Genomic DNA, 139,253 nt, shown 5'->3' with positions numbered 1-139,253 from the left:
ACGACCACGTATAGTTAGGCGTTTTGGGCCGAAAAAACGACCACGTATAGTTAGGCGTTTTGGGCCGAAAAAACGACCACGTATAGTTAGGCGTTTTGGGCCGAAAAAACGACCACGTATAGTTAGGCGTTTTGGGCCGAAAAAACGACCACGTATAGTTAGGCGTTTTGGGCCGAAAAAACGACCACGTATAGTTAGGCGTTTTGGGCCGAAAAAACGACCACGTATAGTTAGGCGTTTTGGGCCGAAAAAACGACCACGTATAGTTAGGCGTTTTGGGCCGAAAAAACGACCACGTATAGTTAGGCGTTTTGGGCCGAAAAAACGACCACGTATAGTTAGGCGTTTTTAGCCGAAAAAACACGACCATGTATAGTAAGCCGTTTTTCGCCGAAAAAAACGACCATGTAGAGTAAGGCGTTTTTAGCCCAAAAAAGACCATGTATATATAGTAAGGCGTTTTTAGCCTAAAAAAATCAACCACGTATAGTAAGGCATTTTGGGCCGAAAAAAACGACCATGTATAGCAAGGCGTTTTTAGCCGAAAAAAACGACCATGTATCGTAAGGCGTTTTGGGCCGAAAAAAAAAACCGACTAAAAAAACGACCATGTATAGTAAGGCATTTTGGGCCGAAAAAAACGACCATGTATAGCAAGGCGTTTTTAGCCGAAAAAAACGACCATGTATCGTAAGGCGTTTTGGGCCGAAAAAAAAAACCGACTAAAAAAACGACCATGTATAGTAAGGCATTTTGGGCCGAAAAAAACGACCATGTATAGCAAGGCGTTTTTAGCCGAAAAAAACGACCATGTATCGTAAGGCGTTTTGGGCCGAAAAAAAAAACCGACTAAAAAAACGACCATGTATAGTAAGGCATTTTGGGCCGAAAAAAACGACCATGTATAGCAAGGCGTTTTTAGCCGAAAAAAACGACCATGTATCGTAAGGCGTTTTGGGCCGAAAAAAAAAACCGACTAAAAAAACGACCATGTATAGTAAGGCATTTTGGGCCGAAAAAAACGACCATGTATAGCAAGGCGTTTTTAGCCGAAAAAAACGACCATGTATCGTAAGGCGTTTTGGGCCGAAAAAAAAAACCGACTAAAAAAACGACCATGTATAGTAAGGCATTTTGGGCCGAAAAAAACGACCATGTATAGCAAGGCGTTTTTAGCCGAAAAAAACGACCATGTATCGTAAGGCGTTTTGGGCCGAAAAAAAAAACCGACTAAAAAAACGACCATGTATAGTAAGGCATTTTGGGCCGAAAAAAACGACCATGTATAGCAAGGCGTTTTTAGCCGAAAAAAACGACCATGTATCGTAAGGCGTTTTGGGCCGAAAAAAAAAACCGACTAAAAAAACGACCATGTATAGTAAGGCATTTTGGGCCGAAAAAAACGACCATGTATAGCAAGGCGTTTTTAGCCGAAAAAAACGACCATGTATCGTAAGGCGTTTTGGGCCGAAAAAAAAAACCGACTAAAAAAACGACCATGTATAGTAAGGCATTTTGGGCCGAAAAAAACGACCATGTATAGCAAGGCGTTTTTAGCCGAAAAAAACGACCATGTATCGTAAGGCGTTTTGGGCCGAAAAAAAAAACCGACTAAAAAAACGACCATGTATAGTAAGGCATTTTGGGCCGAAAAAAACGACCATGTATAGCAAGGCGTTTTTAGCCGAAAAAAACGACCATGTATCGTAAGGCGTTTTGGGCCGAAAAAAAAAACCGACTAAAAAAACGACCATGTATAGTAAGGCATTTTGGGCCGAAAAAAACGACCATGTATAGCAAGGCGTTTTTAGCCGAAAAAAACGACCATGTATCGTAAGGCGTTTTGGGCCGAAAAAAAAAACCGACTAAAAAAACGACCATGTATAGTAAGGCATTTTGGGCCGAAAAAAACGACCATGTATAGCAAGGCGTTTTTAGCCGAAAAAAACGACCATGTATCGTAAGGCGTTTTGGGCCGAAAAAAAAAACCGACTAAAAAAACGACCATGTATAGTAAGGCATTTTGGGCCGAAAAAAACGACCATGTATAGCAAGGCGTTTTTAGCCGAAAAAAACGACCATGTATCGTAAGGCGTTTTGGGCCGAAAAAAAAAACCGCCTAAAAAAACGACCATGTATAGTAAGGCATTTTGGGCCGAAAAAAAAACGACCATGTATAGCAAGGCGTTTTTTGCCGAAAAAAAACACCATGTATAGTAAGGCGTTTTGGGCCGAAAAAAAAAGACTAAAAAACGACCACGTATAGTAAGGCATTTTATGCCGAAAAAAACGACCATGCATAGTTAGGCGTTTTGGGCCGAAAAAAACGACCACGTATCGTAAGGCGTTTTTAGCCGAAAAAAAAACGACCATGTATAGTAAGGCATTTTTAGCCGAAAAAAACGACCACGTATAGTAAGGCGTTTTTAGCCGAAAAAAACGACCATGTATAGTAAGGCGTTTTGGGCCGAAAAAAAAGGACTAAAAAAAAAACGACCATGTATAGTAAGGCGTTTTTAGCCCAAAAAAGACCATGTATAGTAAGGCGTTTTTAGCCGAAAAAAACGACCATGTTTCGTAAGGCATTTTGGGCCGAAAAAAACGACCATGTATAGTAAGGCATTTATGGACCAAAAAAAAAAAACCGACCATGTATCGTAAGTCGTTTTGGGCCAAAAAAAAAAAAAGAATAAAAGAAATCACCATGTAGAGTAAGGCGTTTTGGGCCGAAAAAAAACCGACCACGTATAGTAGGGCGTTTTTAGCCAAAAAAACGACCATGTCTCGTAAGGCATTTTGGGCCGAACAAAACGACCATGTATAGCAATGCGTTTTGGGCTGAAAAAAACTATAATTGTTGCCGACCCCTGGTCTAGCCGCTTTTTTTTTTTTGTTGTTGCTATATTTTGTCTGAAACAGACAAACAGAAAAAGCAACACGACCATCAAATCGTTCCACAACTGTGTAGCCCCATTCACCTGTTCTTTGTACTGGTCGGCATGACGCCGCTCGTCCTCCACCTGCATCATCACCTCCTTCAGCTTCTTCTCTGTGCGTCGGAATATCTTATTGGCCGCTGCTCTCTCTCTGAAGATGGCGACCAACACGAAATTAATGGTTGACCTCACGCGCGGTGTTTTGAGAATGCTAGCACCTACTTTGCCTCCTGTTCCAGCTGCTCCTCCAGCTGCAAGATTTTAGCTTCCAGCGCCGTGATGGAAGCCTTAAACTTGGACTTGACCGAGCCTTCCAGCTCCGCTAGCTTGGCTTTCAACTCCTTTGTGGGACAAATGGGACTTTTATAACGTGAGGCTTACGGTATTCAAGGTATCTGGTGTGGGCTGGGGTGGATTGCCGAGAAAAGCGAGAATTTTTTGGAAGAGGTCTGTCGCACCTTGTTCTGACGCTCCATCTGTTGCCGGGCGTTCTCACTCTTTTGGGAGGCACCGCGCTCTGCAGCCAGCTCCGTGCTTAGAGTCTCCACCTGGAGAAATTGCGTTTCAAAATGAGGAGTCTGCAAATGCCCACCCCCGCCGCCCGCCCCGCCATTTTCCATGAATCATTAGGGGCCATATTCTCCTCTATGTGAAACTTAGAAAAGCTGCATGCTTTTCTGGCCGCGCACATTCTCCCGTCAAATCAAATCTGTCATTGGTGCACCCTCCCGCCAGCTAAGTTCACCGTCAAATCTGGGCGTATTTTCTTGTGGATCTAAGCACATCATATCGGACATTTTGATTCTGGATTCAGTTTACCGCCTCTTGAGTCTTACTTTACATATTGCTCTTTTTTGACCTGACTATGCCCCGGATGTCATGTTTATTTTATCTTACTGTGAGTCAGACACGCCCACAAGCTCACCCCTGCTGCCGTATGTATAAAGTGACCATTTTTAAATCGTATCATTATCATCAACTATAAGCCATTTATTGTTGAGTGCACCCCATGTCACAAAGAAAAACGTGCGTGTACCTGCAGCGTGCTCTTTCTGAAGCGCTCGTTGAGCAGCTCCGTGTTGCCCTGCTCCTCCTCCAGCTCCTCCTCCAGCTGGGCGATTTGAGCCTCGAGCCTCCTCTTTTCATCCAGCAGCAAAGACCTGACAAAAGCGCCGATGTCAACAAACTCTTGTCTTTGTCACCTTTCGGAAAAGTGACGGTCGGCGCGCACTGACTTTCCGGAAGTGCTGTTGGAGATTTCGTCCGCCAATTCGTCCCGCTCCTGTTCGGCATGGCGGCGAGCTCTCTCGGAGGCGGCGTGGTCCTCTTGCAGTTGTAAGACTTCGGCCTCGAGGCTCTTGAGTTTCTTCTCGTTTTCTTTGGACTGCAGAAAGATCTCGTCCCTGGAGGACCGCGCCTCCTCCAGCTCCCTCTGATAGTCTTTCATCTGAGCCTAAGAAAAGTGGGCGAACACTCTGTGGTGAGACGCAGCCGGTAAAGTAAAAGAGGTGGATGACTCGTGGGTTTTTGCGTACTTGTAGTTTCTTAAGCTGCTTCATGGCCTCATCCCTGCCTTTGTTGGCTGCTTCTATTTGTCCCTCCAGCTCGTTGAGGTCCATCTCCAGCTTCTTTTTGGAGGCCACAGCGAGCGTCCTCTGCTTCCTCTCGTCTTCCAACTCGGCCTCCATTTCACGCACCTGCTCGCAGCACGTCTCGCTCAAACCCACATCTTTGTCTTGAGGCAAATATGAAAGTCATAAAGACCGACCTGTTTGACCAGTGCCCTCTTCTTCTCATCGCCCTGCTCGTCTCTGGCCTGCAAGTCCCGATCAAACTGGGCCTTCATGGCCTGCATGTTGACCTCGAGCCGCAATTTGGCATCCTCGGTGGCCTGCAGCTCATCCTCCAGCTCCTCCAGCTGAGTCCGCATCTCCTCCACCTGCTGCTCCAGCGTACGCTTGGACTTCTCCAGCTCGTGGACCTGCGAGGAAAAACAGCAACACGTATTAGGTACTATTATAGTTATTATTTTTTGTGCCCTGTTACTGTGGTAAGTATAAACAGAACAAGATAGAGCATCATGCTGTGAAGCAAATGCGTTTCTAAAACCGCCAGAGGCAATTTTAGCCACTTTCATGAAGTTGTCTCTTTAAAAAATGCGACCGCAAGGAGGGGGCTCAATATTATGTGACAATATTAAGAAAAAGAACAATAAGAATAAGAAAACCTTTATTTGTCTCACAATGGAGAAATTCCCAATCTACAGCAGCAAAGTTATGAAAGGAAGAATGTAGAAGAACAAAACGTCTAGGAGCTGCTGTAAAGGCAGCCACTCTCGCGGCGCCATCTTGAAATACTTTCTTTAAAAAACATCATTATTTTTTAAGTGTTTATCTTTATTCAACAATATGAAACATTATTCATTTTCTATTCAGTTGATTCAACAGCCAAAGGATTTAAGGATTAAGTGTCATTTTTGAGGAGATCTATTTGGAAATATCTAGTGTAAGGCATTTTAGGGAACCATGGAAACCCATTATTAGCATTAGCAGCGGAGAGAAGAAATTAGCTCTTTTTATCGATTGATAGACTCGATAGTCTATCCTATTCATGAAATGGATTCGCTTACATTCTTTCCCACGTCATCCTTTGAGCTCATCAGGTCCTCCATTTCTGCACGGAGCTGCTTGTTGAATCTCTCCAGCTCCTCCTTGGCCTCCAGCGCCTCCTCCAGAGCTCTGGCCATGGACAAGGCCTTGGTCTCCTTCTCCCTGGCCTCGGCCTCCGCACGGTCACGCTCCTCGGCGTACCTAGCCGACACGGTTTTCTCCTCGGCCAGCATCTGTTGCAATGAAGTGAAACATGGCCGTCACATTCAGAAGCGTTGACAAATCGGGATTGTTTATTCCACGGAAATTAAAAAGTGATGATGGCAACCTGGTCAAACTTCTTCTGCTTCTTTTCCAAGTTGGAGACTATCTGCCTCTGGTGGTCCAAGTCCACCGCCAGGTCGTCTAGTTCCTGCTGCAGTCGGTTTTTGGTCTTCTCCATCTTGTCCATTGCCATGGCTTTCTCCTCCAGACGCTGGCTGCTCAGCTCCACGTCTTTCTGGAGTTTTCGCTTCACCTCTTCCAGGCCTTCCATGGCTCCCACATCCTCCTCCAGCTTCTTCTTGGTCTCAAGCAGCTATAGGAATTGTGGAATATTCTGAATGCACGATAATCCCATGCCGGAAAGTTTTCTTGGCAAATAAGATCCACGTCATACCTGAGCTTGGGCCGTCTGCAGCTGTTTCTCCAAGTTGCGTCGAGCCTCCTCCTCCTCCTCCTGCTGCTCCAGCAAGGTGTTCTTCTCCTCCTCCAGCTGACGCACTCGACTGCCCAGGTTCAGCTTCTGGCGGGTCTCCTCCTGCAGTAACTCCTGCACCGCACAGCCACAAAAACATGCTCGATGCCAGTCACGATAATGTTTGCAAAATCATCCATTTGCAGTCGACATATCGGCAGTGAAACTTCCTCTTGCCAAAGTTGGTCAATTTCATAGTTTTTCACAAGTCGATATTTTTGGACAACCCCGATGTGGGTCGGTTATTCTGACAAATTCTTGACCAATGCCAAGTGTTGAAAGTGGCTCGCTCTTTTTGACGATGCAATGCTAACGTCTCAATAAACACTACATTTTTTTTTCTTGAAACGTGATGGTTTTGGGGACGTGAGGATTCTGTCCGAGGCCGGCAGTATGCGGCGCCATTTGACGTGGCGGTATTTCCTACATGTGCATCCTGCAGCTGGCTTCCCAAGTTGTCGGCATCCTTGGTCAGTTTGATGCCCTTCTTCTCCGCCTCTTCCAGCAAGGTTGACACGTTGTCCAGCTCCAACTACAGGAGGACAAATTAAAAAAAGATAGATAGCTATCTAGCTAGCTATCCTTCTAGCTAGCTTGCTCGATATTGTTGGCGAAATCTACCTGGAGTTTGTGGGAACGGTCGGCCATCTCCCCCTTGGCTCGCTCCATTTCAGTGGTTCTGGCTGAGAACTCCTGCATCAAGGACTCCAGCTTCTTCCTCTTGTGTTCAGACTCTGTCTTCGTCTGCTGCAGAATCTTCACCTCGCAGACCAACTCTTTGTTGTCATTTTCCAGGCACTGCTTGTTCTTTTCCAAGTTGGACTTAAACTGCATCAAAACGGGATGTTTTGAATTGAGAATCGCAGTAGCTTGGTCTTGTTCACTGACCGTCCATCTCGACATGAGCACCGCTGATGGCGAAGACTCACTCTCTTAGCCTGATCCAGTTGTTCAGAGAGTTCCTCCAGCGCTGTGGCGTGCCTCTGCCTCATTTCCTGGATCTGGGCCTCATGGTTTTTGCTCTCCTCGTCAATCGCTTTCTTCAGCTCAGCTACTTCTTGCTCTCGCTTGGTTCTTGTGTCAAAATGGAAAAACACAAAAATCAATGTTATCAAGATAAACAGGATTTTTGTTGCTTTCTTCCTATATGGTTCAAGCAGTATTAACTAAGCACCTGAGTTCTTGCTGGGCGGCGGTAGTGTCCAGCGTGTCCTCCAGCTCTGTCTTCAGAGCCTCAAGCTCCTCGCTGAGGTCCCTCTTCAGTTTTTCAGCTTTACTCCTGCACAGCTTTTCAGATTCCAGGTCCTCCTGGAGCTCAGCCAGTTGGGCCTGCAACTCGCGGATCTGCTTGAGGGCATTGTTCTTCTGTGCCGTCTCTTCGTCCGTCCTGATAGAAGTTATAAGGGCACATTGAATGTATGTGTAATTAATTGTATCGATATTTTTCAAGAATCAAGCATTCTCATTTATTCAAGTGTTTCCCCCATCACTGTGCCACACGTTTCACCAATGTCCAACTGACATTCCGGCGACTATCACGTAATGTCATGATTACCGTATTAAGTTTTCAACATGTGTTTAATCTTGCAGACAGACATTCACTTTGTCTTGTTAATGTCTCAAAGCTCAAATGTCCAGCTTGAAATACTGATGCTTTGCGGTAACATGAATAGGAGGAGATTGACTTGAGAAAGGGGGCAACGGTGTTGAAATAAAGTTTACACGTCTGCTTCACATTTCTCAAGTTGAGTTAAGGCATGGGTGTCGTTTGCGTGTGAGGGGATAACATAGCAGAAACCTCGAGTGGGTTTTCTCCAGGTGCTCTGGGGCCCCCGTGCACATTCCCATGCCAGATTCACCCAAGACTGAAAATTGTCTAGAGATGTGAATGTGAATGCTTTGTTTGTCAATATGTGTGCTGAGATTGACTGACAACCAGTCCAGGGGGCACCTCACTTTTCACACTGTCAACTGGAATAGGTACAAGCTCACCGGCAACCCTAATGAAGACTTAAGAAAGGCTCCTCTGAAATTGGATGTGCTTCACGGTCCCTAGGAACAAGATGCACGTATTTCCCTTTATTTATTTACGAAATTATTTTTTAGAATATATTGCCAACCAATATATTGGTGTGCAGTCAGCGAGTAAGCAGCTCCATTAGCATCAATTTCCCACTGCATTAAGTATATGTGTGTGTGTCTGTATGCGCACGCGTTGAGTGTGCGCTCGCTGATAAAGAAAAGCGTGCGCTCAGTTGACACACTCAGCATTTATCTCACCGCTGTCTTTGTTGTCATGTCTATTTGAGGCCTTGATTGTGGGCTGAGTACTCTGCAGTGTGGTTGCCATGGAGGCGGACGACACACCACGGGAAGAGGATATGTGCGGTAGTACAACATGGAAAGTGGAAAGTCACTAAACAACAAGAGGTGCCACATGTTCGACACAATTCTTTTTCTCTGCAGCTGTAAATGTCACTATTTGTGGAATCATTCAAAAACAGATACTTTATATATTTTTAGGGATGCGGGTTGGATGCAGCAATGTTTTAAAGAGGTGCTGCTAATCTTATGAGGTGATTAAGAAGGAAAAAGCTAACACAATGTTAAGCCAAGCACCATACCAAAACAAAACTCTTATTTTGTGTGAAACTGGTGTGCTTCCTTTCACTGCCATTGACGGCTATAGATGCCAAATATGCACTGTGACTGGGAGGATTGGCAGTGAATGTGTTTAAATGCAATTATACCTGGCCAAGGAAGTCTGCAGCTCTTCTTCTTTCTTGGCCAACTGGATCTTCAATTCCTCAATCTGCGCCTGGAGCTCAGCAATTTGGTCTTGCAGGTCTGTTGTCTCAGCATCCAGCTTGCGTTTTGCCTTCTCCAGCTCTTGACGCGTTTTCTCTTCCTTCTTCAGACGCTCTGCAGGAATACAAACATGTATCATGTGATACATGGAATGTAGTTAGCTCTACACATTTTAAATAATGTAAATGCAACATGATAAGACAAAAGGACAATTCTACGCCATATCGGCAGTAGGGTTGTGTATCAATATAGTCGTTGCAGCTCTCATCATAGGACTACTACTGTTGGTAATTCGGCTGTTGTTGTACCCATTGTTCTCTCGTCCCTCCTCCAGCTGCTCAATCCCACTAATCTGTTTTCTGTCCTTATTTACCCTCTGTCCTGCTACGCTTGTCTCCGCAGCTCAATGGGCGACTCCGGTCCTCGAGGGCCACTATCCTCCATGTTTTAGATGTTTCCCTCTTCCAACTCACCTGAATCCAATGATCAGCTCATCACAGCAAGCTCTCCAGAAGCCTGATCATGATCCTGATCATTTGAATCAGGTGAGTTGGAAGAGGGAAACATCTAAAACATGTAGAATTATGGCCCACAAGGTCTGGAGATTGCAAATGCCTGGCATAGAGTCTGGTTTCTATTGGGATTCATCCTCTGAGGGAGTTTCCCCTTTCATTTGTCTCCAAGTGCTTGCTCATGTGGGTTCAGTTGGTTTTCGTATATAGATGCAGTATTTATGCATCTATAATGTATCAGGATTGTGGTTCTTTACCTGTGCAATGTGTACAGGTGGTTTGAGATAACGTGTTGTGAACTGGTGCTTTATTAATAAACGGACGTAACCTAACCAACCCTAACCCCCGACCCCTAAAGTTTAACCCCAACCCCTAACCTGAACCCCCTAACCCTCGCCCCACCCCTAACCCCAATCCTAACCTGTTGTTGTTAATCATTATTGCAAAAAAAAAAAAAAAAAGTTCACAATTTAGGATGACTAAATGTTGGACATTTCCCAAAGTGAGAAAACGCTGATCATGTGCGCGAGTGGCCTCTCTTACCCTCCAGATCCACCATCATCATCTCCTGCTTGTTCTTGAGCTTTCCAAGGTTCTTTGCTTTCTCCTCCTCCTCTGTCAGCATGGTGGTTGCTTCGTTGATCCGGTCCTCCAGCAGCTTCTTCTCCTGTCAGGCACAAAAACAAAGCATTATTTAGACTGTGCCTTTTGACTCATTTAAGATGAAAAAGCCCCCTGCCACAAATTTCCCATTAAAAATGGCCCTCTCACCTTGTGGAACTTGGTGTTCTGGTCCTCCAGCAACACAATGTCTTCTTCTAATTTCTTGATCTTTGCCTCAGCTGTCACTTTGTCGAGCTGAAGCTTCTGTCGTGCGGCTTCCTCCTCGTCGAGCTGCTCCTCGAGGTCCTGCTCAGGAGACAACATGATGATCAGCTACAAACACATCAAGGCTTATCCCTCACAAAAAAACACAAACAAACCTGAATGTGCGACTGCATCTTCTTCTTCTCGTTCTGCAGACTCTGGTTCCTCTCCTCCTCCTCCTCCACCCGAGATTCCAGGTCATGGAGGATCTCCTCAAGCTCTTGCTTTCTGGAGGCCAGACGAGCTCGCATCTCTTCAGCCTCTGCAAACAGCTCCGTTTCTGCCTGGAGCTGCTCTGCTAGAATTGTCTTTTCCTCCACGAGCTGCTCAGGGGAAAGTTGTTGAATTTAATGCTATTTCAAAAAAAAAAAAAAAAGGCAAAAATTTGGGTTTTGTTCAAAGCAGACATGTCAACCTGTTGGTGTTTCCTCTCCATGTCCACAAGCTCATTCTCCACCATCAGCTGTCTCTCCTTCACCTTGACCAGCTCCTCGTCTTTGGCCTGCATCTCCTCCTCCTGCCTGGTAACCTGGAGAAGAGGCTTCACCTGATCGGGGACAAAAGAAATGGCTGTAAAACGTAGTGTTCCACTATGTGCTGTAGCTGGAAGAATCGGGTGTGGGTTTTCCCGCCTTGGTAAACAGTCTCCACCACTGCCAGTGTCGCAGCTTCAGGTAAGCTGCACAGTTCCTCTGGAGAACTTTCAGGGCGCTTAGCTGTTGCTGTTTCTTAGCAAAGGCCCTATGGGAGAAACAAGTTCCACGATTATGCTGGTACCCGCTGAAGACAATCTTTCAAAAAACACTTAGATAGCACTCAGAGAGCACAGACCTCGAGGATTAGTCACCTGGAAAATCAATGAGTGAGCAGCTACGACACTTGATCTTAAGGAGGTCAAGTTTCATCCAGATCAAATGGAGGCAAAAAGTAATGAGATTTAACAATTAACGTGATCATATGTTTCACGGACATAAGAGTCTGGAATTTGATTTTTTTGTTGCCCGAGAAAGAAAAATTAATGTAGTTATCATATAAAGAGTTGATTATGTTACTCACTTGCGTGCCAAGTAGCCACGGCACACAGACTGGAAGTAAATGATGATGTCTGTGATCTTGAGATCACGTTCCTCCTCCAAGTGAGCCAGTACGCCAGTTCTGAAAAAGATCTTACTCTGGCCGATCCGAAACAGATTGGGGTCCAGCTCAAGGGCTTGGATCTGGAAAAAGAACACAGAAAATTGCTGCAGTGACATCATAGTCCAATAAGTAACCATTACAACAACAGCGAACGCACATTACCATTCTCTCACAAGCTTGTTTCCCATCCATGAAGCCCTTGGGGATAGCGTTGGGAGTGAGGATCTCATATCTGTCAGCGGAAGAGAACACAAAAGTCAACTCAAATTTACACTTACCAGTGTAGTGTGATAACCCAGACGCATGCACACAAAAAAAAAAACAAAGAAAAGGATTGCATGTCACCTCTGTCTGAATTCCTGGAAGACAATACGGTTGGGGAAGCCCTGCCTGCAGATACGGATCCCCTCAAGAACCCCATTACACCTCAACTGGTCCAGAACCAGGTGAGGCTCCAGTTTACCTGCCTAGAAAAGGAAAAATAATCAAGAGGGACGGCAACAACAACCTCTAACAGTTTATGCCACTGTATTTGTGCCAGACAGACAAACTGTTCCACAAAAACATTACAGAAAATATGTGTTGACTTGTCCAAATACAAGTAATGTAGATTTAAAGGATGCATTTACTCGTTTTTCGTGGTTGGGGATGATACAGCGGACAAAGTTGGGGTTGGTGTTCCTCAGTGTGGCCATGAGCTTGGTGAGTGACTCCTTGTAGAGCTGACCCACCGTCCTAAACATGCCCTTCTTCGTTTTGTAGGTGGCGCCGAACGCCGTCTCGTTCATGCCTGCCACCTGGTCCAGGCCCACTATACGATCCACTGGTGGGCGAAGAGGGGGAAGAACTGGTTAGAAACGTGTAACTTGACACGAGTGGAAGGAGCAACGGTGACTGATGTGGTGATGTAATTACAACAAGGCCCGATGCAGACGGATGACAGGAACACTACGAATGACCGGAAGACAGCTGCTGGCACACAAAGTCTTGCACTAATTCTCACTTGTGAACTATTTCTTCACATTCACTAATAGGTTTTTGTAAGCTTGCAAGAATAAATTGATTCATAAATTGTGTCTCAATGAAGACACACTGATTCAGGGCTAAAAAACATGGACATGTGAGATCAGAAAGAAATGCCCAGATATCATGCGGTAGGCTATAAACAGAAAAGGGGTGACAAAGCAATCTGATTGGACACTGTGCCAACAAGACATTGATCATTTTTTCCCCTTTAATGAATTTGAGAATTATACTGCGTTAAAATGTCAAAAGCATGGGACAAGGGCTCTTTGTGGTCACAAGAGATTTCATCATAATCATCTTCATAATAGATTTGATGTAGGCATTGTGCAGACTAGTTGACCAGTCGACTTTAGTACTCCACAATGACGTTTAGACAGTTAAGTCAACCAGTTGCTAATCACGAGTTCTTGGCTTGTGGGGGGAGGCAGAGCTGTTTGCACCAAAACAGCTGAGTGTGCTGAATAATAAATAGTACACCCCCCTCGGTGGATTTCAATTGTCTTCTTTTTCTGAATATGCAGCTTTGCAAAGTGAGGTAAAACCCAGTAAAGGGGAAAAAGTCAAGCTCGAGCAGGATTTTGAACAACTTGTCAACTTTTCACTTTAGCTGGAATTACCATCACGCGTCAGGGAGCGAGCCCTCACAGCCCACGTCAACGCTCTTGTGTTCAAATGTGCATGTTTTATGTAAATTTGGTGTCATAGTTGTTAATTGTCCGTGCATGTAGGTTATTGCAAAGCATTCCTTACTTCGGTCATTTAAAGAATAAAATTGTATTGCACTGAAAAACATTATCAGCGACTCGCAGACGTGAGTTTCAATCACATTAGTGTCGCCCTGACTAAATCTTGAGTCATGCAACCCCTAGTGTGAAGTGCACTTGACTGTCAGCATGGAGTTAACACTTGAAAGATTCTAAATGTACCATTTTGAGGCTACCATATGTGGAGCCTGAACTAAGGTATGCAATTGTCTTCTTGTTAATGTAAGCTACAGTTTTAGCACTCTGCCTCAAAAGCAATCCTTGAAAAAAAAAAAAAAGCAATTGTGGTCACCAGTACATGCCTAAGAAATTTGGGGTGTTTTTTTTTCAATCACACAACAAATTTCCGCCGTCTAGTCTATCCATAGTTGATAAAGATAGCAGAGCAGATAAATTGTAAATAGGCTTTCCAAAGTGACACAACTCATTTGTGACCGAACAATGGGTGAATCAAAGTCACAAAACTTTCATGAGTGGCAGACTGCAGCAAAGCAATGTCTGCCGGCTGCGTGAACCCTCCAACGCTCAGCTCATGGCCAACGCAAACACCACAAATGACATCTGGTTTCATTTGGCCGTTACTGGGGGAAAAGGCGGGGAAATTGATGTCGTTAAATGTTACCTCAGTAGCGACCTAGATTTACCACATTTATTGTTATCACATTACCGGAGCAGGAATACAACATTACTCCGAACAACTGCACCACACCCGATAAGCTTGTTGAAGAATATAACAATCACAAGTAGACCCATATAAGCACATGAAGCACACTGGCACAACTAAAGACAGCTATAGTCTAGCCTAGCTCAGGGCTTGGTGCTAATGCTACTGGCCATGACATGGAGCCATGCAGCCTGGAAGCAAATGACAACACTGTCTGAAGCATGACACATAGATCCATCAGATCTGGGCTAAAATGTACTGACAGGCTGTCGCTTTAACCTGCTTTGTTTGGTTGCATGAGCATGTTGGTCTCATAATCCAACTACTATTTTGGCCCAGGTCTGCTATGACACTACTATTCACCTGCTGGCTCATCCAGACTAGTGACATTGTCATAGAATGAAGCCCTTTGAATGGTCTGAATCTCTATAACACAGACAGAGACAGAGAGGGGAGGAGGGGTGTTAAAGAAGTCGCAGAAATCAGCTCGGCGAGGCAAACCCAGCTGTTAGGTAGCTGGCGCTCAAAAGGTGAATTGTTGAGATGTAATTGCCGTTTTGATAATTCGAACCCGAAATGACTCACCATCTTTCCACAGCTCCGCAACAAATTTGTCGGTGGACTGATGCAGAAGCGTGGCCACGTTGTCATTGAGGGGGTCCATGTTCTTCATTAACCACTCATCGGCCTTGTAGTCCACCTGAGGAAGGACACCACAGTGCTGTGTCAAATCTGTGATGGAATATTTCAAAAAACATTCTGTACTGTTAAGTCCTGAAAGTGATTAGATACATGACATCTACTCAAGGCTGTACTGGTATAATGACCTATCGCGCAAGGTCAGCTGGGCTCCAGATTATCTGTGGCCCTCATGGGGAAAAGTGCTATCAAAAAAAAAAGTGATGGATGGAATGAGTTAATGATATATATATATTTTTTTAATAAATTGAATGAATTCATCACTATGCCTAAAATGGTGGATTTAATGGTGCACACAAACTAGGCAATCTATACTGTAATCGAGCACACTTAATACCTAAAATCTAATAGCTAGAGTGCGTTCTCAGTACCATGCACAAGTGTGCAATGCAGACATGTGTAATTGGTGCATCTGTAATTCTTGATAATCTTCATAATCATATTCGAAATGAAAAGAACCAAAAAAATAAATCCACACAATTTTGGAAAGCTGCAGTAATACAGTTTTGTATCATGAAGTGATGAGGCAGGTAAGCATGCTCAGTCACAGAGGACAAGTAACCATGACAAGAAATGATATTTTAGCTACATTTCACCCCAAATGGATAACTAAAACGATACTGTCTCTGCTGAAGGTGACATAAAAGATAAAGAAAGACAAGTCATCGAAAATCATTGTTTCCATGCTTCAGGTAATTCAATCTTCAGAATAAGACGGTCACGCGTCCGTATGTAAGAAACAGGCAGACATTTTTGACAGTGCCAGGGAAGATTACAGATGGCCATTGTGTATGGATCATTGTGAACGCTTCGATTCACACCATATCATTTATTTCATGCATACCTAATATTGAACATTTGGCGATGTGGCTCTGTGCTTCAGCATTCTTTCCACCCACCGCATAAAATTGCAAATCTTTGCGGTTTTCGATGATAGTTGTGTAAGACGTAGTCCCTGTAATGCTAAGCAGATGTCCTCCTCAGCGGGTCTCGCTCTGTGTGATCGATGCTGTGTTCTGTTGCATAATGCCACGAGCAGTAATTCCACCCCAATTTCGACCACAGGAGAAGCTCGCTTCAGATCAGCTCTGACCAGTGCTATCTTTCCACTTGTAGATGATTATGGAGGAAAATAAGAACTTAAGGTCTCTCCACTGTATCACTAAAATAAGTGTAGCCCTCAGCAGGTGTTTACTAAACAAATGGAAATGTTCCAAAAAAACACCTATAATTACTTTACAGTATTTAACATACCCTTCCAGCATAGTGGATGATGCAGAAATCGGCTTTGTCTTTGAGCTGACGTGGTTTCTGGAATTTGGTGTGTGTTCCCTGTTCCTGGATCAGCTTGTCCACAAAGGTCTTGTCTGTGGCCTTGGGGAACCAGCATTCCTCATCCAGCAGAGCTAACACCCCTGGAGGGTTTGCCTAAAGGAACAGCAACAGAACGTCAAGCGCTCGGAATTAAATCTTTCAAGTATTATAGAAGTAACATGACAAATTCATTTCAAAACGGACCGGCCTCTCAATGAGGTCGATGCAGGGCTGCAGGTCCAGGCCGAAGTCGATGAAGCTCCACTCGATTCCCTCCCTCTGGTACTCCTCCTGCTCAAGGATGAACATGGTGTGGTTGAAGAGCTGCTGCAGTTTTTCATTTGTATAGTTGATGCAGAGCTGCTCGAACGAATTGAGCTGTTAAAAAAGTGGGGAGAAACCATTAGTATTGCCTCGATCTCGAACAGGACAAAACAGACTTACATAATGCAACAATGGAAGGAGTCAAACCTGGAAGATCTCAAAGCCAGCAATGTCCAGGATGCCGATGAAGGAGGCCCCCTGTCTTTTGGTCCTGTCCAGAGCTTTGTTAATGCGATGGACCAGCCAACGGAAGAGACGCTCGTATGTTGCTTTCGCCAGGGCCTCCACAGCAAAGTCAGCCTGGTGCAAGAGACAGAGGCGGTGAGACACTACAGTAATTATTTATTCAATTTTATTATCTGTATTACACCTTGTGTGAGGTGAAAATAGAGTTCATAACAAAATTAAAAATGACTGATATGGAGAAATGCCATGAAAAGTCCAATACTGAGGCAGTTTGGAATGTAAAAATTGCATCGCACCCTGAAACACGAACGCACATAACATTGTGGACCGATCACAAGACAGAAGTGTCACATAACTTGAGATCATCTTTAATAGTGTGCAGGGAACTTGTTTACAACATCCGGCACGTTCCTGCTCTTTAATTGATCTTTATGTCCCTCAGTCGTTGCTGTTGTTTTGGTTGGCAATAGAGTACTAGCTGAGATGGGCTCGGAAGTTAAGTTTTTGTCAATTCTTTTTCTACGCGGCATATCTTAGAGTTGCAGGGAATCCCAGTTGAGGTGACATCAGGCGAAAGGTGGACAGCAGCTGGCAGACAACCATCCTTACTCACACTCTCGCTGTCAATGAGAGTGTGAAAAGCACACTACCATCAGTGACTTTACTTCAAATGACATGTATGAGGGTTTTGCCTTCTTCATGATAAAAGGGACGTATACATTTGAAGAAGGTACTTATTTATTAAGACTGATTGAGGCATAGTGCCTATTTGAGCAGTGTTTCCCAAATCTTAATGAGCCAAGGCACATACTGTACAATGGAAAAAAATCTTACTGCGCAGAAACAAACACAAATGTTACAAAAAGTGGATACAGAGATGATTATGTACCTTCTGCTATCTAGTGGGATAATATTCCATTGTTATGCCTGCCACTATACGCGAGACATTATTTGTTGTAAAAAAATAATTTTCCCATTTTGTGTGGCACTACTGATATTTTATTGGGTTGGCCACTATTTGAAGAAAAACACCATGTTTTTTTTTTTTTAAACCAGAACAACTGACTACATTTGTGTCCAAATAATGGACAATATGAGTATAGTATATAAATAAGCTGCAGGAAAAGTGTACTTTTAGTGGTGTTGTAATAAAGAAACCAGCATGAGAGTAGGTTTACAAAAGACGAACCTGCTCTTTGGTTTGGGCTTTCTGGACATAGTCTCTTCCTACTTTGATCCTTGGAGAGAGGATGGCTCGAGTAAACTCCATGACACTCATGCCCAACAGGTGACACAGCTTCTGAGCGGCTGGGAAATGGAATTGGGGACAGGAAGGGAAAAAAAACAGACATTAGGGCTCTTCTGCAGTACCTTTTGACAGTGATGTATAATAAACACTTGCAAAAAGGATCAAAACAAAGACCTCAATCTATTATGAATTTACATCCAAGGTTTTCCTGAAATTGTATGACAGATTTCCCCATTCATATAAAATACAATGGAACAGTCTGGAGCTCATGGAAAGAGCCAAGAAGCTGTCGAGATCAGACAGCAATCCTCTAGCAATAACACTCTCGAGGCCCGGATCCCGCTAGTCACATTTGGGAATATTTTGCCAAGATGGATCATTGGGAGTCGTGGCTCAGTATCCCGCTGTCTCCCTCACTCCCTCTTGAAAGGACAGCGAGTCACCGCCACATGTGGATGAACTGGGCCCCATTTCCTCTGAGGTGTAAATCTTGAGAATGATGTGCGTTAATAGTAGGTTGACAAGGTTCAAGGACAGAAAGTGCATAAATCGAGGCCCTACTGCTCTATGCATGAAGATCAAAATGTAAAGGAGGTGAAAAAAAGAGAGGGGAGAGGAAAAGAACAACTTGTCCAGACAAGGTTAGACGTCGGACATGTGTCAGTTTGTGAGTACTGTTAAAATCATTGCATTTCATTGACTTGACAATCATCACACTTGATTCAGGGTAAAATCTGAAGACTCTAAACTCATTTGTGTTTCAATGCCCAGCTGGTTTTTCATTTGTATGTGCACTGTATTTCAATGCCTAACATTTGACAGGTGTTTGGGGAAAATAACAGCAAAGAATAATAAAATGCTGTGTTTCAAATGATGAGTAACGGGGTTTTGAAAAAAAGCGTTCAATGTAGTTGGTGGGCGGGATGGAAAACAAGCCAAGAAAAAATTGTTTCGCTTGAAGCGGCTTAATATTGCAGCGGGAAAACTGCTGTTCATAATAAGTCCAATAATTGTGATATGGGTTGAATGACTGCAGATATGAAAACAGTGTGTTAAATTTACAACAATTAACACTTGATATTTGATTTATTTTTTTTACCTGTGTTATCAGGCATGGAGGCCTGGTCGGTATTCCTTTCCTTCTTAAAGATAATGTTCCCAAACTGAAGAACCGAGGACACCACTTTCAACATGGCTAGAAAAATGAGAAACCAGGAGAAAGAGACATTTAAAAAAAACAACAAAAAAAAACACAGTTGAGGCAGGTATGATAACCTCTAGGCTACGTTGTCCAATATTTCATCTGTCACATCATCACAATTGCTCACGTCTCCATTTTGAAGATCTTTTTCATAGTTTCCACTAGTCTAACCAACTGAAACATACCCAGAATCTCCTCATGGGAGAAGCTCATAATGTGCATGGCCTCCATTGTCTCATGGAAGTTGTCTTTATCCTGCTGGCCCGGGATTGGAATGTTGCCATTCGACAGGAATCGGTAGTTGTTGAATCCCTCCAAAAGCAGGTCAGCTATGGACGTAAGAATACAATCATAAACCTTCAGAAGCATGAACACAAAGGGAGATGCCAAAAACTGCCATGAGTTATGGCTGGGCTCGCAACTTCATTCCACATCAAACCCATCCAAGCATGCTTTTGTGGGCCATGAAAAGAAAAGTACCTTCCCTAAACTGTTCCCCCCAAAAAGTTGGAATCATACAATTAAATCTAAAAATTCAGGAATGTATTCGCCAGGAAAGAGCCAGCACAATGGTCTGCACTGAATGATGAGTATAAGGTGCATCCATGTTGCACACTCACATTTGAGGTGTTCTCCCGCTCCAGCCAACAGTTGGTAAAAAATATGGAAGGTGCGTTCATCTTTGGCTTGGCGGATCGCTCTGGATTTCTCCAATAAATCTGACAACCGAGAGGTCAAGGATTTTTTTTTCTTTTTAGACACTTCACATTTAATTTCCTTCGAACAAGCATGATGACAAAAAAAAGGATACATGTTTCAATGTTGGCCCCAACAATATATCCAGTGACATCAAAGTTGATGCGGATGAATTTCCCCTGCAACAGAAAATAGATGGTACAGAAGCGCTCAAGCTGGTACACACATGAATTCATCTCATTAACATGCTGTTGCTGCTTACATATCGAATCACTCGAACCGTGTTATGATCCAACAAGGCAATGACATAGACGTTGACATCAAGAGTTGACTTTGAAAAGATAAGCATTACAGTTGCACTTACAAAACGTGACGAGTTGTCGTTTTTCACCGTTTTCGCATTCCCAAAGGATTCAAGGATGGGGTTGGCTTGTAAAAGCTGACGTTCCAGTTCACCCTGGGGGGGGGGGGAAACAAGGGGTGTTACAGCAATGCTTTGTCAACACTTTGCAACAAATTTTTATTATTGGTATTTCAACTAATAACAAGCAAAAACTATTGAGAAAGTAATTTAGCGTCATTGATGTTCCAAGTTAAAAAAAAAAAAAGTTCCATGCAGACAGATAGCAAACATCTGGAGGTCATGTGATTCATACAGACAAGACAGCCACGTTGACAATGTGTAAGTGGACAAAATAAAGATGGATAGATTATGATAGCAGCACAGGAAAAAAAAGCACAAACACATTTTTAATAAAAGAAAGGCTAAGTGGACACCATTACATATTGTTTAACGTCCATTCAGATTTGGCAGTGCGCATAAAAACGGCGAGCTAAACTTTTAACTAAATTTTGAAACAATCTAACTTTTGACATAGGATTGAGGGGGAAAAAAACCTAAATTTAATTGAAAAAAAAAAGAAGCCCAAAATGCATGGTAAAATTCTAATTAAAATAAAATATGCATAAAACAAAATTCAATCATTCTGCATGATTATTCGTAAATGCTGATTTTAGGTCGTATTTTTCAAGGTCAAGTTGTTTTCATTTCTTAGCAATTGCTGATTTCTCCAAAAAGAAATTTCTTGACAACAGCCACACACATTGAAAAGATAACGCAATCTTATTTAACAATTAATCAAGATCAAAACTAAATGTCTGGATTAACAAGATTCAACTCTCATTGCACATTATTTTTGAAAGTCTACAAACTTCTCATAAATAATGCTTGCTTGTAATATTTTTGAGGTATTGTAATTTTTAAAGATTTTTTTTTTCTTGTGAGCATTAAATGTAAGCATGTAGCAAATAGATTAGATAATTGTCAAGAGGTTATCTTGGGTTATTTTTCTTGGTTATTTTTTCTGGCGCTCGCGCAGAGACAATAGAGAATTTTTCCATGAACAGGCGGTCGAACTGGACACTTTTGAGAAGCCAAATAAATAAATAAATATACTACTTGTGCAGCTGTTTCAACATGTGGCCCATTTACTCTTTCCATCTAAAGCCACACTGTGAGCTAAATCCTAACCAGAGAAACAGAAAATGCTGAGGTAAAGGCTTTTTTTTTCCCGGGGAATATTTTTGCCAAATTTCAAGAATAACTGCAGAAGCTCAAAGGGGGCTATTTTTCCACAAAGGGGAACACTGAGGAATCAGCATGTGATGTCAGACTTGGAATGAGGGTTTTCATGCTTTTTAACTGAGTCTTTGAGCAGCTGGACCCTGTGACACTGCTAAAAGATGCTACAAGTCCCGTTATCTGATTTTATTGAACGCAGTAATCATGTGGTGCAGATTGGAATTGTGAATTGGAAACCTCGACTCAAATGCGTGTTTTTCCTTTGGCTCACAAAGAAAACAACCAAAAAATACGAGCCGATTACAAAGCCCAGAGGGGGTCTACTTTAGCTGACCCACATTTCTGATGCAATGGGAGTTAGTAGTATGTCGGACTAGGGCCAGCCTCCACAAGTGACTCCCAATTGTTGCGCAGCTGCTACTGAATTCTACGGCCACTCGTTCACAAGCCCTCTAATTATTCGATCATTTTCTACATATCGTTGCCTTAGCTGCAACTTTGTGTCTCCCCGCAACACAGGGATTTTTGGCAGGCCGCGAAGACTGGACAGATTGCGACGAGTCAAAGAGGATCAGTCAAACTGCTCCACTAAATCTTTCCAGTTGAGGATGTGTACACGGTGGTAAAACATCTGCTCTGTAAGTCACAAAAAAAATGTTCACTTATCGAAAGAGCAAGTAAAAGGCCCCTCCCTGGAATCAGCACAGAGTATGTTTGTCAAGACCAAGTTGATGTGGATTCATCCAAAAAAACAATGGTGCTTAAGTCATTCTCGTTACTAAAATGATCTGACTTCAAGTCCTGAATAAAGGGAATCCACGGTTTTATGACAAGTTCCTTCCCTGTGACAGCAACATAACACAAATTTGGATGCCAGTGAGAACGTGTCATTATATTGTATATAACCTCTAACGCAGTACTGAAGTCCTAATTAAAAGTAAATAATTGTATAGACTGGTTAGCACGTCCGCTTCACGGTGCAGAGGTGCAGGGTTCGATTCTGGCTCCAGCCTTCGTGTATGGAGTTTGCATTTCCTCCCCGAGCCTGCGTGGGTTTTCCCCGGGTACTCGGTTTCCTCCCACATTCCAAAAACATGCATGGCAGGTTAATGGAACACTCTGAATTGTCCCTAGGTGTGATTGTGAGCGCGAGTGCTTATTTGTCTATGTGCACCTTGCGATTAGCTGGCAACCAGTTCAAGGTGTGCCCGCAACCCTTGTGGGGATAAGCGGATTGGAGAATGGATGGATGACAAACATTTCCAGTCCATAAAGAAAGGCAATCAAATACAAAACAATAAGTACAGCAATAATTAAAAGTAAGTAAAAAAGCATGTCTTCTTGTGCTAGTTGACCACACCACTGAACAAACTAATTAATGGCCTAGTATTGTCTAAAAACCAGACATTTAAAAAAAAAAATACTAGGACAATGGCATTTTTATTCATATCAATGGGGAAAATTTCATTTGAGAGGAAATATTTTCAGTTACGTGCACAGTCGTGGAACATGATAAACTCATTAGTCAAAGCACCAGTGTATTTTAAAATGCAGCAGGGGTGTTCTTACAAGTTAGATAGCGTAGCATAAACAGTAGGCATGGGCCAATATTACAGTGCGTGAGCAAAAACATCACGTGTTAAAATGAAAGCTCTAAAATGACATTTTGAAATATTTGGGCATATAAAAACAACTAGTAACCACTGGGACCATTTTTTAGGACAATGCACATGAATCAACAAAGCTAAAAGGCATGTTTGTTTGCACACAGTCTCTTTCTTCTTGCTCACCAGCTTCTCCTCCTCTGTGCGTACTCTTGCACTTACTATGCGCTCGCCAAGAAGGAGAAAAAAAATTAATTGGAGGCGACTCATTTCAAAGAAGCGAGGGGTTTACTCAACTCTGCAAGCAGATATTCACATTGTGTCCTGCTTAAAAGTCCCCTCAAAAAGGAAAAAAGAAACTCATTAATGGTGACGGCCTGTGTTAGCGGTTATTGAAACCTTGATTTTTTTTTTAAACCACGGTAAACCGTCAAACAGATAATTGGCCCATGCCTAGTAGCGTATTAGTCTCAAAAAATTTACAGTGAAACCTTAAAAAGGTCAAAGACAATAAATTCCAGAAAGAAATTTGTTTCGCTTTTAGCATGGGGAAAAATAACATTCCAAGTTCACCACTATAATATTCATAGGTTAAAATTAAACAGTCATAACACTCTGTAAACTTAAACGACAAATGAGAAGGGCATAGGAAGATGTTGTGTCACCATCCTGCTTATGTAAAAATACCGGTATGTTCACCACCACTACAACAAAACATTTAAACAATTCGACTTTTCAGGTTCCACTGTAAATGTGATTGATTAATGCTGGAAGAGCCCAGTAGATTAATAAAGCGGCCACGCAGCAGGCCGTGCCCAAGTGAGATTGCTGCAAATCCTGCTCCCTCGATCAGTACAGGTAAGATTGTGCGCAAAATAAAGGATAAGCACCCGCAAGTGAATGGATGCAGATGAAAAGCAGCTACAGGACAACCTAAGACCATATATGAAAGCGTTAATGGTCTTTCTAGGAGCAAAGTGTGGATGGAAGCGGAGTAGGTTGAGTCCCGCCGCCTCCCCCCATTTGTATTGTCAGTAAGGTGAGTCAGGTGAAAATCTACATTCTACTCACATAAAAGAGGGCTCCACTCTGTAGGACATGAGGGGAGTCAAGTGTTATTTTCATATGAGAAGTCAATAATTACATTAATGTCATGATACAAAATTCTTGTGGCAGTCCAAAATGTTTGTATATGACACTTGGAAAAGGAACCAATAAAATACTTTTAGCGTGTCAATGTTAACTGTATTCACAAAAAAATGACAGGTACAAAACTTTTACATCATGGCACATTCACATAGACAACATATGCATGTGAAAAACAGTCACGGAATTTTGAAAGTTGCATGCCATCTTACAAAACTGTACTTACAACTGCATTTTGCGCCTGACAGTAAAAAAAAAAAAAAAAAAAACAAAAAAAAAACTAAGTGAACACAAGTAAATTTCATGTATCAGTGGTGTGAAAACCGTCTTCAATGCGTGCTTTCATTTTGAGACGGATTAATTTCCACCAACTAACTATTGACTGGTGTCAATTATAAGATTTGCCCGATACGGCTGAAAGATTGATTGGGTGTTGCGTGCACATAAATGAAATGAAGCGCATAATGAAAAATAGAGACTTGCCTGGAGCTTCACTGGTTTAGGAGATTCTGGCTGTTTGTTACAAATGAACAAATTGCAAAGTGTTAGATCGCACGCACAGAACGGCCTGTCCACAATCATGGAAGATAATTCATTGACTATGGGAAAACCTAAAACCGATAGCAATCCCAGCATGACTGTTATTTATTTATGTGGATATCGATACTAAAGTTAAATTGATTTTCTGTTTCAGTTGTGCAGGTAATACTCACAGGAATGTTATGGTCTTTCCTTCCTTTGTGGGAGGAGGCAACATGTGCCAGGTACTGGATGACCTTCTTTGTGTTCTCCGTCTTGCCAGCTCCAGACTCACCACTGTGAGAGACAAAAAGAACATAAGACCCAAAACAAGCTTTGGAAAACCCCCATCCTGGGAATGAACTACAAATCCATCCCATCTCTGTCTCGGCCATTAAAAAAAAAAAAAAAAAATTAATTGGGAAGAGTCAGCTGTACACATTTGCAGGCCCTTTCAGACCAAAGCTAAATTGCTCTCCACAATAGCAAAAACACACAGAGCGCCTCAGGACCAGCATGCAGTTTAGCTTAGGTCTAGTTTAGCAAATTGTGGTTTTGTAAATGTTGAGCTTGCTTTTTGCTGCTCCCTTTGCGGTGTTGCAAACAAAAAACAGAGGGAGGAAATCCTCTAAAGTCCTGTAATCCCTTAAAAAAAAAAAAAAAAAAAAGAATTGAGGGACACTTGAGATTTAAATCACGTCTGGGATTTAACCGTAAGTGCAAATCTGCACATGCAAAAAAAAAAAAAAAAATGCACCAAATAGTGTATGTCAATGTAAATACGGTTAAAGCATAGGTAATTGTGGAGGAATGAATGCCAATGTATCACTTGTTGAAAGTAAAAGTGCTGGGTGTGACATTCCACATGTAATCATCCAGCTATCCATCCATCCGCTATCTGAACCGCTTTATCCTCACGAGGGTCGCGGGGGTGCTGGAACCTATCCCAGCTGTCATCGGGCAGTAGAGGGGGTACACCCTGAACTGGTTGCCAGCCAATCGCAGGGCACACAAAGACAAACAACATCCCTTGTATGTAATGTACATTCTTTTATTAGAAAAAAAAAAAGCACATAACGTAAATAAGCACAGCTCTGCGATGAATTTATTGTCTGATGCAAAATGTTGGACCGCAAATGTTAGCTAGAAAAAAAAAATCACAGTTGGTAAAAGAGCAACGACAGTTTGGCATTTCCAGCCAATGTAAAAATAGAAGTACGAAATAGACGCCTGCCTCTATTTGAAGAGCAGGCAAGGCTGTGGCAGGGTTCAGGTCTTGATAACTTTGGAATTTTCTTCATTCCTGTCATCTGCACACTCTTGTGAGTCAAAAAGCCAGATGGCTTGGTTACAAAAATGTCAAAAATGCTTTTCTTTCAAGTAACAGTCTGGTCAGCGTCACAAGGACGTGAAGCAACACTCTTGACCTCGCGACGCTGACTGCTCCACTCAGAGCCACTAATTATATGCCTCTTACGTTCAAATTCATGTGTGTAATTGTTCCTATTTTATGACTCAATATAATGTGTATGAACAGTAGTCGACCATGCAGCGTGGTAGACTTACGTGCACAGAATGGACTGGTCCTCTCGATCTGCGGAAAACAAGGAGAAAGATACAAGTCAGCCTCAGCAGTTCTGTCTTTGACATTGTCTCCAGTGGCTCTTTGATTGACAGCATCAAGAGTTTCAGGAGCATGAGCAAAGTGCAATCAACCCCCCCCCCCCAAAAAAAATCTCTTGACTCACGTTGATCATACTGAACTAAAATTCTTGCAACCACCAGAAACCTCATCCCTGGATGGTCTTATACACATTTTCTAACGTGCAGTGAGTGAATCAAGTGAAGGAATACGTTCTTAGTTAAACTACAGAAGCAAAGATTGTTGGAAGCGAGAGAATGGCGCGTGGGGATATCATTGGTTGGCATTGGTTCATCTGAATCGAGAATAGTTTGAGAAGCACTTCCACCAACTGTCTTGTGTATATGTCAACATACTACGTTGCTGAAGCACTGACAGCTTGACAGCTTGCGGTGAAGTGCTGACTATGTGGAAACTAGAAAGGTATCTGAATGAGGACACAGCTGGGGGAATCATCAGGGGTAATCTGGATTTCCTGGCATTGACGGGGAACTTCCTGCAGTTAAATTCTGTGACAAAAGGGGTGCAACAACACGCACAGATCTATAGTCTTTTCCTCAATGTCAGAGTGCCAAAAAAAAAAAAACAAACAAAAAAAATCTTTGCATGCATTTTTGTGGTGTAAAAAAAAAAAAAATTAGACCAAGATAAATAATTCTTTGTGTGTGTGTGTGTGTATTTATTCCCACCATTAATTGACCTCAAATTTACTCATTTTAAAAACTACAAACTGAAATGTGGTTGTACAAGTGTGAACATCCTCTGAAAACATAGATGTTGCTGTGTTCAGAATTAACCAATCATATTCAAACTCATGTAAAATGTGATTCAGCACATCACGGCTATCGTTTTAAGTACCTCTGATTAACCTCAAATAAAGTTCAGATGTTCCAGGAGGCTTTTCCTGACTGTTTTTATTTTTTTTGTGTTTTTTATTTTGCTATCTAGCAGAAGCCTGAAGTTTTTTTTTTGTTATTACTGACTACTGTTTCCAACACATTTTGAAATTATGTCCAAATGTTCAACCTTGGCTCTAATGAACCATAACAAAATCTCCCAAATACACGAGGAGAAATTGTGTTATTTCAGTTATTTTTTTCTCCCCCTCTCAAAAATACAAAGAAAAAAAAATTATTCAGTTCTACAGGGTCACATGAATTATTTCATGTTATTTATATCCACTATATGACGCAAGTTCAGGTCAGAAGACGCATGGCTGAAAAATGGAGAAAGCGGTTTGAGAATTAGGTCATTTGAATTCTAGCAGCATCTAGCAATTAAACAGTTGCTGGTCCAACTCCAGGTTCCACGTTAGTCCTGTCCAAGTATTCTTGAGCACCAAGCATTCGGCTACATAAATAATATGACATCAAAGCAGTGAGAGGCCATGGAATCAAACAGACAAAAATTGAGATTTCTCCTCCTCTTTTCTAAATTGCTATTCTGTACAAATGGCAGTGACAGAGAAAAGGGGACCCAAGGCATTATCAGAGCAGCAACAGAGCCATGACGGCACCTGTTTGAATGGAGAATGTCGGAATGAGTTTCATACCCGACACTCCTGGAAGACATTTTAGTCATCGATGAGAAACACAAATATAAGATAAGAAAACTTTTATTCGTCTTACAATGGAGAAATTCCCAGTTTACAGAAGCAAAATTATGAAAGGGAGAAGTAGAAGAACAAAAGTTAAAAATAAATATAAATTATAAAGGGAGTTTATTTATTTATGCATGATTATTATTTATTTATATAAATTATATAGGGAGTTAAAAAGATTTTGAGAATCGAGTCTATGCCGAACGCAATCCTTTGAGAGCCAAGTCGTATGTTACCGTTACAACAAGACCTCTTTGTTCATGTTGCTATCTGTAGCAACACACCAACACCACTAAGATACCTGCTGTTTATCAGTCTGTATGCAGACACGGGGGAAAATAGGATCCCTTCTCTTCACTTCCATACTCTTAACATCTCCACCACATTTATAACGTATATCAAGGACATAGACATTCACAGAATCTTTGTAAATAAGTTGGTTGGGGGAGGGGTAAATCAAATATCCAAACTATAAGATGGCTGAATTTAAAAGCACTAAAAAGTAACTGATGATTTTTAATCATTATTTGAGGACGATGATGTGTGTCTTGTGATCGTTTATTAAATGCTCATTTTGTGACAGTGCAGTAAATTCTACTGAAAGTCATCAACCATATCATTGGATTGGATTGGATACAACTTTATTGCAAGCACATCTTCCTCATATCAGGAAACTCTTCGAAATGGAAAGAAGTGACTGGACCACTCAAATAGATATGAATGTCAACACTGTTGTAAAAGTTTAAGTGGTGAAGCAATTAAAATAATTTATTGCGGGAGCAAAATGACAAAGACCACTGGGGTCAGGAGAGATTGGACTGGTGTGTGTCAGCCACAGTTTTACAAATGGAAACATATGCAGTCGAGATCCTCAATATTTGCTTTGCGATGTGGAACATTTTTGAGGAGAGCGGCTATGGAATCTAAGATATATTGCATGAGGAACTCACCCAATAAGGTTATGAATTTCAATCAAGGTCTTTATGCAAACTGAAGAAAAGGCATCACGACTTCATAAACAGGTCTGTTCTTTAACAAATCACTTGTGACAGGCAGTAAGGTAGCTAAAAGCTGTCCAGAGAAGAGAAAACAGAAAAATAAGTGACTGATGAGGTGAACATGAAAACATACTTGGATTCTACTGGTCGTAATGCCTTCTTGCCACTCTCAGCAGACTTGAGGGTGCACTTAAAAACCAATTGGTTGGTAATATGTATCCACTTGGGTTCTGGAATGGAGTACAGTGGTACCTCTACTTACAAAATTAATTGGTTCTGGAAGAAATTTCTTAACTAGTGCATTTTTATAAGTAGAGACGCGTTTTTCATGTAAATGCCCTAATCCGTTCCAAGCTCCTCAAAATTCAGACATAAATGTTTTCTAAAGCATAAAAATGCATCAAAATATGTAACAAATACATGTTTAGATAAGATTTAATTAGATTATATTATTATATTATTATATATATTAGATAAATGAGAGTTAGGCATAATGTAAAAAACAAAGGATAGCATAAAGAATAGAAAGTATGGTCATTTAACTTTAAACTGCGTTAACCGGGAACTCATTTGGCGGGATCGAAAGTAAGCTGGTGCATGTTTGGTCCATTATTTGTGATCGATGACTGCTTGAATTCTGGAGTTGATAGGTATTACCAAAAGATACATCTCTAAAGTCATACTCAGGTGTTCTAATTTTACCATTCAGAACACAAAAGTAGCTACCCATTACTTCTGTTCCAGCTTTTTTGGAGTAACAGCACCCTAGTTGAATGGGTTAATATCAGTCACTGGTCTCGCGCTAATTCTGTATGTGTGTATTCTGCATGTGGTGAATCTGAGAAATTTCCTGGACGTTGTGTGTGTTATTGTGTACCAAAGGTAAAGCTTTTAGGTTCTTGGTTCAAAGGGACATGAGAGCTGTTACTGTGTCCAGGAATTGCAACCAGGTGGAGCAAAGCCGTATTCTTGGTGTATGCTCTGTTATTATAAACATTCCCAAGCATTTTATCAGACATTCTTGGCTGTGCGAGTTACATCATACATTGTTCAGTATCATGAAGAATCTGTCTCGGAATGGATGCCATGAGGCTACACATTTGGAAAGCACACACTGATCTAAGATAGAGGCTGATGGAAATCAACCAAAGACTCTTATTTGACACCAGTGGGACGCAAGGAGGGAGAGTTTCTCACTGAAACAAAGACCCACTATCCCTTCCTGGGACCCTTCAAGAGGTGCTTGTGCTCACTGCCAACCCATAACTGCTGACAGGATATCTTTCAACATGCTTTTATTCTTCATAAAGCACTTCCGGAGTCCAGAATGACTCATATAGTGATATCATATCAAGAGGAAAAAAATCAGGACGTTAATCAACAACAGATGTGCATTAAGTTTTACTGGTCTGCTTACACACTATTTGTGTTTGGTAAGAGGCCATTAAACAGCACATCAGAGCGTTGGTGGGCGAAACAACTATGTACAGTAGAGGTAATTAACGGATGCCTGTGAGACTCAGACACCCGTTAGCCAACAACAGGACGTCATCATTTGTTAACGGCTCCAAATGTTAGGCATTGATGCAACCGACGCTTCAGTCTGAGCACAATCAAACGAATTAATTCCAAAACAAACATCCTGGCATGACAACTGAAACTGACAATTTCTGACTTCTGTACTGTGACAATCCCATTACGCAAGTCACAATGGCAACATGTCAATAGTATTACACACTCGGCACGGATTATAAAACGTTTTGGCTTTTAATGGCTTTCTGACCATCTTCATCAACACACTTGCGTTTTACTATCAAACTGGATAATCGCTAATATCAGTCAGGTTGCTGAAGATGCTTTGGGCCACCCCTCAGAGCAGCAGCTGGCATCCACTAATCTCCAACCTACAAACCTCTTTTTCTAAGCACAACACTGTTCACTCCAATATGAACACAGCAGTAAAATGAGTAAGAATGGTGGTGCTCGGCAGCGTTTCTCTCGTTCCACCCATTATGAAGCAGGACATTTGTTCAGGTTGTGTATTAATGTTGAGAGGATAATTTCTTTGCGCCTGTTGAGAATCCGGTATTAACAGGCGGTCATAGAACAAACATTTGGTGTCATCGCATATGAAAGCAAATCCTAATCCAAGAATTAAGATGCCGAAACCGGATGCCTCCTGAGCGCAAAAGCAAGCCTTAGTGGTAAAAATTAAATATGCTGACCTAATGCTGCCACAATGATGTGAAATAATTATAAATGTCTGTTTCTTAGAGGGTGTTTCCCCTTCAGTGCTACTAGCGCCGGTTTTAACCGTCTCTAAACTTACCTGTAGCAGACTTTATGTTAGTCATTGTGTGACGCCACAAACCTGAGCCAATTCTAAGTGACTGATTCGTAAATTAGCGCCTCCCTGCTCACCGCCATATCTAGAGTGTAAAGAGGGCACATCAGTAGGCCATGGAAGCCATTAAGAAGGAAAAACAAACCACTAACATTTTGGGGGGGAAGAAAAAAAAAATCTATCCGACCTTAAAAACAACTCATTGATTAAAGGGCAAGATTTATGTTAAATTAGTCAAATGACAACATGTTGCTTAGACTGCTGATATGTAATGTTAAGGAACAGGCAAGAAAGTAGTAAAAATAGGTCATGCTGTTTTGCTTTGACATGCTGTGAAGCCTGAAAGGGGTGACAGGGCTGTCCAGTTTTGTCACCAGCATCACTTGTAAGCCATCTCCGTCGCACAAAGGCCTAACTGTCAAGCACAATGGGGTCACCCTCTGTGTTCTTGACGGTCTGAGCCCAGTCGGTCACTGTTCACTCAGAGAGTTGGGAAGTTTGGCAACTACAAGGGCGCTTGAAAATGTAATTCAGTGTAAAGGACTCCAGTCACAAGGGATACAATCAATCAAGCTATTTTAAGGTGGTCAGAGTCACCATGAAACATAAAAGATTTAAACTAAATAACAGCAGTCTTGGGGTCCAGCTGCATAGTCCATATAACCACTCCAAAGCACAGGTCAACCTGATAAGTCATGCCGACGTCAGATCACACGATTGTAACACAATTGTAAGTCGACAGACCTGTCGTAGATAAAGCTACAGTCTTGGAGCCTATTTTGAGTTGTCTTGATGCGTCGTAGGCCGCGTAGTGTTAAATACTCAACAAGTGGCCGTGAGGTGTCTGGGACGCTTCACAAACACGATGACGAAAAAGCCTGGCTTGTCAGAATTTTTGTTTATCTTGCCGCCTAGTCTGACACGTCCTATGTGGTCCTTTGATTGGTTCGTCAGCATTGACCAACAGGTAAGACAGTGCTCCCCTACTTCTGACGAGAGAACTGGACATGGCGCACACAATCACAGTACAGTACACAGTACAGTATTTAAACAGTGACTTGAACAAAAAGTGTAATATTGGAAAGTATACGAAGCATTTCAACTGATAGTGCTTTCTGGACAATCCCATCCAGAAACGTGTCCATAGTTTCTCTCGCTCTTATTATTATTTTTTTTTCTCACAAGCATTATGTCTCCGTCAACATGACTTTGACAGCTGCTGGTCCCGCATCCCTAAGGGACCTGCGCTGATCGATTGAATCTTGTTGGAAGCATGCAAGATTGGGTGCGGTCCGGTCAGTGACGTACTTGTGTACTAGTGTGACATCTCGATCGGTCTAAGACACAGATATTTATCTAGTAGTCCGACAGCGCAACCGTCATGAACGACAAAAAAGTTGTGTCGTTTGAGAAAGCCATTCATTACATGCATGCATATGCTAAGAAGCTAACATACCAGCAACCATTAATCATGAGAAAGAGACATTCCCAGTTCTTTATAAAAACTATAAACTCATTTTAGTACAATGACTGTGACATCATCTGAAGTTACGATCACATCCAGTGCGGGTACATCAAATCTTGGCAGCAGATGGTGTATTTGATCAAATACGGTCCTATTGTACAATACAGACCCTTTTCGATCGAGGTCGTTTGTGATGGAAATGGACAGCAGCCGACTTACCTTGTAGCATGCATCTGTAAGCAGACTCTGAGATGGCGTAGATGTGAGGGGGCATCTCGTGCCTCTTTTTGCCCCGGTACATTTCCACGATGTTCTCCGAGTAGATGGGGAGGTTTTTGTAGGGATTTATGACGACACAGAAGAGGCCAGAGTATGTCTAGTAAAAGAAACACAAAGGAAACATAGTCAATCTAAATGCAATTCCACTGGCCGTTTGAGTTCACCTTATATTTATTTGCGATAGCTTTTATGTTAACATAGGCCGCTGAGGAACAAACTGTGTAGATGGGGAACATGCTTTAGGTTTCTTTCATGAATTGTGGCAATTCTCCCCGAATATCTATTAATGAGTGACTGAAATCAGATAGTGAGCCTGATGCGGTAATCCGCAGCTGGTGCGCCGACATAATGTGAACAGACATCCAATTGCAGACAAAGCGGCCTGAGCAGGGTTAATCTCTGAACACCCCATTAAGTCAAGAGTGCATGACGCTGACCAGTAGACACTAGCGGCCCAGGATTAAGGCTTTTTCAATCGCATATCAATGACTGGGATCAAAGGTCTTGATTCAAGAGACCCCCCACGCCACCCCCCCAAAAAAATCCTCATTTGACAATATGTAGTTAATTTAATCTCTGAACTGTGAGTCATAGCAATATAAGCAGACAAATAAATAATGCTGCAGGGCAAATTTGCACTTTAACTAATCATACTAATATTCAAACCCTTTTTAGCTGGAATCGACTAACTTCTAGACAAATTATGTGCCACAGTAACCTCTCATGGACCCCTGACAGTGGGCACAGAGCCAGACAGACGGATCACTGCAACCGACCCAGCATGGTCCACGGGCAGCAGGGAGACAGGAATGACTCAGCTGGCTGCCCTTGACAGTGGACCCCCAGGGGGTATTTTGTGGGATTAGCGTCCCTCTTAGGGCAAGAGGTTGGCTGCCGAGACGGGCAGCTATGACAGGACACCAGCCAGTAAGCTTTCATCTTTTTTTTTGGTTTGTTTGTCCAGCTATATTATACTGAAATTCAGTTCAATACTATTAATACTATTTTAAGACCCTTTAGACGCAATGCACATTTCAGTTCACAAATTGTGGTAAAGAGGGAGCAATTCTGATACAGTTTAAATGGCCCTCAGTACTTCGAGAAATGTACATATAAATGTTTGTGAAGCGAAAAAATGCTGAGAAAGTTTTTCTCAATGGGCAAGGACGGACCATTTCTCCTGTGTCCTCACTTGCTGACTGCTAAAGACATGCAAAACAGGTTAAGGCATGCTTTTACCCATTTCATTGAAATAAATCCACCTACGCAACAGCGCAGGAGATGCAAATAGTTCTCATTTTGCCCTGAATCTCAAGAATCCCAATGCTGCTTTCAGTGTGAAATTGAACTGCTTCGAATAATTTTCTGATTTCAATTCGGACAGCTTGTCAAAATTGTTAGTACAGGATTTTGTCTTGGACAGGTCACACAATATCAAGTACCTAAGAAGCTTGACGCTCTGAATGCAATGGATGGCCAAAAAAAGAAATCAACTGTGGAATTCCAAATGTGCCAAAGTGAACAGTTTGTGTGTCGCATTGTGTAATCCCAACAGTCAGCTAAAGTGTCTCTGAAAAACCTCAAACTGAGCAAAGAAAGAAATAGCTTCTTGAACACAATCTGTTCTTGAGGGGTTGATTTCTACCCCACATGCATATTGTATTCCTATTATGCATAAAGCTTTAAAATGTTTATACACGATCTAATAAATATGTAGTTGCTACTTCACATCTACAAGCAAGGGATTATTGCCATGTTCTCCCCCAAAAAATCTGAAGTCGTTCAATCTCTCATACACATTGCAACATCAATGCCGGATAAAGATAAGCGTGCACGTGGACCAGCTTGCATTCAATAATGCATCAGAGTGGCATCAATAAAACAGACTTGCACTGAACCTTCTTGGACAGCTGCAATGATGCTCAAAAGCAGGGCAGCTCTGATGCCCGACAGGGGCACCACCCAAACAGGCTTCATGGGAAAAAAAAAATAAAATCACATGAATGCCTTGGGAATGCTTTGGAATATATTCACTGACAATGAACAGCTCTTCTACCAAGTTTACACAACATATTAGAACACAAGAGCATCAAGGTGGGCTGGATGACGGCTCGCTGACACAAATGACTCAATCAACCTCGATGCTCGACTGAGTTTATTTTCATTTCTCCTAAGGCTGCTATGAAATATCCAAACAATCATTAAAAAAAAAATCACGTGTGCTGGTTTGCATGCCATGTTTACTTTGCATGTGTGCAGAACATTTTGTGCCTGTGCCCCTAAAACTTTAAGCTAGGGGCTTCTGTGTTACTAAACCCTGTGGGTGCACATAATTTTCGATAATTTCATGAGCCCGTGAGGCGAGTATCTAATATGATTGATCTTATTAGCCTCGCAGGGTTAATAAAGAGAACTTTACCGGGTGTGCTGTAAATTTTCGGCTGCCGTCGTGATGCGCGTGCCGAAGTGGGGAACTGTCTGTGTGTGCGAGTGTGTGGCTGATTTGAGTGTGACTCAGCAAAGGTTCCGACAGTCGATGGATACGTCTGGAGTCAATTCCTCTTCCATTAACAGAATACTCTCTTTGTACGAAGACAAACTGTGCTTGACATGGACTTCTCTTAATTTTATGAACAAGTAAACATGATGTTGAACCTGCAAATGCTTGCTAACACACGATTATTTTTAACATCCGGTAGATTTGCTATCTCATGCAGTCACAATAGTGCAGGGAAAATAAATGTGATACCTCTGTTAGAGTCTCAGGTGGTCGGGCCCACGAGCTCCGAGCCCCGGACTATTCCAGGCATGCATGTCACTAAGTGGTTCATAATCACTTGGACAGGTAATGTAGGACATGATGATGGTATGCCTACTGAGAGGGAAGTCATAAGAGCCCTTTGAAGAGTCGGGAATATTATTTTGTAAGAAATGTACCCTTGGGCCCAGTGTTATTTAAAAGAAGAAATAAAAGAACCTTGTAGAGTAGAAGCGCTAACTTGAAGTGTTGAATTGAAGGCTGAATTTGAGTGTTTTCTCACCCTTGTAATCAGTCAGCAAAGGCCCGAAAGAAAATTGTTATCTAAATGTTATGTTTGGCAACGGAGGTTCCACTCGATAAGGTTTTTGTTGCTCTGAGGGGAGTTGATACATCTAACTTTGAAATGAGAGTTCCCCCACATCATGCTTCTGAGAAAATTCAAAGAAAAACACAGTGAGGGAGTGATTCAGCAAAGATGTAGGCATTCGTGAAATCAGAAGAGTGGGAGTTGTTATCTGGGTGCATTGAGGCCTCTTCTTGAGATTTGCCATCTTCAGTAAAAAGTAGGGACACACAGACACCGATACCAGTATACAGTGTTGTAAAAGCTCTCAGATACCATACGCGTCAATACCAAATCAACAACGTAGGGTAGGAGAGAGAAATTAGCCATGGGTGGGCATATAGTTTGAAGACATGGATGACAACACTTTTAGGAAAATTGCAAATCACGCTCTGCAAAATGGATGATGAACTCCTCAAGCACAGAGGAAGGAGCAGTGATGGCAAGTACACAGATTTGCCTACCCCGCTACCTGCACCAGTCATGCACATTGTAGTGGGTGGTGTTTCTTTGATGCTCCAAAAAGATGAAAATTAGGTGTTCATATTTTGTTTTACCATGTAATTTTCTCAGAACAGCTTCCGATAATTGTTATGAATCCAAACTGTGATCAATGCTGCCTTTAAAAAGTGAAATTTTGCAGACGGAAACATACTTTTTATTTGTTGAACTTGTTTGCAGTTGTTTGTGTGTTGTGGAGACTCCATGTATGTCCAGCAGCTTCATTGTAATTTGAAGGGCCCAAGCAACATGTATTTTTTGACGCTGTTGCAGATTCCAATATTGGGGGGGTCCGATATCCGATTAATCAACTGATGCTCCAAAAAGATGAAAATTAGGTGTTCATATTCATATCCGATTATTTAAAAATTACTGATAAAAATTCATAAAATAACTTATTTGTGAAGTCATTATTATATTTGTTTTATGTTGTAAATGTGTCCATCTGTATTAAAAAAAAAAAAAAAAGAAGAAAATATTTATTATTTGGAAATGCGCATCCCGAATCAAAAGCATTTTTTTCTGTGTTCAAATACATTTTTAGTGTGTTTAAGTTAAGTTCAAATGTCTCAATCACAGCTCTTCACCTTTTGCACCGTTCACTGTAAAAGAATACATTGCTACACACCACAAGACAAAACTACTCACATAAATGAGGCCCGAGTAATAGCGGTCCTTGAGGTTGTGTAGTACAGAGGCTTCGTTGAGGCATGTAAGCTCTGCCATGTCCTCCACCTTACTGAACTTGGGTGGGTTCATCTTCTGGATGTCATCCTTGTTGACCGACGCCCTCTTCCCATTCTCCGCCAGCTCCACGACCACCTCATCGCCGCGCTCCTCGCGCACACTGGCCGCCTCAAAGCCGTGGCGCTCAGACGGGATCCATACTAGTCTCTTGGCGGTCCAGTCGGCCTGCGAAGCTGGGTTGTAGACCACAGCGCGGTCCACAAAAAGGTACCGCTCCGGGTCCTCTTGCCCACTCCTCTGCGACATTTCCGGCAGCTACCAGAAGCAGTACTCCTCGCTTGGCCACCTGCAGCCGAGATAACAAAGTATTAGAGTTATACATGTTTTGTGGCGTTCATTCATGCGAGAAAGCGCAAAAATGACTCAACAACCCTGAGGGAGAACATTCCAATATTTGGTCACAGAAGCTCTTGTGAATATTTTTTTTAATGGCTGGATGAAGGACCCCCACTGTAAAACTGAAAATAGCAAATCCTAGGACTAAATGACACAAATGTAATCATTCTGCTTCACTTACAATATTCCTCATACATATTTAAGTCTGTGTGGACATCATGCCCACACAGATCTTGAAGGCCTTCCACCTCCATCTCAGCCCACATGCACTGTAACATAACCATTGCAAATCACTCATGGAAACCTCGACTCCAGAGGAAAAATCATTTGTGATTCAGGCTGGAGCTCACGATTATTTCACTTTTTTCATGGGATAATCTTTTTTGAGAATAATCTTTTAGATACATCAGACAATCAGACCCTTTGCTGACTTTTATTGGAAGGGAGGAAATTTTGGCCCATTTATTAATGTTCAGTACCAGTCAAAAGTTTGGAAACACGACCTAATTCAGTTTTTTTTTTTTTTTTTTTTAATGAATTACTTTAAATTGTCCAGAATTGTAGATGACTATTTAGGACATTGATATTAGAAAGAAATTGAATTATTTGGTAAACAAAAAATGTCGATCAAAACCGAATATGATTTATAATTTCGATTCTTCAAATTAGGCACTTTTTACCCAGATAAAGCTTTACACATTTTGGGGTTTCTTTATAATGCGGATGATGCTTTAAGGGATTAAGGGCTCTAATACAAGAGTTGTTTGAAATATTCTGCCATTACATTGTGGAAAAGGGCTCGTTATGACTGCCTTGAGAAGGAAGAACCTCTCCGGGCAGCGAGCCTGTTAGTCATGTGGGACAAGATTGACTGACGAATGCTGGGAGATGTCGAACCCACAAGCAGGTCCCATGCTTGAATCCAGCAGGCGCCTGTGGGACACGAATGTGGGTCAGGTCACAGAATAATAGTGGGGAGGGGACTCAGTGTGGCTGCTGTGGGTCACTGCATGCCCTTAGCCCTAGTTTGTATGCCCCAAGGCAACACCAGAAATAAAAAAAATACTAAGAAAGTGTTAGGACAAAAGAGGCACCTAAGTTTTGTTCATATTCGTTCGTGTTGATGCGTAGTGAGTGGCGTAGTGAGTGACATCAGGAGTGAGTGGGGATGGACCAGTTCATTTATTCACATTGTCTTTAATCAGATTGTATTATAAAATTCAGTGATGCATTTAGATGCATTTAGCCGAGGGTCGGGGGGGTGAATTATCGAACAAATAAAATTTATAAGTCAAGGTATAACAAGGTACAGTGGACGTCACATGACCGTTGTTCCGCAATAATTTTGTGGGGTGGAGTGGGAGACTAACCCCGTCGTTGAAAACGCATCTTGGAAGTTTATCAGCGTTTTTTTGTTGTTGTTGTTTTTTTTTTGTTTGTTTGTTTTTTTTGTTTGTTTTTTAGATTGGGGGGGTTAAATTTCGCCCTCAATGCATTTCAACGGGCGTCATTTGTACGCGGATTTCTCCTATTCGCGGGCTCGTATTTGTAAAATGCTGCAACTTGCTAATCAGCTAGCTTTCAATTGCAGTGCTTCAAAAGATGACCCGACCTCACGAACTAACTTGTCACACACACTGTACGTGCACTTTTTATATTCCCTCTGTACCTATATGAACATAAACAAGCGACTCAACAAGACGAGCGGTTTTAACTTGGTGGAAATCTGACTTTTTTTAGAGCGCCTTGTGATCCAATCATGGGTGTGGGCGGCTCAAGAGACATCTGGGTGGAGATAAACGTAAAGCGGACAATGACCGCACCGTTCCAAACCTTGACTGCAAACAAACATCCTTTATTCCACATAACTACATCGAGGGAAAGATTACTCTAAGCCGTATGGTTGAAAGGTAGCCACGCCGGCTAGCATTCGGTCCTCCATCATTGAAAAGTCACGAGCACAATAATCCGCTAGCTACAGTAAACGCACAGCCCTACTAGCCACGACAAGGCTTGAGAAAACGATGGAAAAAACACATTTAGGGCCATCTTGTCGCACGTACCACACGAGCAGGTGAAGCAAATCCTCCTGTGGAGTTTTCCAGTATCCGCGTGGAAATACAATGCGAGCTAAAAAGAGTCCCTTCTTTATTGCCCGCTCTCTCTCTCATCAGTGGTACTCCACCATCCGGCACCCGCCTCTCAACCAAACGCCTGCCGCCTCCAAGGTGGATGGCACATCGGTGACGCCTCCACCGCAAATCTGCAATTTTATTGGCTCACAGGAGTGTCATACTCATCTGTGATTGGCTCTAAGAGATTTCCATCTCCACCAAAAGCGGCACTGCGGTCTGGTGGTGGATGCTGTTGCCGATGCTGGTTTACATATCCAAGCACTACTTCATGCTGCATAGCTTTTTTAATTGTCTGTTTTATTTTGTTTCGACTCCTTGAATTGGACTGTGACAGAATGCACATGGAATATACCGTATTACTGGTATTTATATGAAACATTTCACCAATTCAGCCTTTATTTTGTGATGACATTAAATGAAAATCGCTTGCCAATATGTTTATATTATGTTAGTGGTGTAAAACTACAATATACAGTATTATACCCATCACTTAACCAAATAGGAAAGTTTTGCAGGTTTCGGTTTCAGTCATAAATGTTTCAACGGCTCTCTCTGGTGGACATTAAGTTACATTGCATGTAGAAGTGGCTCCTCGGTGAGCGATTTACTCAGTGCGTCGTCATTTATGGTAATTATTTTGACTCCCTGAATCAATGTATTTGTCACAGAAAATTGTGCAAGTTCCAACAGGACAACTAAATATAAACATTTATTCAGATGAATTAAACTAAGAACTAACTCTGGTCCCGAGCGCAAATACAGATTGGGGAACCATACGACCGATTTGTTTTTCGGAATCTTTATTGACTCATATAGCACACCATACAGTTGTCAGCGTAACCCTGTGCCGTGTGATCTGCGGAGTTATCAAAGAGAATTGTTCTTCAGGTGTTTTCTTAGGTGTTTCGTAGCAATTGCAAAAATTATGGTGGAGCATTCGTGGTAGATGTGGAGGCTAGTCTTCTGAAACATAAAGGACACTTTATTTGTCATTTACTCAACCCCAACTATGATCGTAATATTTCCACACGTAATTACTTGCTCTGTTCCACATCTTCAATTGTCTCCGGGAGGCGGGTGTTATTTGTTTCAGGAAGGAGGATCGTCAACAACCCAACACCGGAAGCCATCATGGAAAATAGGAGTCTTGGTAAACCAACCCACACTTCCTCAAGAAGAGCCACCAGCGGCGATACTGCCACACCAAGACGGGCGAGGAAAGAACAGAAGCCAAAACCATTTTGTCTGTGACAACACATAAGAACCCACAACTTTCAGTCACTCCTTCAACTTGCACTCATGGAATTCTCATAACAGTTAATGTTCTTAAAACATGAGTTACTGGTGTACCTTAAAAATAAGAGAATAACAATGCAACAGTTTTCCCATAATTTTTACCATTTTTTTAATCAGTGGTGCAAATACACTTTTCTAGATTATTATTTTTTTTGGGGGGGGGGGGCGATTCCGAATCCACCCTTGTTTCTTTTCTCTCGCTCACATTGAAGTCATTTTTTTGGGTCGCAAGTCAAAGCCCCCCCCCCCCCAAAAAAAAAACCTGACCCTGAAAAACTCACAAGTCGGGGCACTCGTAAGTCAAGACACCACTATATATTGTGTTTTACTGACCTCAATACTGTCGGATACAATTCTGTTGTGTACAAATACAAAACAGTAAAAGCTGCTTCTGAAAACATCTTGCCTATCGCGGCCACTGCTGTCCGAAATGCTGCCATATCTGAAAAGAAGACATCCAGGAAGCATTTTTCTCAGCCCACTGAAAAGCTCTTTCCCCTTTCGCACCTTCGTCACTTACCAGGCGGGATAATCACGTTGCAAAACAAACACAATCCAGTCAAAAGAAGTCCACCACTCTGATTAAACTTTCGGCCAAATTTGTTAATTGAAAAAAGGCAGAAAATTTTGGCGGGAACTTCACTGAAGCCGTACATCAACTGTGTGACAAAAATGTTTAAGCCGAATCCAGAGACATTCAAGCTGATGCCGTAGTAACTGCAAGCTACTCCAAACCTATGAACAGAAGAACAGATTGATTCCCAATGGTAAAATTACAATACAGTGGAATCTCCAAAGTCGAAGACTTAACAATCTGGACTTTGATTCAAAAATATTCATGCACATGATGCCTCTAAGTCACAAAAACTTCAGAATCCAAACTGCCATCGTGTATGATGTTACGAGACCTCCCTCAGCAGGAAACTTGACCTTAATTTGAAGAATTAACTCTGGAGACGTTTGCTTTTTGTTTGGCTTTTTGTAACCTTATAACAAGGGGAATAATGTGAGTATTTACTGTGAGTCGCAATTTTTTTCCAAAGTTACATCTACACTGGCGCATTGATTGATTGAACATTTTATTGAACATGCAATAACAGACTGACATTGATGCAGCATATCAATTCACGGAAAGGTTTTTCTTGTTAGTTTAAAATAATTTACTTTAATTTACAGGATCCAGCGCCATACCCTGACCAACAGCAGAACCCAGGATGTTTTTTATTCACTTTGGTCCCATTTTAAACTGGCCTCATCCTAACCAGCGCTAAGCTAGCTTGTCCACCAGGTCCAACTTTGCTAACTTCCTTTTTGTTTGCTGCTAGAACGGTGTGAGAGGTCAACAGCGAGGCGTTGCTACACAACCTCGCTGGGCTTTATTGAGTGATTGCTGAACAGTTGAATTTAATGCTCATTTCCACACACAAACAGCTAATTCCCGGCGTCAGCTCCATCGTGTCACATACATAGCTTTCACGCATGTGCGCGCCCCATGTAGATATGTCACATGTGCAGGGACGTGAGTGGCATCCAAACATTTCTTTCTGACGAGAACTCGCTCTGTCCTGTTTTGACTCGAATCCGAAAATTCAGATTTGGCATTTGTTTTCAAGGGCCAATTCCCATCTCAATTCGAGTCACCACCGAATCGTGCGCAGCCCTAGTTCACAGGCTTTCCGTTTAACCATAATGAGAGCTAGTAGTATAAAAAATGGATGGCTGGATATTAGTTTAGTAGTTAGTGTCTGTGGCCAAAAATATGTCTCACATTAAGAACAAATTGAAGCTGGCCGGGCCTCCGTCCTGAAAGCGTGCGACCTCAGAGGTTCCACTGTACTAAACCACACCAACTTGTATCCACGCTATGTGTTAAAAGGGACAAAAAAAAGTCCAGCATGACAAAGTTTTTGTTATATGAGCCATACCACACAGTGCCAGCAATTGCGGTCAGTCTCCTCAATTTCGGCGTTCTCACCAGATCCAACAAGGAATATTTCTTGTTTTCATTTTCTAGCGCAGTTATTTTTAACAAATCCTGTGGGAGGTGGAAGAGGAAAAACAATAGTCCTTTAAAGACATTAATGTTAAAAAAAAACAAAAAAACAAAACTGTCAGTCTTGACAAAATTTGCTGACAAGAGTTTGCACCTCAGGTTTTAGGTCATCCATAAACTGCTTTCTGCCGTTTACCTTGGCACACTTGCTTAAGTAAAAATATGCAGGGTGAATTTTTCCCTGGCTTACCAGCCATCTGGCAGACTCTGGAATCCACCTGTATAGACAGCACAAGCACATAAATTAATCATCAATCGCAACTAGATGGTTCCGGTTCTAAGACAACCAGAATCATGCAGTTGCAGTCGATTAAACACCCTGACAATGGAATGACCTGGATGAATGAGAATATTTACAGACATCATCAATGGAGGTCTTTACAATGTTAAAGTTTGTTCAAAAGAAAGAATCACTTGATACTATTTCCTTACCACCAATAAATGAGTGCTGGCAAGAGCGGGCTGGTTGATGTAGCCATCAGGTACCTCCAGTCATTTACTAAATAGGCGAGAGCGCCAAGCAGCACACCGCCAAAACTCCAGTCCATGCTTAATAAAATGAGCAGAGAAGACCGATGCTTGATGTCCGCCCATTCGATAGCTAGGATAAAAGATCATAATTACATCGCTTAAGGGACATTCACACATCACCATCTAACGTACAGTATGTTCAGGACAGACAAAAGGACACATTCTTGGTGGGTAGGTAGTCATGTTTAGTCAGCGTTTCCCAGTATTGTGTGTAAAATCTGGGACTGAAGTCAGAGTTGATGATGTGTTTTTGCAGGAAGCCATGACTTATTCTATTGTGTCAATGACAAGTTCGTGGGCGCCAAATACGGGCTAACTTTCGGACTAGTGAAGGAGAATTGGATAATTATATATGGAGCCTCTAAAGTGACAAGGCAAGAACAAAAAAAAAATGCTTGGGCGCACCAGAAATTGGTTTTCAATATCACATGAAGGTTTTTTATGAGTGCACAGGTTTTATTGTGCGGACCAGAAAATCTTCTCGTGACCATAACGAACGTTTTGATGCTCACAAGAAAGCTTTCTGGGTCATTACCTTTCTGATGCGCATGAGAAAATGTTCTGGTGATCGTGAGCAAACGTTTAGTGTGCACCAGAAACTTTTGCATGGCCCCTAGAAATGTTCTTGTGCTCACCAAAAAAAACTTTCTGATGTAGTAATGGGCCCAAAAGTACAAAATAAGCCTTTGTACCTAAACTGATGAGTTGCATGCAGGTTAGAACTCACACAGAACCACGCTGACTATGCTGACTCCGGAAGCTCCAAAGCCAGTCAAGAACCGCATGACTGCTAACATGACATAACTACTTGACAAAGCACTTGCGAATCCAAAAATTGAGGTGATCAGATAAGACACCAACAGCATGATTTTTCTGCCAAATCTGCCAGAAAAAAAAAAAACAAAACATGGAATTAAAAGAGAGACTAAGTCATGTTTATCAACAGTTTGGACTTTGGGAATCTTCCTTTCATATCGATATCTGTTAATTTTAATAGCTCAGGTACAAATTCAATCAAAAGTGCAAACAGAAATATACATGAATCATGAGGACCTGTCACTGAGATGGCCAATGACTGCCGCTCCAAACATGACGCCCAAGAAGAAAATAGTGGCTGTGGATTTGTTCAGTCTCTTTCGCTCACAAACCAGATCCCACTGAAGAGCCAAACACTAGAAAAGTAAGCATTTATCTGATGATTTATAGAGAAATTCAGCGGCAACTCACCTCTGTGGCCAGAGTAGACTTCATGATGGACGTATCATACACCCATCCATTCTGACAATGTACAGTCGGTAACATGGTAGTGTTGGAGGAATTCAGCAACAGATGATATTGAGGCTCTGCAAACATCTGACAAGAACTAAAGCTCCCATCTTCCTCGACTGGAATACTGACAATGAGCTTTTCCTCACTGGAAAGATCCCTAAAAACATCCCCTTCATCAAAAGCACTGATGTTGCAATGGTGAGAAGGAATAAATGCAGCGAAATTATTCTGCAGAAAGTGAAAAGGCAAAATCAGACGAGGAATCACCAACATTAGCATTATCCTCCATTGAAACCGCCCGAAGCCGTTCACTTCTGCTAACAGGTCATCAAACTTCATCATGAACGTAAGAGTGGCAATGTGGAGCGAGGCACAAGGAAAACAGGAAAAATCTTGGAGCCCAAAATAATGGACAGTTACGATGGGGGGAGGGAAATCTGTAACAGCATGGTGACATATTGAGAACAGTCTTATTTTGCAAGATATATCAACACAATTTGGCAAGTCAAGTATTTTGAGAATAAATGAGTTGCCAGTCGGGGGCTGGCTACTTTGCTGCAATTATACATTACAAGATCATGCTTGCTGGTTTGAGCTGTTGCTAACCGACGTGTGCTTTGAACCAAAAATGTAATTATTGACTTGAGAAAGAGCCTTCCTTCCGTTATTATTGACCAGCCAGTTGAATCTGTCTTGGGATCACAGCTGATTTACTTAATTATATGAGTATGGTGAGTCGGGCAAACTATTTCCTTCTCGCTGTCCTTCAAACCAAGCAATAAACTCAATGTTGACAAATCAAACTGGCTGGGTATGAATATTTTGCTTGTCAGATCAATTATTTGATTTTTTTTTTTAACCCTTTCATGCACCAATAATGATAACCTGTCACCTGATAACATGATAAACTGTTCACTGTAGTAACCGCTGTCCCTGAGACGGTCAATGTTTTTTTAAAACTGCGGCATGATGGCCTTGGACAGAGGTGCCCAAGTCTGATCCTCGAGAGCTCCTATCCCATCTGTTTTAGATATTTCCCTCCTCCAGTACGCTTGATCAGCTCATCAGCAAGCTTGCCTATTTGAATCAGGTGTGTTGGAGGCGTCCTCATAGTCAAAAGTCGGCGCTACACATTACCTCTAATGTTTGTACATCTTTGCATGTTATAAACATTTTTTTGATGCAACTCAACTACTACCGGACTCTAACAAACTGTCTTTTTAAAAAAAAATAGTCTTTTCTCTTTTGTTTTAGAATATTCTTAAATGCTTTTTTACGTTGTATATTCTTTGTCAAAGTGAAGGAAAACAAGAAAAAAAAAATCTTGAACAGAAAACAGATTAAGGGTATCCATAAATTCTTTTTCCAATAAAAAAAAAAAAAAAAAAAAGCATTAAAAAAGGTCTTAGATTAGATATGTTTATCAGATATTTCTGTCATTGGTCATCAAGGTTTTTAATCCCACTAAAAAAGGCACAATGTGTTTCGTGGTTTACTGAAAATTTAAAAAAAAAACTATTAAGTATGTAAAATATCCACTGTGTGCGTGTCTGTCAATTTGTCTGGGGCATAAAAAAAATTATGATGACAAGGACAGTGTCGGATAAAAGCAGGAGTAGACAAACAAATTTAAAAAAACAAAAAAAAAACTTCTACTGCTCAGTTTGCAATAATTTTCACAGATTTGTCAATTGATTTGCTTTTGGAACAATTACGTTGAACTGTAAAGAGACTATGGACACGTTATCGCCGCCAAATGAACACTGGAGTTTTTGCATATTCAAACTTTATTGTCAAACACTTTTGCAGCTCCAAGAGTCTTTGCCTTCTTGTGCAAGCTGAATATGACATGGCCAGGCTACACCACAGTTTTTTTTTCTTCATTAGATCGTCTTCCCACTGGTTATTTTTTCCCTGTAACGTATACAAAATGTAGGTTAGTCTTTTCATGCAAGAAAGATTCCGTTCAGACAAGTATATGAATGCCATTTTCTAAAATCAGTGAATGATTCGATACATTTTCTACTGCACAGTACTTCCTGCGCTCATCATACTACTTTGCAGTTTGAGAAGCTTGTTTTTCCACTTTTAAGATTCTACAGTGGGAAACTGTGAAGCCCATCCAGCACTACACATATCAGTCGCGATGCTACATGCTAAAAAACAACAATGGAAGGGGGAAACGGTCTTCTGTTTCCTTTTCAACATGCGTCTGTTATGCTAAATTTCCCGAAAGAAGCAAAAAGTCGACTAGAGACTATGGTGTGTATAATACAGCAATGTCCGGGTACTAACACACAGCAACAGGGGATGCTAGGATTAGCATGTGTGTGCGTGTTTGTATATCTTTTTTTTTTTTTTGGGAGGGGGGGGGGTGATTTCTAATTCTAAATTCAAACGTTATAATGGTGGACCCATGCGGTATCAGCTCGGCATGCTAGGAACCCCGCCTGACCAGTCTCTCAAAAATAGCGCCAGGCTTTGTTAATAGAAAAAGCGGTGAAAGTGTGTTAAGCCAAGCCAAGCTGAGCATGCAGTCAAGTGTCACAAGGCGTTATACCACTTTACCTGGGTTTGTCAATATCCTCTATGAACTCGGGCATTCTGGTATTTCGTGTTTCGGTTAGGAGTAATGCCACTAAACCGGAAAGGATCGCCATTCCACAGTAAATCATAGGGGGTAGGAGATGCCACACATCTTCAAGAAGCATGATCAGCGGAGATATGGACACGGCCAACCGCGCCACAAAGGAAGTGTAGCCTACACCATTCTGTCTGGATGATAAAAGAGGTTCGTGTAATGCAGCACCAGATTGGAAGAGTACAAATGGTTAACTAAGTTTGTTACTGACTAACCGTATGACAGTGGGATACAGTTCAATTGTGAAGAAGAATATGACTGTGAACGATGCTTCCGACATGGATTTTCCAAGTACTCCGACAATCGTACGAATGATCCACTTCTCTGGGGGACGGTTAAAGATTAAACCAGAAGATACATTGTATGTAAAATTGTACCCTTGACTCACAAAGAAATGAATCAGAAACCTTTTGAGACAAACATGTTGATGAAAAGGCAGAGACCGGTCGACAGCAAAGTCCCTGCCTGAACCAGCCTTCTCCCAATATTTTCCAATAAGAAATAAAGGCCAATCTTCATTGGCATTTCGATTGATGTAAATAGAAAGTGAGTGAGGTACAGGTTTAATCCAAAGCCGGTGATATTCAGGGTTATCCCATAGTAAGTGAATGCAACCCCAAACCTGAAAGAGGAAAGAAAAAATATTAAACAGTCCACACTAAATCTTGAACGCATCAAAAAAATTTCTTCCTTACATGTTCATACAATTTCATGCATTTGTAAATAAAAATACTTAAAGACTTTTGTGTGTTAAATCAGACATTGATAATTTGGAAGCTGGCTCTGTCCAGAGTTCAGAAATGTACATCACCTCTCCTTGAACGCTCACTATTTAACACATTGTATTTCATTTGTGATTCCAGGAATGTAAACCTAACAGTCTTAATATTTCAACGAAGCCGCAACCTTTGCGCTCCGGCCCCAGCAATTGGTGTTCAGATTTCCCTGCTATATCAAAGAAATGCTCAAAAAAGTACTTAAGGAGAAATTTACCAATCACCCGGTCTCTAAAACTTCGACTTACCATACAATCCCAAGGCATACGCCAAGTTTCCTTAAGGTTGCCGTTTTGAAAAGATCAATAAAAGTGTACTTCTTGTCAGTGGTGTCCGCGTCGACAGATTCCAGTAATGTCTGCAAAGCAACGACACAAACGATTGCATCATGGTCACCTCTACGCTGACTGAAGCAAAGTAAAACCATGGACAAAAAGTACCCTTGGCGTAATGGTGGCCATGCACTTGCATCTGTTGTTCATTTCTGCACACTGATTAATGTAATAGTGGGCGTCATCAAACTTCCCATTAGCCACAAGCCATCTGCCAGACTCCGGAAGCCACCTGAACATCACAAACATGGTGTCACCTCCAAAGTTTTTGGAGGCACATTAGCAGGCCTGATGATCTTTGAATACCTCCAAGCAACCAGGGCCAAAATCAGGGGCGAGGTCACGGCCAGAATGAGGAGCCTCCACTCGTTTACCATGTATGCCATTGCAACCAGGATGCAGCTTCCGAGTGACCAATCAATGCTGAAGATTAAACCAAAGAGAGTCCTCTGTTCTGCACCCAACCACTCTAAATCTGGGAAGATGACGCTCCGTAAGACTGAATAGTCAGCCAATGGGGGGACAACATTTAGCCGTCAAGAAAAATTGCGGCTTTACATACTCAGAACAATAGAGACGATACTTATTGCAGAAATAGACATCCCAGTGAAAAAACGCATAACTCCAAACATGACATAGGACGTGGAGAGTGCGCTTAGAACGGCAAATGTCATGGTTGTCAGATAGGACACCAAGAGCAGCCGCCGCCTGCCAAACCTGGTCAGAAAAAAAAGAAGCGTTCTCTTTATTTACTGTAATATTGTTTCCATTACACAAAAGAGTTGAGTTCATTCTACCTGTCACTCAGATATCCAAACAAAGGCGCTCCTAACATAACACCAATGAAGAAGATGGTGGCCGTTGCTTTGTTCATACCTTTCCTGCTGCACACCAGATCCCACTGCGAAGAAACAAAAATGTGTAAACGCAACACATCAATTGGACATCCGACGTGCTTGTGCTTCCCGTAGGGCCGAAAACAACGCTGCTATTTTCTTGTTTCTTACCCCCTTCGACCGATGGCAGGTGCCTGAGCGTCCAGAAGCGCAGCGAAAAAAAGCAAGTTTGCTCTCATGAAGTAGCAATCGGAATACCATTAATACAGCTAATCACCATGGTATTGCTATTACCATTACAATTACTATTGATTGTAGACGCAATTTGTTTTCCCTCGATCCTATCTCATGCTCTCTGCCTTCTGTCCTTCTAGTCTATTAATACGACATCGATGACAAAAACTGACTTCACTTGAAAGACTGAACTTAAAATGAACTTACCTCAGTTGCCAATGTTGATTTAAAGTCACTTTTGTCATACACCCATCCGTTTTGACACTGTACAATCGATGACTCCTCACTGATGTTCAGCAGGTGTGGATGTCGAGGCTTGGAAAACATCAGACAGGAGCTCAGACTGCCGTCCATCTCTGTCGGAATACCTATAGACAGCTTCTGTTGCAAAGTTAAATTCGAGATGTTGAAGTTATCCAATGTGCTGATATCGCAGTGGTGAGAGGGAACCCCCGCCATGAAGTTATTCAGCAGAAAGTGACAAGGCACTGTAATTCGAGATATGACCTGGATTAAGATCAACCTAATTTGGAATTTCCCAACGCCACCAATTTCTGAAAGTATGTTGTCAAATTTCATTTTTGATAACTTCCACAGTCACAGAGATGAGCTTCATAGAAGAAGTAAAGTGTGCTCTGCCCTGAGCAAGGTAAAATGTATCATTGTGGTGTTAATAATTACAAATGCCCTTAACCATGTGTTTTTTCTACATTTCAGTGATGTGTGGTTGGTGCAGGCCGACTTCACTGTTATGTCACGTAACCTCAACTCAACTTTATTCATAGAACACGTAACCATCGCTGCATACAAAGTGCTGTATGTGGAGTAAAAATCTGAAATCCAAAAACAAAGACAGTTAAAACAATAAATTACCCACATAAAAAACAGCAAACGCCATAAAAGACAAAATCAATGCCTACTCCCATGCTGAGACAAAATCCACTGAATAAAAATGTGTTTTAAGAAAGTTGTAGAAACGGAGAAAGTGTCCTTTTTGGTCAGTGAGACATAGATCTGATTTTCACCCGCATAGCAGTGAAAGGAAATACCATGCTTTCTTAAGATGAGACCCAAGGGGCAGCAAATAAAATAAAAAAACAACAGGGGGCCCATTATTGAACCATGTGGAACACCATACGACAGAGCAGGACTCAGACCAGCCAAGGTTAAAAAAAAGGTTCTGTCTGCCAAATAGGATCTAAACCTTATACAGCGCTACCACTACTGTCGATCTGCTGCTGCAAACGAGCCTACAGAATACTGCAGTCCACTGTATCAAACGCTGCATGCTGGTCCAAAATAAAATACCTCAAACATAGTATCCCTATATTTCTGAGTGGCGTAATCCATAGAGAGCTCAAATCAGGATTAATATCTTCTAATTTGTGATTTGTAGACAAGGATTTATTTCACATCGATGTAGGGACATCCAGTCAAAGAGAGCAAACATTGAGTGTAAAGAAGTGATTTTATGCACACCCCTTAACAGTAAGACTATTAAAAAGTCCAATCTTTCATTATGATATAAAGAAGTCTACATATGCTGTCGTCAAGGGCATGATTTTCCCTTACGGGAGCCATGTGAGATGCTAACTCAGCTGTGTCCAAGGGAGCATCGACACCTCTTCTTGCTCTTTAAATAGAGTAGAGAAGGAGCAAAGCGGCACTCCAGCTGGTCAGTGGGTGACCCAGACATCCGTAATTCGCTCTAATTTGTCTCTTTTGTGCCTGGATCCTAAATTTCCATCTTGGGCCCGAACACAAGAAGGAAATAAAGAGTACAGAGCTGGATGCCAACGTATGAGAGACAAGGAGTAATTTCATGGACGAGAAAGGAACTATGAATAATTGTAAGTAGCAATTTGGTCATTGACTTATCTTGGTGGACCGGAATGGTGCTGCAAGGTAACGCTGTGTAAAAATGTACTTGATTTATTTCCATCCTCATATACCAAAAATGTCATAGTTTGCAATGGGTTATGATGTATTTGGTTGCTTATGATGAATTTATAAATACACGTATATACTGAGTGCATATACGTACCGTACGTGACAGTACATACACATGCACATACGGTATTTTGTGTAGCAAACCTATATAACGAAACTGATTTCGTGTTGTGGGTTTATGTTCTAATGCTCGATTGGCTAGCAACATCATCTAAGGGTATTATTATTTTCAGTTTTAAATTTTGTTTTCTCCTACATGAAAGACTATGCTTGTTTGCTTAAAATCATGCTGCTATGTATTTCTAAACTAATCTGTCTGAGTGTTGTGTTGTGTTGTGTTTTGCGATATTCATTGACACTATCTCTTAACCACGGAGAACAAAATTAAACCTTGAGCAGGCTTCCTCTTGGGAACCCCCAACTCCGCAAAGAGTTTGGTATATGTCCGTCAGCGACAATTTTTACTGAATCCTGCTCGCACATACTTCAACGTCACATCACCTCGTTGGTTGAGGTAATACCATGGAAACATCTAACCCGCGAGAGGTCAATCCTAAAGGGAGGTCCTGCCTTGGAGCCAGGGATCACAAATGTTTTCAAAGATGCCTACTTCCTGTTGCTAAGGAGACGGGCAATCACGGCAAATGTAATGCCTTACTTGGAAGCAGAAATTCTTGCTGCACCAAACAAAGTCTTGAGTGGTAAAATGATGTGGAACCAAGTGTGAAGTGAAGAGAGTGGGACACGTAAGAGACTGTCTAACTATGGAGTAGCCTCATGCTGTGAGTACAAACAGTCTTATTTTAAATGGCAACGCAAACAAATCTTCATACAAAACAGCTGCGAGGAAACAAACTAATGATTCAGTGTTAAAGTTGAAACTTTGTTCAGTTTTCACATTTCTGAAAACCCGAGTCTGCCAATTCAGTGCTCATAAAACATTTGCCAAATGTCTTGGCAGAATTTTACCCTGAACCATGGAGTAGTGAAAGCCGTACATCCTTACGATTCTTCACCAAAATCATCACCGAGCCCTACGATGTGACTCATTTTTGTTCTACTACCCCTGTCGATACATTTTGACTGACATGTGATTAGGCTCAGCCCCCCCAAAATAACCACTACTATGATACCACCTTGTGGCAAAGGCCTGAATATGTCATGACCATTAACTAGCTTCTGTGCATGAAGCCAATGTCTCTGGTGACATTTTTTTTTAATTCAGCAAAAATTATTGTATTATTTGTAAATCCTCATCCTAGTATAATAGTAAATATCATATGATATTATTTTCTTTTGATTTTATTATGCATTTTATAACACCGCTGACAAATTTTTAAAAATGGCTTTAGTTATGGGAGTATACCATTTCTTCATCATACCAAACATATACGGTACTCCAGTCTGTCAGACATAAATGGAAATGTTGCTGCAGCCGCACTTGTTAAGGTGACAGCAACCCTCCCTTTATAAACAGGGGAACTTGGAGAACATCCATCCAATTGATTTTCTTGTGCAGTTGGACGGGACGGCTGTTTCCCCCATGATATTACATACCATTCCATTTAGAGCTTGAATGAAACTGCGTCAGCAAAGTTGCACTCCCTGCTAGACCTGTGACTTAGCGATTACTTAAGTAGAAATCTAATGCTGGAATAATTTAATTCTGGGAATGAAAAGCATAAATACAATTTAACCCTTTCAGGGACAGCAGTTTACTACAGTGGACAGCTTATCGGGTTATCAGGTTAGAGGGTGCACGAAAGGGTTAAACCACTGATTGTCTTCTCTCTTAGGTATCATTGGTGACGCTCAGGACTTTGTAAGTGAATCAGAAATGGAACCAGAAGCTGAGGACCCAGAGAACATGGATCTTTCAGGCCCTTTCCTGGGTTCCCATGGTTCACAAGAATGTGGTATCCCCGACTCCCCAGCAGAGTCCTGTGATGAAGTTGAGTTCAGTGATGTAGAGAGAAGCTTGGACACACGGGGCTTTTCTTTTCCCAAGTCTGACGCGGAGTACCCAGAATTTTTACAATCACGAAACTCAAATCTGGTTCTTGAGCGACGGTCCATGTATGATTTGAGCGGGGGTGAGGAGGAAGATTCAAACCGAGAGGAGGACGTTTACCCTAACGACCCAAGAATGATCTCGCACATCAATACGTCACCAACTTCACTGTTCTCCGAATCAGAGCGCCACAGTGGACAAATGCCAAGGCCACTCTCACCTTCATCTTCCTCCTCTCTTGGATATGCTCCTGAAATGACCCCGGCCTCGACCCTGGCCACTGATGAGCCCCTGGGTGCCAGGAAAAGGCAGGGCCAAGGGACTCGTAGCAGGGGGGTTGAATCTTCAGAAGAAGGAGGGAGCAGCGAGGCACCTCCTGCTGCAGTCTCCTTTGGAATCTCAGATGAGGCTGCTGAGCAGGCAGGGAAGTGGAACTCGGAGTCTGACTCAGAACAGGACAGCCGTGGGGCAAGGTGCACACGTAAGTCCAATATCGATCTACGACTCAAACCTTTACAATCCTTTTGACATTGGATGGGACTGACAGTACAAACTGTGCAGTTAGTGGTTGCTTTTGTTCGTATTTGAAATACGTGCATTTATTAATTGAACGAGAGCAAGTCATAGCATCTTTTTTTTTTTTTTTTTGGAAAATGTCATCATCGAATAAAGTGAAGAATGCCTTCAAAACGGTAAATAAGGTCTCATGGGGTGATGGTTATTTTGATATGGTAACGCAGAGCCTATTTGAGGAGGAGTTGCAGGGAAAATTCCCATGGCTTTGATAGCCACAGTGGGACAAGAATAAAATAGGACCGTATCATAAGGCATGGACCCAGTTTGACGGACACCAGCATGTGTCAGCTCAGTCTGTCATTCGATCCTTGGTCCAAAGTAAAGTCCTTCCGTTGCCTGACCGACACACCTCCCTAAGTTAGCTGTAAGTGAATACGATGCTTTTATTAGAGTGCTCGCTTTTGCAACGGAAGCGTTACGATCTGTCAGTGGCTTTCACTTAGTGTGCTCGCTTCATATGATAGTAACAATCGTAAGAATGACGGCTCAAACGTGAACGTGAGGTGAGATCTTGCGAAAACCAGAGTGGTGAATAAATGAAATTCAAGAGTGATTAAAAAAAACAACAAAAAAAGTGGCTGCACTTCCATTGACATGTTCATCCTCTCTCTGTGTCTTTTTGCCTTAGGGCTCGGTCAAGATGAAAGCCAATCACAAAGGCGAGTTAAGGAGACCAAGTCCAAATGTAAGCGAATTGCTCGCCTTCTGACTGACGCACCGAACCCTCGAAATAAGGGAGCGCTACTGTTCAAAAAACGCCAGCAACGGGTGAAGAAGTACACGCTTGTAAGTTACGGCACTGCTGAAAGTAAGTTCGACACTGAAGACCAATTGGAAGAAGAAGCAGATGAACTCCAAGAGACGGGATTTGACTTTGTCCCGACCAGCGAGTCCGAGTTTGGAGAGGAATACGCCATAGATCACCGGCACCATGATTTAAGTGTAAACTGGGGAAGTGTTCAAGGAATGGAAGTGTTACCCGGGACGAAAGGAAAGGGAGTTTTGATGTTTGCGCACCGTCGTAAACGAATGGAAGAAGTTGACTCAGAGCAAGAGCTCCATAATAAAGGATTACATTTAAAAGCACGCTCAGAACCGGGATATACAGTCGCAAACAGTATGTATAACATGAGGAAAACATACGATCATTCTGAGCAGGGCAACTACATGAACAGACACATTCATCATATGGACCAGCAAAGAGCTTTGGTTTCAAACAGGACAGCGAAGCCCTTTTCAGGGGTTCAAATTGGGCCAGCTCATCACAGCAGGCCTGTTGCTTCTGTTCCTGTGAAAACAGAGTCAGCGTTCAAAGTATCTGTTCCTATCGTTTCAAGCCAACAGGTTTGGTCCCCGACTGGAGACATCATAGCCTCCAGAGATGAGCGAATATCTGTGCCCGCAATTAAGACCTGCAGCTTTCCGGAGTCAAGGCGTAAAAGCTCAAACAGACAGCAACAGACAACCAAACAAGGATCAGACCTTCAGGAAAGCAAAGCTTGTATGGAGTCAGAGGAAGATTGTTTCAGCCTCGGCGCTGAAGCTTGTAACTTCATGCAACCCAGAGCAATTAAACTCAAGAATCCACCCCCGGTTGCACCAAAGCCTGCCATTAATCCAAAGTGTCCACCTTGGTTAAAAGGCCCCCCTAGTGAACCCTGTATTCCTTCGAGGAGTTCCGTTGCACAACGCAAATATCTTGTGGAACCCAAGAGGCAGCACCGTGACTTCGATCAACACGGCTCTGAATCTCAAAAGCTGGCCATTTGTTGGGAAACTGATCGAGCCCAGGCATCCGTTCAAACACCTGCCCTTGGCAGGGCGTCGGTCGGCTCCTCTTCTCAGCCTCGTCTTCAGCCAACCGTGAAAAGCTGGAACAAACCTCAGCCAAGATCCGCTGTGAGTATGCAGGCGCACTGTCCTACTTTTACCCCACTTCGCCCACAGTTCAGGAGTAAGCAAGACAGCGCGCCGAGTTCTGTTGCCTCGTGCCCGCCAAAACCAATGAAATCATTCACATCAAAAATATCACCGGCTCCTCCAAAAGGTCAAATCTTTGCTCAAGATTTTGATCACCGCAGTGACCATCGCACCATGACGGGAAAAGGCGCAGAGTTGTTTTCCAAAAGACAGTCCAGAATGGAGAAGTTTGTTATCTGTGGTCCGACAGCAAACCAGACAAGATGCCCCTCTCCAACAATGTCTTTACCCAACTCCTGGAGATATTCATCAATTGTTCGCGCGCCACCTTTTTTGTCTTACAATCCACTTCACTCCCCGTTTTGTAATCCACCAGCAGAGAAAAATGCACCGCCAACGAAAACCACAGCGCCACCCACATCAGTCTCAAAGCACCTCAACACTTTAGATATCATGAAACATCAGCCATATCATTTGGACTTGTCACTGTTCCACAATGACGTAGTTCCAGAGGCCAAAAGCCCCAGCGCCAAATCTGCTCCTCCATCAAAGTTTGAGGTTACCAAGACACCCAAACAAAGGCCTGCCTACTCTCATTCTCCTAATATCTCTGAGCCTGATTTCGAAAGCAAGTCAGAGGCCTCTGCTAAGTCCTCCGGACCGGTAAGTTCATCAAATTTCTCTGCTGGGCAAAACACCAAATCAGCTGAGCTTCTCGCAGTTGATGGTCACTTGGATGAAAAGCACACTGGCTGTCAGCCAAGCGCCAAGCAAGCACCGAGCATTCAAGCTGCAAGCACGCTTTTCCTGCAGCCGTCTCTGGATCCCGTCTTCGCTTCATCTTTCCCTCCAGCATCTCTCATTGCTCGAGTCACGCGTCAAATGGCACCTCGGCCCAAATTTTCTGCTAAGAAGTCGGTAGCCACAACCAAACAGTGGAGGCCTGTTGCGATGCTAAATTAGCTCCAGAAATAGCTTTGCCGTGGCGATGCAGTCAACACCGAGATGATGGAACACAATAGTTGGAGAAAAAAAAAGCAGTCTATAAAACGCTTCACTTGACAGCTTCTTAAAAGTATGTGCTTGAGCATGCTCCTGTGGAATACAAATCTCAAGGTTTGCTAGGTCACCTTCCTGAAAGTTGTTCAAACTGGACGTGAAAGAGAATAATGAATGATTCTTAAGAAGGGCTTACTGTATGTGCATAGGATGGTTCAAGAATTATCTGAAGCTGTTTTGTTTTAACATGCATATTTATAAAATCTTAACTAAACGATGATAAACCGTGACAATGTAGAGTATATTTTCATGAATCATGAAGCCTTTAATACACGGTAACACATACTGCACAGTCGCTGTTGATATATATTTAATCAGAAGGCATGTTTTGGAGGAACCTGCATGCACTTTTTAGATTTCATTTTCAATTCCTTCAATTTCATTCCCAAGTCATCAGACATTCTGTATCCTATTTTAGGCCAAAGAAGTTCAATATATTTTTGACATTTTGTAGACATGCGCAGATTTACATTTAGTGACATATATATATATATATATATATTGCCTTATCTTCTTGTGTCTGTCTTTCTGAAATGGAACTGTTTCGTGCGCATCTTGTTTTCAACACAATTAAAATTCTCTTTTCTCATTCTTGTGCACTTCCTCTGAGTCCAGCTGCTGTTTTTGTATCTGTACTTTTTCCACTGTCTCTTCCTGTCCCTGTGATCTGCTTTCAAAAAATCATTTACACACATAACACAGTCCAAAAGACGTGACAAAATGGATTTAGCGCTTACTCATATTTACTGTAGTTGTAAAATGGACTTGAAAGTAATGTCAGGTCGTTTTAATTAGAATAAAAACCACTTCGCTGCGTTGTTTCTTCTGTAAAAGAAGGGAAGAGATGATATGAAACCCAACACCTACCGAGACTACTAAGATCTGGTGTTCTTAGATTTATAATTTTACGATTTACACGAACTTTTAACGAGCTACCCCCATACATTTGTGGCCATATAACTGTTGAAGATGACGTCACGAATGTTGGCGAGCATCTGGGATTGCCAAATGTTATGTTCATGTTACGTTGATTTTGCACGCCTGCAAAGTATAAGGCAGTATAATTATTCATTGAAACACGATAGGACGATAGTATTTATTAGAACCCTGACAACCTGTCCTACTTTGTAGTACAAACGATAGACACACTTATGGTTCAATACCAATGTAAAACTGTTTTGTTGAACTAAATTTTACTAAAACATATTAACAATAATCCACACAATAGAAATGCACCAATGTATAAATGACCTCGTATTTTTAATTAAAATAATTTATTTTAAAACAAAACGTAAATTAAAAAATAAATTGTGTGACCAGAGGATGGCAGCAAAGTCAAGAAAACTGCTCTCAAATTAATCAGTGCAGTACTACCACACAGTCCTCCTCGACCTTTATTGGGCTATGGCACATATATGAAAAAAAAAAATCAGGGCACGTACATCACCAAACAATATGTCAGAAGAAAGTATTTAGTATATTGAAATAATGATGTTCTCGTCTCAGTATTCATAAAGTGACTTAGAGCGAATTCCAGGCCTGTGGAGTTGAACACAAAGCTAATATAGTCACAGGACGTATTCATGAATGGCAACAGGTCGATGTACAAGCTAATGCTACATTCTAACATCTACCAGACGAGCATTTAATTGTTCCGTCTAATTTGTCATTACCATTGACAGATTTTTGCATTGTAAATAATACTTTTGATTGAACGTATTTTCTTTCAGGGACAAGGTAGAAGCCGCTCCCTTAGCCTGCCTAGACCGTCCTTTTCTTCTGGGTCTATGTCACCTGCAGGCATACGGGGTCCTCGCTCATATTTTTCCCCAAAACAGCATCATCGAGCATCTCTTTCGCAAGCATCCTACAAGGCGCCCACACCCTGGGAGGCTGCATCCAGAAGCCCTTTTGGTTCAGTGGACGATGCCTTCTCGATCCAGAGCGCCCCGTTGCCGTTCGCCTCACGTGTACAGCACACGAGACCGCGCGGGTCCCTGCCTGAGCCTCCAGAGGAATGGAAGCGCAGAGTGTCACTTGAGCCACCACTCGCGAGTCAGGGTCACCATTGGATGACCCCGGTTTACATGACCTCAGCACCCACGAGGATGAAATGTGACAAACCAGCAGCAATCTACGGGCCTCCTTTTAGACCAGCGCAGCCATTTAAATCTGCTGGTAAGCTCAGAATTATATAAGAGGGGTCACACTTTACATTGAAGAAATTGGTTAGCATGTCTGCCTCACAGTCAGAGGTGGAGGTATATGGGGGCCAGGGGTGGCCAAGGCCACCTTTGGTCACTCCCAGGGCACCCCCATATTTAGGGGAAGAATTTGATATCTGTGACTTTCCTGCCACTTTCACATGGATGGAGCATTCTTCGATCCATTGATAATCTGCCATAATTAATTTACTTCAGCTACATATTCAAAGAACAAATACAGAATATTTTTGAATAGAAGCTCCAAAAAGAAGGTTTGATTCTTATAGCCAGTGTCAAACCAAGTCCTTATTTTAACACCAAATCAAGGAAACAACATGGCTGAGAAGACATTGTTAATCAGTCATGCTTTCATGAAATAAAAAGCACACACATAACAGTCTTGCCCAACGCATTTATCATAAAAGCAGCAACAAACCTAAGCAAAAAAGCAATATTTATAATTGTGAAGAATTAATGTTTTTTTCTTCTTTTTAGATATTAATTGAATGAATTAGTCATCAAATGTAGTATGCAATATGGCGTCGTGGCAAGTGATCACTCAGAAAAAAAAAGGGAAAAAAAATCCACCATGTGAATCCTTGGGTGCCGAAGTGCGAATATCCGAGGGTATACTGTAGTTTTAAGTTATAATATCCCCAATTACCACTAAATGGCAAACGTGTTTTAGTTGCGCTTACACTGGGTCTTATACTGCCCTGTACTATACAACATGAGTAGTCCTAATAGTTTTTGGAATGACATGCATGACACATGTCGTACCTCAATTGATTTTTGTAAAAAATTGCACAAAATGAGTTTTTGCACTGAATGTTGGTTTCTTGTTTAGCAGTTTTGTGACGTCCTTGAATGGTAGTTTTTATGCATGAGAACCCTTTGCATTGGAAAAAAAAACTACAGTATGGGGGTATTTTGTTGTTTTCTTCAAAACATTTGATTTTGAGTTTGAGTGAATGTTTTATCAAAAATGAAATATATGAAAAACACATATTTTGTGTGTATGCACGTATTTTGTCTGTATTTAAAATATCGTTATTTGTCATATATCTGGTTCGGTAGTGCGTGGTACTACGTGGCCCCTCAGTAGCACGACAATTTCTTGAAACTCTGACTGTGGATCATATGTTAAACGATGACTTCTCAGAGACAGATTTAAGCAAGCAAAGTACAGTATGCCTGTACGTGCATCTTATGGCCACCTCCTCAATGAGATGCCGTGTCACCTGCCCCTGACACTGAAAAAAATTGTATGTGCAATCACTTAGGTAGGAAAAAAAGCATTTCAATAGATTCAGTGCATTGTTGATGGGAACTTCCTTGTAAGCAATACGTTGTCCTAAATAATATGGAATGTTTTCGATGATTACGAGAGACATTTTCCCACTTTCTGTGCTGTTTGTGACACATTTCACTAAACATTAATGTGATAAATGATATGTTATTATTGAGTTTTGTACAATTTAACTTCATTCCACATAAATGAGTGTTCAAAAACAGATATTCTTTCACCAGTGTGTCTGACTGTCAGTTCCAAAGAGCATTTTTTTCTAACATGAAAAAGCAAATTGGCATGTTCAGCTTTTAAAGTTGATTTTAGGAAGTGTATCTGTGTGTGTGTGTGTGTGTGTGTGTGTGTGTGTGTGTGTGTGTGTGTGTGTGTGTGTGTGTGTGTGTGTGTTGCATGCATAATCACCCATCTTGTGTCACTGATTTGGAGAATGACTTTGTTTGAAAATTAAAACATTTTGTTAGCACCTTCGTTTGCACAAATTATGTACCTTCAGTATTATTTATTTCTTTATTTATTTTGTGTGGTGGCGGCAGGCTTCTTTTACTCTCTATTAACATCGAGGAATGCATTGGAGAGGTAAAAACCTCACCATTCACAAATGCAAAGGAACCCAATTGGGTATGTTTATTTTTGGTGCTTGCAATTTGCAATGTTGCACCGTTGTGTTGCATAACACTTGTTGAGACTTGATCACTTCTACCCTATTGGGAGGGAAAAATCGAATACATATCACATATACAAAAGTAACTGTACAGACAATGTTTTAAGTATCATCCTTTACGATTATACATAACTAAAAATAAATGAACCACTCTAAATATTAAAATATAAAAACAATTAAATAACCGGCCTTAATTGCAAGGGCAAAACACGAAGGCATAATATTGACGAGAAGTGCGTTATTTCATTTCTTTTTAAATACAGTCATGGAAGTGTAAAAAGAAGTTGACCACTGAAAAACAAAAACAGCAACCACTTTATGTTTGTTAACCGGTGACAATGCGTATGGTGACAGTGGCGTTTAAAAGCAACCTGCGCTACATCAGAAGATTTGAGAAGATTTGGAAAATCATCTCATACGTGCTCACATCTAAAGATACTTTTTTTTTATGGCAATTTATTCTCGGACTGAGATTACACAAAAGACTGTGAATTTCGCAGGGTTACTGTTTACAAGCAAAGTAAGGTTGCCTCACTTTTCACTTAGGTGGAAAAGTGAAATATTTGAGGGAGGAATCCATTTGTCTGCTCAGAATTCAGACAGTTTACGCTGTCATTCAGATGTGCGAACAATTTAGTTTACAAATTTAGCGGGCGCCTTGGCTCAATAAAGGTCGAGACACACTTTGACAACCATACGGTGATCATCTCAGGGAGGGCCACTGTTCTGTGCATAACTTGCATAGCTTGAAGACATGTTACCCTGGAAGTTTTAACCCTGCCAGACATGTCGACTGCGAAACATTCCGACACAAGAAGACGGTTTTATCTCTGGAGGAGGAGGAAGTTCTCATCGGACAACTTGTCTCGGTCCATCCTCTACTGTTGCCCGATGGTGTTTGAGAGTGCTTTGGAGTGTTTGTCAGGTTATATTTAGCCTATTGATGCAAGCCCGCATTCCATACACAACAGACACAGAGACACACTGGCAGTGTGGCTTTAGTGTTGGCGGGTGTGAAGATCAGCGAAGATCAAACCGGCGAGTGCAGGTTGACCTCTGAGCCTCGCTCACTTTTTTCCCTTCAAGGATACAGCTCGCACTCCCGGGACACCATCACAGGTACGCAAAACAGCAGACAGATTTTTTAAATTCATTTATAGTAAATATGCCATTGTTCTCTAATTATTGAATTTCCCATTTGGCATGTCTCTCTTGTTTAAAGTTCCAAACATATATTCTTCATTTCCTTTAATACCATAATTTCTTTTTGACTGTGTCATAATTTAAATATTTATTTATTTATTATGCTTCATTGCGGCAAGTGCAACAAATGTCCACAAGTGTGTAAATACCTGTGTTAGAACGCTGTAGTCTGCTTATAAAGCACAACCCCCCAAAAATGTATTAATTTTTTTTTGCTGTATTTTTCCTTACAATATTATCACTAACATGCAACGCTTGCATAAAATTGAACATGTTGGACAGCGGTAGGTTTAAAAATATGTGTCCAAATATAACAGCATCTTTAGATTATGTAATACGTTTTTTTCAGTAATAAAACACTACTGTAAATGCATGGTATAATTTTAATGAGGCAAATATAACAAGACATATCATATAGTAGATTGCTGTAGCAAGGAACCAATATTTTCTACAAGCCTAGAGTCTTAACATATATTCATTGTAATACAATAAACAGGTGTTAATGTCTAGTGAAATAAATACACGTATATTTAGGAACTTCAACACAGTTAACCCATACGGTACACTTTTGATATCTCAACCAAACGGAATAAAAGCTTAAAAGGACACATCGACCAACGTGAGTCACCATCAGGAACTTGAGACAAAACATAATGAAAACAAACATTTTGATGAGTAGAATTGCTTTGAAAGTTGAAAGTTTGACATTATGGTCGACGATCATAAAATAGGCCTGATGCAAAATAAATAAAACGATATTATAGATTATACAATTGTATGTATTTCACAGAGTTTTCAAAAAGAGCATATATATATATATATATATGTGTGTGTGTGTGTATATATGTATATATGTATATATATATGTGTATATATATATATATATGTATATATATATGTGTATATATATATATATATATATATATATATATATATATATATATGAATTATATCCATCTTTACAACCCTAATTGTAACCTTTTCAGTGTCATCATTACGACCCATATTCAAGGCATCTACGATGGTCGCTCTTCATTAAAATGGCACCCGGTCAACGCTGTCATGTATCAAAAGTCCAAACAACCTCATGGAGTGTCTTGTATGTGCTTCCAGCACTCCTTCACTGTCCTCAACAACAACCTCGCCAGGGCCCACAATGTCACAGTTCTGTACAATGCCAGCTGGAGAGAAGAAGAAGCATGCAGCAGCTATTTGTCGAGAGGTCCACAGTACCAACGGTATGGCGCACGGCCGAGGCGAACATGACACTGTTGCAAGAATACAATATCCCTCTGAGGGATACGAGTGCAAAATGTCAGGGCTCCATCTCACCATAAATAAGCGAGGCGGATGATTTACCACCCATAGAAGCCAGTGCTTTGTCTTTGCCCTTTTCAAAGCTCTATTTCGGGGTGGGTTGTGGGTGGGGCAGGGCAAGGGCTGGAGGAAGAGAACTTGTGCGGGCCAACTGTGTCTTGCTGTTAGGATATCCTGAAGCTCTGTGACAGCTGGCCGCCATTCTGACACATTGAAATTAACTCTGCGCCACGGCCGCGGCTCATTTTCCATGACAGGGCTTCTATGACATGCAACTTTTAGTGAATGGAGTATGACGAAAATGCAATAGGATACAGTAAAGACATATCCAAGACACTTAAATACCGTACATCTTAACTGTAACTTGTTAAGGTGATTAGTGATATTTCCCCCCTTTGGCGAGCAAGGAAATAATCGGAAAGTGTTTGTTGTCGCCATTTTACAAAATTGCTTATTGTTTTGCTGGCTCATTGTTATTTACTGTGGCTGTCTGTCATGCATAACGGTACATTTTAATAGTTCTAGTCACAAAGAATGAATTATTCTGATGTAATATCCTTGAGCTTATTCAGGGAACATGTGAATTACAGTAATCAAATGCTTAGCATGTATGCCATTTGAATCTTGGCTCAGGCCCTCCTGTGTGAAGTTTACATGATCTCGCCATATCTGGTGTTTGTTTTTTCCCCCTGGTACTTTGGCTTCCTTTCACATATGTCACACGTGTACTGTATATGTTTTCATTGAAGACTCTCTCTTGTCAATAGGTGTGAATATGAGTGTGAATGATTGTTTACAAGTATCCTGCAACTGGCGACCAGTCCAGGTTGTACCCAGCCTCTCGTCCAGAATCAGCCAATATAGAAACTCTAGAAACTTTGGTCAAATCAGTGGCTATCCAGTACAATTGTGAGTTTCTTAGTTATAAATACCCCCGCCCCCATCTGTACCACTAAATTGTACAGTTGTTCACACAACGTTGCCTTTAAGTCCGCTAATGCTAACACTTAATAGCAAACGACGACAGAGGCGGGCAAACAAAACTAGAAATGATTTTGCCGTCGTTTAAACAAATTATATTCGAACAAAAATGAGAACAAGACACGCAGAGCATACGATAACACACACGGGCAAATACGACTAATATTATTGCAGTTTATTTGCGACACACTTACTTCTTCAATGCTTGTTTTAAAGTGCTCGATACAGTTGAGGTGAGTGTTTCATCATCGAATCTGTGTACAATGTCTGTATGTATTATACTGCCCCCAGGTGGCCAAAGATGTATAATACCACAAGGAGTCGTACAATTAATCAGCGCATCAAAATCATGATGCACAAACTCGGGCTGCACAATTAATCTAATTCAAATCGACACTTCATTGTAGTAGAATGTAATTTCCAAATGTTGAAGGGTGCAATCGTGATATAAACAAAAAAAAAAAAAAAAAACAAGCAACAAAAGATCTGCTCATTCCGGTCAGTGGGTAGGCTTACTTTTTTTTAGACCGGACATGTATATTTTATGTCTAGATTAGATCAGCGCTTTAGATGTTCAGCCCACATGTTTATATATCATTCTTTCATTAAACATGAAAAGTTGAAGTGAGAATTGTCTTCCCCCATTGGCTTCTCTTCATTTTAAGCGGGGAAAGATTATTTAAAATACAATAAAGGTATTTTGAGTTATGAGTGTGGTCACATCTAACTGCATGTGTGCCACATGTTCCTTCTGCATGTTTCCTTGTGATCCCAGGTGACGTGATGGATCTGGGAAAGAAACACAGCACCCCCAAAGACATCATGCTGGAGGAGCTGTCGTTGCTGTCCAACAGAGGCTCCCGACTGTTCAAGATGCGCCAGAGACGCTCGGAGAAGTACACGTTTGAAAGCATACAAAATGAGGCCAATGCGCAACTGAACGTAAGTTTGTCACTGCCGCAACAAACGCAGCCATTTGTCATGTTTTGTAGTTGTCTGACAAAAAAATAATTCTTAAAAAAAAAGGAGTCTTCTGCAAGATGCTCCTCAGACACTTAACTGATAAGCTACTTCAATGTTTATCTGTATCTGTGTGTGTGTGTGTGTGTGTGTGTGTGTGTGTGTGTGTGTGTGTGTGTGTGTGTGTGTGTGTGTGTGTGTGTGTGTGTGTGTGTGTGTGCGCGCATAGGAGTCAAGGCTGTAGACTTTAGCTCATAGTCTTATACTGTGTTTTGCAGAATGATATTCTGGCCCAGAGTGCACACATGATTGAAATTAAAGTGGATGCGCCAACCAATGAAGACACCCCAAATCCAGATGAGGTTGTTCCAGGTAACGATATCGGGACATATTATATGAGCGTCATCAATTGTAGAGTCATGTCAACCCATTTCCAGAGAACTGAAAGAATAAACTTGAGCAGTTTAAACTTATTTTTTGTTGGATTATACACAAGTAATTTTTCAAAGCGTGTCCAAACCAATCCGACAACTCGGTTTCGAACATCCAAAGTTTTAGTCCTACCGCCCTCTCAAAATATCTCAATCCTTTTCAACCAGCCAAGACTTTTGAAATGTGAGCCCAGCATGGAGAAATGTGATTTACAGCATTAGTAAGGATTAAAATGTGTTCCCCCATCATTCATTCGGGGGATATTCACTGTCATTTTATTTGTCTAGTGATTTTGTCATCCATATTTCCCCCTACTGTCACCGCTTCCACCCGGCGCTAAAAATAAGACCGACTGCCAAACAGTCAAGCATGAGCTTGCGATTATGTAATGTTGTCATAAAAAAACAAAACAAAACAAAACAACCACCACCAAAAAAGCGACAGCACACTGTAGAGTCATAAGCGCAAGGGCTTGGCTCGAAGCTATTAGAGAATTACATTCTACAGTGGCTGTTTTAGTTTTTCAGAAGAATGATTAATTGCATGCGTTCATCTCATGTGATCCATCAAAAGCCACCAAGCTTAGTCCTGAAGGGGTGCCATCCCATTCGGACATGTTACATGACAAGTGTACACTTGGAGTATGCGCTATTTTAAGACCCAAGATCATAATGATGGACAAGTCAGTCTGCCAAGGCTGAGGGTTCTCTGAAGCAGGCTCTCTGCTCGTAATTCCGCTCAGAAAACGTAAATCTTTGCTGTGTCACCATAAACTGAACTGTTAAAAATGATAAGGATCCCCAAAACCCCGTCATGATCTGTGGAGTTTTTATATAAGGACATTCTCCTATGATTTGGGCTTTTTAAATTCCATTTTCCCCTTCACTTGCATCTATCAAACCACAGGACTGGAGGGGAAGCACGGAAGCTAGATTAAAAAAAAAAAAGAAAAATATTTTGAAACCTACTGAGGTAGTCCATCCATGCGTCGATGTACAGTATCTGTCTGATTTATAATTGCCCCTAGTGGCCAAGGCAGGAACTAGCACAATGTCCATTCAACTGATGTGACAATTTTTTATTTTGTCATGACCTGACGTTTTTATAAAGTGCAAACTTTTATTGCTAATTTTCTCATTTAAAAAAACATCTTACATAGGACAAAATTGTTGATTTTTTTTCTAAAGGCTGGAACGGATTTCAATGGGTAAAGATGATTCGAGGAAAGTGATTTCATTTATGAACATAGCAAATGAACAAATTAAACTTGTATCTCAAGGCACCACTGTATAACTAATTAGCCAAATTTCTCATAAAACAAATCCATATTTAAATGCATAAGGACAATTGGGTACACTCCGAATATTTTGCACTCTTTACAATAAATAAATGAAAAAATCATTACTTGAGATATAGGAATAAACTATAAATAAAAATTAAGCATTTCTTTTGACTAATTTTGAATTCAGTCATTTCAAGGGGAAAAAAGGGCGAAATCTAAATGGATTAAACACCCGATGGGTCATATGAGGTCTTCGGGCCATCATTTTCTCACCTCTGGTCTATTATACTGTATGCTTTGAGTTTGAGCCAAAACAACACCACGGTATGGTTAAAAAAAAGACCATTAGGTGGGGTACTGCCACACCTGCCCCTCAAGCAGAACCTCCACACTGTTTCGAGCAAAATTTGTGTGCTTCTGTGATAGATACAAACACAGAGAAGTTGAATGCTACCTCTATGCCCAAATCCTACCACTCACCCTGGGAGGAGGCTATCAGCAACGATCCGGGCCTCGTCGAAACTTTCAAACTGAGCATGCCCGCAATGGACCCTCGACCAGAGCTTCCCGAGTACAAAAGCTTCAACCGGTGAGAAAAGTGTCCATTTGAAATAATGGACATTTCAAGAATTGGATTTCCCAATGTGGTTTACGTTACAGGGTAGCGACCCCTTATGGCGGCTTTGAGAATGTGCCGCGAGGAATCAAATTCAAGCTTCCAGAGCTGGACCTGAACTCTCCCAAGTACCCGGAGCTCCAGGATCCGGGAATGAAGAGACCCACTTTCAACAGAAGCGCCCAAGGATGGATATCAGAGGGCACCCACCTCATCCTGCCCACAATCACCCTAGAGTCCATCCTGGTCCCCGAGTCGGAAGACCTGTGAGGAGGTCCCATATTGGGTTCTCCCCACACAACGGACGACGGAATGTTTCACTCAACTATCCCTCAGATGATTAGTGTGTTTGTGCTCTACATTGGGATAAACGTCATGTAAATAGAGAATGGCATGTGTTGCAAATGATCCTATGATAGTTTCCAGAGGTTCTGAACATGTGATGTAAATAAAGAAGACAACTTGTTTGTGGATGTCACAAATGTGACAAATGTGAAGAGCAAGGGTGTGAAGAAAGATAAACCATATTTCCTCAAATTGTGTCTGGTCAAAATAGGTAAAAACCACACATGTATCCTTGTCCCAGGAAGTCAATTGTTCGTTCTCTATTACTTTGGCCAGAAGTGGGCAAAGTCACACATGTCATGTTGCACATGGCTCAATCATGACTCAGCTTCAGAAAACAGGTGAGCGGTACAGAACATATTCCTGTAAAGACATTTTTGCCAGTAACTTCTCTTTTAGTAAAATAAAAATATCAGTAAAATGAACACGCATTACACTAAAAATGTGCAACACATTTGATTCGAATGATCAAAATAATGCATTTTACAGATTTCAAATACGCAATCACTTTTTTTTTAACCTTATCTGCAAATTGATCCGACCCATCTGTGTGTTTTCAAAACTCACGCGTGGCCGTTGAACACAAAAGTTTGTCCACCCTTGACGATGGACTTGAACCAGCAACCCTACGCAAAGAAAAGCCGTGAATGTCCACCGCATTGCAGAAACAAGTGCAACAATTTGCGTAAGTGGTGATGTCGGATTTCTAATTTTGGTGATGATACAAATGGAAACAATATTGACGAGTGCACCGTCAGTATGTGTGTGTGTTTGTGTGTGTGTGTGTGTGTGTGTGTGTGTGTGTGTGTGTGTGTGTGTGTGTGTGTGTGTGTGTGTGTGTGCGTGTGTGTGTGTGTGTGTGTGTGCGTGCGTCACGTTTCTTTATAGCGCCGAGAGCGGACAGATGGAGGGACATTACAAAGTTGGCACAGGCTCGCCACCAGAGAGGACGTCCCCGACGAGCTGAGCAGCAATTAAACTAATAAGAGCACAGGAAGAAGGCCTTCTCTGTCCGTGGGGACGAGTGACGACGCTCTAAACAGACACACAGGTTCCATTTTACTTTACTTTTACCATGGACTTACCGTACATGAGACTGATCCACTCTCGACAGACGCTTCCTCCGACACACCTGATCCAAAGAGATCCGATACACATGTTCTGGACACACAAGCACACACAGTTCTGTGCAAGTGAATGCCAACTGCGCCGGAATAAAGCTAGACTGCTAATATGCACAATGCCCATGGGAAGGTTTTTGGATCTTTTTTTTTTTTTTTTTAATTAAAAATAAACATGCAGTGGAACACCCCATAGGAAAAAAAAATGTTGGAAAAAGATCTATTAATCCATCCATTTTCTAAAGCGTTTGTCCTCATTAGGTTCACCTATGAGATGGAATCTCTCTGTAGACAATTGTAGAGCAAATATACAGTCTCCTCCAAAAGTATTCGCACAGCAAGGCCGGTTCCTTTGTTTTGTGTTGGAGAGTGAAGATATTTTGGGTTTCAGGTCAAAAGGTATGAGACAAAAGTTCAAAATTCCAGTTTGCTTTTATTTCATTTCCAGTGGTTAAAGCGTCAACCTCACAGTGCAGAGGTCGTGGGTTCGATCCTGGCTCTGGCCTCCCTGTGTGGAGTTTGCAGGTTCTCCCCATGCCTGCGTGGGCTTTCTCCAGGTAGTCCGGTTTCCTCCCACATTCAAAAAAATGCATACCAGGATGGTTGCAGCACTGTAAATTGTCCCTAGGTGTGAGTGTGCGCGCGGATGGTTGTTCATCTCTGTGTGCCCTGCGATTGGCTGGCAACCGGTTCAGGGTGTCCCCCGCCTACTGCCCGAAAACACCTGGGATAGGCTCCAGGACCCCCCCCGCGACCCTTGTGAGGATAAGGCGGGTCAGGAAATGGATGGATGGATGTGCTAAAACAACTCAGGGCAGAGCAGCTTTTGGTTGAAGCCACTCACTTTCGAGCGAGCAAAGGTTTCAGAACATGTGACTGATAGGCGTGCTTGCTCGGTTGTTGCCTTTTAGATTGATTGCTTAAACATTAGATAGTGCTTCTTTTGGGCTTTTAGTTTTCACTTCTATACAGTATAATATATAAATACGATATAGCAGAGGTGTCAAACTCATTTTTGTCGTGGGCCACATTTTAGTTGCCGTTTCCCTGGGAGGGCCGTTATGACTGAAACCATATAAAAAAAGTCAATAATATCGGTTTGTTAAACTCTTGTTTAAGTTACTGTAATGAGCGGTTTAGTCACAAGTAAATGCTTACGATATGTCTCTAATTTATTAAATATAAGAATTTTAAATTTTTACCAAGCATCATGGAAGTGTTTGATGTTTCATTTGCTTTGGCAGGCCACATAAAATGATGTGGCGTGCCAGATCTGGCCCCCGGGCCCTGAGTTTGACACTGGTGCTATATAGTATGTATGATTCTACTTTGTAAATGTACAAATGAATGTTCAGACTTATTGTGGCTGCTGGGTATCTTCAATTTTTGCTCCAAAGTCAAAGCAAGGGAAAAAAACCCTGAATGACAGCTCATCTCTTGAAAAACCTGGAAGTCAATGAATAACTTTAAATTTAAAATACTTTGAGCGGTCTTTTTTTTTTTTTACCCCTATCCCCTGCAACAATCCGACAAGCCTGTGACCATTCCAAGGAGCGCTCCTCCAGCTCACCCCACACCCAAATTGAGAACAAGCGATATCGAAAACGGGATGGATGGCTTCAACAATAACAGTTATTTTATTCAATGTAGAGCGGATGCGAGATGTTTAACAGGGGGGGGGGGGGGAATGAGTCAAGCGTGCTATTTGACTTGCAATATTCTAAATATAGCATCACGTTACCTGGCATTTGAGCCTTCACAAAGCACAGGCATGTGGAGAGGGCTTAGTCCCCACACTGCTGCATGATTATGAAACGGGCGCAGTCATGTGATGTCTTCTCTCATCATCATCATGACAAGTTGCAAGTCTGACCTTCCTCCTCCTTCTACTCCTCCTGCTCCTACACACACACACACACACAAGCGCGCGCGCGCGCGCACACGCACGCACACACACACACACACACACACACACACACGCACACACACACACACACGCACGCACACACACACACACACACACACGAGATATTTTGCCATGCCATGCAGGGGGGCTTGCGAGGAGGAGTGCGCACATAGCGGCAGTGCACTTGAGGCTACACTAGGGGCGGAGTTTGACCTCCCAAGTCTCCAAACATCACTAATCCGCGTCGGACACTCTGGCCACAAACCATCACTGGCCTCGTTTATCACTCACACACGGAGGCGGGGAGGGGGGGTAAAGAGAAGGGATGGGTAGGAGGGAGGGAATTTTAAGCGAAATTAAAGTGTCCCGGGCACCAAGCAGAGGGTTGAGACTGCAGCCCTGCGTGTCGGAGGGATTGCCAATGGTGCACTATGACAGATAGCGCTGCACGTATCTGCAGCAGGCGCCCGTCGTACTCCTAGCCCCGCGCTGGATTCACAGGATTTGGCGCAAAAAAGGAAAAAAAAGGAAAGAAAAAAAGAAAAATAACCGATTGGATTCTTGCACCGGTATCCCACCTTGGAGGTCCTGCATTGCCATTTTGGTTTCAAAGGTAAGTCTGCACGTCTCTTGTTTTTGCTACGATGAGCTGCCGTGCAAGTTGCGGCACGTTTTTTTGTGTGTTTGTTTTGCCATGCGGGCTGCACGCTCCTGCAAAGCTGCAGCTTGTTTTGAATGCACACATGAGCGGCGTGCATGTTTTCAACGCAAATGTATAGTGGGGAAGGCGAAGCAAGGTTGTTATGTCATACTTGTGTAAATATCCCCCCCATCTCCCTTTCCCTTTAACGACATCACATGGTGTCACAGAGTGCACCGTACAAAAACATGTGGGGGGCACTGGCGCTCAAGAGTGACTTTAATTATGGACCTACATAATGAACACAGTGATTATTCGTTTAATTGAGATGCGGGACCACTAATGGGTGGAATCGGCATGTTAATTATGGGTTCAATTTGCATGGCAAAGTTAAAATCGTGACAATCACTTTTTTAGGATTTTGGTTTGCCCTGTTTACATTTTAAAATGAATTTTACGTTTATTTGAGATTTTTAAACCTTATTTTATATTGTTTTCATTTTATTTTAAATGTGTATTCATCTTAGATGTTATCATTTGCGTTCTTCATTTAGATGTCTTTTTGTAATATTTTATTCATTCATTGTATTTGCATTTATTCCACCACAGAGTGCCATAAGTCAAAAATACCATTTGGAATCGAACAGTTCTTTATTATGATTGATGCGAGCTCCCCTTCGTCATCCCATCAAAGTGATAATTCATCGTTTCCGTAAAAGATTAATGTTCCAGCGCAAAGCTTATTGTAATTTTTAAAGGGGCTTTTCCTTACCACTGACTGACTGATTCTAGATGAATGATCTATTTAAAAAATTTCAACTATGTTGAACAAAGTTTAATTTAGTTAGCTTAATAGCTTAATTTAGACAAAAGTAGTACTGTGCTGCCAACTTGTGTCACCTAGAATTCAGTGAAAAAGTATTTGGCATAGTTTCCCCACCTTAATGTGTAAAACCATCATTGGTGTCAGTTGGAATTGGATTCAAGTCCGGACTTTGACCAGGCCACACTCCAAAAACTAAAGCCATTTAGAAGTTGATTTGCTGGTGTGTTTTGGATTGGTGTGGATTGGATTGTGTTCTGCCTGTGTGCCAGAGGTCACGTTCTCCTTCAGAATTTGCAGAATTCATGATTCCAAAAATGTCTCAAGGTCATCCAGGTCCTGGATTAGCAAAGCAGCCCAAAACCATCACACTACCACTGCAATGATTGACTGTTGGCTTGATGATATTTTTTCTGAAATGTTGTGTTTTATTTTCACCACAAGGCACAAGACAAATGCCTTCCAAAAAGTTCAAGAGTGGTTTTGGCCTTGGATCTCTGCTATGAACGCTATTTAGACCTTAACTGAGGCAAGAGAGGCCTCTAGTTCTTCAGATTTTTGTCCTGGTTTCCTTTGTGTTCTCCTTGTTGAGTCATCCCTGTGCTCTTGGGGTCATTTCTGTTGGCTGGGCGCTCCAGAGAAGGTTTACCCCTGTTGTCTGTTTTCTCCATTTGTGGATAATGGCTCTCACCCTGGTTCACTGGAGTCCTAAATCTTTCGGAATGGCTTCATTTGTACCCCATTCAAGACTGATAAATGTCATTTACTGTATTTATCAGCTGTTCTTGAATTTATAAACTTCATTTGTTGGAAAGGTTGAAGTGATTTCTTATTGAGCATGTCATGTGATAGTCAGGCGTGGGCGTAGTTAGTAAAAATGAATGATCTTAAATATGAAAGCGGGAAACTATGCACCAAGGGGGCAACTACTGTATCACTCGATAATCCATTCAAATTTTTTTGACTTACTTGCTCTGTTGTCTGTCGAGGAGTCCACCAAATGTCCTCCGCTTGTCCAACACAATTGTTTTAGTTTGCCAGACATTTTTTTCTGGCACCATCCTTTGATTTCATCTCGCATATCTCTCTTAGGTCTTCCACGTTTGTTGGCACCTTCAGTATTGTCCAATATCCTTGTTTTGATGAGTCCATGTTCTGGCATTCTGCAGATGTGAACAAAGAGATTCAGGGTTTTTTTTGCATAACAATCAGCACTCTCTGCCGTCTTCCCTCTGTGCCATACCTCATTGTTTAATGTTCTGTGAAACCATCTGACGTTCAATAAGAGTCTGAAGCATTTCATCTTGAAGGCAGTAAGTTTGTTGAGGGTCCAGGTGTGGCTGGCAGACAGTTAGTCCACTTCTGTCTTTGCCTTCGTATCTAATGGCTGCGATACCTTTCAGACCCATCGCCTTTCAATGTGTAGAGGCGCATGTATGAAGATGCCCTGTGGCTGAGGCAGAGAATGTTTTCAACCAAGTGCTCGGCAGGAGCGTGGTGATGAGATGGATGGAACCAAAGACCAACCAGCTCCCACATCCCAGCATGTCCAACGGCAGCAAGTCCCCCCCGCAGTCGGCAGAAGGTAGAGGACGTGATAATTCACCTGGCATGTGTCCAATTCAGTCATTTGGATTAGTGATGTCATGAAATAAACTGTGTCCAACATGAATTTATATCTACTTCTGCTTATGGTGCCATGCAGTGATGATGATAATAATAATAATAATAATCCTTCTTTGGTCAAAAATGCATGCAGCAGCCACATTGGTCCTCGGTCTTGAAGAAAAGAACTTTCTATTCGGTTGCTCATTAATCAACATAATGAGGCAAAGAAGAAGCGGTGCTGTTGATTCAGTATTCACTGGTGTGTCACCTGAAAACCAACATGATGTCAACTATTGGTGTTCCGTCCATTTTTCGGGTAATTGATAAAATAGTCCCCCCCCCCCCCAAAATATTGAAAAAATGTAAAATGAGTCAAATGCTATCGAGGCACTGTTGATTCACTCTCAGATAGGGCAAGGGCATTAATTATTTTCTTTAGTTTCCAAGTATTAATTACATTTCGAGTTTTCTAAATTCGATGATTGATTATGATTGATCCGTATTGTATTATGTTTTATTGTTTTTGTTATTGTAAAGTGTCCTTGGGTGTCTTGAAAGGAGCTTATAAATAAAATGTATTATTATTATTATTATGAAATAGTGCCGATATGATCGGGCTGTTAATTCAGTGTATTGTGCTGTAGTGGATTAAAAACAACACCAACAACAACAAAAAAAAAAAACCAAAACATTGGTCCCTAATCACTGGTCTGCAGTCCAGTATAGATCTTTGGGCCATTTGTTCCATGGCAGCACAAATAAATCTGAGTTAAAAAAAAAAAAAGTACTTTGTCGCTGTCCGCATTTGGTGAATTTAATAAATATGGTTCTGTTATTTTGACCAATTATGAACCAATATAAAGTGTTGAAAATTGTTGAATGTCTCCAAAGATACAATATTTTAAAAAACAAAATTATACACCCCCGAGATCTAATGCTTTTATGGGGTCATGTATGGCCCATGTGCCGTAGCAAAGCAGATATCTATAGCTACAGACCACAGGATACTAAAACAACGACGATTAATACAATTAAATCGCCATAACACTATTGCAACATTTCTTACCTTTAAACGTCTTTATAAGAGGTCTGCTTGTGTGTTTCCAGCTGCAGGCTCTAACTCCATGGCATGGGTGAAGATGTTTAAGAAGCCTGGAGGAGGAGGAGGAGGCCTGAAGAAGTCTTACCAGCCGGGCAGCATGTTATCTCTGGCTCTCACCAAAGGCCTCCTGAACGAACCTGGGCAGAATAGCTGCTTCTTGAACAGTGCTGTACAGGTGAACACTAATCATACCCCTTTTGTAATGTTTGAAAAGCTACAAATTAGCTAGTTTACTAGCTTTAGCTTAGCTGGTTTGAAGCTACAGTAGCTAGTTTGTCGGCTGTAGCTCATGAAGATACGTGCTAGCTAGCTGTTTATTTCTGAATTTGGCTCTTCTTTTCTTACTTTCATTCACCATAGGTACGAATAGCATGTTTTTTTTTTTTTTTATTCATGACCTCAGTTAATGTGTCTCATTTTTAACATTAAAAACCCCTACCTTCATGCACAGCCCAATTGTACAGTCAGTAGCTGAATGTGAAGGCGCCACATTCAATATTGTACACTGGGCTAGTGATTGAAGTGTCTTTTTTTTTTTTTTTTTACTTTATTGCAAAAGATATACAATTTGTATATTTAAACGGTCAATATCAAATACAACAGTCAAGCATTTGAATTAAATCATTATTCAAGTGCAGTTTTTTTTTCTATATTGAAGGGTTATGTTTCTTAACTGTGTCCATGCTTCCCAGGTCCTTTGGCAGCTGGACATTTTCAGGAGAAGTCTGAGGCACCTCTCAGGGCACTTTTGTCTGGGTGATTCCTGCATTTTCTGCGCATTGAAGGTTCGTCACAGTTACTTTGCATTTTAAAGTGAAGTTTTTTTTTTTGTTTGGTTTTTTTTTTTTTTTTTAACGGCTCAATTTATTTTTCTTTTTTGTTTGGTTCCAGAGCATATTCTGCCAGTTCCAGCAGAGTCGTGAGCGTGTGTTGCCATCAGACAGCCTGCGTAATGCCCTCGCCGAAACCTTCAAAGACGAACAACGCTTCCAACTCGGCCTCATGGATGACGCTGCCGAGTGCTTCGTATGTTGACACTTACCTTTGGCTCCGATTCTAAAATCATATACTAAGTCAGTTGGCAGGCGACCAACCACTTACAAGAAGTAGACTATATCCCATTAACAACTCCTATACTTTAAACTTACTTTCTCTCACTAAGTAAACTACACATAAATGATGATGACAGATAAAAAATAAACATTGTAGCTATCTGTTAGTATTTAGATCAAATTTCCCTTTTCTTGAGAAATGCCATCGACTATAATTAATAATTAAAAAGGACATAGAACAGAAAGAGCAAAGAAAAGACAGGAGAAGGTCAGTAGGAACATCAAAGAGAAAACATACAAGAATTATGGAATTATGTTAATCTGTAACACTACCAGCCGAATTCGACTCTGTTTGTGTTTCTTTATCACCATAGGAGAATATCCTGGAGCGCATTCATCTGCACATCGTCTCAGACACGGCCTCCGACTCTTGCAGCTCCAAATCCTGCATCACCCATCAGAAATTTGCCATGATGCTTTATGAGCAAGTATGCTGCCTATTCAATGTGCCCCTCTTTCCCCCACCCCTGCTCGGGTTACTCTAAAATGTATCACTGAAAATGCATATGCATATTTGCTGTTGCAGTTTGTGTGTCGCTGTTGCGGTGCGTCGTCGGACCCCCACCCTTTCACAGAGTTGGTACACTATGTTTCAACCACTGCTCTATGGTGGGGACTTGACTTTCTATAACCTATCACAGCCAACATCCCACACCTCAGTGTAATCAAAATGTTAAAAATGACTGAAAGAACACGATTGTAATGTACCCTTCTGCCTATGCACAGCCAACAGGTGGACCGCACAATGGCAAAGACCGAGCGTCTCAGGTCAGACATGTTTGGAGAATTGCTGCAGGCGGCAAACAACACGGGCGACCTGCGTAGCTGCCCCGTATGTCACTTACCGTCCTCATGATCATTTTACTCCCATTTCTTTTGCAAACAAATGGCATCAATTACTTTGTGCAACAGCTTGTTCACTTCCACATCTTCTTATCACATTTCACGCCACGATGAATGAGTGAACTTTTAAGAGCACATGCTGTTCTCTGTGCACTTGAAGGAAGGAAATCGTGCCAGACTGGTGTTAGGATATAAATAGCAGGAAGGGCTTAGCCTCTGTTTTCTGTCTCATCTGGATTTGTTACTGCTGCAGGTGCCGTCTTCTGTTGTTTTAGTGGAGAAAAGGAGATGTTTTTCTTTTTTTTCGCAGAAACTGCTATTATTGTGCTGTCGTGAATGATAGATTTAGGTTTTGTTGTCATCTCTCTTGTTATAAAGCTAAGATTTTCTAGCTTTGGACTAATAAAAGGAACACGAAGCTAGCTTGCCCCAACTACGGCAGCTATGGTAAGCTCGGGTAATTATCTCCCACAAATTTTCCAACTATCCCAAACACTACATAGTTTAGAGGTGTACTTTATTATTATTTTCTTAATGCTTTAATTATATAATACAGTTGAATGTCAAAGTTCAAACAGACTTTTGCGTGATGCCTGCTGACATCCATTTTAAGGGGGATTTCAGGCAATACTTAAAAAAGGAGTTCTGTAGTATTCATCCCATCCCTGTCCAATAGATATCAAAGTCGTGGCAAATATTCCATGTTTTTATTTTTATTCGAAACACAGAAAAATTTGATTGTTGGTGCCTTTGACTGAAAAAAAAATCTCATACAACATTACTGTGACGTTGAGTTCATTTTTGAGGAGGTATACTGAAGACTTACCGCAGTGCCATGCGCAATTTTGTCCCTGAAATTTTAGCTAAATTCCGATTTGTGCCACTGATTTTGCTGTTAGAATGTTGAGGTAACACCGTATATCCTTTCTCGATTCTGAGGCTTTTTGAATTCCTCTCACACTTATTGTGATAATCTTTTTCAGAGAAATTGCGGTCAAAGCATCAAGATCCGTCGGGTGCTCATGAACTGTCCGGAGATTGTCACCATCGGATTCGTTTGGGACGCAGAGCAATCTGATCTGACGGACGATGTCATCCGCTCACTCGGCCCGCGCTTGAATTTGTGTGGTGTAAGTTGTTATGAAGTATGCCAGCAAACCAAGTCTCCCTAAAAGGAGTTGTTGAGTTGGTTATTCTGTTTGGTACGCAGAGAAAGATGCTAGTGCACTTAGCATGATGAGCTTACAAATGTTAAAGAAAATCACAGTGGTTTTTCTCTTCTGTACTTGATAGAGATGGAAAACTGTTGATCTGAAATGAATTTCAAAAACATGAAAACACAATCCAAATAACATCCGACCACGATGTTGTCTAAAAGTGCGAAATGAGTTTGAGTGCTTGTTTGTACTCTAGAAATGTGCCCTCCAATTGGCTGGCGACCAGTACGTGGCGTACCCTGCCTCTTGCCCAAAGTGAGTTTATGTAAATATGTTTCTCTTTGTTTAGCTTTTCAACCGTGTCACTGATGAAAACGCCAAGCGGAGCGAACTCCATCTCGTGGGAATGATTTGTTTCTCCAGCAAACACTATTCGGCCTTCGCCTATCACACCAAATCTTCCAAATGGATGTTTTTTGATGATGCCACTGTAAAAGAGGTGAGGGCCTGTGCTGCGTTTTTTTAAGATATCCATCATCACTGAGTGAGTTAATTGCTCTTAAAGCCAAGTGTTCTTATTCCCAGATTGGCTCTAAATGGAAGGATGTGGCTTCTAAATGCGTCAGGGGACATTTTCAGCCACTTCTTCTGTTTTACACTAATCCCGAGGGGACGCCTGTGTCTAACGAGGATGCACCAAGACAGACCACCATGTGTCCTCGATACAAAGGTCACGTCAATGGTGAGACGACGGGTAAGGATGTTACTCGCACACTTTACAAATAATTGTCAAATTATTTTCGTGAAAAAAGCTCAGTTAGATCGTGGGTGCATTGTCCTTTTCAAAAAATCAATGCTTCCCCTAAAATAAATACCTCACGTATCAGGAAATAAACAGATACAGTAGTAAGTGTCGATATTTTCACGAAAGCAGCACCGACCCAAGCATATAAAAAAGGATCTCAGAAAATTGAATGGTGGAGCTTTGCAAGTTCCCAACATTGTCAAAGTATCCATGAATGCACCATGTTAATTGCGTAGCAAGATTGTGACTGTGATTTTACCCTCCCGGAGTGTGCTTTAAACTGTTTAACAACACCTCAGTTGGCGTTTACTGCAAAACTGAATGGGCTACGCCAAACGGCTAAAGTCAATGTAAAATCCCATTGACATGCTAGCAGGAAAATAGCGTCGACTTCTGGGAGTGACAGTCTATCAAATAACGAATATTCACACACAAACGCTGGAGGGACATGTACACACAGGTCATATAACTATACTCAAAGGCACATACTGTATTCCTCTCAATCTGTGAAAAACAAGTTATCGTAATAGAGCTCCATCGTAACTTTCTTCTTGTACTCTCTTATCTCATTAGTGTGGCGGGACTCCATGCATGCATGGTACCACGCTGCCCCTAAGAGGCCAATGCGGGCACAGTACCAACAGCCAGCATTGATAGTTTTTTTTTTTTTTTTGTGCGTGTGTACAGTATATTCTTATTTTATTTATTTCTAATCAATTCAAGCCAAATAATGATTTGAAAGCATCGACAAAATCCTCATCACAATAAGAAAATGCTGATGGGACCTTAGAAATGGGAGTTGTGGCTGTGCTCAGGATTTGGGTTAATGTGTGCTGGTTTGAACATGACATGAGGATGATGCCTCTGTTGCACGCAGATTACCACCCACGCCTTCCTGCCTAATCCCTGCTCCTGTGGCCCTGCACCGTACTACTCATGCGCTCTCACTCTTCTTAGATCGCTGCATGGACATTTCACATGTTTGGCCACGCTTTATTTCACTGCTCGTTTGTTTTGACGATGGAGTCCCGCCAGTTCCCATGGATTGTTTTGCTTTAGTGCGGCACCCGGGCGCTTTGACTGGCATGGGCCTGGAGTCCTGTTTTAGTGAGAGTATGTGTAAGTCAGAGGCTCTTTTTTTTCTTATATCATTTACAGTGTGTGCTGTGTACTTTCCAAAATAGGCTGATATTGATAATACAAATTGTTCGGTATACCTGCACAATCTAATGAATACAGAGCTGTATCAAATATTCCACCTTTAGAAAGATAATAATGCTAAGTTTGTACTTCAACTATCAGAGGGGTATTGATTGAACATTGATACATTGTTGTGATTGTAGTTGGCATCATACTATCAAGCTAGGTGAAAGGGGTAAAACATTAGCACTTGAGTATTTACAGTTTGTATAGTTGTTGTTCATGCTGCAAAGGGGAGACAAAAAAAAAACAACAAAACACCACAGGCACGTTAGGTAAAGTGTCAGTACATTTAGTCGAGTTAATGATGCTCTTGCATTTTTCACTCTGCTAATGAGGCTCCTGCATTATGCAATCATTCTGCACAGCACAAAGGAAGGAGGTGAGTGTGTTGTATTGTGCGCTGCTCTTATTTAGTAATGGAAGAAAAGATTTTAGGCTCATGTTTGTGACTCACTTGATCTATTTCCACGTGCACCAGATGCTCACTCATGTCATCCTGCTTTATGCGGTGAAAACATTTTGACATCAAAGAAATGTTTACTCGAGGTGTATTGCTATGCCAAAATCATAGTTCGATATGTACCTTGGGCTTTAAGTCATGGTTTGGTTCACAGGGCGTACTGTAATAAACAAATCATTTTTTTTATGTTTAGTTGAGTGACAATATACATCTTAAAGCCTCTTTTTGAAGGAAATGTATCAAAAATATCCGCCAAACTGCTCTTGCCGTGAAGCGAGTCAAGTCCGCCACCACCGTAACAGCAGTTGTTTCTCAAGTTTGCATTCGTAAGTCAAAGCGAAACGTTGGCCGATCAACGGCACCGCTGTTTAAACCTTTTTGGGGGGGGGGGGATGCCAAGTTACTAGCTTTGTTGGTAGTTTGACTAATATGTGCACGCAAACACATTAAGCAGGGTAACAAGAACATGCTTAGGGTCGAGTAACATTAATATCATGAAGTGGGCTGGTGAGCCAATCATTCATCTGACTTTTTATTTTTCCCCTCTTCAGTGAAAAATCCCCTCAGTCAAAACAGATTCCAGGAAGCTTTTATGGAGAATTTTCAGAGAGTCGGTGAAACTACGAAAAAGGACCGTGTGAACACGAGAATCGACGCCTCCCAACCCAGAGGTACAGCATGGTTTGATATGGTTTAGGATGATGACCACATTCAAGGGCAGGCATTATGGAAATGTTGCATTTTAAATGCCGGTGTACAAATAGCTCAAAAGTAAAATCATTGTGAGCTGTCAATGTCGAAAAAAAATTTTGGCTCTTTTGTGATATAATAGTTGAACGGAGTTTCTCCACCCATGACTTAGCAGATATACTACACATCAAACCCAAAAGTTAAGCAGCAGAAGCAGTGTTGTAACTGAATGAGGAATGAGGTCAATGAAAGAAAATTGAAGAACTCCGCCATATTTTGGGAGAATGTGAATTGAACATAGGGTAGTTCTCCCTGATGAAGGTTTTTGTGAATCATTCTGGCAACTGTGAAAGTTTTTTTTTTTTTTTTTTTTTTAACGATGGTTCAAAAAAAATAAATAAATAAAATGACGAAAATAATTTGAGTCCCAGGTTTCATTAGACTTGCAGGAGAAAAGCCAAATAAACACACGGTCGTCTCGCCTTCATATGTTCACCCAATTTGGCAAGCCAAGCCACAGAGATGCGCGGCGACATGCGTCAACAAAATGCAAAGCATGATGGCAGCTTGGAGGAGAAAAAAAAAGAGCCTGCGGCGATTACCTCACTTGTGAAATCTGCATTGTTTGGTGACAAATAGTATGGTAAGCTACTGTTAGTTAGTCCTCGGTAGGCTCTGTATACTTCTCTCAGTGAATGATTCTTCTAGCACTATTCTGTAGCTTAAACAAAATAAATCTTTATTTATACATTTAATAATATTTGTTTTATGTTTTGCTCCAAATCTCAATCTTGTCAGGACATGAAGGCTCCTTTTAAAAACTTAATGCAAAAAAAAGGCCCTTTCATGCCGTCTATCTGCAAAACTGATGCAGTAGAGGTGTTAAACAGCAGAATACCGGTACTTAATACTTTGACAAAAGCATTCCTGAGGGCTGTTTTAAATTCTGGGAAAATGGCATAACACTGTATGTCTCCAATGACAAAATAAAACAATGATCAGGAATTTGTTCTGCAGACATGACCCACACGAGATCCTCGTCTCCCCCTGAGAATGGGCCAAGGGAGCAGAAGTGTAAAAGCTATGCCCGCAATGAGAAGTCAGCCAGCCATTCGGGCAGACCATGTCGGGAGGCACGTGGGCAGTTCCGACCCACACAAGCCGGAGGGCACGGCAGGAAAAGCCATCTCTCGCCCAGTCGTTCCGATCAGGACAGCTCCCAGGATCAGTGGGAAAATGGGGGGAGCGCTGGAAGTCGGAACAAGTGCAAGTCCACCTGGAGACCCGTTCGTGAGGTGCTAAACGTCGACACTGTACTCAACGAACTTGAGCAGCGTCGTCAACAGCAACACGACAGCCCTCGACGCGCCAAGACTGAACGGGCCCACGCCGAACAAAGTAGGGAGCGCGAGCGGGAGTATGCACGGACCACCAGGGAGGATCGCAAGCAGAAGTGTTTGATGACCATTTACGAGGATGAGCAGCGTCACGAGACGGAGAGTCACAGCTCCGTGGAGTCGGACAGCAGGGTCACCCAGCAGAGGGGTGGCGGCAGGTTGACGGGGGGCGCCAAGACGCTTCTGCGCAGTGACACCTGGACCATCCAGAGAACCGAGTCGGGGTACGAGAGCAGCGACCGCCTCAGCAGCGGATCCACCAATCCTGACTCGCCAGGCGTTGACGGCTTTGTAGTCAAAGAGCAGAGGTCCACAACGGAAACCCAGTTCCAAAGGTAAGAAACACTCGGCCCCTGTGTTTGGAATCAATTCCTATCCACTGTTTCAAAACCATCCTACAAACTACCAGGTAGTCGACTTCACAATGGAGAGGTACCGGGTGCAATTCCAGTTCCAGCTTCCCGATGTGGAGTTTGCATGTTCTCCCCGGGCCTGCGTGGGTTTTCTCTGGGTCTTCCGGCTTCCTCCCACATTCCAAAACACATGCATGGCAGGCTGATTGAACACTCTAAATTGTCCTTAGGTGTGAGTGTGAGCGCGAATGGTTGTTCGTTTCTGTGTGCCCTGTGATTGGCTGGCAACCGGTTCAGGGTGTCCCCCACCTACTGCCCGAAGACAGCTGGGATAGGTTCCAGCACCCCCTGTGACCCAAGTGACGATCAAGCGGTTTGGAAAATGAATTAATATATTGATAGTGTTTCTGGTAGCCTGCCTAAAAGCTTTATGCCACACTTTTTCTCTTGATTGGACTCACTGTTGTGTGTCTGCTGCTGCCTGTGAATTTTATTGTTTGGAGAAAGCAGTGTTATTTTTGTATCACACCGAAATCTTGTTTTTAGAACAGTAATTGATCTCAGCATAGGCCAAAAATAGCGTCACTTTCTTCAATTACGATGACAAAGATTCATTGTCACTCAAAAGCAGTTTTTAAAATTTGTGTTACTTAAAATGTAATGGACACACATCTACCGATATTAGCAGCCCATTTCCTCAATACAGTCCTCACTAACAAGTCATTCATCATATTCTGAATGACATATCATAGTTTGGTGCAAAATCTCTCCTATTTTAAGACTATATTTTGAACTTTTGAGTATTTGGCCTCATGCCACTCATTATTTGGCTCGTACCTATGCTGTCAACTTCTTGAAAACATGTTGAGATTCATTGTCAATTGTGCTTTTTACTTTCAGCCAGCTTCACCCAAAGGCAGGCGATGCAAAATCCAGCGTAATGTCCTCACCGTCACACAATGGTATGTTCCAAGTATTTATTTTAAGGCCTCCTCATCATTTCCTGGCACCATAAAATTCTTTAGTACCCATAAAGTGGAAATACATTCGCTTAGCAGTATTTGACTCCTGTCGTATGAGGGATTTCTTGATGATCTGCAGAAGAACACAGTAGTGAAGTGATATCTTGCACTTCCAATGACAGTCAGTTTGTGTAAATGAAAATGCAGCGAATGCCAGAGGTTGGCATTTTATCTTGGACTGTCTTTCTCTAACCTCCTCACCCAGCAGCCTTTAATCTGATGATAATCCCACAGAGCTCATGCAGAAAGCACAGCTGGACACGGCCGCTGGCACCGTCACAAATATCTTTCCCGCTGCTGCGCGGTGACGCCGAGCAATAGCTTTTATCCTGGCAGGGACCTCTCCAGGGCAACAGCCAGGAAGGGGAAAAAAATAACACATCTATTTTTAAAAGGGCTTGGAATTCACTGCCATGCATGACACATGGCCGCCGCTGACGTTCGCATCCAGCTGTGTGCGAGTGTCGTGAGACTGACACCTTGCTGATGCTGCCACCTTGTGTCTCTTCTGTCGTGTGCTATGATTGAGCATATCTATCTATCTATCTATCTATCTATCTATCTATCTATCTATCTATCTATCTATCTATCTATCTATCTATCTTTCTATCTATCTGTCTATCTATCTATCTAGCTATCTGTCTGTCTGTCTGTCTGTCTGTCTAATCTATTTATTGTTGGGAGGACACACTTCACTATCTAGCTCCCTAGCTAGCGAGTTAGCTATCTAGCTAGGTAGCTAATTACAGTACCGTATTTATCGATCTAGCTACCCAGCTAGCTAGCTAGCTGTCTGTATAAATGAGAATTACAGTCTGTGTGCGTGTGTGTCCGTGTAGAGCGAGGGGTGGGGGGTGAGGGGGAGACTTCCCAGTTACGGTGCATGAAGTTCGGCATTTAATCCTGTTAAAGTCCTTTGTACTTGTAAATATGATGCATTGTCTCTCCTCCATTGCAGGTAAACATCAGGCTAAACCTCAGGGAAAGAACCATGACCAGGTTTCACATTCACATCTTAAGTGCAGTCCAGGTTCAAGGTATTTTTATTAGCAAATTACAGCCTCATAAACTGTTTTGTTTAGATGGTTTATCATCCAGATCATAGTAATAAATGAAGACTGAATTTCTCAAAGACCTGGTGTAATCCAAAGTATGTTAAAATTTTCTGCTGGAGAGTGCCCAAATTTGAGCCTTCGTTGACACGACTATAACTACCCGTAAATACTATTTTTTTTTTTTTCGGATCATGGAAAGTTTCCCATAGGCTACTAATGATTATGTTGTTACATCACTTGCAAAAAATGTCTGAAAACACTGTATGAGGTATGCCAGACCAGTAGTTGCCAATTTTGTTTGGTGGCGTGACGTTACATTTTTTTGATTAATTAAAAAATAATTGCCTTTGCTCAAAAGCCAGGTTTTCATATAAAATAGTGAGACCAAGATACCGTATATGCACCATGAAATGCAATTTCTCTAACAAGAGAATTGAAAAAGGACCGAGTTGTCTTTGTGGATTCTCACGTCACGACATTCTCTTAATTGGTACAATGATGTCATTGTTTTTGACTGTGGTGCAGGCGCAAATCTAAGTACACGTCCAGTACTTGCAGAAAACCTTGCGAGCGGGAGTGCGTGGCTGCGGATAACAGGCAGAGTGAGCAGCAGGAGCTGACAAGCGGTCGAGGCCATGCGGGGGAGTGCGCGGCCTCGAGGCATGTCACCAAGACCAGCAGCTCCGAGTGGAACAGCTCAGACGACCTCGCCCTCTCCGAGCCCGAGGACAGAGACTCTTATCGCTCCAGCGATGCTGCCGCCTCCGACCCACAGTGTCCTCACGCCCCCCTGGCGTACCGCTACCCCGCCGGCAATGCCGCCGTTGAGCCTCAGCGCCAGCTCGAAACCTCTGGTTCAGCCTCGCCTCACCTTCGACCCGGCCAGCGACTCTCCCCTCATCAGAGCGAAACGAGCGACGCCGTGTTCCGCCCCAGGATGCTCGAAGAACACTTCCAGGCCAGCCCTCGCCACAGGAAGCCGGACATCTCCGGCTTGCGGACCTTCTCAGACGCCAGTTCGAAGTCGGGCTCAGACCCGGAGAGGAGCACGCCGTCATCATGCGAGAGCGACGACAGACTGGCGGCAGGTTACCGAGCGGAGCAGACGCCCCACACTCAGGAGGTTTCTCTCACCACATACTTCAACGTGGACAATTGCATGACAGAAACATACCGTCTCAAGTACCACAACCAGCGGCCTCTGCTGCTGTCGGCCACCGTGCCGCGAGCCGTGGGCCCGTCTGAGCGCAGGGACGCCTCGCACACCCTCCCTACTGACACGCAAGATGTGTCGAAAGCCAAACCTGAATCAAGTAAGTTCTTTCTGACACTCACATTATACAGTGGTACCTTGAAGTTCTCCCACAATCTGTTCTGTCATTTTGGATGTCTGAACTTCCATTCCGATGCTTTTCAAAAGAAAATTTTCGACAGCATTTGTCCCCGTTAGGGTCGAGGGAGCTGGAGCCTATCCCAGCTGACTTTTTGGGCAAGAGGCAGGGTAGATGCTGGGCTGGCCAATCACAGGTCCTTTCTTGACAAACAACTATTCACATTCACATTGGCGCCTAAAGAAAATTTAAAGCATGGAGGGGCAACTAGAGGCCGAATTATAAAACTTTTGGTGCTTTGGAACTTCAAGGTACAGTGTCACTACAAGTTCTCCAATGGCTGTGATTATTTACGTGCCCTCATTCATTTGTTGCCAGGCAATACGAGCAATAATCCCACCGCGAAATGGAACCCGGTAACAGCCAAAGGTCTGGATGAACGAGGCTTTTTATGAGTCTACTTTTTTTTTTTTTTTTTTTTTTTTTAACATGCATCAACTGTGCGGTCATATGAGATTGAAAATGGATGCCAAAGAGTTTACAGAGGTTTGAAATAGACTATGTGGACAAAAGTGTTGGCACACCATGTCGATAACACCTGCGAGGAGTGAAAATGTGCTGCTATAAGGCATCGGAGGGTGTCAGAATGTTGGACCTGTATTCAATTATTGTCCTAAATGTTATTGATCTCAAATTCACACTTACCCAAGCATGCCTTTCTGGTTCTTGCCTTTCCATAATATCGGTTCCCTCCAAACCTAGACTTGTCCAAAATGTCTTTAAGTAGGGTACACACCAACACGGTCATCAAAGGCAGGAAACCAACACTTTTCGTTGTTATGTGCATTGACTCAAACATCCAAAACTCTAAAACATCACTCGAGACGTAAAAATCGGTATCGTGTGTGTAACTCATTTCAGATGAATTATGATTCAAGAAGAGAACAACAACCCCCGATTGTTTAATTCATCCATCGTGAGGTGTGTCCAAATCATTTTTGTCCATCTCAGCATGACATTTTATCCTGAGTGGAATTTATGGATGCAAGCTCATCATAAGTGTAGCCTTGTTTAAAGATGAAAGATGTTATTTATTGTTCCACGCACTATTAACGCTCTCCTTTGCACACACATGCACTCGTCTTCCACTTTTCCTGTTTCCACAAGTTCTGGACAGTTTTGCACAGAATCTTTTTTTAGACACGTTATGCATAATTTGATATATAAAATTTGTGTTATAATAGCCCTCAGAAGTGGATCAGAACACGGCTGGTCCATTTCAATACGAACTCGTTATACAATTGTCTTTGACACGGCAGCATGATGTCATGTGTTCGCACCGAAGAGGCTTACATCATCAGCGCTGAAGGCAGTTACCTTACATATTGAATGAATACTACACTGCGAAGGCCCCCCCGGCATGTTCAACGTTATCAGTTTTTATGACGACGCCTTCATACACGATCAGAATGGACTGTGATTTAAGTGTTCATCTGCAATTATCCCATAAAAATAGAAAGTTTAACATTCCGAAATTTGCCATTTTATGAGGGATACCGCTATTAACAGGAGGATAAAATCTTTTCAAATATGACCATCACTTTTAAAGGAGACTTAAAATAAGTGAGACAATGCCTTGTAAGACAGCCTACTAGAACATCTGAACTTCATTTGGCGTTAACCAGAGGCACTTGAAATGATTTTTTGTTTTTTTTTTTCAATTGTATAGGTTCTAGGTCACATTATGATGGGGGCAAAAAAAAGTCTTGAAATCATTTATCTTGGTCTCATTTTGTTTAAGTTGCAAAAGCTTCGGAACAGGGGTGTAGACCTTTTGTATTCACTGTATATGTACTTTATGCTCACGTTCAGGCCAAAATGTTTGGATAGGTGCATATTATGCTTGAAAAGAAACATTTTAAGGTGAAGAAATGGCCGATTGCTCAGCGGTGACCTGATATCAACCCAATAGGGGATGTTTTTTTACTTTTACTTGAAGACACAAGTCAAGACAGCAAGAGCCATAAATGCAGTCAAATGCTGCTTACGTTCACAATGATAGCACTTTGAGCTCCCAAAATAAAGCAAAATGTTACGTTTTTGCGAATCATCTGAAATTAAAGTTGCATCGACAGTACGCTTACATTGATTGTTGTAATTCTCATGGTGTATGATGGCAAACTCGTAAACACTGGCAAAATCCTTCTGCAGGTCACATTGCGACATACACGTTTAGTACTTCGTCCAAACTGGCGCCACTTATTGCTTCTTTTAATGACCTGCCCAGTGTTAATGAGTGACAGAAGCTCATGCAAATGCGTCGATAAAGATTTTTATTTATTTTATTTTTTTGTTGCCGTCAGTGATATTTGAAGCGATTAAAAGCAGATTTAAAGGCCTCCCAAGTGGGGATATGTACAAATAAGTTGCATGCCAGCCGCCCACAAACGATTCAACCTATTTTGTGTTTGACTCTCAATTGTTCTCCCAATCCTAACATATTAAATGCTCGTATTCATGTTTTCGGTGTGAAGATGTTTGCTGAATGATACCAATGAAATTCAGATGCCAATCCGACATCACGCTGGGATAAAAGTCCCACAATGTCCCCAAAATCCCCCCCCCCCCCAACGTGCATGTGGCCTTTACCAAGTCTTTCTAGCTTGCTTGTTACAGCAGAAGCATGAGCATGACAATAGTCCAAAACAACATCAACTATCCAATATTTATTGAAACGTACTAATCCGATTGATGTTTGTAAGTTCAACCGTTTTTATGGTTTGTTTGTTTGTTTGTTATTTTTAAAAACTTGAATGTTCTGATTCTCTTGTTTATACGAATGCATCTGTTGTAAATATGAACGTACGAAGCAAATAATAGACTTCGAAAATGTCCGGAGTTATACTATGCATTAAGTTGATAAGGTTATTTTGACATGTGTAAAGATTTTGTCAGATCTGTAGCCTCCCAAAACGTATGTGAAAATAATATACGTTTGGATGCATCATCACATACACCTGTACACATTATTATTATGATTTCTACTTTATTTTACTTACTTAGCTTTATATAGGACCTTTCAAGGGGACCCAATAACTCATGGCCGTAATTAAAAAAAAAAAAAATACAATGCCAGACAAAGTTTTTACAAACGTAATAACGCTCTGTTTTGATTAACACAATAGCTGAATTATTCATTTCATAATATTTTGTTATTGTGGTTGTTTGCAGTGGTATTGAACTGTTGACATTTAAATTTGTAAACGTTTAAAAAAATGTTCCAAACAAAATTACAACCAAAAATGTTGGCATCATTCTAGTTAGTAAGGAGGCGTTTGCATTCTTGAAACTGCTCGTAAGATTTGAATGTCAAGCCTCTCTTGACTAATCCCCGCCCTCGACCACAGCCACGCCCCTCACGAACATGCTCAAGCGCAATTCTCAAGCATGGCCATTCAGAATGCATGTCCGGCTGCCACAAAATTGTAGCAGAAGCAATATTAAACTAGCATTAGCACTGTAAATAATCTGACTTTAGCCGCGGCTGCTACGTTTGTCATTCGTAATAGAGTTTTAAAACAAGACTATTTGTTATAGGTGTGAACTTTTATTTTTTTTTGGAACATACCATCAATTAAAAATTGAAAAGATATTTAAAAAAAAAAAAAAGACCTGTCGTGCAGAAATGTTGCTCATTCTGCATCCTTCTGAATCCTCTCACTGCCTGAGTTATTTTTCCTGTGCTCTTGTTTGCTAGTTTTGTGCCTAGTTGTTGGCAAATGGGGATGGGCATGTTCTCATTTTGGGGGGGGCGGGTGGATATTGCGCCATAGTTTAAGCAAAGCTCCTGAAGGCCAAGGTAAACAGGTCAGCATGAGGCCATGGGGGCATGAATGTCTTCCCGAAACAACATAGCTATTAATTACAACGCATGGTAAAATCCGTCTTGCGCAAGCTTATATAGCTCAAAAGTTAAAACAAAAAATGAAAATCTCTGAAAAAACCTGATGTGCTACCAAAAAAAAAAATATATACATTTTTGAAATCAGAAATCAAAATGAAATCATTTTTGAAATTTCGGGATTCAAATTTGCTGCTGACCAGTGTTCAACTATTAGGCTAACGATATTGTATGTGTATTATGAGATCACCAGCCACTGCCGCTAAGATGAATGTTGACTCTCTTTAAACTGACGCAAAATCCATCGTCGGCAACGACTGAAGGCCTGAAAAAAAAAAGGTGATACACCAACCAACAACCACATTAATAAACATATTATTAAATGGACTAAACATGTTGAGACCTCCTTGAAAATGACATGCTGCATCTCAAGAATTTATCAAATTTATATTGAATTACTTTACAGGTGTACCAAATGTTTTGTCCTGTGTAGTGCTTATTCATTTCTTCAAGTATTTTGAAGACAAACCTCATCCCAGGTCTGTACCTTATCATGCCATAATACTACATATTGTACAGTTACTATAATTATTTGATGGTGTATATTTAATTTTAGGTGTCACACCATATAAATGTGCCCCCCCACCCCCCACCCTCCCAATCACCTAAAGAGAGTGTGCGACATGATTCAAGGATGCCTTCAAGCGAGTTGATTGTGCTGTTGTGCTTCTACTAATGGATGGATTGTTCCTTTGTGTTGTTTTAGTGGATTATTCGAGCCATTGTGAGGCACACCGATAACGATGTAGCACCTTTATGACGTTTTGTTTATCCTTTCAAATTCCTTCCACTCTCTGTACAGAATCCGATTCCATTTTCTTGTATCGTACACTGGGCGTGTCTTCCGTTGCATCACGAGTGCCTTGACATTTTTATGAGTGACACCATGTTTGTTGGTGTGGAGGCCCCGTGACGCGGGTTGTGATGTCAGAACTTCCCCCACCCCCGCTCCCCTCCCCAATATGCAGCACTAACGGGCGAACAATGTGACGGCAAAAAAAAAAACGGTCATCCATCCATACGTTCTCTAGAGCGCGTCTACTCGCCAGCCAATCATTGGCAAAAATGACATCACCGCGGCGAAGCTGAAATGTTTTTAGAGTAGTCATTGTGTTTCACAACATCCAAAGGTTGGGCTTCTTTTTTTTTTTTTATTTTGCCCCCTGTCACATGACGTTTTATTACCGTATTTCCTCAAGTAGTGGGCTTTATTTTTTTTGAGGAAGGAGGCATCTGTTGGAGACATTGTTGCGTAACGACATACTGCTTCATGGATATGCTATTAATCCGTACCAGCCACCTCTCCCGCCTGAAAAAAAATGAGTAGAATTAATTTGTTCTTCAATTAGAAATAATGCATACAGTTATAACATCATCAAATACAATGAAACTGTTTTTGTGACACTTTTTCCTACAATGCATATCGTGGGGGGTGGTGTATAAAACACACAGACGGATATACTGTAGTGGAGACTCTAACCCTCTTGCTTCTCAGCACGGCAGTTAATTTAGTTGTTCCTCACAGAGGATAAAGACTATATGCCACTGAGTACTGTTACATGATCCGACTGCTGCATTGCCGCAAAGATTGTGCTCAGATAGCCGTTGCGACTCCACTGCATAGATGCTAATTGCTATTGCGTTTCCCTGTCGTGTTTTCCCCATTTTATACTATTCGAAGCCATGCGCTTGATGTAGCAGTAAACAGCTTGAAACCTCTTTTTGAAGGATATTTCCAGCCTCATTTTGTCAAAAACACATCTATATCCTTCATGATGATGATCAATAAAGTAAACGACAAGTCTTTGTGCATTTTACTTGCATAGCCTACAAAATTCAACCAAATGTTTTTGGTTCCAAGCCACTGTTTGGGAACCCGTTCACATGTCCGTTTTCCATAGCGTTTTTCTTCATTAGTGTGATAAGTGAGCCACAGTCTATCCCAGCTGACTTTGAGCGAAAGATGTGTTTGTTCTTTTTATTTATTTTTATTTTTTCCATCAAATTTGACCCATGACAAAAATTAGTTTGACATCCCTGCATGTACACGTTGCTTATTTTCTTTTGGTTTGAATTTACCATGATGCGCCACGAGTTACGAAAGCAAACCCATATCAGCGTGTAAAACAGAAATGTAGCGCGAGGTGGAAATATGACTAGTAAAATAGAGCTGTTATTTAGTTGAGGGGAGGCGTTCATTTTATTTGGTGTACAGTGAACCCGCGACAAATTGAGACGGGAAGGGTACTGGAGCGAAGGCCACTATTTGAGGACATACGTTTACATCAGGCTTTATTGCAACAGTTTGGAGATGTAATCACGCTCATTTTTCATCCACACACACACGGACCTTGTGTACGTGCAGTTGTGGTTCTCCGTGGTAGCGGCCGATGCTGCCTTGTACTGTATGTACATGTGGATCACATCTCTGTGCGAGTAGCATCACCATTTCGGGAAAACAACGTCCAGAATCTGTCTGCACTTTATATTTTTGTAGATAATAAATATTTATTTTTTATTTATTACTGTTGAATAAATGACTGTGTCACTCTGAGAATGTGTCACTTTTCCCCTGTCTTCCTTTTTCAGCCGTTGAACTGCCGACTGCCAAAAACAACACTGCCTTAGTTCCTCCCCCAGGTATACACATTTTTTCAAACGACAAAGATATACTTCCTTGACATTGGTGAGCGACTTCAACAAAATCCTAAGTGGCTGCACAGACCAAAAACTGCCACTCTTACTCTGTGCTTCTTTTTCAGGCTTTTGTGTCGCGCACAAATACAGTATCATGACTTTTCACGCTCTCAGACTGATGTCTTGCTTTGCCAGGCAACTTGCAGACGGCAAAAACAGAGCACAAATACATTCCTTTGAAATCACAGTTGCGTGATAAAGCCTACCAGGAATGTTTGACACCAAAACCTGAAAAGAACCACGGACTGAGAGATGTGAATATTAGTAAAACAGAATACTGATGATGCTACGAAACAAGGTGACATAACCAGTTTTCCGATTGCCGTTTTAGCCATTTGCATGGCTGCTAGCGTCGACATCCATTGTACATATCACCTTAATATAAAGAACAAAACAGACTTGCAACAAATATAAAGAGCTTATGGCAGTTTATGACTGAACAAAAAAAAAATCATCCGCAAAAATGGTTTTGGGGATGCTTGATTTATGTTTAAACAATGAGAGTATGATAGAGTTATTAATGACGACAAAGTCAAAATCCAGTGCAATTAATTTAATTGTTTTTCTTTCTGGGAGGTGGGGTGGGGGTTGTGGGTGGGCGTACATACCTGAGGCATGACACACAGTGCACATTGTACAAGTTATGCGGTAAGTCACAAAAAATTGTCTGTAACCCCCTGGCAAGGTTCACTAAACCTAAGCCCTCTTGAAAATCCTTTTAGCATCCACGCCGTCGTAGCTGTAGCTCTGTGGGTAGAAAACAAAGATGCCACCTCAATAGACTCAGACTGTGAATGGTGTGTGTGTGTGTGTGTGTGGTTCAAGGTGCCCCACCTGTATGAGCTCATCTCCTTGCACAATTCTTGTGGTTGTTAGCTGCTTGCCGTTGTCTTTCCTGGTGAAGATGCCCTTCAGCGTGTCACCCTCCAGCGTCCATGAGCCCTGCAATCAGGTTTAATTTTCTTTTTTTTTTTTCCCCACATCATTTTCGACATCTTTATTCGGGTCGCGGGTAAGCTGGAGGAAAACGGGTGGGGAAACTTCTAATTAACGGCCACATTAGATTTTTTAAAATGAAAATAAACAGATGAACCCAGGTGACTCCTAGCTGAGGTAAAAAGAAAAAAAAACTGCCCCAAGGGTGACTTCAATATAGACCCTTGCTTTGTGTTGCAGTTTATTTTCATCTGTAAACAAATCAAATCTTGCGGCCTTCAAGGCTCAAAATCTGACATGATCGATTTAGAGGAGGAGCAAGCGACATAAACGTCCTTAGCAGCATTCGGTGCGCAGTTTTGTTTACTCACAGAGACTTCGGTGCCGTCAGCCAGACTGTACTCGAAGTTGACCCCCAGGGTGAAGTCGATTTCCAGAGTGCGGAAATTGCTGCTCTCCTTCACGTGGAACTTGTCTCCGTTCTGCTCGATGGTAATTTTTAGATTGTCGTGGGCCGCAAGCTTCCTTTTCACCATGTTGACACCTGTCAATGCACATGTCACCTGTTAGTGGTGCTGTGTGTGGCTTCTTCCTTTTTTTATTCTTATTGTTTTTTACTTAAATGACACTGCAAGAGAGAGAGAGAGAGAGAGAGAGAGAGATGTAAATATAGATTTTGTTCATTCAAAAAGAACATAAACATAAAATTGTTACATATAAAATAAGCAACAGAAGCAATTCAAAAGAAAAGCACATAATGCAAAAAATGACAATTAGATATTTAAAAATGCACACGTTGAAAATAAAACAAATATTAACTTAAAAAAACATCGACAAGTAAAAAAAAAAAAAAAAAAGACTGCAAAATTAGCCGTTTTAGAAAGAAACAACAAAAACATTTTACAAAGGCACCTATCTATAAAACTTGTATTGTTACCAGTATTACACTTGCTTCTTTCGGCCCAAATAGCATCCCATGACCCAAATCCAAATACAGTAATGACAAGAATTCCAATCGTATCCTTCAGTTTGCTCGCATACCCATTTGCTCCATGAACTTGTCATAGTTGTCATTGCGGTCCACTTTCCAGTTGCCGTTGAAAGTCATGGTGGTGCTGCCGCTGGTGGTAATGAGGGTGAACACGGGTGGTGACCGAGGTTGGCTGGGGGTTTCTGACTCTGCAGCAAAGCAAAAGAGGGTTGTAAGCGTGCCTCCTTTTCAAAGCACTCTTATCTGCTCATCTATCTTGAGTGCTGATGTGGCCGTGTAAAGCTCACGCTTGCTCAGGTAAGTACAACCCCGCGGCTGCTTCTCATTGGACGCCTTCAGCCAGCATAAAAAAAGGTGGGCGCAGCAGTTCAAACATGCAAAGGGTGTTTACATAAAGGGGCCTGTTTCTTGTGTCACAATGCAGAGCTTACTGCTTTAGAATAAGGCCTTGCCCTTAGCAGTTTTCTAAGATATTTATAAATGAATAATAAACAAGGGAGAGAGTTTATTCTGGGCTTCAAAAACAAAACAGAAATTCTCATTCTGTGCAGTCCAGTGCCAAATGTGCTGGTCCACGGTCCAATGATTGCGTAGTGGTGCAATACATATAGAGACATAATATAACGATACTCACAAGCATGTATTCTTTATCCTCTCCAAAGAATTACTGCAGCTTCCTGAGGAGCTGAGACGTCTCGATGCACTGTATACACTTATGCCTGTATTATACTGTTCCAGGGAGGTGGCCAAGGCACGCACACCCTAAGGAGCAGCACAGTGTACATTGAAGTTGAATTAAAACTGATTTATATTGTATTTAACTATGTTATCACCTTATGGTTTTATAAAGTACAATATAAAAAAAACACCAAATTTACCAACTGTATAATGAGTTAATAAGAACAATGATAATAATTTGTTTCGCGCTTTTCTCAACATCCACACAAATGAAGAGACAAGAGAAACTTATGTCTCGATGGAAGCAGTGGGGGTGGCGAAGCACTCGCTTCAGAAAGAGAGTGACGGCCAGCTAGCAGGCTCCAACCACATCCGAGTCGGCGAGTGCTGTTAGTGGTGAAGTCTTTCATCCACGGAAGGATTAGCCTGCTAGATAGCGACGGCCCGAGGTCCCAGCCAGCGAATATTAAATGATAGTCCACCATGGGCCATGTTATGAGAGCTTCACTGTACAATACTTACCTTCTGAGTCTTCAACTTCTGAACCTCACTTACTGAAATGTTTTTGTAGCAGAAGCCTGGTGTTATGGGTGTGGCCATCTTGGAAATATGAGTTGGCGGGGGGTAATGTTCCTTTCCTTTTAATTCATTTCTGAATTTAACAAAACTGGAATCAGCCCCCTCAAATTCTCAGTGTCTCAATTGAGGTAAAAATGTCCCAATGTGAACCACCTTTGCTGCGATTTACATGCTGCTTATCACTCAAGTCGAGATATGATGACATGATGGCCTGTGATTGCAGTCACAGTGATAATGACACTCCAGCTGATACCTTCGACCTTCATTTGCTCATACAAGAGACCTTAGTCATAGGGGACACACACACACACACACACACACACGTGCAATCATTGTGCGTCAACAAGAACTCCACTTTGCAGAAGGTGTCTAAGATAAACTCTGCATAAACTACATGATACGCTTGATAACTTTACCTTTCTCCCAGAGCACCTAAAAGCATTTATGACTGGGGCTGACCTCACTTCTGTTGGAAGTGTCTTCTATTTGCATGCAGCATAGCAACTAAACGTTGCTTTACCGTGTTTGCTTTACATTTTTGAATTTGTAGAGGGCTGCCCATGGATGACTTGTACATCAGTGTAGGCAACATAAGGCTGAAAGGTACAGGCATTAAAGTGCAAAATACGAAAATCGAGACCCTGGGACTGTTGAGCAACTGAAGTCGTACTCAAGCAAGAATGGGAAAGAATCACCCCTACGAAACTTCAATAATTAGTGCCTTATTTTCTAACTTAATAATTTCCGAGTAACATATTTTTAATCAGAGCACACTTGTCTCTCAACCTTTTTGTTTCCTGTACGTATCATTTGGTACGTTTACATTATTCACCACTCGATTTGATTGCCATCTTCTTCAGTCAATAAAGTGTCCTATCGCCACGTTGAAGTGTGTGTGTATAGTACACACACAGTGCCCCAATCAGAAGATGTTATCAGGAAAGAGATAACACTTATAGTACCTTAGTCACTATGAAGAGCTGAGCAGCTAAAAATGGAAATACTGCTTACACGTTTATTCCAATTGATGTTACCTTTGACCTTACACACCTGCAAACCAATATTGCTTGGTACACCAATTTCGTATTCAAAATTGCTTCAGTGAATACAATTCTTGAGGCATTTTCCAGTGTTGTGCTTTTTACAGACGCTAGAGGGAGCCCGTGACGTATTACAGAACCACCTTTGCTATGCGACTCAACCCGAACCAGATTCAAAGGGGCTCGACACACGACGTTTCGAGGTTACAACCGGTGTGCGATGGACTCGTTTGCGCAGGCGCGTTGAATGCGTCGAATCAAATGTTACGTAGACATTTTACTGCGTGATCTTAAATTACTGACTATATGGTTTAAGTTGCTGAATTATACATTTTGCACTCATGAAAAATGAGTTAAAAATATTTTATTTGGGGCATTTTTCAAAAGTTACATACAACAGTACAGCAAAATAAAACATAATAATAAATATGTGTCTCTAAAAGTTTTCTGTGCATTAACACTGCAGTGGTAAATACTAAACGTGTGTGCAATTTCATTAGGTACACGAACATCCACCCCTCCATAATTTCTATACTTCTAAACCTCATGATTTTTTGTTGTGGTTGAACTGGAGCCTATCCCATCGGGACTGGTCGCCAGCCAATCACAGCCATATGTGGTAGACAACGTATATTGTAATATTCACACCTATGGCCAATCTAGAGTCTTCAATGAAGCGGGCATAATTTTGGGAATATGTGAGGAAGCAGAAGTACCGCAACACAGTCCAAACAAGCGCAGGTCGAACGTGCAAACTCCACAAGTCAAGATTCGAATCAGAATCTCTGAACTGTGCTACATGTGCTTAAAATGTTGGCAAGTTAACATCCAAGCCAAATAGTGTACAAAGTGGAAGTGCTTCAAGAGTGCGATTAGACAAAGGCGTTCACGCGCAAAATATTTTACACATAAAAGAAAAAAAAACCACATTGGTCAAATATAAAATGTCCACTTAGAGTGAGGAATGAAGTAAATATATTGCGACTTGAAAATATTCACCCTCACCAATGGGGGGCATGGTCAACAAACATGATGTAGCCTATGTAGAATAAACTTCGAATGTTTTTGATATATAGTTTTCTTTTACTTTTTAAAAGTGAAATCTCACTAACTTGAATGTCATTATGATTCCACTGTGGGTGTGTTTGGGCAGTGAAAAGTGCTTGACAAGTACAGCTATTATCACTCAAACTAATCAATATGTGTCTAAATTAGACACAGTAAATCCTGGGCTGTATATTATAGTGTAGCGAAGCACAGTGGCACAATTTCATGCCGGCAACTTTTGTGTCCAATCGACAACTGTGTTATTTCATTCTACTCAATCCATCTGATGAATTAGAGTTGAAGGTAGGGGAGGGCATCAGTGGACTTCCTGTCTGGACAGGAACCACACCTTCATGGGCTCCTTCTTCCCTTTCATGGTGACGGGGCCTCTGTAAGCCAGATGGAACTGAGGGTCCGCGTTCTCGGGGGACTGCAAGCACCTGGAACAACAGCAAATGGTTGTTTTTGTAAACCGTGTGCCTTCAAAATAATAGCTGAGGGTGTACACTCATCTATTGGCTGGTTTTGTGCTCAGGCCCAAACACTAACATAAAATTATTGCTTTGGTGCCATCTTGGTGCAAAGGGATTACAGTGAAATGAGGCATAACCTTGTCTAATAGCAAAGTAGTGCTTTGCCGCCATATATATATATATATATATATATGTATTTATCTTATACTTCTCCCTTTCATCATTTTGCTGCTGTAAATTGGGAATTTCCCCATTCTGAGACAAAAGTTTTCTTATCTTATCTTGTGGCATCAAAAAGCAATTACATGGCTTTCTAGAAGGTGTTTATTATATTTGTTACTGTCAGCGGGGCTCAGTTCCTTTAACACACTTGATCTGAAGACAGTGGTGCCGTGAGATACAAGTTACGCGTGTACTTCAAAACGCCAAACCTGAACAGAGGTGTCAAATCCAAGGCCAGAAAGTAAAACCCCACGTGACCGTTTCTCACCTGTATGTATATTCTGAAACATTGATTTTGCCCTTTTCACCAGTGGTTTCCGTGCGGCTTGTGAGGTTGACCGTGTTGCCGAAGAGGCAGTACCGGGGCATTCTCTGGCCAATCACCCCTGTCACCACCTCTCCCGTGTGGATCCCGATGGTAATCTGCAAAAACAACAATGTTTCCATAATAGCTCCAGAAGAGGCACTTGTAAGCAATCTACAGACTATTTCCCTGTCAAGCGCTTGGCACTGTGGTGGTCTTCAGAGCGTGAAGGCGCTCTTGTGCGCGAGATGAATGAGAATCTATTTTTAACTCGGGAGAGTGAGATCATTTGAGTGTGTTTTTGCTCTGAAAAAAGTCCACTCCTCTTTAGTGTGTGGCCAAAATAAACAAGCTTTTCTTAAAGCAGGCGTATTCTGCAATCAATGAAATAGTAACCATCACCCATGGTACATTTGAACACGGGAAACTCGGCTGCTGTTTAAAACAAACACAAATGAGTACAATAATAAATGAATTAAATCCCTTTTCATGGTTTCATTTATAACAAAAACTAACCATTTTACTTTTTTTTTAGTGCAGATAGTAACAAGTTTAAAAAAAGCCCCAGGCTAACCTATGGCTGTAGAGATGTATCTGTTCCAGCCGCAGAAAAAAATTACAAATACCCTTAATTTATTGCTGTGTGGTTAAAAATAAATACGGTAAAATACACTTTCTACCTACGAGCAAATCACTGTGCAACGTCTTCACCTTTTCACATGTGGTACTGTTGATGGTCACCATGAACACAGCGAGTCCAAAATGGCCGCCACATCACATAACACAATGGGGTGTGGCGGCCATTTTGGGCTATCAGTATTCAAAGTGACTGTTAACAAAGCTGTGAAGTCACATGAGTGAAAGACAGCACATTAAAATGCAAGAAAGGGAAGGGGATTTACAGGGAAACATGAGAATACCGTGACCAAAAGTGCAACCTGGCAAATTTTCTCTTTTGTTAGTACGGTTAACAATCACTAGCTGGTACAAGGCCTCAGCCTACGAGCTAGCAAACTGTTTCATCCCCACTATAGCTGACAAGTTTTTTTTTCTTTCAGTGTCTCTTTGTACCACTGCTATTAATAACTATCTTTGTATGATGAGTTAAGCGCTACATATTTTAAAAAATATTTTATTAGTATAACAGATAAGATTTTGACAAACCAAACTGTGCAGTGAGATCACAAACGTACACAAAACTCGTCTAGTTATTTCTGTTTTTCAGCAGTGCTGAAAACGGGGGCGATTTATCTGATTCATCCTTATTCCATCAACCCAGTATTAACTAGAATGTTATGTTTAGATTAGCGGCGGCTGATGATCATATTATTTCAAAGCCTTTTTTTTTTTTTTACTCGACTTACACTGTGAATAGAACCAATGAAAGAAATGAACTTTTCTACAATATTCAAATCTATTGCAATCGCACCTGCATAAGGGTCCAAATCCCACCTGTACGGGCTCGTCGTCCACTTTGACTTGTCCCGCGATTTCCAACATGTCGAGCGCAAGATGGCAAATGGACTTGGCGTGGTGCGTGCACGGCTCGGGCAGGCCGCTCACCGTCATGTACTTGTCGCCCACCGTCTCCACCTGTGTCGAAAACATTCCATAGCTTCCAGTGAGCCCCATTCTCTTTATTTGAAAAGTGCATTGTGTGACGCCCACCGAAGACATTAATGTCTTTCAATACACAGAGCAGCCCAAAATAAACTGGCTGATAAACACTTACATCAGCTTTGAGACATTGAGGTAGGGGCGAGACCACCAAGCCATTCAGCTCGTAGAGTAAATATTACTTCTTTTGGTGACCCAGTGCCTGAAGCCAATGGAGGCTTAGCTGGAAGTGGCTGGGGTCTGTTTGACTCCTTCAAGTGCATTCTTGTCTGAAAGCCCGCAGTGTAAATCTGCCACGAGAGGCCCATAAAGCGCTGCGCTCACTCTCAAAAGCTGCTCTGTGTTGTTTAGAGATCCATACTACTGTTCCACCGGTGAAAAACTCAAGTCAACCACTATAAATAGTCGTTCGCCAGCACGCAATCAAGGTTGTTACATCACGTTTTTTTGCACCGCAGGGCCACTGCTGCATTCAAACATAAGGAGGGGCATAAGGGCCACGCTGAAAAGGAAAAATAAGCGTAAATATAAGAACAAAGTCATAATTTTATGAAAATAAATGTGAATTTCCTTGAGAAAAAAATTGCAATACAATTAGACTTGTGGTATTTTTTCAAGAAAAAGAAAATTGTCTGAAAATATATATATTTTTCGAAACATAAATAATAGTTTTATGAGGATGAAGTTGTATTTTTAATCAACATTTTACGAGAAACATTTTTTTTAATGAAAAGGGGTGTGTTATTTGAAGAATAAATTTGCATTTGCTGGGGGCATATTTCACGCAGGTGCGTGTTCTTCCACACGATTTTACCGTAATTCATATTTTTTTGAAAGAAAAACGTCAGTAACAAAGTCATATTTCAACGAGTGAATTCCAAACCTTGTACACGTATGGGTTCTTTCGCGAGTCGGTCAAGATGTCGAATCGGGTGTAAACGTCATTGAGCAGGTTGACAATCTTGATGGCGCCCTCGGCGGAGGCATGCTTGCTACAGAAGGCGTTGAAGCCAACGATGCCGCTGAAAAGAATGGTGACATTGTCGTAGCGCTTGGCCGGGACTGGCCGCTTGTGTCGCAGTTCGTTGGCTACGGACGGAGGCAGGACGGAGTACAGCAGTCTGAAAAACAAAAGATGGAAGACGGAAGAGTGCACGGGGGGCAAGTGAATATGTTGTGGACAGATTTGATGCCGTCCTTTTTGGATGGGCGCTTTTATTCGCTCACCCACCATCTTTTGGGTCATTTCTACATGCTGGCTGCATTTGGATAAAAGGGTGGTGTTCCTATGGCAACCGCTGAGATCATGGAGGCTTGGTCAAAGCTTTCAGGCATGCCCAAAAAAAAAAATCTATGCCGTGGAGCCCTTAAAGTCCATCCAATTTGTCTGATGTCGTGGTTTCGATTCTAATTGAATTAGTCTGTTGTGGTGTAAAAGTGTTGCCATCATAAAAATCTTTTGCTCTATATGCAATGATTTAAGTGACGGTTTTGTTAAATACTAACAGGGAAGCCTTGAATGTGTCCAATTGGACAACATTGATATGAAGAACACACAAATCCAGTACCCACTCGTCTTTTTTTCTCAACAGAGTGCTGCTCACCACCTGCCAAATAAATAACGCCAAGCCGTTCGTGGAAGGTCAGACTCACTGAGAATCAATAGATTCTCACCTTGCTGACACTTCAGCATGACTGAGAGGCATGGATTAGTGTTTAAAAGACGTCCATTGGAGAAAGCAACAGTTAAAAGGGCTACACTCACAACCTAAACTGATATATTAATAGCAGCCTAAAAGCAGGCGCTATCTCCATTCAGCAGTTTTTTTTGTTGTTGCTGAATTTAGTATTAAAACATTTTGAAGCAGGATAACTAACTCGACCATGAACATTTTTATTCCCAGTGATGAAAGCATTCATATCAAAATAGTAGCCTAGGCAGGAGGTGACAATGTAGCATTTGGTGCGAGTCCATTTTAGTCAATTTTGTTTCCATTTTTTTTCTGTTATTTGCCAAAGTAAAATATTTGAATCATTTTTCAGGACCGTCAACAGCTTTTGTCTTTTTAGCTTCGTGCGAAAGGCAATTCTAATTGTTCTAGGGCTGCAGCTATCAAATATTTACAGTTTAGTATTCTAGCAACTGTTTTCGTGTTGAGTGGCTCAACATTACTCGTGGGCATTTGCAGCTTGTGAATGAATGTCCACAAACTACGACTGTAAATCGAATTTGCGCACGCATTGAAGAGAAAATAGTCCAACCTGTCCGTCTTCTTTTTCTCGTCCTCCAGGGCCCGGAGTGTGTGCTGCAGGCGGTCGGTGAGGATCTCCAGCTCCTGGGTCAGCTTGTACTCTTCACGAAACTGCTCGCCCAACAGCACCAGGTCTCGTGTGGCATCGTGCAGCGGGATGTCGCTCAGGTACAAGCCTCGTCGCGTCAGGTCGTCCAGGTTCATCACACTTTTGTCAGAAGGAAGCACAATGCGGGGATGTTGGTGTTATTGTTGCCTTTCAAAAGCGGGGACTGGCCTGGTGAGTGACGTGTGCGTATATTTGGTGGGCTGTTGTTAGCTCATGTTCGCTAGCATGCCCGTTGAGTCCCCGGGCACGAGTTATGGCCAGCTGGGTGAAATAATTGTTTATTTCTTTTGTTCCTGTTTGTTCAATAAAGCCATTATAAGGGGGCTGAAGGGGGGTTAGTATGATACGTTCGAAGTACAGATGGTAGGCTTTATTGAATTTGCGAACATCCACAAGTTAAGGATTTTGGCCATTGTTGACACACTGTTGTGGAATGCTTTGGATGAATGAGACACATTACACTTATTTTTTAATTATTATTTATTTATTTTTATTATTTTCCAAGCATGAAAAGATCCCAAACTTGGGACATTTTGTGTCCATTAACAACTGTTTCCTCCTGCTTTTCTGACTTTGTGCCAATTTACAGCATTGACACCGGTACATGGAGTGGTGCGCGCGTCTGCAGCAACATGAGTTCATGTGTGAAAAATGGTCAGTGCGAAATTCCAGAGATTTTGCTTCTACTTTTATTGTAATCGAATTATCCTGATATTGTGTTGTCTGTTGGCCCTTTAACACTGCCTAAAAGGGGGCCTTTTCACTTTTGTAAAGGGCACAGACACTGAATGAACCCTTTTCATGAACCAATAATGAGAACCTGTAACCTGATAACGTGATAGGCTGTCCACTGTAATGACCGTTGTCCCTGAAAAATCAAGAAGGCGATTTTGCGACCTCTGAGGTAGTATCAGAGAGGTAACTGAGGTGGGATGGCGCTTGTGTGTGAGGGTAATCCGCAACTGGGACTAAGGGGTAACACTTGACGCTCACTTCTCCTGTCCTGTTGTGTTGAAAGCGATTACACTCACCAACACAACTATTGTTATGCGTCACACCAAACCCCTGCGCCGATGTCATCTCTGCTATAAAAGTGTCTTGCATCTGCGAGGACAACCTCTCTTGAACCCTGCTCCCCTCCTTCTAATATTTCCAATAAACATACTAAGACAAAGGGCAGCAAGGCCAATGGAGGTGACAAGAGAATCGAATCTAATTTTCAGGATTTCATTGCTCTTCCGGGGCCGTGTGCTTGCACGCATTTGGACTGTTTGAAAAGAAAATCAATGACAATAAAAGAAAGCGAGATTGGGCTGTGAACACTGAGGTACAGTGTAAACTTACCTGGGCGAGCAAAGAAAGAGGATGTTCTCGGCTTCGGGCAAATAAATCATCTGTCCTTTTAACCGTAGACAGCTGATCTCCACCCCCGTCAGCTCGTCCTCATTCTCCACCGTCTCCACGTTTAGCAGACCCTCCTGCCAGGGTTACATCAACCTTTATGAATATTTCATTGAATGTTCCTCCACAAAACAAGCCTTGCAGTAAAAACGGGGTGCAACTACACCTTGCTTTTTATTTTTAAAGTCAAAAAGCCTTTTTTTTTCCTTAAAGGTCTGCCTGCCATAGAAAACTGAAGAAGACTTAAGATAGACCAAAAGTTTAATTTGATTCTGCTGGAACGTTGTCATGCGCTGGATGTTCTCACTTGGATCCTTTAGAATGGTGTAAAACAGGGGCGTCAAACTAATTTTTTTGTCACGGGCCACTTTAGGGTTACGTCTTCCCGCGGAGGGCCGTTACAAAAGTGAAACTGAATAAATGTTTCTCGGGCTATTATTACTTGTACACAACAAATGGATGGATGACTAGTTTTATTTTTGAAATGACTGAAGTCCACCATTTGTTTGTTGTTGCTCAATTATTGTTGAGATAAGTGGAACGAGGCTAACAAAATTTCAACGTTATTTATCACGTGACAATTTAACATTTCGGTACAGGTTTTAGCAGTGATTTCCTTTTGCGGGTCACATAAAGTGATGTGGCGGGCCGGATCTGGCCCCCGGGCCTTGACTTTGACACCTGGTGTAAAAGATTGACTTTGTCTCAGATACGATCAGGAATATTTGTTCTGCTAGCTCACCTGCTAAATGTTTGGCACTGTGGGTGTGTGAATGTTTATTCCGTGTATGCTTTTGTATGTCGTTGTGTTTGTTCAAAAAAGCTATTGAAAGTGCACTTGTGGCTGGGCCCAATTTTTGATCGCTTATGGGGGGATTAAAATTGACTCCAGCCATATTAACCCTTTCAGGGACAGCGGTTACTACACTGGACAGTTTATCATGTTATCGGGTAACAGGGTGCATCAAAGGGTAAAATTATCCTACATTGATGCCATATATTATGTTGGCAATCGTAGATGCGCTGTTCTACGCTAGTTCCGCTTCGCAGTAGACATGTTGCACTTTGCTTTCTTGTTTTAAGTATGCAATGATTCATAAATTTGGACAGTCTGCGTCTTTTACGTAGTCCATCCTTCTGTTTCACCGCCATCGTGTGAACAAACTGAATGGCGCATGCGACCGCATGAACTTAGACTGTGGAAAAGTCGTCCCTGCGGGCGAAGCTTCACGGCAGCAAAAAAAAAAAAAAAATATATATATATATATTGTAATTGAATTAATCGAGTCACTCAATTAATCTGGTAAACCTGATCTTGTTAGAAAACCGTGTTGCGACAATGACAGCTCTTAGACAAGATCCTACCTTGCTTCGCAGGACAAAGACAGTGTTGATGTGGGAAAGAATGCCATGGTAGCTGAAGTCAATGTGTGGGCGGACCAGGGAGAAAACCGACGGGAGGATGCAGGCGCCAGGTTGGAGCTAAAAAGGCAAGGGGGGAAATGAAAAGAGGCGTAATTCAGACGCTCCAGATTAGAAATGACCATGTGTGTGCTCTATAACAACTGATCCCCCCGCCTTTTTTACGCTGAGTCATTGTCGCTTAACGGTGAGCAGACCTGAGGCAGCACCCGGTAAATGGCGTTGCCGCACTGCGTGAGCATCAGGTCTTTGTCGAACATCAGGTGAAAGGGGAAGGCCTTGCAAAAGGTGTACGGACTGATGCGCGTCTCCTGGGTGCCGTTCTCCTCGAAGCCGTCCAGGTCCTCGTAGAAAGCCTCTTCCTCCGAGTCCTTTTCCTCGATCAGGAACTTGATGTGGTCGCACTCTTCGCTTTTGGGTTGGATCATCTGAAGTTTAAATTGAAGATTAAACTTCTTCGGATTGTAAATGGCATAAAAAAAAAAGTTCAATGCTGTACTTTCTAAAATACTCCTTACTTTACTGCACAACTGCTGATTTACTTTTTTCCCCCACCTCATACGGCAATAGGATGGAGAAAAAAAAAGACAAAAACAGAACCGGGGCAGCCGCTGCAGGAGTGTTTCGATGTCACTTAGTGGCTTTGTGTTTTAAAAGAGGTGTACGGAAATACAATTGTAAAACATCATAAATGATTTCCTTTTTTTTTTCTCTTTTTTTTTGCTGTTCTTGACAGCTCAGTACGATAGCGCAAGACTAAACCATATCGGTCATGAAGATAAGCTAGCGGGCGCGACCAAGATATTGAGATGATGCACTTCAAATTTTATATAATTTGCTGGTGTCGGGTCAAAACCTCCTATGTCACAAATTGGTCAATTTCACATTGTTTCGACAACATCTATCCAATTGATCAATTCAGATGTGTGGGTGCTATTTTTTATTTTTGTTTCGTTATTTCTTCACAAATCAAAGGGTGCACGGCATTTTATATCAAGTAAGCTTTGCTCCTGAAACTTATCTTTTTTTAAGTGGCTGTTAGTGCAACCTCCAGTGACCAAAATAAGCAATAAAAGTTACTTTTATTGAAGAATTGCATTTAATGTGTTCTGTACGTTTGACACTCTGCAGAAATCATCCCCCACGGGCTGGTTTGGCCCACCCGACGGACCGGTTCTGGCCCGCCGGCCGTACGTTTGACGTCTCTGGTATAACGTGATGACTGATCCGAACTGCACCGTCGTTCTAAGTAAGTCATCTACGAATGTGTCTGTCTCGTCCTTGCTGCCCTTAAATAAATCATGTACCCTAAAAATAAAAGTGCAAAATGCATGAATCTAAAGTCTATTACAGTAGAATTACGTAGGAGCGCCGACGATGACATTAATCAGTGTCGGCATGAGGCACACTGACGTCAGGCTGCTGTCTCTGCGCCTTGTTTCCACGGCAACCGTGGCTAATATTTCCCCAGATTGGGTCTCACATTAGGAGCGTCTGCCGTTTTTTTTTTTCCCTCCTGCGCTTTCAGTACACACCCACACACACACACACACACACACGCACGCACACACACGCGCACACATGTGCACAATGCTGCAAAATATATGATCCCGTCCATAAAAATGATTAGGAGGCAGCAACTGGAGGGTATGGCGGCGAAGAATGTTCCCGTCATGTCATGATTGTTGGCTGATTAGCATATATATGGGTGAAAATGATGGATGAAAATAGTTCAAATAAATGGGAGTCATCTTGAAAATACTCCGTGCGAGTGAGACTATTTCTTCGATCTAAAACGACTACCCTCGTCGCAGATATCTTTCCAAAACCTCTCTCTACCGCCTAGGCCTTTCTGTGATTCAGTCCTCATATCATAACATCTCCCTCCTCTGTACTTAGGACACAGGAGACAGCAGACAAAAAAAAAAAAAAAATGCGTGGAAAAAAAAAAGGGCAAAGCAGACCTTCATCTCTATCTCTGTGCCATGGATTTGTTGTGCGACCGTTTTAATGATGCCAATCACGATGTCCTGCAGGCCTTCTCGCTCAGAGTAGTAGTGCAGGATTAGATTGTTGCCCTTCTCTGCATCCGTGCAGCGGAACGAGGGAGCCCTCATACCGGGATAGATGGTCCCCAGGTGATCGTGAAGGGCGTCCAAATTCTGAGAAAAATCACAAACAATCAGTGCTAATCGATATTCTGCAACAGCAAAGTCATTCTGCGATTATTTTTCTACACTTTGTGTGTGTGATAGACTGGCGACCAGTCCAGGTTCTATCCCGACATTCTTGTGTTTTTGTTAGAAATTAGAAACAAAAACATAGTGACCGTCTGCTCTCGGTGGCAGGCTTTCTCACATCTCAATTCGAAATAGACTTTTACCTGAAGGAATTCGCGCACGTTTGACCCCAGCACCCGCAAAATGGTGTCGTATCCCGACTCTTGGCAAAACTCAAAGAACATCTTCCCGAACATCTGCAGGATTTCTCCTGCATTAATCTCTGGAATGCAAAGAAAATATTAACACCTTGATAAAGTCCAATTCTGGCTGTATTCATGTGATAAATATCCACAAAAGTGTAACAGTGTGATCACGTTTGACAAATATCAAACAGGAAATACTGTTAGTGCACATAATGAGGCACTCGAGTTACAATTAATCTTCATCTTATTCATATATTAGCTTCCATGTACATGTGAACGTAGTAAGGACATTCTATTAGGCACACACTAATGAGATCCAATCCGAGAGGCGTATCGAAAATGTTGCCTCGACAAACTCCATTAAAAAAAAACGCCACCGTAACAAACGATCACAATGGATCGTAGCGCGCATCCGCCAATTGAATGTCACAGTAAAATTTTACGCATCATAAAACGTATACACTTATGTCATGAAATCAATCCCTGTCGTGATTGAGTTTGTGTTCGTCTCCAGTAGGTGGCAGAGTAGTTCCAGTCTGTTCAGCTGCACACCTGGTAGCCATCGTGACAAATGGACTCGTTAAGGACTTCCAAGTCAACAACTCACTGTAGGATAATTCGCCTTCCTCAAGTTATTGTTCATGTGCAATTTTCTTGATGTTCCAGATTTTTCTCCCTTTTTCTCGTTCCTTGTTTATTGCTTTCTTGTAAGTAAGTCATTTAGTTTGGGAAATTATTCTCAATTTATGGCAAAAATGGCATTTGTCGTGATTTGATTCTCTTGTCCGATTGAGACATGCAATTTCCGTTTGTATTTTCTTCGTCTTTTGCAGGCGCTTTTTGGTTTTCTCCTTTTGTCCTGGTGTGTTGACCAGCATCATTATTCGGTCTTACGTTTGTTAATAAACCTTTTTTGTACACACACACACACACACACACACACACACACACACACACACACACACACACACACACACACACACACATATATATGCATTGCTTACTGTGCCACAGCAAATAAGAGAAAAAGACTTACTGAGTACTTTGCTGGCAGCGGCGACCAGGTCATACGTTTTGGTGTCATCGTAAATGATCCGAACGAGGAACTGACCCTCGATGTCGAGTTGCGCTTCCCTCCTGGTGATGAAATTCATGTCAGACCAGACGTCCACATGTCCACTTTTGTTTTACACATAAGAAGGTAATTGCACTTGATAGCGAAACTGTTCATCGGTTTTAAATCTGCAGTCACTCATGTGCATCGCCGGGCACTCCAGCATCCATTATCTCACAGAAAATGTAATGCAGTTGTCATTAGTTCTGTTCAGGCTGAGAAAACAAACCTGATTTATGGGCAATAGTGGCCAGATCTTTTGAACCCACAGCAGGTGAAAAAACATACCATAAAAGGTTTTCAATGGAAAATCGGGATTAATTTGTCTATAGCTGATCCAAGTTAAAAAGGAGGAGAAGAAGAAGGGTGATAAATTGAATATGAGATATCAGTGAGATGCGGCATGTCTGCATCGAGGAGAATAACAACTATGGAAACATTTACACAAGACAGCTGCAGCTCTTAACTTTCGCTTCTACGTTTTTTTTTTCTGTTAGGGTCGTGGCGGGTTCAGGGCGCAGAAGAGAGAGCGCGCTAAAAAAATGTCATGTTGACATTAAACGGTGATAGAATAGGAGGCGCTCAAGAACAACACATTTAAATGTCACTTGGAGCACATTCTTTGCAGTAATGCTCAGGGTTTTCCCACAGCTTTTTTTAAAAAACATTTGGCAACAACTCAGCACAAAATAAAGCAAAGAGTTTTTCAGAATCACCTGCAAGTTCAACAAATCAAAACAGTTGCAAGGTAAGGTGTATTTAACAGAAGAGCTCAAAATACAAGAGCATCTTCATTTTTTTTTTTTTATTAATTGAGTAAATTCAAGTTTATTTTTATTCATTTATCTATTTTATTTTTCATTCCAGATAAAGTAAATAACTTTTATTGAGGAGATCCAAACTTACTATGTAATAAACGAAATGAAAGGTGAAGGAAGGCACGTGAAAAATGTTCTTTCCCACATTATTTCTATGTGTCCACAAATGTCTAAACACAGCATTCGGAATAATATTGCATTTTTTGAATATTAATTAAGCAGCAAAATACACCTGTTTTTATCCGTCTCAGAAGGCAGCCATTTTGTCACTTGCTGTCGACTGAAAATGACATCACAGTTGCTCCGGGGCTCCGGTAACGACCAATCACAGCTCTGCTGTTTTCTGGGCTTGCTCTTGTGACATTCGCAAGCCCCGCAGCACTGTGATCTCATCTTTCATCAATACGTTTCATTCCATAACAGTTACTTATGATAAAACATTGCCTGTACAGCAAATCATGACTTTTATGATGGCGAGGACTTCTATTTCCTATAGTTCTAATAGTAAACATTGTTTTGAAATCGGAGCCAAATCAGAGGTCGACACTACTGTCAGTTTTTTTTTATGGGGTGCAAATACATTTGAATTGTGCAAATGTACAGTGTTAACAACCACATTAAAAAAATATATTGTTATGCATTCATGACAAAGGCTGGAGTGAGAAAGCAGGTCAAAGTCCACAGTTACAATATCTACCCAATCAATTTCCATGTCATTTCTTCATTACTCTACTGGACACCGACTGCCAGCAGTTATTTTGGTTATTCATAGGGACGCTTGATTGGGCTGAATCTTGGCCCTTATGAAAAAGGTCTTTAGGTAAAAATGATCTGATGTTAGTTTTATGGTGTTTGTGGTGCACTCGCATTGGCAGATATCAAACACACAATTTTTGGGGGAAAGCCTGATTTCAGATCTGAGAATATGTGATTTCCAAAGCTTTTTTTTCTGTTTACCCTGCCATGATGCATATCCCAATTGCCCCATATGAGATAATATCATTGTGTTTGGGCAACTGCACATGCTGTGCAAATCAAGTATCAGTCAAGTATGGTGGATGGACATGAACAAATCTTCATCATTACATGTCAAAAATGAGTTCCCCAAACTAACAGGGTTGTGACAGACGTTGTTAAGAGTCAGTTAAGGATAAGTTATTTTGACAAGTTATGTTCAATAAAAAATGTATATGTCGTGGTGTGAGCATGTGGTTTGGTCTTGTTTGTTAATCATTAAAAGCAAGCGTCCAATGGGCCTGTATCACGTCTGAGGTCACTACCTGCTCCCAGTCAAACATTTCCTGCTTCTAGTCAAACATTTTATTGTGTAAACACGAGCATATAATAAGCATAACAATCATTAAAAAAAGGGCATAACAATATACACTCACTTGATGTCTTCCCACACTTCCGGTCCGTAATTCCTCAAAACGAGCAGCTCCAAGGCGTGATTCACAAAGCCGTACTGTAAATACATGACAAACAATGACAGCACACTTGACCGCGTTCCCGACGCTATAAGCTCAGCTACACACGCTTGTTTGGAAAAATTAGTAACGCAACGAGGACAAATTCAAAGGGTACCAGATCGGATTGTATTCACCTGTTAATATGCCGAGTAATAACATAACATAACCGGGCAAGCGGCGCTAAGCAAAAACGTCACCGGCATGCCGGGCTTACATGAAACACAAATATACGTACCATAGTGCCGGCTGCACTTGACTTCGCTTCTTTTCTTCTTTTTTTTTTTTTTTTTTTTTTTTAACCAAAAAGCGTCGCTTCGGACATAAGCGTCATCGCTCCGTTACAGATGCTGATAGTCGTCGCGGCTTGCACGCCTCCTTGCTCCATCAGTTTGTGATTGGCAACACTCGCGTCCAATCAGGCGTCAGGATGCGTATTACGTAAGGAGTACAACGGGCCAATGAGAACGCAGCGTCGGGTGTTTCGAACGCTGAGGCTGGTGAACGCCAGCACCGTTTGCGTTTGAGCTGTGCTGTTTAACATATACAGGAAACAAAGGTTATATAAAGTTTACACACCCCTGTTAAAATGCTGGATTTTGCGATATTAAAAAAATTGCATTTGCTGGATATTAAAAAAAAATTACACCAAGATAAATAATTTCAAGTCATTAAATAACATGTGGCCTGTAGCCAGTACAACTTAATTGAAAGGCTTTTAAAAAATATATTTTGGAGAGGGGAAGTAAAAATAAAAAACTGAGATGATGTGGTTGCACACCCTCTTAAATCTAAGGATGTGGCTGAGCTCAGAATGAACTAATGTCTAAGTTTATATGTTGTTTTTTTTTTCATTTTAGGGATATACTAAATGACTTATTGTATTCACATGAAATAAGTCAATATAGACAAAGAACAATCGGTAGGGATGCATAAGGTTTTCTCAGCTTCTTCCGACTCCCTTTTGGACATGTAAACTGTGTTTAACAATGAAGCACATGTGTTTTCCCTTCTTTAAAATCTTTTTTACTTTCTACTCCAAGATTTTTTGTGACTTGTTGAAATGTTCTGATAAATACATTCTTGCCAATGAAAATGTGCACACTTCACAAAATAAAGCTACAATATTGATGTTTATTTGTACGACGTCCTCTCTCAGTGGCGTTTGTGGTGCAAAATGTATGCTTCAGACTCAGGGTCATTTTATCAATATATTTATTGCACTCTTGTTGGCACTACAGCAACAATTAAAGCACATCCTTATGAGTGATCGAAGGACATTCATTGTATTCTTGTCTTTGATGCTCGTTGTGCTATGAAAACAATGTAATAAATAGAGTATAAACATGTGTACAGTGAAAACAGTAAAAATACTTTACTAGGAAACTGCAGTACTGGAATGTATAATGAATGTATTTCAAATATATATTTTGATGGAAGAAGTTGTGGCTTGCATTCATATTGAAAGAAACAAAAGTTATCAACGTTTTTCCATGAAAATGTGCGATCCTGCTTTCAAAAGGCACCTGAGTTTGCTCTGTGAATCTTAAATCTAGATATAAGGTGAACCTTTAAAAATGTTTTTCGATGTTTTCACCACTTATCCAAAATATAGACAATACACAAAGCCAATTCAGTGTTTTTGTAAACTTTTCACAGTCATGTCAAGGTGCAAGCAGGAAGAAATGTTGTTAAAATATTTGCTGGAAAAATATTTCGAGAATTTATTTCTCATTCTAACAAAACATCTGATCATCCTAACAAGCACTGGATCAACCCAAAAAGCATTTCACATCACATCAATATATATTATCAAATTATTTCACTAATATTTTTGGCAGCACTTTCTTGTGTATTGCGATCTTAAAAAAAAAAGAAAAAAAAAGAAAAGATAAAAACAGAAAGGAAATCAGTGACTTAAATTAGGGTTTGAAATAATTAACATATTTTTGAAACTGATTCGGCCTGCGGTGAGTGTTTGCACAGATGGACAATAGTGCGAGTCATGAGGAATTTTTAAACTCATGTCGTCATATTTCAATCAAAATCAATTCGGCGCTGGCTTGTCCCATCTGGGAATATGATTTTTTTTCCCTTTCAAATTTAGTTCGACTGAAACAAGACTTGACATCTGTGAGCACGATCTTATTGTTTGAGCCAAAGGTGCTTTCAAAGAAACCAGTTGGAACGCTTCACGCAAGTCAATTATTTACATTTAAAGGGAGAGTTTGATCATCCATAAAAAAAAAAAAAAAAAGCCATCTCAGGCCCATTTTGTGTCTAAACTGATATACAACCAGTGCACCCGAGGAAAAACAACCATCCACCACTCTGGGTGTGCCTGTGAGTACACAGCAAATGGTTGACACCTCGTAAGTCATGCTTTCCATCCCTGATTGGTTGCTTTTCCTCGGGCGAGGTGGTTTCCTGTTGATCAGAATAGAGCAACAAGACGGGGCCTGAGAAGGCTGACGTTGTGAATAGATCAGATTTAATCATGTATGCAACTAATGATTACTTTCATTATCAGTTACTTTACAGTTGAATACAGACAGACAACTGATAAAATATTGAATTCCTTGGAAGTTAGCCAAAACTTGAAGTTGAAATATCAAGTGCGATGAGAAACTTCAAGAGCAGCTGTGCTATATTTTAGTTGACTGCATCACTGGTTAACTTATGATTCTTATGATGGTAGGAGTGATTGGCTGTACAGTTCAGTTGACGACAGATTTATGGTAGCAACAGTGAGCCTGGAATGAGGTGATTTCCATGACATTATTTGTCATGGGAAAATCTGTTCTTGAATGACAACAACTTGAACTGAAAGCAGTGTCACAGTGCGGAATGTGCAAGATGAGAATTCCCTCGTGTATTATATTTCAAATTGTCTCTGAGTTGGGGGTGATTAGATGTTGCGGTATATTTATAACAACGGATGGGAACTCTGATGTTGTAGGTCAATGCATGTTTCCAAGTCGTAATTTATGAATGTCTGACTTCCCAGTTTTCTTCAATGCCTCATAAATGTACAAGTGGACTTCCACATATTCACAGTTTGGTATTCATGAATTCGACTATTTATTTTTTTTTTTTACCTTTCTTACATGATTGACAGAACATCTCACCGATTTTCTTTTTTTTTTCATGGCAGTATGTGTACAGTATATTTTTTTTGTATTGCATTGTCGTTCCCGTCAGACGTAAAAGTCTCTGCCAAAAAACATCAAATTAGTTGTCTTTTGAAACAAACTTCCACTCGACGCAACTTACACAGCAGAAGGCAGAAGTTTTGTTTGTTTTTTTATCAAAGTTTCGCCCACACACACACACACACACACACACACACACACACACACACGCCCACTCACTCTGCTCCCAGGCCCCGACTCGCCTCTCCAATCACAAATCTCAAGATGATTTCGAGGATCGCAGTGCTCCGCCAAACTAGGACTAAAAACCAGTGGAATCCGTAACAACGGCTCAGCGGTGAAATGCTGAAACAGATCTACCACTGCCTGTTTTTGTTGTCACAGCGTGGAGCCAGCAGTTTTGGGTTAGTAAATAATGAAGCACAAACTTCATCATGCCGTGCTTTGCTGTGTAATCAAATTGCTTTGATGACATGGCGTGTCAAAATTGGTCCTGTACGTCAGTGGTCCCCAACCCCCAGGCCGTGGACCGGTACCGGTCCATGGGTCATTTGGTGCCGGGCCACACAGAAAGAATAAATAACTTGCATTACTTCCGTTTTATTTATTTTGGAATCTGAAAGATGTTTTATTTTGAAATATTACCGGATTCTCTGCTACATCAGTCTACAGTATGTCACTCTTGACACAGGTCAAGGCGCGCTTTTCGGTCATGTGATAGGCTACCGCTAAAATGAAATCCAGGAGCTAGCAAAATGAGTAAAAAATCAAACCTCTTTCGAAAGTTTCTTTGGGAAGGGAAAGCGCCCAGCCAGGCGACAGAAGAGGAGCCTACAACTTTTCAGATAAAGAAGGCTACATTTAATAGACAGTATCCAGAGTCCTACTTAAAATACGGATCTAGCTCAATTGGAGATTCCCACACACCAAGCCCACTCTGCATGATATGCAGTGATGGTGAGTCGTATATTTCATGCGTTTTGTATCTTATTTTGAAGGCACTTTTAAACGTTATCATAGCGAGCAAAGTGTTGCGGCCAAATAGAACGTTCCTCGTGTCATGATTCGTGTTTATTATTATGTTTCGAAAATACCAGTTTTCATGCAGGTCATATCATATTATTTCGTTGTATTTATCCGACACACCTTAAAGGCCGGTCCCTGAAAATATTGTCTGACATTATACCGGTCCGTGGGTCGAAAAAGGTTGGGGACCGCTGATGTAAGTCGTGTATGTGCATACTTAGCTGAAAGCTGTTTGCTGAACTCTATTTTTATATTGAAAATGCTGTTGAAGTGTTTGGGGAATAAGACTTTGTGATATGGTTGTGTTATTAGTAAGGCAATCATAATCACTTTGAGGGGAGCGTCAATTATTTGCGGAAATTAGCCATCCCCAGTCGGCTTCGTCGTCCCTATCCATCGTGAATGGCAGGGGTCCATTGTAATTTGAAATGACCGCAAGCGAAACAAACACTTAGCGACATCAATATCCGAACAACTCTAATATAGAAACACTGATATGAGTGTTTGTAAGGAAACAACAGGAGCCTCGCTGCAGCAGCTGGACTTCATTTCCGAGTCAGTTGTGAAGTTTTGAAGGAAGCCTCTAAAAAGTAACAAATACCAGGAATGTCCTCTGGGAAGTTGGCCGGAAGCTCCTGCCTGCTCCTGGGAATGAAAACAAACTCTGGACGCTCCTTCAGCAATCTGGGATGAAGAGTACACAAATACAACATGAATCAATGTAGCAACTGACTACTAACTGGACACTCGAGGAAACACAGCGCTGCTCTTGACTTTCTGTTTCCTGTCTAATAAATGCATTATTTTCCTCTGGTAACCTTGGAAAAGGATGATGGTGTGCAGCATGAAATGTGACATTGTCGGAAAGACGAGCGAAGATGTCACCTGTGCGTCGTTGGGCTGATGTTGATTTTTCGAGGTTGGCTGCACGACTCAAACTTGTTGGCCAGGGTGACATTATTTCCAAAAAGGCAGTAACGTGGCATCTTGACTCCGACTACACCTGCCAGTACTGATCCAGTGTGCAGGCCGATACGCATCTGCAAAACAATTCCATATTTTCCATAAGTCTGTTCGCTTTTTTCCATTCCACTTTTCAACCATCTTCTCAATTAAAATATAAAGAGGTCCAGTGCAGGAATCAAAGAAATTGAATGCAAGCCGAGGCTCGAAACATCATAATGTCTGTCATGTATTTTAATTTGAAGTCCCTTCAAAATGAAGACACTGTATCTTTAGCTTCTAAATTTCAAACTGCTTATGATTTTTTTGGTTCTGCGCTCGACTGAGTGCCATTGTAGTTTTCATGTTTCCAAATGGGAGTGACTATTTCCTGGTCATGCTACGAAATCTGCTTCCTCACCTGTATTGGTTCTCCGGTTGGAGTCTTGACTTCGTCAGAAAGCTCCATCATCTTTAAGGCCATCAGTGCAATCTGGACCGCATGAGTGTCACTCTCCTTATGTAGGCCACCAGCTACACAATATGCATCCCCAATGGTCTCCACCTGGACACAGCACAGTACAACACCATGTCTTCTTAAACTATAACTAGGGTTCAGTGCATACATTTCCCCCCCCCCCCACCCCCAAAACACAATCGACGCCTCTCTTCTCCATCCTCCTCGTTAACACCTACTAACCTTATGTCTTCCCTCACGACATCTATCAACCTTCTTCCTCTCGCTCTCTCTCTTGGCAGCTCCATCCAATTCATCAGTAATTTCACCCCTCTCATTTACGCACATATTCTGTTTTACTCCCTCTTATTTTCGTTCCTCTCCTTTCCGTCGCATGCCTCCATCTTTCGCATTGTCTCTCCAGCCTGATTTGACTGCAGATCACAATGTCATCTGCGAACATCATGGTCCATGGAGATTCCGGCCAAACATCATCTGTCAGCCCAAGCATCACTTTTGCAAAAAGGAAGGGGGCCCAGAACGGATCCCTAAGGCAGCCACCTCCAACTTAAAGACCTTTGTCACACCTAGAGCGCAGCTAGCCACTGTTCTGCTGCTCTTGTACATGTCATATACTATTCGTACATACTTCTCTGCCACGCTGCACAAATTCAAACAGTACCACTGTAGCTCTCTGGCTTTTTTTACTACCCAAGCTTATGCGCTACGATGTTTCCAGGTTCAATGAAGTCTCTTCTTGTGGGGGTGGGGGGCTTTTTCAGGGGTCGGCTCCAGACTCTGGAACACTCTGCACCTCTCCACATTCGAACAGCCTCCACAGTGGAGTCCTTGAAGTCTCATCTTAAGACCCACTTTTATTCTCTGTCTTTCAGCATTGTGTCAGTTGTGTGGTCCTCTGTTGTTGTTGTTGTTGTTGTTGTTTTTCATGATTTACGTGATGGTTGTGGTATCACAACCAGATATTCTGTGCAGAACTTTGGATCCAATTCCAGTTTTAAAAAAATGTTCTCTCTGTGAATAAAGTGGATTGAAACACGGGTTGTGCTTTATGAAAACAAAACAAAATAATTTGTAAAATAATGTATTTCATTCTCATGTATTCCCATTAAAAATCCCTGGAATTTGATGACACATACTCCTATACGGTTACGTTGCAGTCTTTTGCTCGCCCGCATCAATGTAAATGTCACAGATGTATTGAAAATATTCATTAAATACAAAAGAAATGAGAAACAAAATGACGAGTGAAGTCAAGTGGAAGGCAGTCTGTCTTCCATCCTTTAGCGCAAGACAAGAGTACTGAAAGCCAGCAGCCGTAAAATTTCAATTCCACTTCATCCTTTGCCATCTTAAAGTCGTCGTCTTCTTTCATGTTACCAAGAGAGCACTCAACAACTATGTGACACAGACAAAGTGGAACTATTTTTAGACATACACGTGGAGTGGAACAAGGTCCTGCAGGAGCTTCCTCGCATCTTTACGATGCATTTGTCAAACTTGCAGCTTTATCTCTGTTGAGGCTTCGCCGACATGTTGTTTATAACATCCAGCCTTTGGCAGGCCTCGCCGATGCCTGATACACACACTCCGCGTCATCTGCCGGTATTTGATGCAAATCACTCCGGCTCGTAAATCTGACGCTGCTATCTGCTTCATTTATGAATATACTGTCAAAACTAAAAGGGAATGGTGCTTTTTAATTTGGACCTTGTTAAATATAGATGGGTGTTGCACCTGCCGAGATACAGATGCTTGACTTGAGAGACGACGATGCCGTACAAATATGAGTTAAGATATTAATGTAAAAGGAAGTTACCGTAGTAAATTAAGCCTTATTTCTGCCAACCACTTTTTTTGTGTTTCCATTGTTAAGTCCCGGTAAGTGAAAATAAATGTCTTCTGAATCACACGCCCCAAAGAGAAGAGTGTTGTTAACACCCTCGTCAAATTGGAATGCTTAAAAAAAAAAATTGTTGGGTTTGAGCGTCAGGATATGAATTGTGGCCGACAACAGCTCTATTTCTGTTTGTTTGTATGCTAAAAGCGCATCGGTGACCGCATCTCTGAAGCTGATTTGTGCTTCAAAACAGCCAGTTAACTGAAACATGAAGGCACACCAACCTACCTTGTAAACATCAAGCTCCCCACAGTGGTGGTCGAACCTGGTGTACAGCTCGTTGAGCATGGTGATCACTTGCATCGGCGTGCAGAGCGAGCAAACAGCGGTGAAGCCCACCAGGTCAGAAAATAGCAAGGTGACCCGCTCAAAATTCTTGGCTTGAACCGTCTGGCCCTGCCACAGTTGCTGAGCTACCGTGCCGGGGAAGATGGAGAAAAGGAGGTCCACGGTCTTCTTTTTTTCTTCCTCAAGTGCCTGGTGGGCCTGCTCCAGTGCAGCTTTGGCCTTGCCGAGACGTTTCTTCAGACCATCCTGTGCTTTAGCCTGCTCGCCGACAAGGACCACGTCACGCAGCGCGTTATGAATGGGGATGTCGGACAAGTAGAGGCCGCGGCCCGTTAGCTCCTCCAGCTTATCCACACATGGCGAGCCCAGGAAAAGGATCACGTTGGACTCGGAAACGTAGATCATTTGGCCCTTGAGGTCCATGAGCTGAAAAGACAAATTAGTCACATTTTAGAGATCCATGGGTGCGGCAATCCATTCTTGTGCCGCTAATTGTGTTTTAGGCTAACTTAGTTGAAAAACAGTGAGAGGTCAACAGTTAATTGAAAAATGACCAATGCCATTTTACCAGCAGTGGCCCTAGATGGAAGTCTTGCAGGTATTTTGGGGGGTTGTTGTTTCAACTGTCTTTTACTAAAGTTTACTTAAAAAAAGATTGGTTTCCCTGTGTCCTTTGGACAGCATCATGCACAAATCAATAAACTTTCTCAGGACGTAAAGAATGACTAAGAACACAACTTTTGGCAGCTCGACAGCGTGCAACTGCGTCAGCCATGCCAGAGTAGAATATTTATTTATATTGCAGCGGAATGCTATTTCTAAACATGACAAATGCCATCCAACCAAAGTCCACTTTGTCTTTCACTGCACTATTCTGCTCCAGATTGGACTTTCCAATTTCTCATATTGGGAGTCTGGATTAATAACGTTAGTTTTTAAGCAGTTACATTGCGAAGCGATAATGTGTTGGTTTTAATGGATCACTGAAATTATTCTTCAATATTTGGAAAACTGTCATTTGTATAAATAAGTACACAGCATCACTGAGCAGTTTCAAGAAATGTTTATCCTGACAGCCTCCAAACATTTTGAACGTGTTTGTCACTGAGGCATAGCAATAGCGCTAGCACTTTTTCACCCATCCCTTTTGGACAGGACTGACACACATGGGACATTAAAATGTCTCTAATGCGCATTTAGATGAGTCCATTTGCGGCAATGACCACGGCAGTGCCTGGAACAGCAGCGATTGCCTTCGGGATAACGTACTGCAGCTGAGTCTCCGGTGGTAAACTTCACACTTTGGTGGCACTGATTTACCTCTTATACCATGCTTTGTCGTAAGCCGGCAAATTTGCAGGTTGACTTGAGCTCCTCATTTTATATCAGTTCTCTTCACACAAGATAGCAAGCTTAAAAAAACCCAGCTACATTTTTAGCTATTATTGCTAGCTATGGCAGCACTGGGCTGACCGTAAAGATGGCTCTCATTGTGAAACTGGCTTGCAAACTCATCTGTGCCCCACAGACTCCTCTGACGGCAATTTTTGACAAGCAAGTAGTCATCAAAAAGCCCAAAGCCATTCTGAGCTATGAAAGGCATCGTCTTCTTGATTTGGGAGACTTCCATCAGCAGGATTAGAGCCCCCATGTAGGGCAAATAGGAGCAGAGACTTCTTTGTCCCCAGAGGAATAAAAGCGCTAAATTTGCACAATGCTACAAATAGCTAAACTATCATCAGTGCATTTTCTTGTGTGTCTTTGTTTTTATGTGTCAAGTGTTTGTCTTGTTTCGACAATACAGTCACTCTTTCCCTAAAAAGTCATGACTATGTTATATGAACTGTTTCCGAAATGAAGTTGTAATGGATTCACGCCTAACTTTCTAAGTCCCTTTACACAATCTCTGGATGCATCATAAAATGCAACATGAACATGAAGAACTTCTCATTGCAGCTTTGTCAAGGGTTACCTTGAGATTAAAGGCCGTAATCTAGAAACTCAATTTAATAGGAGAAAAACGTCTCTTCTGACTGATACCCAATGCACCCTCTACACATGACTGGTTGCTTATGTCGGATGGATGACATCCGCTTGCCAAAAATCGAGTAGGTGCATGGAAAAGGCACTGCCTGGTGGGTGGTCTCCATCACAATGTGTCTGCTTTCGCAGCCACCGTGAATACATGGGGAGATGTTGCAACCAAAAGAGCATCCTGCCGTTCTGCCGTGGCTGCCGTGACGTATAAGGCCGTAGGAGTTTAAGTGTCACTGAATGCATGGAAATATTAAAGCGGGTTTGGTTTTTATCGCTATTCACAGAAAGACTCGGCCCCTAACCCCTCGTGAAAAGTGATTACCGGTACTCTACGATGACTTCACTAAATGCCTCTCCTGCTACTGTGAGCATATTCAAACAAATGGGTATCAGTGTTTACTCAGAGACTTCTCACTTCTTGTCATGGCGACCAGTTGCACCCGTCCATAAATAGCTCCTGGCCGACTGAGCCTTTGATGGAAAAAAAAAAAAAGCCTCTGACATTTGCCTGTGATCTCGGTTGGTGGTAGAATGTTGATCTCCACCTTAGGCCGAGTGGTGCCGCTAATAAGCTCGACCGAAACCAAACGAGAGACACCTCAGTGGTGCAGTTCTGGTCCTGAAAAGTACCTTTACTATGTTGTCAGCTCCGGGCACCCCATGCTTGATCCGAAGGACAAACTGGGTGTTGAGCATGGTCAGGATGCCTTGAAAGGTGCATTTGATCTGAGGGCACACGATGGAGAAGTGTTCTTGGAAAGTGGAAGCCCGCCTGAGGCCGTCCTTCCTGCTCAGTCTCTTCCTGAGCCCGTGTCCGATTTGCACCAGAACCAAGTCCTGGTCCAGAATAAGATGGAAGGGGAAGATAGTGGAAAACAGAGCGGTAGGAAGGGTCCCAGCTGAGGTCGCCCGCAGTGGACTGGGGCTCAGGTTCTTATCCCCCTTGACAATCACAGTGTATAGAAGACTGTGCTGGGGGTTGGATTGAAGGATGCTGTCTTTGGCGCCGGGGGGGTCCATCAGCACATCTACGGTGGTGTGATAGAGCAGGCGGGCCGCTGCCTTGATGACCCCAGGGAAGAAGAGCTCGGTGGTGGGGCGGGGGTTGAAGAAGTAGACAGTAAGCAGACCCGGATCTTTGTCTAAGCACAGCACGGATGCTTCGTTTAAACAATGCCCTCCTTCTGCTCGGGGCGCGCTGCTCTGCTTCAGGAGAACGTTGAAGCTGTTGAGGAAGTCATGAAGCGCGCCCCCCACCACCCGCAAAATGTGGCCGTCCTCCTCGTAGCACATGTGGAAGAGCTCCTCGCCAAGAGACACTCTCAAGGCTTCGATCGGGATACCTGTGGGATACAATACAATACACTGACTCACCAAAGGGGGTACACACCTCACATTTTTCTCAATATTTCCTTGATTCTAAGTCCTAATTGCCCCACGGGGATAAATAAAGTTTTCTGAATCTGAATCTGAATCTTTTCATGGGACAAAACTTTGCTACAGTGTAGTCAGTGTACAGCTTGTCGAATAAGAGTACACATTTTCTGTCCCAATAAGATAACTCAACATAGAGCCTTTCATGTCCGAAACCACAGTCTTGCATCTCTTGGCAAAAAAATCTTTCTGAGGATCTGATAAAAATGTGTTGCCCTACATGATGATGGCAAAAAGAAGACTACCAACACCTTGTGATCCATCCTAAACTGATAATGAAGGAGCAGAAGGTCTCTAACATAGCTCTGCGATGTCATAGATAAGAGTGGGAATTGCCGAAGCTCAAGTGAACGCCATGTCCAAGAGTGTTCAGGCAATAAAATAATGGCGACCACGCGAAATGTTGACATTTTAGAGACAATTTGGACATTTTCATTAAGGGGGTGTCACTCACATTTGTTGTCAGGGGTTCAAACTCATAGCAAGTTATAGCTGTGTGGAATTAATTTGAAGAAACAGTAAATTTACTCTGTCATACAAGCAGGCTAGTGATGTTTACATTGCAGTGTCATGTTCTTCAGTGTTGCCCCACGAAAAAAATTAAATATTTACAATAATATTAGGAGCGTACTCACTTATGTGAGTGACCGACATTACTGTGCAAACATCTTTGTTATTTTAACAAACTTTTGTCATTTTGACATATCCATCCATCCATTTTTTTAATAGCACTTGTCCATATTGGGATTGCGGAGCTGGAGCCAGCTGGATACTCCTTTTACATAGCGCCCCTCGTGTTCAGATTGGGACACTACAATTATACATTTGCCAGGGCCTGAATTCAGAGCTAGCTGACAAACTTGTTTTCCTCTGAAACGGTTCATTCATTGGCACTTTTACCGACATTATTTTTTGGGGATTATCAATATCCATTCATTGGCACTTTTACCGACATTATTTTTTGGGGATTATCAATATCATACTGGGATTTAAAAAATGACCGGATTTTTGCAATATTAAGATAAGATAAGATAAGATAAGATAACCTTTATTTGTCCCACACTGGGGAAATTTGCAGTTAGTTAGTATATTAGACAAATATACCCAAATCATACATAGTATTCAATTGGATTGTGACTGCTCACCTGCTTCAACCAGGAAACAGTGCCGCAACTAGCAAGCACATAGACAAACAATACCACTTTTTTCTGAATGTCGTTGACATTCCAGTTATGTCATTACTAGCATTGCTAAAACTACAAAACAGCATCAGCCAAAAGTTTGAGTTCGCATTCCTCTTGCAATTAAATAGATGTGCCCTAACATTGACTGGTAATGTGTGTTATTGGTGTCCAATTCGAGGTTACCTGTTTGAGTTGAGTGAGTGTGCATCATCTCCATTAAATGCTCTGGTTCTTCTCTACAGTCTCTGCAACAAACTACAACGCTGCAAACACAAAGTTAAGGTTACAACGAGTGTTCGATATTTCAGTATTTAATCATCAAATGATAAAAATTGTGACACAGTATAAGAATGATACAGAGCATGAGAACATGGTTGACAAATGAATATGAAAAAATTTTGGAAACAAGGTCATTCCCCTCGAAGTACCAAAAATTTTTGAAATAGCAAGGTCAGCATTGTTGTCAAATGATTAAACTTGAGCTTTGATGAATACTAAGTGGTGTTACTATTGATTCGTACAAACTCTATTGTCTGCATGATGGATCAAAATGCAAAAGATGCAAAGTGCAAAACTAAAACAAGACATGTCAAGTGAGCATAAAAATCTTTTTCAGAGGTAAAAATTAACAACTGAATAAATATGTTTGCATAAGTGTGCACACCTTCTTATAACTGTGACTGTGTTCAGAATAAAACATGCAACTCAAATGTGAGTCAGCACACACCTGCCAAATACATTTCAGATGCTCTAGTAGGCTGTCCAGAAAAATGTCTTTACTTCCATCAGACAATAAAAAACATAACAAAATCTACCAAACGGATGTGGTAAAATGTGTAATGATCCAATGAAACAAAAGTAGAATTTTTTTGGGCCATGGTTATTTCCATAAAGTGTGTGCAAAAACCCAACACTGCTCATCACCAAGAGAACACCTCTTCTACAGTGAAGCATGGTGATGGATGCATTATGGTTTGGGACTCTTTTTCTTTAACTGGAACTGGAACCTAAGACAAGGCGAGGTTAATTATGAACAGTGTGAAAGACATTCAGGCTTCTATTAAGACGGCAAAAAAGATTAAAACAAAAAGAAATTGGAAAAAAAATCTATTGCATCATATTAATAGTGGGAAAAATTTGAAATGATTTATCCTGGCCTATTTTTTTTACCACAAAAAAACTGGCATTTGAACAGGGGGTTAGACTTTTCATATCCACTGTATTTATACACACTACATCGTACATGTACATCAATGAAATCCAGCACAAAAACTTGAAACAAATCATTGCCTTATTTATCTATATCCGAGAGTCAAAATATTGGGAACAGCTATCAATATGTTACAGTTCTACAACAACAATAATGAATATACTGTACTGTATACTTCAAACCTATTTTGAAAGCCATTGCTTTCTGTAGTCATAAAAAGCAGGATTACAGATGATTTGACAGTGAACTGGAAAAACTTGGCAGATCACAAAATAGACTTACTTCCTGTTTTCACTGCTTTCAACTCTACACAGTGTTAAACTGGAGCGTGTTGCCATTTTGTGCACACACAAAAATGACGATAGCATTTGATTAAGATGTGGTAGGCTGATGTAATTTTCCTCTTTTTTCTAAAAAAAAAAACCCCAAAAAATATATGTATGTAGTTTTACCACATTTTATTTATATGCAAACTGTTGAAAAATTATGATAAAAATTATCTGCGAATTAGTGGGACCACGAACCCACAACATGCTATGGATGGGAGTTTACTTCCTAGTTTTTGAATTTAAGAATGTGGCCCTTTTTTTTCACATATCAGCTTTCTTGGTGTTAGCTCACGATGTTGGGCCATCAGTGTTATATGATTGATCCTGTTGGTTTGGATATTTATGTTTGTGATTGTCTCGTTAATTCTACTAATAGTTCAGAAGATGGATGATTAATGATAAAATGTATCATCATTATCATCATCATCATCATCATTACTGTATGCCTCTTGGTGGATTTTATAAAAAAGTGAACCTGCCCTGACATTCCCCAATCTGTTCTGAGGAGCTCTCACCGAGAGGAAAAGTACCAAATATAAAATATTACCTTTCCGTTTCCTTGCTTTGCCTCATCATTCTTTGGAGGGCAACGTGCAGCCTCTGAAACTGTAAAGTTAAAGAGGCGTCTTTAATTGGGAAGGTGGGGGTGGCGGGGGGCAGATAAAATAGAACATTCCTAAAATGGCAGCCAATTTGTATTTCTTTGAAAGCTCCTTATATTTAGCGCCCGCTCACACCCACCTGGGGACACGCCAGTTTGCGAATGCTCTCTCCGAGGGTATGTAGGTTGACTTTGGCTCTGCTGCTCTTCTGTGCGGGTTCGTGCGCACTTCTCCTGCCGTGTGCGACCGAGCTCTCCCCGGCATCTCCACGCTGCTCCTCCTCCTCCCTCTTCTCCTCTTTCTGCTGCTGCTGCTGCTGCTGCTGCTGCTGGTCACTTTTGGAGAAAGGACACTCTCCGGATATCTTCAGCTCCTTCAACCTGGCGCAGAACATCTTCACCGGTGCTGCGATGTCCTCACCACACAGGCGCTGAGCTCATTGTGCATGCAGACAGACGCGCCAGAATGCCGTCTTCTGGTGCGCGCATTTTATTTTGGTCTTTACGTCCTGTCCTCACTCAATCCTCAACCACCTCCTCCAAGGGGTGATGCGATGTTCTCCTGGACTCTGCTTCTTTGGACTGATGGTGGTACAGAACGATCAGCACCCATAAAAAAAACAAAAACAAAAAAAACAAAACCAAAAAAAAAAAAAAGCCAATGAGCAGCAGAAGGAGGGGGAGGAAGAGGAGGAGGAGGAGGAGGGGGATGTTGGAGGGGTAGGCAGAGAGCTGCAGGCCAATCCATGCTCAAGCAGGGCTGGTGGAGCTGAGCGACCTATCAGCAAGGAGACGTTATTTCCAGACGACTTCTTGCATGCAATAGACTTCCCCCCCTCACTTAATATGCAATTGGCTGTAGCATGGTAGTGTAGTGGTTAGCACGTCTGCCTCACAGTTCTGATGTCTTGTTTTGAAATTCCAGCTCTGGCCTAGATGTGTGCTGTGGAGTTGACATGTCCTCCGGGCTTCCTTCCACATTCCAAAAACATGCTTCTTCCACACACAAAATGCTGGGTTGTTTTCCTACCCCACTCGTTGGTTGGATTTTGAGCAAATTGGGTTATTTTCACCCAAGGTTGGGTTCATTATTTTAACACGGCAGACTGGCTTGAGAACTGGGTTTGGGCAGGCTGAAAGAGTTGAAGCTGCGCACCATTTTGAACATTTTGGGGTCAGTTTAAAGAATGCTCTCAAAAACTACTGGGTCAAAAATAACTCTATTTTGGTGACAAATATGACCGACCCATTACATGGGTCAGTTTGACCCAACTTGACAATTTGTTTTATACAAAACAACTCAAGGTTTGGGGAAATTGACCCATTTAGCAGATCGGCCCATTTTTTTGACCAAAATTGGGTTCAACTCCCAGTTAGGGCGGACAACAGAAAATGATAGTGGTCAAATGCCAGTATTTTTGTTGATATATAGTGAGTGGATTATAAATGTTTTGAAGAAGCTGTGAAAAATTGACAATCATGACAAAAGACACTTAACATTTTTTTTGTTGTTGTTCTTAGCGCATCCGCAAGTGTAATGTGATATAAATTGACTGAAGGAGGCTGTTATGTTAAGCTTCAGACTAAGAATGGTGCCAGTACAGAACACATTAAACTTGCCAGACAAAGCATGCCGCAACAATATTACCCCCTAAGCAATTTAATGAACGACAACTGAAAGAGGCTGCAATAAAGGCCTGGAAAAGTATTCCAAATGAAGAATGCAAAAGTTTGGAGAAGTCGATGGGTCACAAGTTTTCTGCACTTACTGCAAGTGAGGGTTATGCCACCACATATTACTCTAAATGGTATTTACTTTACGTTAAGTTAATTGAATAATGTCGGTTCTAATACTTTTGCAATACTCAAATAAAAGTTGCATTTCTGAACTTTTGTCTCATGTTCATCTTTCGATCTGAAACCCAAATGTCTTTGGGAGACAGCAAAAACAAAATTAGTGACCTTGCCATTTTGGAGGGGACTGTACATTTCATGACCATGTATCAGGAATTCTCGATCTGAAAAATAACGCACCCGGTTTTCATGATGTGTACATCTAGATGTCACCACACTCAAACAAAAGATAGACACGATGCTTATACTGGATGTGCATGGACGCCTGGCGTTTCGAGCACAAAGCGCGTGCCATATGCTGTATATTCAGTCAGTGCACAGATCCTGTTTATGAAACTCAGGAAAAGATAGCAACGGCACTGTTGCAAATCATGGCCGCCGGCATGGTGAGATTTCACCGGGGATAAACAGCACTAGATTCCAGCTTGAGCTGCATGAGGTCAACGTCAAGCAAAACGGGTTCCAAATAGATTGCGGCATTCATATGGGGCGCTCCACGAGATGTGTTTACAGTAAATGCTCATCGTTTTCAGCTGAGACTTATGAACTGTTATGAAGCAAATGTCGGAAAAGAACATACCATATTTCCTGAAATGGTGGCCTCCACAAGAATGGATTATGTCCATTGGAAGAAATAAGTACCATACTTGAAATAGATCCTTCTTTTTTTTCTGTTTTTTTATTCCTCAGGATAAAAATATAATTTTTGTTACCGACACCGCCATGTGACAGTTTGGGTTTTTTCATTTTAGCTAGCTTGTATTTCATTTTGATCATAATTATTCAAAAAAATAATAATTTTGCTGTGATGCTGAATTTCAAGCTCGCATTTGTACCACACATCACAGCGCTGCTACACACTTTCTCCAACGCTGTGTCCACTCAATCTGCCTGGTCTTGCATGCATGGCTGCTGTGCTGCTGCCCGAGGCAAACAAGCAAAGCACGAAGAAACACTTTTGCTCTTCTCTGTTACAGTGAAAATCGTACGAGCTTTGGTTTCCCACTAGAAACAGACTATCAATGAAATCTTGTAAATGTCAATGCAATCAAGGAAATGTCAATGTATGTTGTCCCAAGTTGCATTGGATGGGTGACATGGGCATTGATGCTGGAATAATTAGATATTGTATGCCTCACTCCATCCTATAGATGCTGACCTACCAGTAGAGACGCACATTTATAGATGTACAGCCTCCACACTGTTGAATTTGAATATATACACTCTATGACAGGCTATTGAATCCCTCTGGGTTCTGTGGTCAGGATACGTTAATGTCGTTGATTCCAAAGATATATTAAGATAAGATAAGATAAGATATCCTTTATTTGTCCCACACTGGGGAAATTTACAGCCTTCAGCAGCAAGATTGTGGGTAGAAAGAAGAGAAAAGAAAACACAGTTCAATTAAGTGCAATATAAATACAAATATGGATAAGGTCAATAAGTTCAATTAAGTGCAATATAAATACAATAGTCACAGTACTATTCACATTCACATTTGTTGTCATATCATTTAAATAATTTTATGATTTATTTATTTATTCATTTTTTATTCAGCAGCCTGACAGCAGTCGGTAGGAACGAGCGGCGGTATCTCTCCGTCTTGCAACGCGGGTGTAACAGTCTCTGACTGAAGGAGCTACCGAGTGCTGTCAGGGCGGGCTGGAGGGGGTGGGAGGGACTGTCCAACATAGCTTTTAGCTTAGCTAGCATCCTGCTGTTGCCCACCTCCTCCAGAGTGTCGAGGGAGCAGTCCAGGACAGAACTAGCCTTCCTGACTAGTCGCTCCAATCTCTTCCTGTCCCGGGCCGAGATGCTGCCTGACCAGCAGACAATGCCATAATGGATGGCCGAGGCCACCACCGAGTTATAGAAAGAATAAAAAGAAATTATTAGCGTTTATGAGACATTGCAAGACAAGAACTGCCGTAGCCTTTCATGGTTTTATTGTTTCTTTTCGCTACCTGTACAAAGCCATCAATCAAAGAGCGCGGGTGTGCTGCAGCCTATGCCAGAGAACTTTGGGTAAGAGTTCAGGTACTTATCTTCAACCCATCATAGACAAGATACAATCAGGTCCATAAATATTGGGACAGGGACACAATCCTCACCTTTTTGGCTTGAAACACTCACCACAATGGATTTGAAATTAAATGAGCATTAGCTGAGAGCAGAAATCCAAATTAGATGAACGGTGTTGGAATGACAACATTTCTTGATACAGTATGACTCCTACTTGTTTAAAAGACCAAAACATACCAAGATTTTTTTTCTTGTCAGCTGCTGAACATGCTTGTTCTCCAAAGTAGACACATTCTTAGGCAAGCAATAGTCGATGGGCAACAAAGGCTGTTGTTCGCATTAACAGGGAGAGAGAGTCTCCTGCATGCGAGCACAAAAGTCGAGAATGCCGAGTGCTGGCCGCGCACCACTTAAAAGTATTGTTCCCTGTTTGTTCCCAGAAAGAGCCGACCCAAAAACGGTCTGGGTCCAAACAAACCCATGGGGAGTGTTGCCAGTGGCAACACTCCCCATGGGCCTTCGATGGTGGCAACTTGCCACCATCGAAGGCAAAACAAAAGTCAAAGTCATCACCGTGTGTGACAACAACATAGTCATTGCGTGGACAAATGACGGCCAGCCCGTCTATGACAGCAAACTCGACGGCGTGACCGTGGCAGGTGACACCTTGGTCTTGAACAAAAGATTAAAGTTGGCTGACAAGGTCATAGAGGTCTAGTTCTGTACATTCATTCTACAACGAATGAAACGTGTGAAAAATGCATAGTATCGCTCCTTTTCTGAACACGGTGACAGAATTATTCCCGTTTTGTTCAGGTGTTATATTTTTGTGGAACGTGAAAAGAGCTTCTCTTATCGACAATAATCATTGCCGGTACATTTACGCAGAAGTATTCAATCGAGCCACTCTCAGTGAACGTTCCATTTCGATTAGCCAAAATTACGAGTTACCATGAATGCAACACTAGTAGGCAGCGCTGGTATCGTCCAATCAGCTGACGCGGAAAGAGACACGTTGAAGTACTGTCAAACAGACATGGCAGCCTCCTGTGAATAGACTACCTCGCTCCGTGTTTCTATATTTCCCCAACAAAAAAATGACCATGGTGGGCATGTTAATGATATAAAAAGCACTCTGTGAAAATGTTGACCGAGCTTGTTATTGTCACGTAGAAAGCCGTCGGTTGAGTAGCGCGTAGTCACTTGCTGTCCAGATACATGGTAAATGCAAAACTTCCACCCCCAGCTTCTAATTTGTTTTATTTCAGATTGTGGATTCAAATGGCATCGAGACAGGAGACTTTCTCCGTGTGAGAGGACCGCTGGAGCTCAAATGCATCCTGGATAGCACGGATGGTATGATGGAATTTCATTAAATACGAATGAATGTTCAAATTTCTCTCAATTAGTATGTTCTCCGTTTAATAACGCAAGTCTGTGCGGTTAAATTAATTTTGTATGAAAACACGTTTATAGGTTAATATAAGACTTATAATGTTCCACAAGTGTAAATGTGAATGCTTGATGTTTGTCTCTATGTGCCCTGTGATTAAATGGCGAACAACCCAGGGAGTTTGCTACCTCTCGCCCAAAATCAGCTGGAATAGGCTCCAACTCACATGCGACCCTAATGAGGACATGCCTTAAACAAATAGATGCATGGATGAAAATAGCTCAAATAGAGGAATAAATAGTTCTTTTTGTCACTATATTTTTGTCAACTATCTCTCAAATACAATATGAAACAAAGCAATCAATATAAAATAACACACAATGCGCAATGTTTTTTGTTTCAGTGACGCTCGTGCGTAAAGCCATCTCAAGAACATTTGAGAACCTACGCTATCACGTCAACTCGGAATCCTGCGTCCTTAGAGTCCAGGACAGCCCAGTTATTATTTGGCCAAATAAAGGTGTTCATGTAACTCCGAGAGAAATAACCACAAGCACAATGTGTGAAGAACTACATAAATGGATACAGTAAGTTCTTTCTGTTTTTTTCTGACACCCATTCCAATTGTCTCCATTTTGTTTTGCTTATGTTTCAGGACAGATGAACAAGAGATGGCTGGCAAAAGGTCTGCGAAAAAGAAGGGCAAAAAGAGCTCAGTAGCTGTATGTGAACATTTTGTATTTTGTCATTTTGTATTTTATATTTTTCTTCCGTGCTCTATGACAATGACAGTTTGAAAAATAGATCAAATTCAGCTTTGTCATTTCACATCACAAGTACAAGGCAGGAAATAATGATTGCATCTAAGCCGAAGTGTATAAGCATTAAAAAAATTTATACAGTTCAATAAATGAAGCATGTAAGGCATGAGATGATGTATTTGTATCGACTACGAACAGGCAATGACTTTGACTATGAATAATAAGTATAATAGCTGTACAATATGACAACTACACTACACTATTCACAGTGCTCGATGCAATTTACAATACAAATTGTTATTATGAAGGTACATTATACAGAATGTACATGAGAAGATTTCATCACATCACCAATTTGTTTTCCATTCAGAGAGTGATCAGCCTAAACCTGATGATGGAAGTGACAAAGCCAGGTCCCCTCCCTGCACCCATCCTCTGCAAAACCATCCAGAAGTCCCACTTCCTGTCTACAACTCTTCCCATGGATTGTGTTGTCAACATCCGCTCCGCTGACACCATCAAAGAGTAACCGGCCCAATGAAAAGATTTTCTTTTGTTTCAAAGAACAGATTAAAATCTTACATTTTAAAACACGAAGCTATCTCATTATGCAGTGCCTTTGAGGGCCTGTTGGAGGCGCTAACGCATCAACTGCATGAGATGGAGCGTGTGATGCTGTGCCACATGAAGGGCACCACGCTATCGGTCCCGGAGCCTTTCCACTTTCTGCTTCCGGAATCCAGAGGACTGGTGACGGCAGTCTATCCTGCTGGGGTACCCGACAGCCAGCTCGAGCCCCAGCGTAAGGTACGTGAATGACACACAACATCCAGCAGATTACATTTTGGAACATACTTGTCCTTCCCACTCAGTCATGTACTCTTCAGTGTATTTGTTGTGTGTCTGAAACATCCCAAAGCACGTCATCTTTTAATATGGACTCTGCAATATTTTCCGATAATTTTTGCTACATGAGTAGGAGCTGCATGAGCGCTTTGAGCTACCAGAAGACAGACCCTATTTTAGAAGAGCCAATGCTTATCACTTCCCTAATGAACTCTACAAAGACGGTTATCTCCGAAACCCTCACCTGGCTCTCACACATCCTACCTTGGACGACGGAAAGGTAAATCTATTGAAGTATTTACTCAGATGGAAGAGTAGTCCTGATGAGATGTGTTTGGTTCAGGTGTACTTGGTGCATGGGCTGTACAGTTACCACCACTACATGCAGGACCGCATGGACGACAACGGCTGGGGCTGCGCTTATCGCTCCCTGCAGACCATCTGCTCCTGGTTTCAACAGCAAGGCTACGTTGAGCGGCCCGTGCCCACTCACAAGGAGATCCAGCAGGTAATGTGAATTGGATGGAGTGTTTTTTTTAATGTAGTTACTTTCACAAAGTGCAAGGCAAGGTTATTATAGTTCATGAAAACTAACAAAAAAACTACAATGAAAATGCTTTACAAAAAAAAAGCGAACTCACTGAAATGACATCTTATGTTTCTTAAACGAAGCAAAACAAACTATAATTATAGTAAAGATGTCCATTGTTTTATATTGGTATTGCTATACGTCCGCACAGAAGACAGATCAAACAGCCGTTTGAGAACTGTAGTTTACCTTATTACGCAATAGCTTTTTCGACTTTTTTTTTTACCTTGCACTCGACTAATACTCCGTACATTTAAATAAATAAAATTAAAAAACTACACTAAAATGAAGCTTTTTCTGAAATTAAATTGTTACTAAAACTGAATGCATTGACATTGTAGTTTATTTCTGTATGATACATTTTTGTTTTAGGCTTTAGTGGATGTTGGTGACAAACAAGGGTCTTTTGTGGGGTCTCGTCAGTGGATTGGATCCTTTGAGGTTCACGCCGTCCTCAACCAACTCCTCGGGGTCACGTCCAAGATTTCGTTTGTGAGGTTTGTCTGACAAGCACCCCGCTCTGATGGATTCCGATTATAGATTTACGGAGCGGTGAATACGTGTGCTTTCAGTCAGGGTTCTGAAATGGCCTCCAAAGGCAGAGAGCTGGCCAACCACTTCCTCTCAGAGGGCACTCCCGTGATGATTGGTGAGCTCTTCACTTTGACGTTCAAACATGTTTAAAACGATACACCCAGCGCCCACTTCATTAGGTACACCTGCTCACACTTATTTGAGCCATTCTGAGCTGTAGTCACAAAACTGGGTTCAATTTTGGTTGACACTGTTAGGCCTTAATTCTGCATTGTTTATTAATGTGGCTGTACTTTGCTGTGATGTTGATTCTGACAGCTGTTTCAAATATTTTCATTGAATTTGATGAAGTGTACTTATGCTTGACTAATATCAGCCGATATTAGGCCTTTGCAAAATAATAATAATCGTCCAGAGCTTTGTTGATAAAATACAGATATAATCTTACTTTTGCATGAAACCATAAATGATGTTTAGTACATTCAGAACGTCATTCTGCGTGAATTAAATTCTGCTCCATCCTCTCATACGCCCATTCAGGTGCAAAGTCTGTAAGTAAATATATTTTATTAAGCTTTTGATTCATTTCTAGGGAGCAACCCGATAACATGATAAGCTGTCCACTGTAGTAACCGCTGTCCCTAAAAAGGGTTAAGTGCGAATGTTGATCTTTTGCTTAAATGCCTTAAACAATTATGATGCTTTTCTGACAAAATCTTAAACAAACCACATTTTCTGCAAATTATAAACTTTTCATTTTTAATTACTGGGGCATCTCAAAAAAATGGGAATGTTTTAGAAAAAAATCCTACCTCATTTCTTTATTTAAAAAAAAAAGTTATTTCTGAGGTCATAATTTTCTTGAGAGTAAATTTGTGTTTTTTGTTCGCGTTACAGAGCCAAATTATAATTGAAAACATTAGTGTCACTTTTTGAATTTACTATGCAAATGAATTAAGGTTTTGCATTATACAAATTTTATGGGATGCACCTGTATGGTGAAAATATGTTGACGTTTGTCACGTAAAGGTTCTTTGTCCCTTGCAGGTGGAGGGGTTTTAGCTCACACCATTCTGGGTGTTGCCTGGAGCGAGACCAGCGGGCAGATTCGCTTCCTCATCCTGGACCCTCATTACACAGGCGCAGAGGACTTGCAGGTCATCACAGACAAGGTGGGCCTTGAAATAAATTGCTCCTTCTCCACATGTCTCCCTCCCAGACATTGTTGACTTTGGTTTTGTGTGTCTCGTGTTTTCCTCAGGGTTGGTGTGGCTGGAAAGGACCTGAGTTCTGGGATCAAACCGCGTATTATAATATGTGTCTCCCCCAGAGGCCAAAAGCAATCTGATGTACAAGCCATGATGATGCAAAAGCCAAATTCAGTCAAATCAGGTTCTGATTTTCTATGTATGTAAACTCATGATTGTTATTGTGGCCGCTCTGGCTCACAATAGTTTCACCAAACTAGGACTAAACAAGGCATCAAAACCAGTGAATTCTTCATCAGAATTATACATCCGGCTGGGTACTGTACACACGCAGTTGTACATGAGTGCAGAGCTGTCTGTAAAAACTGCAAATTTTGAGGATATTTGAAATGCTGTTAAAGTGTTAAAGGATCATAGTTTGTAGTTTATTTATGGTTCAAACGATCATTAGAGGCGATAATCACTTTCAGGGGAACGTCAATTATTCAGATTACTTTTCGCAGTCAGGCTCAGTCCTTTACCCCCTACAAATAGCCTCTGGGTCCACTTTACAGTATTTTATTCAGTATTTTAGTTAGATACAGTGCCAATAATATCTGAAACATCTATTTGAATTATAAATCCAGCATACACACTCACACACACAATGTAATTTTATTGGATTAAATTAGATTGTGCAACTGTTGTGGCTGGTAAGTAGACATAGTTGATCTGTCTAATTAAATCAGTCCATCAAATTACTGCTGACAGATGCTTTCATTTGAGCTGCAAATTGCAGTGATGTAACATTTATGTGACATATACTGTAGTGTCCATAGAAAGTATCATAAGCAACTCCAAGATGTCTATGATCATGTGCTTGTAGTTTTAAGAGATCAGAATATTGTCTGTGTTTAATACCATGTCTGCTTTTTACCGATCCTACTTTGTCATAATTATCATGTAAAAGCGTGAAACGTATCATGTAAAAACCTGAAAACTACAAAATGTGACAACGTTGGCCCCGCGGAGAACTCCCCAACTTGTGTTGTCACCATCCTACAGCAGGACGCAGAGGCAGGTGCTTCTTAATTCAGTGGGACAAAACCTGGAGTTCCTGAGCTTTTACGAAATTGACAGACACTGTTTTTCAATCGACATACGACGTTCCAATCTACGTCCTACTCCCATCTACTCCATCGTAAAGGAATGACAACCTGTGGGTTTACAACCAATGCCATCTAGTGGACAAACGGTGCAAGTGAAACGTCATACTCGTCAGAGGCTGACATTAGCCTTTAAATCCGCTGACATCAACACGTAAGGTCTTTGATCGGTGTAATTGACACGCTGATGTAATTGCGAGCCGTCATCGGTGTGCTGCTTTGAATAAAAACGCTGTGTCACTTTTTCACCACATGCGTGAGAGCGATGATGCGATTTTTAAATCAGAGTTCGAGCTCTCTTCGACGCTGGTTCGGCCTAGCTCGGAGTTTGAAATGTGTCTCCACGAAACATCCGATCTGGCAACCGCGACTCACAGCAACCGTTGCCGGGAAGTGACGTCATCCAGCTCCTCTACCTCCTAGTCTTCCTGGTTTCAAACGCCGCGCTCGAGGGTTGCCCGGACGGCCATGTTCAACCCAAGCGACTTGGAGGGTGACGTCGACCACTCCTTTTTTGACAGCGACCGCGACGAAGATAGAGACCGGCGTGGAGGAAGTAGCAGCAGGCAAAATGCAGAGGAGGACGGTCCCAGCGGCTCGTTCCAGACGCTAGAAGATGACCGAGACAGTGACTGCAGCATGCAAGACACCCGGGGGCCACGCGCCGCCCGGCACTCGGTGTCCGAGGCAGCCAGTGAGCAGTCTTCACGAGCCAAACGTCCGCCGAGCTCCTCCACCATGTCCAGCCGCTACAGCTCGCCGGGAGGCTCGAGGAGAAGAGGCCGAGAGCCGTCCGCCCGTGTCCCCAGCAGGACGTCCAATAGGTCGGATTACACGCTAAAGGACGGGGACAGTCCGGGCTCCTCACCTTTGCAGCGCCTCAGGTTGGTGGAGCCTAGGGAGGGCAGCGCCAACGGGAAGCGGCGACAGAGTGCGACCCCGACCCGAGCCAGCAGCATCCTCCGTCCAGAGGGAACCTTGAATGCAGGTGCAGTGTCGCAGAGATACTCTTTGTTGAGTCGACTAGTACATTTTAACAGGGACGTCGTCGGAAGTTTCTCAGCTGGGTGGGCACTCTCCAGGGTGACACAACACCCCAGGGAGGGGTTGCCATGCATGCATGCACGCCTGCGTGCTCCATTCTTAATCATACCACACAGGGTTTCATGAAAAAAAAATCACATATATCCAGTACAACGCCTGTTCCAGTCATAATCAAGCAGGAAGATAATAAAATAAAATAAAATAAATACATAGGAAAAAGTAAATTCTTCTTGATGAATAATTCTTAACATTCTTCCAGACACGGACTCTTTTGCCAGTGGGAGTCTCATTCAGGACAACCTCATCCTTCACTGCAGAGGACGGCCGAGCAGGAAAAACTTCACTTTCAACAACAATGAGGTCCGACGCATTGACCACGAGAATCAGCGGCTCCTGCGGGTGCTTTCCCGAATCTCCTTAGCGCCCGGTGCCATCGTAAACCAGTTCACCCGCAAGAACACCACCCCGCACATCCCCCACAGCTCCGTCAACCGCCTACGAGAGCAGAAACGCATCGATAAGGACAACCAAGTGAGACACGTTTTTGATAATGATAGTTTGATGTCATTGTG

The 139,253-nt window shown here is 41.7% G+C and overlaps 11 protein-coding genes across 20 annotated transcripts in view; 5 read left to right on the top strand and 6 right to left on the bottom strand.

Annotated features, from left to right (window-relative positions):
- Positions 1 to 39,804, bottom strand: part of myh10 (myosin, heavy chain 10, non-muscle) — a 44,305-nt gene extending 4,501 nt beyond the window's left edge. The window contains exons 1-42 of one of the 3 annotated variants that reach the window (XM_019862072.1): positions 39,659 to 39,804; positions 37,161 to 37,545; positions 32,848 to 33,004; positions 26,146 to 26,173; positions 24,774 to 24,876; positions 24,544 to 24,573; positions 24,287 to 24,301; positions 23,986 to 24,003; positions 20,093 to 20,185; positions 19,844 to 19,907; positions 19,653 to 19,751; positions 19,218 to 19,361; positions 18,931 to 19,026; positions 17,772 to 17,890; positions 16,544 to 16,696; positions 16,277 to 16,450; positions 16,013 to 16,186; positions 14,645 to 14,759; positions 12,235 to 12,428; positions 11,951 to 12,072; positions 11,768 to 11,837; positions 11,525 to 11,685; positions 11,101 to 11,209; positions 10,884 to 11,015; positions 10,585 to 10,791; positions 10,373 to 10,510; positions 10,145 to 10,268; positions 9,032 to 9,203; positions 7,456 to 7,668; positions 7,211 to 7,355; positions 6,903 to 7,109; positions 6,709 to 6,813; positions 6,204 to 6,356; positions 5,874 to 6,122; positions 5,566 to 5,778; positions 4,705 to 4,917; positions 4,472 to 4,633; positions 4,172 to 4,389; positions 3,973 to 4,096; positions 3,395 to 3,484; positions 3,159 to 3,277; positions 2,979 to 3,087 (exon numbers count right to left, since the gene is read on the bottom strand). In XM_019862072.1, the coding sequence (XP_019717631.1) occupies positions 2,979 to 3,087; positions 3,159 to 3,277; positions 3,395 to 3,484; positions 3,973 to 4,096; positions 4,172 to 4,389; positions 4,472 to 4,633; positions 4,705 to 4,917; positions 5,566 to 5,778; positions 5,874 to 6,122; positions 6,204 to 6,356; positions 6,709 to 6,813; positions 6,903 to 7,109; positions 7,211 to 7,355; positions 7,456 to 7,668; positions 9,032 to 9,203; positions 10,145 to 10,268; positions 10,373 to 10,510; positions 10,585 to 10,791; positions 10,884 to 11,015; positions 11,101 to 11,209; positions 11,525 to 11,685; positions 11,768 to 11,837; positions 11,951 to 12,072; positions 12,235 to 12,428; positions 14,645 to 14,759; positions 16,013 to 16,186; positions 16,277 to 16,450; positions 16,544 to 16,696; positions 17,772 to 17,890; positions 18,931 to 19,026; positions 19,218 to 19,361; positions 19,653 to 19,751; positions 19,844 to 19,907; positions 20,093 to 20,185; positions 23,986 to 24,003; positions 24,287 to 24,301; positions 24,544 to 24,573; positions 24,774 to 24,876; positions 26,146 to 26,173; positions 32,848 to 33,004; positions 37,161 to 37,505 (5,676 nt within the window). In that variant the 5' untranslated portion in view covers positions 37,506 to 37,545; positions 39,659 to 39,804. The remainder of the gene's footprint in view (positions 1 to 2,978; positions 3,088 to 3,158; positions 3,278 to 3,394; positions 3,485 to 3,972; positions 4,097 to 4,171; positions 4,390 to 4,471; positions 4,634 to 4,704; positions 4,918 to 5,565; positions 5,779 to 5,873; positions 6,123 to 6,203; positions 6,357 to 6,708; positions 6,814 to 6,902; positions 7,110 to 7,210; positions 7,356 to 7,455; positions 7,669 to 9,031; positions 9,204 to 10,144; positions 10,269 to 10,372; positions 10,511 to 10,584; positions 10,792 to 10,883; positions 11,016 to 11,100; positions 11,210 to 11,524; positions 11,686 to 11,767; positions 11,838 to 11,950; positions 12,073 to 12,234; positions 12,429 to 14,644; positions 14,760 to 16,012; positions 16,187 to 16,276; positions 16,451 to 16,543; positions 16,697 to 17,771; positions 17,891 to 18,930; positions 19,027 to 19,217; positions 19,362 to 19,652; positions 19,752 to 19,843; positions 19,908 to 20,092; positions 20,186 to 23,985; positions 24,004 to 24,286; positions 24,302 to 24,543; positions 24,574 to 24,773; positions 24,877 to 26,145; positions 26,174 to 32,847; positions 33,005 to 37,160; positions 37,546 to 39,658) is intronic. The other 2 variants (XM_019862074.1, XM_019862073.1) reach the window with 2 other exon arrangements.
- A 709-nt stretch (positions 39,805 to 40,513) lies between these two features.
- Positions 40,514 to 45,372, bottom strand: LOC109511535 (solute carrier family 22 member 7-like). Of its 4 annotated transcripts, none has more exons than XM_019862701.1 (10): positions 44,838 to 45,372; positions 44,664 to 44,767; positions 44,338 to 44,492; positions 43,512 to 43,680; positions 43,174 to 43,297; positions 42,952 to 43,061; positions 41,547 to 41,761; positions 41,360 to 41,468; positions 40,769 to 40,975; positions 40,514 to 40,693 (listed from the first exon to the last, which is right to left on the bottom strand). In XM_019862701.1, the coding sequence occupies exons 1-10, from the start codon at positions 45,219 to 45,221 to the stop codon at positions 40,654 to 40,656; spliced, it is 1,617 nt and encodes a 538-aa protein (XP_019718260.1). In that variant the 5' UTR covers positions 45,222 to 45,372; the 3' UTR covers positions 40,514 to 40,653. The 4 variants fall into 4 exon arrangements, with proteins under 4 accessions (XP_019718260.1, XP_019718258.1, XP_019718257.1 ...); XM_019862699.1 differs by having other exon boundaries at positions 40,514 to 40,710; positions 44,838 to 45,286; XM_019862698.1 differs by having other exon boundaries at positions 40,514 to 40,690; positions 44,838 to 45,286.
- Positions 45,373 to 46,648: 1,276 nt separating this feature from the next.
- Positions 46,649 to 50,338, bottom strand: LOC109510967 (solute carrier family 22 member 7-like). 2 transcript variants are annotated; one of them, XM_019861686.1, is made up of 10 exons: positions 49,906 to 50,338; positions 49,426 to 49,529; positions 49,191 to 49,345; positions 48,935 to 49,103; positions 48,737 to 48,860; positions 48,545 to 48,654; positions 47,928 to 48,142; positions 47,736 to 47,844; positions 47,448 to 47,654; positions 46,649 to 46,793 (listed from the first exon to the last, which is right to left on the bottom strand). In XM_019861686.1, the coding sequence occupies exons 1-10, from the start codon at positions 50,275 to 50,277 to the stop codon at positions 46,763 to 46,765; spliced, it is 1,596 nt and encodes a 531-aa protein (XP_019717245.1). In that variant the 5' UTR covers positions 50,278 to 50,338; the 3' UTR covers positions 46,649 to 46,762. The 2 variants fall into 2 exon arrangements, with proteins under 2 accessions (XP_019717245.1, XP_019717246.1); XM_019861687.1 differs by lacking the exon at positions 46,649 to 46,793 and having other exon boundaries at positions 47,582 to 47,650.
- Positions 50,339 to 53,783: 3,445 nt separating this feature from the next.
- Positions 53,784 to 59,990, top strand: synpo2b (synaptopodin 2b). Its single transcript, XM_019862692.1, has 3 exons — positions 53,784 to 54,140; positions 54,864 to 56,818; positions 58,945 to 59,990. Exons 1-3 carry the CDS (start codon positions 53,795 to 53,797, stop codon positions 59,410 to 59,412), a joined length of 2,769 nt encoding a protein of 922 aa, XP_019718251.1. The 5' UTR covers positions 53,784 to 53,794; the 3' UTR covers positions 59,413 to 59,990.
- Positions 59,991 to 62,297: 2,307 nt separating this feature from the next.
- myoz2b (myozenin 2b) lies at positions 62,298 to 68,716 on the top strand. Of its 3 annotated transcripts, XM_019861693.1 has the most exons (6): positions 62,334 to 62,507; positions 63,705 to 63,829; positions 65,665 to 65,831; positions 66,128 to 66,221; positions 67,990 to 68,152; positions 68,224 to 68,449. In XM_019861693.1, exons 2-6 carry the CDS (start codon positions 63,748 to 63,750, stop codon positions 68,447 to 68,449), a joined length of 732 nt encoding a protein of 243 aa, XP_019717252.1. In that variant the 5' UTR covers positions 62,334 to 62,507; positions 63,705 to 63,747. The 3 variants fall into 3 exon arrangements, with proteins under 3 accessions (XP_019717253.1, XP_019717252.1, XP_019717251.1); XM_019861694.1 differs by lacking the exon at positions 63,705 to 63,829 and having other exon boundaries at positions 62,298 to 62,507; XM_019861692.1 differs by lacking the exons at positions 62,334 to 62,507; positions 63,705 to 63,829 and adding an exon at positions 64,694 to 64,817 and having other exon boundaries at positions 68,224 to 68,716.
- Positions 68,717 to 71,631: 2,915 nt separating this feature from the next.
- On the top strand, positions 71,632 to 91,170 carry usp53b (ubiquitin specific peptidase 53b). 2 transcript variants are annotated; one of them, XM_019862691.1, is made up of 17 exons: positions 71,632 to 72,164; positions 74,418 to 74,599; positions 75,730 to 75,899; positions 76,417 to 76,509; positions 76,616 to 76,750; positions 77,151 to 77,264; positions 77,363 to 77,445; positions 77,563 to 77,668; positions 78,663 to 78,809; positions 79,186 to 79,335; positions 79,422 to 79,578; positions 81,856 to 81,975; positions 83,012 to 83,726; positions 84,645 to 84,706; positions 85,725 to 85,803; positions 86,347 to 87,134; positions 87,531 to 91,170. In XM_019862691.1, exons 2-17 carry the CDS (start codon positions 74,515 to 74,517, stop codon positions 87,605 to 87,607), a joined length of 3,081 nt encoding a protein of 1,026 aa, XP_019718250.1. In that variant the 5' UTR covers positions 71,632 to 72,164; positions 74,418 to 74,514; the 3' UTR covers positions 87,608 to 91,170. The 2 variants fall into 2 exon arrangements, with proteins under 2 accessions (XP_019718250.1, XP_019718249.1); XM_019862690.1 differs by having other exon boundaries at positions 79,422 to 79,590.
- Positions 91,171 to 93,812: 2,642 nt separating this feature from the next.
- On the bottom strand, positions 93,813 to 96,960 carry fabp2 (fatty acid binding protein 2, intestinal). The gene is made up of 5 exons (XM_019861675.1): positions 96,938 to 96,960; positions 95,788 to 95,925; positions 95,118 to 95,290; positions 94,645 to 94,752; positions 93,813 to 94,557 (listed from the first exon to the last, which is right to left on the bottom strand). The coding sequence occupies exons 2-5, from the start codon at positions 95,852 to 95,854 to the stop codon at positions 94,507 to 94,509; spliced, it is 399 nt and encodes a 132-aa protein (XP_019717234.1). The 5' UTR covers positions 95,855 to 95,925; positions 96,938 to 96,960; the 3' UTR covers positions 93,813 to 94,506.
- A 1,423-nt stretch (positions 96,961 to 98,383) lies between these two features.
- Positions 98,384 to 113,101, bottom strand: gucy1b1 (guanylate cyclase 1 soluble subunit beta 1). The gene is made up of 13 exons (XM_019862649.1): positions 112,943 to 113,101; positions 112,630 to 112,703; positions 110,343 to 110,443; positions 109,265 to 109,383; positions 108,846 to 109,043; positions 107,079 to 107,309; positions 106,825 to 106,941; positions 105,403 to 105,536; positions 103,960 to 104,157; positions 102,581 to 102,818; positions 101,533 to 101,673; positions 100,045 to 100,199; positions 98,384 to 99,521 (listed from the first exon to the last, which is right to left on the bottom strand). The coding sequence occupies exons 1-13, from the start codon at positions 112,943 to 112,945 to the stop codon at positions 99,398 to 99,400; spliced, it is 1,833 nt and encodes a 610-aa protein (XP_019718208.1). The 5' UTR covers positions 112,946 to 113,101; the 3' UTR covers positions 98,384 to 99,397.
- Positions 113,102 to 116,993: 3,892 nt separating this feature from the next.
- gucy1a1 (guanylate cyclase 1 soluble subunit alpha 1) lies at positions 116,994 to 127,897 on the bottom strand. The gene is made up of 8 exons (XM_019862665.1): positions 127,423 to 127,897; positions 127,229 to 127,287; positions 125,326 to 125,405; positions 123,155 to 123,867; positions 120,428 to 120,913; positions 118,246 to 118,389; positions 117,768 to 117,922; positions 116,994 to 117,566 (listed from the first exon to the last, which is right to left on the bottom strand). The coding sequence occupies exons 1-8, from the start codon at positions 127,675 to 127,677 to the stop codon at positions 117,428 to 117,430; spliced, it is 2,031 nt and encodes a 676-aa protein (XP_019718224.1). The 5' UTR covers positions 127,678 to 127,897; the 3' UTR covers positions 116,994 to 117,427.
- A 4,267-nt stretch (positions 127,898 to 132,164) lies between these two features.
- On the top strand, positions 132,165 to 137,232 carry ufsp2 (ufm1-specific peptidase 2). Its single transcript, XM_019862512.1, has 12 exons — positions 132,165 to 132,267; positions 132,430 to 132,517; positions 132,958 to 133,141; positions 133,210 to 133,276; positions 133,686 to 133,840; positions 133,930 to 134,122; positions 134,295 to 134,441; positions 134,505 to 134,669; positions 135,123 to 135,247; positions 135,323 to 135,399; positions 136,332 to 136,456; positions 136,546 to 137,232. Exons 1-12 carry the CDS (start codon positions 132,259 to 132,261, stop codon positions 136,630 to 136,632), a joined length of 1,422 nt encoding a protein of 473 aa, XP_019718071.1. The 5' UTR covers positions 132,165 to 132,258; the 3' UTR covers positions 136,633 to 137,232.
- A 259-nt stretch (positions 137,233 to 137,491) lies between these two features.
- The window catches only part of cfap97 (cilia and flagella associated protein 97), a 4,014-nt gene continuing 2,252 nt past the window's right edge, over positions 137,492 to 139,253 (top strand). Inside the window, exons 1-2 of the mRNA XM_019862513.1 lie at positions 137,492 to 138,625; positions 138,941 to 139,212. Coding sequence (XP_019718072.1) covers positions 138,106 to 138,625; positions 138,941 to 139,212 — 792 coding nt within the window. The 5' untranslated portion in view covers positions 137,492 to 138,105. The remainder of the gene's footprint in view (positions 138,626 to 138,940; positions 139,213 to 139,253) is intronic.

This window comes from Hippocampus comes, unplaced genomic scaffold, assembly GCF_001891065.2.
Source record: "Hippocampus comes isolate QL1 unplaced genomic scaffold, H_comes_QL1_v1.1 scaffold7, whole genome shotgun sequence".
Taxonomy (NCBI): domain Eukaryota; kingdom Metazoa; phylum Chordata; class Actinopteri; order Syngnathiformes; family Syngnathidae; genus Hippocampus; species Hippocampus comes.
Note: the sequence above shows the minus strand (reverse complement) of the source record. Positions and strands in the feature narration are given on the sequence as shown.

What these genes read in the sequence shown, in the direction of transcription:
- synpo2b (XM_019862692.1), top strand. Translation starts at nt 53,795, where the DNA reads ATGATCTCGCACATCAATACGTCACCAACTTCACTGTTCTCCGAATCA. An exon ending in CCGTGGGGCAAGGTGCACAC is followed by an intron (nt 54,141 to 54,863) that starts GTAAGTCCAATA and finishes TTTTTGCCTTAG; the next exon opens with GGCTCGGTCAAGATGAAAGC. An exon ending in CTGCTAAGTCCTCCGGACCG is followed by an intron (nt 56,819 to 58,944) that starts GTAAGTTCATCA and finishes ATTTTCTTTCAG; the next exon opens with GGACAAGGTAGAAGCCGCTC.
- usp53b (XM_019862690.1), top strand. Translation starts at nt 74,515, where the DNA reads ATGAGATGGATGGAACCAAAGACCAACCAGCTCCCACATCCCAGCATG. An exon ending in CCCCCCGCAGTCGGCAGAAG is followed by an intron (nt 74,600 to 75,729) that starts GTAGAGGACGTG and finishes GTGTGTTTCCAG; the next exon opens with CTGCAGGCTCTAACTCCATG. An exon ending in TCTTGAACAGTGCTGTACAG is followed by an intron (nt 75,900 to 76,416) that starts GTGAACACTAAT and finishes CATGCTTCCCAG; the next exon opens with GTCCTTTGGCAGCTGGACAT.
- gucy1a1 (XM_019862665.1), bottom strand. Translation starts at nt 127,677, where the DNA reads ATGTTCTGCGCCAGGTTGAAGGAGCTGAAGATATCCGGAGAGTGTCCT. An exon ending in GCAAACTGGCGTGTCCCCAG is followed by an intron (nt 127,288 to 127,422) that starts GTGGGTGTGAGC and finishes TTAACTTTACAG; the next exon opens with TTTCAGAGGCTGCACGTTGC. An exon ending in CAACCGGAGAACCAATACAG is followed by an intron (nt 117,923 to 118,245) that starts GTGAGGAAGCAG and finishes ATTGTTTTGCAG; the next exon opens with ATGCGTATCGGCCTGCACAC.
- ufsp2 (XM_019862512.1), top strand. An exon ending in CTACCTTGGACGACGGAAAG is followed by an intron (nt 134,442 to 134,504) that starts GTAAATCTATTG and finishes TGTTTGGTTCAG; the next exon opens with GTGTACTTGGTGCATGGGCT. An exon ending in CTCACAAGGAGATCCAGCAG is followed by an intron (nt 134,670 to 135,122) that starts GTAATGTGAATT and finishes TTTTTGTTTTAG; the next exon opens with GCTTTAGTGGATGTTGGTGA.
- LOC109511535 (XM_019862701.1), bottom strand. Translation starts at nt 45,221, where the DNA reads ATGATGAAGTTTGATGACCTGTTAGCAGAAGTGAACGGCTTCGGGCGG. An exon ending in CAACGTGATTATCCCGCCTG is followed by an intron (nt 41,469 to 41,546) that starts GTAAGTGACGAA and finishes TCTTCTTTTCAG; the next exon opens with ATATGGCAGCATTTCGGACA. An exon ending in GAAGATGTGGAACAGAGCAA is followed by an intron (nt 40,694 to 40,768) that starts GTAATTACGTGT and finishes TTTATGTTTCAG; the next exon opens with AAGACTAGCCTCCACATCTA.
- gucy1b1 (XM_019862649.1), bottom strand. An exon ending in GCACAGAGATAGAGATGAAG is followed by an intron (nt 107,310 to 108,845) that starts GTCTGCTTTGCC and finishes TTTAAACTTCAG; the next exon opens with ATGATCCAACCCAAAAGCGA. An exon ending in TGGACGACGAGCCCGTACAG is followed by an intron (nt 100,200 to 101,532) that starts GTGGGATTTGGA and finishes TTGTTTTTGCAG; the next exon opens with ATTACCATCGGGATCCACAC.
- fabp2 (XM_019861675.1), bottom strand. Translation starts at nt 95,854, where the DNA reads ATGACTTTCAACGGCAACTGGAAAGTGGACCGCAATGACAACTATGAC. An exon ending in CAAGTTCATGGAGCAAATGG is followed by an intron (nt 95,291 to 95,787) that starts GTATGCGAGCAA and finishes GTGCATTGACAG; the next exon opens with GTGTCAACATGGTGAAAAGG. An exon ending in AAGGAGATGAGCTCATACAG is followed by an intron (nt 94,558 to 94,644) that starts GTGGGGCACCTT and finishes TTCTACCCACAG; the next exon opens with AGCTACAGCTACGACGGCGT.
- myoz2b (XM_019861692.1), top strand. Translation starts at nt 64,694, where the DNA reads ATGATTGTTTACAAGTATCCTGCAACTGGCGACCAGTCCAGGTTGTAC. An exon ending in AGGCCAATGCGCAACTGAAC is followed by an intron (nt 65,832 to 66,127) that starts GTAAGTTTGTCA and finishes TGTGTTTTGCAG; the next exon opens with AATGATATTCTGGCCCAGAG. An exon ending in TCCAGATGAGGTTGTTCCAG is followed by an intron (nt 66,222 to 67,989) that starts GTAACGATATCG and finishes CTTCTGTGATAG; the next exon opens with ATACAAACACAGAGAAGTTG.
- LOC109510967 (XM_019861686.1), bottom strand. Translation starts at nt 50,277, where the DNA reads ATGAAATTTGACAACATACTTTCAGAAATTGGTGGCGTTGGGAAATTC. An exon ending in AATCAACATTGGCAACTGAG is followed by an intron (nt 49,530 to 49,905) that starts GTAAGTTCATTT and finishes GTTTCTTCGCAG; the next exon opens with TGGGATCTGGTGTGCAGCAG. An exon ending in TATCGTCTCTATTGTTCTGA is followed by an intron (nt 49,104 to 49,190) that starts GTATGTAAAGCC and finishes TCATCTTCCCAG; the next exon opens with ATTTAGAGTGGTTGGGTGCA.